The sequence below is a fragment of the Moschus berezovskii genome, chromosome 20 (genome assembly GCF_049115385.1).
Source record: "Moschus berezovskii isolate FMDL1 chromosome 20, NW_MosBer_1.0, whole genome shotgun sequence".
NCBI classification, from domain to species: domain Eukaryota; kingdom Metazoa; phylum Chordata; class Mammalia; order Artiodactyla; family Moschidae; genus Moschus; species Moschus berezovskii.
Genome location: NC_142479.1, coordinates 51,497,138 through 51,640,568, shown reverse-complemented (window position 1 = coordinate 51,640,568; position 143,431 = coordinate 51,497,138). Strand labels below are relative to the sequence as shown.

The window sequence follows — 143,431 nt, the reverse complement described above, 5'->3', positions numbered from 1 at the left end:
GCATGCATGCGAACTCTTATTTATGGCATGTGGGATCTAGTCCCCCAAGTGATGAAACCCAGGCTCCCTGCATTGGAAGCCTGGAGTCTTAGCCACTGGACAACCAGAGACATCCCTCTGGTGAATTTCTAATAGAAATAAAAGGAGATTTGCAGGGACTTCCCTGGTGGTTCAGTGGTTAAGACTCCATGCTCCCAGTGCAAGGGGACTGGGCTCAAATCTTGGTCAGGGAAATAGATCCCACATACCTCAACTAAGACCAGGGTAGCCAAAGAAACAAAGAAAGGAGATTTGCAATCCAGCACATCATAATAAATTGCAGAACGCCAAAGACAGATCAGATCATAAAAGCAGAGAGAAAAGTCAGATAACTTCAAAGCTGCAACATTAGAGTGATAGCCAGCTTCTTAACTGCAACAATAAAGATAAGAAGATAATGGAAAAATATCTTCAATGTGTTGAGAGGAAATTACAATCAACCTAGAATTCCATACCCACAGAAAATCTATAAAGAACAAAGGCTAGAAAAGAAGGAATATTAAACAAATAAAAAGGAGTGTAGAGTGGTAAATGGTAAAATAATTAATCAAATATTGACCATCTATTTTATCTAAGCAATTGACTATGTAAAACTATAGTAAGTTTCTAAGGCATAAAAAAACCAAAAAGAGGAAATCTGTGGTCATCTGGCACCAGGGCCTGCAGTATAGGTCCAGCCACGGCTCCGTGCTTACCCTGTGTTGCCATGGGCTTAACAATGGCCAGCAAGGGACCAAGGTCATGACCCAACCAAGACACAGCTGTGGCCTTGGGCACCTCATCAAGCACACTACCAAGTTCTCTCAGGACGTGATCCAAGAAGTGTGCAGCTTTGTGCTAAATGAGAAACATGCCACAGAACTGTTCAAGGTCTCCAAGGACAAGCAGGCCCTCAAGTTCATCCAGAAAATGTTAGGGACACATATCTGCGCCAAGAGGAAAGCAAGAGAACTGAGCAATGTCCTGGCCACCACAAGGGAAGCAGTTGCCAAGAGACTGAGTCCCCTCCCCGTTCTGTGCATAATAAAAACTTTACAGGAGAAAAAAGACTCAACTAAGGTAGAGCCAAAATACACAGCCCAGTAACATATAAGTCAGAAGGTGAGTGATTGGAATTAAAGTGTTTTAAGGTTCTCACAATGTTTGAAAAAGGCAAAAGAGTAATGATTTACTTTGGACTTTGATGAGTCAAGTACTCATAATAAAGTTTTAGATCAAACCACTTATAAAGTCTAGGAATAAAATATTTAGTGTCTAAACTAATAGAAATGTAGTGATAACAAGTTAGCAATCAAAACAAACTTAAGAGAGAAGAGAAAAAATAATCATAAAAAAAGGAACCAAATAGACAACTAAAAAAAAAATTATATCAGTAACTGCAGTAAGTATAATGTAATAGAAGCTTCCCTGGTGGCTCAGAGGTTAAAGCATCTGCCTCCAATGCGGGAGACCCAAGTTCGATCCTTGAGTTGGGAAGATCCCTGGAGAACGAAATGGCAACCCACTTCAGTACTCTTCCCTGGAGAATCCCACGGACAGAGGAGCCTGGTAGGCTAAATCCATGGGGTCACAAAGAGTCGGACATGACTGATGCTTCAGTTAAAATCTTGTCAGAGCAGTAAAAAAAATCCAGCTTTATATACTTTTTGAAAGACCCATCTAGAATATAAGGATACAGAAAGGCTGAAATCAAAAGAATGGAAAACACACACTAAGCAAATACTAAGTAAAAGAAAGCTGACAAAACTACATAAGTAACAGACAAAATGTACTTGAAAGCCAAAAATATTATTAGATATGAAAAGTCATCATAACAAGAGACAGTAATATCCTCAAGTGATCAAGAAACCAAGCAGGTAACCAAACAAAACAAACTCAGTATGGATTTATGAAATTTGAATAGAACAATTACCAAGCTCAATTTAATGGACACATTAAATTAATTTAAATTTAATTAATTAAATTAAAAACAATGTCAAAGCAACATTGTAAAACATTACAAGAATAGCACAGAAAGGAAAATTATATGCCAAGTTCACTCACAAACAATACCATAAGCAAACTATTAGCAAATTGAATTCATCAGAGTTTAAAAGAATAATACACTTTTCTCAAATTAGATTTACCCCAGGAATATCTTATAGACTGAATATTAAGGAGTCAATTAATTATTCATTTTCCTAGGTGTGATCATTTGTTGTTTTAATAGGAAAATGTCCTTTATATTTAGGAGCTGTATGCTGAAGTATTTTATGGGTGGTGTGTCATGATATTTGCAGATTATCTTTAAATAATTAAGGAAAAGGATACAGGGAATTCCCTGGCAGTCCAGTGTTTAGGACTCCGTACTCTCATTGCCCAGGACCTGGGTTTTATCTCTGATTGGGGAACTAAGATCCCACAGACTGAGAGGTGAAACCAAAAGTAAATAGATAATAAAATGGGTGGAATCAAAGTTGTAAAAGTTAAAAATATATACAGCCTATTCCAAAAAAATGTATATAGACATGTCTGTTACTTATATGATACATGTGTTAGTTGCTCAGTCATGTCTGACTCTGTGCAATCCCATGGACTGTAACCCACCAGGCTTCTCTGTCCATGGGATTCTCCAGGCAAGAATACTGAACTGGGTTGCCATTTCCTTCTCCAGCTGATCTTCTCCACCCAGGAATCGAACCCAGGTTTCCTGAATTGTACGTAGATTCTTTACCATCTGAGCCACCAGGGAAGCCCAGATGATACAGAGATAAAGCAAAAATAGTAAAGTTTTCATAATTTTTATGCCTAAGTCATAGGTATACGTATGTTCACTGTACCATCCTTCCAGCTTCTATGTACATTGGAAATTTTTCATAATGCAAAGTAATGAAAAAGGAAAACCAAGAAATGAAACGTACCACATTAACTGAATAAGGGAAAAAAGTTTTTGACAAATTGAATATACATTAATGATTTTAAAAAAGAAAAACTTAGCAAACATAATGGTGATATACAAACATTTCCTTTTTAAGACTGGAAACAAGAATGGCTGATTTCCAATACTGTATTGAAAGACCATCAGAGTAGCAGCATGTACAAAAATTGGACTGAAAGAAACAAATCTGTCATTATTTGCAAATGATATGAGTATTTACAATGAAAATCTTAAAGGATGTACATGTACATTGTAGACTTAATAAGAGAATTTAGCAAGCAATTGTATTAGAAACAAAACCAATAAATGAATATCAAGAGCACTTCTACACACCAGCCTCTAAAAGAAACTGTACTTTTAAAGAGATATCATTTATAAGCTTAAAAATAATGAAGTACCTAGGAATAAATCTAACAAAAGATGTGCCAAATCTCTATGGGGAAAAATTATAAATCTTTGTTAAGAGATATTAAAGAATACTAAAATAAACAGAGGGCTTTATTATATTTATAGACTGCAAGATTTGCATTAATAAAAGCGTCAGGTGTCCTCAAATAAAACTTTTAGATTCATGGAAGTCCCATTCTACAGATGAATTTATTACTGACCAGACTTCTTGGCCTTCCCCAATCAACAGAAAAACAGAAATTGACTAGAGACCCGACAAGAAATTCAGGCAAGGCCTTACTGGGGCCTCTGAGAGAACAAACAAGTTTCCTTTGCTTGCTCCCTGGTGGACGGTGGCGGGGGTAGGGGGTGGGCAAGCTTGTTCCTTAAATAGGGTGAGGGTAAGGGTGTGTCCAGGAGTCAGGCTGAAGGGGTGGCTTAGGTGTTTTGTCCACCCCTTAGGTGGTGTCGTGTGCAAAGGACATACTCAGTACCCCATTTTTCCTCCAGACCCCCTGATTTTGCTCCAGGCTCCTCAAAAGTGGTAGTTGGGTCTTTTAGTCTCTTGTATCTTTTGTCCAGAATACACAGTTATTTTTAGTCCCATGGAGTTTCTTTGTATTTTATTGCTTGAGAAGAGGTGTGTCCAGGTGCAAGCACTGCAGTATTGCAGTAGATGGTCCCAGGTTCTAGGCCTATCTCAAATTTAAGCCTCTTTTTAAAAGGAAGGATATCCTGACACATGTTACAACATGGATGATGCTCAAAGACTTCAGGTTAGATAAAGGATTAAAAATGTATTGATATGATTCCATGTATATAAGGAACTAAAGTAGTACAATTCATAAATTCATGGCTGTCAGGATCTGTGGGGAGGAGGGAATGAAGGGTGAGTATTAATGAGTACAGAGTTTCAGTTGGGAAAATAAAAAATTCTGGAGATGGATGGTGGTGATGGTGGCACAACAACATGAAGGTACTCAAGGTCACTGCACTTGTATATTAAACATAGTTAAAATGGTAAATATCATGTATATTTTACCACAGTAAAAGTTGTTAAATCGCCACGTCGTGTCCTACTCTTTGAGACCCCATGGACTGTAGCATGCCAGGCTTCCCTATCCCTCACCAGCTCCCAGAGTTTGCCCAAGTTCATGTCCATTGAATCGGTAATGCCATCCAACTGTCTCATCCTCTGTCAGCCTCTTCTCCTTCTGCCTTCAGTCTTTCGCAGCATCAATGTCTTTTCCAATGATTCAGCTGTTCACATCAGGTGACCAAAGTATTGGAGCTTCGGCACCGGTCCTTCCAAAGAGAATTCAGGACTGATTGCCTTTAAGATTGACTGGTTTCATCTCCTTGCTTTCCAAGGGATTCTTAAGAATCTTATCCAGCACCACAGTTTGAAAAGTTCAATTCTTTGGCGCTCTGCCTTCTTTATTATCCAGCTCTCACAATCATACATGACTACCAGAGAGACCATAGCCTTGACAACAAAAAGGGTTTAATATTAATTCAAAGCTCCAGATTAATATTCATCTCTGGGATGAAGAAAGGAGATACAATCGAAGAGAAGTAGGGTCTTGACAATGTTCCCTCTTGGCCTGGTAATAGATTCATAGGTATTCATTGCTGTTTTTTAAACTAAAAGACTGTATTTTCATGCCTGATACTGTATGCATGCCATATTTCTTTTTAAAATTTTAAACACATATATACATATAAATATCTGGAATATAAATGTATGTGGCAAAACTATCATGAAAAACAGGGGAATTTATAAACATAAATTCAAAATAATGGTGAGAGGGAAGAGGGGAAGGGAGGAGAGGGAAGGAAAAGGATTTGGAAGGGGGGACCCTAGGGGACGTCACTGGTCATGATGGGTTTTGTTTTTTGTTTTTTTTCCCTAAAATTGGAGTGGTGAGATATATACAGGAGTCTATTATCTCATGATTCTTTTTTCTTACACATATTTTTCAAATATTCTTTTAAATTTATTCTGTATTTAATATAATTTTTAAAAAGATCCTTAACAGTATATATTTTAGAGGTTTGGCTTTATTTGTAAATCTGGCACAGCGTCAAACACTGAGGCCAACTGCTTCATTAGACTGGTCTAGGCTACTTCCATCCTACTACCTTTGTGGTGCCATGAGATAATCACAGCCGTCTGAAGAAGGCCTTGTGATGTGATGAACAGACAGCTTTAGTACATAATAAACCATAACTCTCCTTTATGCAAGTGGTTTAAAGGAGAATGTGCCCTCCTCTGGGGTATTAAAGTTTTGCTGTGGCTCCTCCAGTTCCTTACAGGGTAGAAACTGGGCCACTATGTCCCTTGGCTGCATTCATTCCATTAGCTTTCTCTGCCTTTTTCCCAACATCAACAAAGAAACAATACATAAAATACAACCATATAAAAGATCCTGTTATATTTGACAAAGGAAACCTTTTTCCAGGATAAAGTACTAAATATCTCTACTACTATATTAGAAAGTAAGTGGGCTTATCACGGGGGACCGGAGGGCTGTTTGGCAGAGCCCTTACAGTCTCAAGGAACCCCAAATTTAGTCTTTGACCTCATCTCCAAATAAGATTACAATACAGTCACAAAGGCGCACAAACAAGGGTTTTAAAGGACAATTGTTATGTAACTTGAAGTGTCTGTCCCAATAGCAGGCCAAGTCCCACTGCTATCTTCTGACGAGAATTCATAAAAAACACAATATATTTCTTGATTCAGCATTCTAATTTATTAAATGTAAATTTATTAAAATTTACAATTAATTGTATAACACCGCTTTGGTGTTTCTTCATTTTGTAATAAATCAGGAGCCTTTAAAATTTATGATTACAGGTTTAGCAAAGAAAAATACAGTAAACCCAGTTAAATTTAATTTCAGATAACCAAGTAATTTTTAGTATGAGTATGTCCCATGCAAAAATGAACACCTTTTCAGTGTAACCATGTCCCAAATTTTTCATGAGATGGACTCATACTAAAAAACTACTTATCTGAAATCATAAAATTCTACTGGGTGTCCTGTGTTTTATCTGGCAGCCCCCATTAATGTACATACCCAGCTTTTCCACCTCAAACCACTGTGTGCCCCAGAGTGGGTAGAAAAAGAAAGAAATGTTTGTTGAGTGTTTTCTATGTATGAGCCCAGTACATTACAAGTGTGATCTCATTTAAACTTTACAACAACCCCATGGGATACATATTACCATTCCATTTAAAAGCGAACAGTATAGCACAGGGAGCTATATATAACCTAGAAGGGAAAATAATTTGAAAAAAAGATATATGTATGTATATATATAACTAAATCACTTTACTGTACTCCTGAAACTAACACAGCATTGTAAATTAATTATATTTCACTTAAAAAATTGTTTAAATATATAAAATAATTTTGAAAGATAAAAAGAAAAAAATTTTAAGTGAACACAAAGCTTGAATAAATTATTCAAGATGAGACAACAGAAAAGAGATGGATTCAGGCTTGCTTCCCAAATCTGTACTTTTTCCCTCAGTGAACCTCCCATTTTAGAAAGCTTTCAGTTGACCTTCCTTTATTCCTTTTAAGTTTTAACCAAAAAAGGAATGTGTTCTGGAAATACTCCAAAGGCTTTCCTATCATAACAATATTTCATATGAAATATAATCAAATTAATTTGTTTGCTTTGAGTATAAAGTAATTATAAGTGAAATTTGCATAGCCTAGTGAAGAGTTTTACCTTAAGAAGGTCAGATAATCTCTTGCAGCTTGATTTCTTCATCTATAAACTGAGGGTGTTCTGTGCTAAAGCTTTTTCCAGTTCCCTATCTTCAGGATTCCACTCATTTGAGAAAACATATTAAATTTTACACAGCTCTCTGCTGTCACCTGCTGGAAAAATTACAGAACCTGTTTCTGCTTGAAATGCACTCTTTTTCAGTAGCCATTGAATTCTCTAGATCCTATGGCTTGTTTACTTAGTAAATTCAGTCAATTAATGAGAATTATAGATTTCCAAGTTTTCCCTGTTCTATCATTTTGCATTTCCTGGGCGGGGGAAGTGAAAGTGAAAGTCACTCAGTTGTCTCTGACTCTCTGCGACCCCATGGACTGCAGCCTGCCGGGCTCCTCTGCTCATGGAATTTTCCAAGCAAGACTACTGGAGAGGGTAGCTATTCCCTTCTCCAGGGGATCTTCCCAATCCAGGGATCTCATTGCAGGCAGATTCTTTACCATCTGAGCCACCAGGGAAGCCCTGTTTTCCATTTTTAAAACATTTCAAATGAATCAAGCCATCTAAGTTGACCATCTAAAAATCAATGTCCAATACCTAAGACATGGAAGCAGCCTAGATGTCCATCAACAGATGAATGGATAAAGAAGCTGTGGTACATACATGCAATGGAATATTACTCAGCCATAAAAAGAAACACATTTAAGTCAGTTCTAATGAGGTGGGTGAACCTAGAGCCTATTATATAGAGTGAAGTAGACCTAGATGAAAACAAATATCCCATATTAACGCATGTATGTGGAATCTAGACCTATGTGCAGGGTAGCAATGGAGACAGACAGAGAGAGCAGACTTATTGACATGGGAGTGGGGGAAGGAAGGAGAGAGTCGGACGAATGGAGAGAGTAATGTGGAAACATATACACCTTCCTTCTCCAAACATATACACTACCAGATGTAAAACAGATAGCCAACGGAAATTTGCTGTGTGACTCAGGGAACTCAAACCTCGGCTCTGTAACAACTTAAAGTGGTGGGATGGTGTGGGAGGTAGCAGGGAGGTTCAAGCGGGAGGGAACATATGCATAAGTGAAGTGAAGTTGAAGTGAAGTCGCTCAGTCGTGTCCAGCTCTTTGCGATCCCATGGACTGTAGTCTACTGGGCTTCTCTGTCCATGGGATTTCCAGGCAAGAGTACTGGAGTGGGTTGCCATTTCCTTCTCCAGGGGATTTTCCTGACCCAGGGATTGAACCCAGGTCTCCTGCATTGCAGGCAGACGCTTTACCCTCTGAGCCACCAGGGAAGCCCAACATATGTATACCTGTGGCTGATTCATGCTGATGTATGGCAGAAACCAACACAATATTGTAAAGCAATTATCCTCCAGCTAAAAATAAATACATAAAAAAATTTAGTTTTTAGCAGTTTTTTCCATAACACCCAGTGTTTTGCAGTGACTGTCCTCCCAAATCTACTCAAATAAAATTAGCTTTATTAATTACTGTTACTGCTGCGTTTATGAGATCTGATAAGAAGTACTCAATAGAACAGAAAAAATGTTTTTCTTAAAGTATCTTACAAAGATTTTTGGAATATTTAATTTTTGTCTTCTACAAATACTCAACTACTTTCACACACTCACACATAATCTGGAATACATGTACCTATTTTTAAAATATGCTTTATATCTGCAAAGTCTAGTTTTTTAAATTATTATTATAACTGGAAAAATGTTCCTGAATTAAAGACTAATTGTTGGCCTTAACTTTTTTACATATAGAGTTTTTTTTTTTTTTAGAGCAGTTTTAGGTTCACAGTAAAATTAAATGGAAGGTACAGAGATTTTCAATATACCTCCTGCCCCTCGCCTGAGACGCCCCTGCTCACAAAACGTCCCTCAGCATCAACATTTCCCACCAGAAAGTAACATTTGTTAAACTTGATAGACACATCATTGTCACTCAAAGTCCAAAGTACATTAGGTTTCACTTTTGGTGTTGAGCATTCTAAGAGTTTTGACAACATATAATGACATGCATCCAGTATTGTTATTGTTCAGTTGCTAAGCTGTGTCTGACTCTTTGTGACACCATGGACTACAGCATGCCAGGCTCCCATGTCCTCCACTACCTTCTGGAGTTTGCTCAAATTCATGTCCATTGAGTCGGTGATGCTATCTAACCATCTCATCCTCTGCTGCTCCCTTCTCCTTTTGCCTTCAATCTCTCCCAGCACCAGGGTCTTTCCCAATGAATCGGATCTTTGCATCAGGTGCATCAGGTGGGTTGGATCAAAGGATTGGAGCTTCAGCTTCAGTCCTTCCAAAGAATATTCAGGGCTGATTTCCCTTAGGATCAACTGGTTTGATCACTTTACAGTTCAAAGGGCTCTCAAGAGTTTTTTTCAGCACCACAATTTGAAAGTATCAATTCTTCGGCGCTCAGACTTCTTTATGGTCCAACTGTCACATCCATACATGACTACCGGAAAAATCATAGCTTTGCCTATACAGGCTTTTGTCAGCAAAGTGATGCCTCTTTTTTTTTTTTTTTAAATACACTGTTTGTCATAGCTTTCCTTCCAGAAAGCAAGCATCCTTTAATTTCAAGGCTGCAGTCATTGTCCGCAGTGATTTTTGGGCCCAAGAAAAGAAAATCTGTCACTGTTTCCACTTTTCCCCTTCTATTTGCCATGAAATGATGGGACTAGATGCCATGATCTTCTTTTTTTTTTTTAATATTGAATTTTAAGCCAGCTTTTTCACTCTCCTCTTTCACCCTCATCAAGAGACTCTTTAGTTCCTCTCCACTTTCTGCTAATAGAGTGGTATCATCTACATATCTGAGATTGTTGATATTTCTCCGGGCAATCTTGATTTCAGCTTGGGATTCATCCAGGCTGGCATTTTGCCTGATGTACTCTGCATAGAAGTTAAATAAGCAGGGTGATAATATACATCCTTGCTGTACTCCTTTCCCAATTTTGAACCAGTCTGTTGCTCTATGTCTGGTTTGAAATGTTACTTCTTGACCCACAGACAGGTTTCTCAGGAGGCAGGTAAGGTGGTCTGGTATTCCCAACTCTTTCAGAATTTTCCCCAGTTTGTTGTGATCCACACAGCCAAAGGTCTTAGCATAGTCAATGAAGCAGAAGTAGATGTTTTTCTGGAATTCCCTTGCTTTCTCTATGATCCAGCAAAGACTGACAATTTCATCTCTGGTTCCTCAGCCTTTTCTAAACCCACCTTGTACACCTGGAAATTCTTGCTTCACGTACTGTTGAAGCCTAGCCCAGAAGATTTTTGAGCGTAACCTTGCTAGCATGTGAAATGAGTGCAATTGTTCAGTAGTTTGAACATTCTTTGGCATTGCCTTCCTTCGGGATTGGAATGAAAACAACCTTTTCCAGTCCTGTGGCCACTGCTGAATTTTCCAAACTTGCTGGCACATTGAGTGCAGCACTTTAACAGCATCATCTTTTAGGATTTGAAATAGGTCCCCTGGAACTCCATCACCTCCACTAGCTTTGTTCATAGTAATGCTTCCTAAAGCCCACTCAACTTCACATCCCAGGATGTCTGTCTCTAGGTGAGTGATCATACCATAATGGTTATCCAGGTCATTAAGTCCTTTTTGTGTAGTTCTTCTGTGTAAGCTTGCCACCTCTTTTTAATCTCTTCTGCTTCTTTTAGGTCCTTACCATTTCTGTCCTTTATCGTGCCCATCCTTGTATGAAATGTTCCCTTGATACCTCCAATTTTCTTGAAGAGATTTCTAGTCTTTCCCATTTTATTGTTTTCCTCTTTTTCTTTTAATTGTTCACTTCAGGTTTTCTTATCTCTCCTTGCTATTCTCTGGAACTCTGCATTCAGTTGGGCGTATCTTTCTCCTTCTTCTTTCCCTTTGTGTCTCTTCTTTCCTCAACTATTTGTAAAGCTTCCTCAGATAACCACTTTGTCTTCTTGCATTTCTTTTCCCCTGGTACGGTTTTGGTCACTGCCTCCTGCACAATGTTATGAACCTCTGTCCATATTATAGTATCATAAATAGTTTCCCACCCTAAAAATCCTCTGCTCTGCCTGTTCATTCCCTCCTCCTCCCTAGCCCCTGGCAACCATTGATCTTTTTACTCTCTCCATAAGCTTTACCTTTTCCACATGTCATATAGTTGGAACCATACAGTATGTAGCCTTTTCAGATTGGCTTCTTTCACTTAATAATATGTGTTTTAGTTTCCTCCATGTCTTTCAGTAGCTTGATAGCTCATTTCTTTTTAGCACTGAATATTCCGTTGTCTGGATATACCACAGTTTATTTATCTATCACCTACTGAAGGACATGGTTGGTTCCAAGTTTTGTCAGTTATGAACAAAACTGCTATAAACACCCATGTGCAGGTTTTTGTGTGGACATAAGTTTTCAATTCCTTTGGGTAAATACCAAGGAGTATGAGTGCTGGATCATATGGTAAGAATATGTTCAGTTTTGTAACAAATCACCAAACGGTCTCCCAAAGTGGCTGTACCATTTCGTTTTTCTGCCAACAATAAATGACAGTTCCTTTTGTTCCACATCCTCACCAGCATTTGGTGTTGTCAGTCTTTTGGAATCTGGCCATTCCAATAGGTGTGTAATGGGATCTCAGTGCTGTTTAAAATTTGCAATTCCCTGAAGGCATATGATGCATGGAATCTTTCATATACTTGTTTTCCATTTGAATGTTTTCCTCTTTTAATACTTCTATTTTTTGGCCACACTGCATGGCATGCGGGACCCATGATCAGATTGAACCTGTGCTCCTTGCAGTGGAAGCACAGAATCTTAATCACTGAACTACCAAGAAGTCCCTGTATATCTTCTTCAGTGAGGTATATCTATCTGTTCAGGTCTTTTGTTCATTATTTAATTGGATTGTTCGTTTTCTTACAATTTTAAGAGATTATAGTATATTTGAGGTAAATTTCCTTCATCGGACATGTCTTTTGCAAGTATTTGCTCCCAATTTATGGTTCACTGGCCTTAATTATTAAAGTAATTAAAACCACTTTCCAGAATTCTCAACACAATGCTAAAAGCCTAAATAATTCAATCATGAAATATAAAATATAAGACTAAATGTAAAAAAAAAAGACTAAATGTATTGCTAGTTGGACATGAAAAAGTGCTCAACAGTGATAATTATTAGAGAAATGCAAAACAAATCACATTGAGATACCACCTCAGACAGGTCAGAATGGCTATCATCGAAAAGACTACAATAATAATTGCTGGAGAGGGTGTGGAAAAAAGGGAATCCTCCTATACTGTTGGTGGAAATGTAAATTCGTACAGCCAGTATGGAGAATAGTATAGAGGCTCCTCAAAATAACTAAAAATATAACTACCATATGATCCAGTTATCCCTATCCCAGGCATGTATTCAGAAAAGATGAAAACTCTAATTCAAGGAATTCCCTGGCAGTCCAGTGGTTAGGACTCCATGCTTCCACTGCAGGGGGCATGGTTTCCATCCCTGGTTGGGGAACTAAAATGCTGCAAGCCATGTGGTTTGCCACCCCCCCAAAAAAAACTAATACAAAAAGATACATGCACCCAATATTCATAGTAGCACTATTTATAATAGTCAAAACATGAAAGCAACCTAAGTATCCATTGATAAATAAATGGATAAGAAGATGTGTTACATATATACAATAGAATATTCAGTTCAGTTCAGTTCAGTCGCTCAGTCGTGTCCGACTCTCTGCGACCCCATGAATCACAGCACGCCAGGCCTCCCTGTCCATCACCAAATCCCGGAGTTCACTCAAACTCATGTCCACAGAGTCGGTGATGCCATCCAGCCATCTCACTCTCGGTCGTCCCCTTCTCCTCCCGCCCCCAACCTTTCCCAGCATCAGAGTCTTTTCCAGTGAGTCAACTCGTCGCATGAGGTGGCCAAAGTATTGCAGCTTCAGCTTTAGCATCAGTCCTTCCAATGAACACCCAGCATTGATCTCCCTTAGAATGGACTGGTTGGATCTCCTGGCGGTACAAGGGACTCTCAAGAGTCTTCTCCAACACCACAGTTCAAAAGCATCAATTCTTCGGCGATCAGCTTTCTTCACAGTCCAACTCTCACATCCATACATGACCACGGGAAAAACCATAGCCTTGACTAGACGGACCTTTGTTGGCAAAGTAATGTCTCTGCTTTTCAATATATTATCAAGGTTGGTCATAACTTTCCTTCCTTATTACTCACCCAAAAAAAGAGAATGAAATAATGTCATTTGCAGCAAAATGGATGAGCCTAGAGATTATCATGCTAAGTGGAAATAAGTCAGAGAAAGACAAATATTACATGATATCACTTACACGTGAAATAAAAAAAATAATACAGATGAAGTTGTTTACAAAACAGAAACAGACTCACAGACATAGAAAACAAACTTTAGATTACCAAAAGGGAAGGGAGGAGGGATAAATTGGGAGTATGGGGTTAACAGATATACCACAATATATATAAAATAGATAAAAAACAAGGATTTATTTACTGTATTGCACAGTGATTTATATTCAATATCTTATAATAACCTATAATGGAAAATAATCTGAAAAAAATGACTAATCACTTAGCTATATACCTGAAACTAACACAATATTATAAATCAACTACACTTCAGTTTTTAAAAATTTATTGCCAGTTGGGATTGAGTTGGCTCCCAAGGGTAGGAGCCAACAGTCAGTCCCTTCATATCTGAATCCACAGTATCTAGGGGTTTCTTGGTACTGCCTGGACCTTGATGCAATCTAAGAGGTAATAAAATCAGAATCTTGGGGAATTCCTTGGCAGTCCAGTGGTTAGGGCTCTGTTCTCCCTGCCAAGACTAAAATCCCACAAGTTGCAAAGTCAAAAAAAAAAAAAAAAATCAGAATCCAACACCTTTTTAAAAACTAATCTTGGAGGAGGGCTCCTTTTGAAAGGAGATTGGAAAAAGATTTTGGGAAAAGGGGTAGTGCCCACTAACTTCTGTGCTATTTGTTCTTCTGCCTCATGATTTCCCAGACAGAGCTATCAACTGGCTTAAATATTTGAGTATATTTATTTATTGATATCTTTCAGTTGATGATGATCCTCATTACAAAATATCCAAAATGACTTTTTAACCCTCTTCCATCTCTTCCATTTGTCCTACAGTAATATGCAACAGTGTGTATTTTAAATAATGTTTTTAATAACACAAATAATACATATTCAACACAAAGAGCTTGGAAAGCCCTGCTGCTGCTGCTGCTAAGACACTTCAGTCGTGTCCGACTCTGTGTGACCCCATAGACGGCAGCCCACCAGGCTCCCCCGTCCCTGGGATTCTCCAGGCAAGAACACTGGAGTGGGTTGCCATTTCCTTCTCCAATGTGTGAAAGTGAAAAGTGAAAGGGAAGTCGCTCAGTCATGTCTGACTTGTAGCGACCCCATGGACTGCAGCCCACCAGGCTCCTCCGTCCATGGGATTTTCTAGGCAAGAGTACTGGAGTGGCTTGCCTTTGCCTTCTCCGTTGGAAAGCCCAGAAATGCACAAAAGAAAAAAGAAATTACTTAAATCTCCCTTAATATTGCCATGCAAAAATAACTACTATATTACTCAGTAGGGCTTCCCAGGTGGCACAGTAGTAAAGAATCTGCCTGCCAAGACTCAGAAGACGTGGGTTCGATCCCTGGGTTGGGAAGATACCCTGGAGAAGGAAGTGGCAACCCACTCCAGTATTCTTGCCTGAAGAATCCCATGGACAGAGGGGCCTGGAGGGCTATAGTCTATCAGGTCTCAAAGAGTCGGACATGACTGAGCACACATGCATGACACATGACATATTACTAGTGGCATTTTTTCTGTTACCTGAAAACTGGGTTCACCTCTTAGTGGGTACTGAGCCAAAAGAGACACCCAAGCCAAAGTTTGGAGGAAGGAGGGAGTTATTACTTGCAGAAAGTAAGAACACCACAGAGGATCTTTCCCAAAGCAGTATTTCCCCAAACAGCAAAATTGGGTAAGGTTTTAAGCCAAGCGTGTATACATATTCTTGAAGGGTCTTGAAAAGAGAAGTCTGCATAGAATTGGGGTAAAGGTCAACAGAATCCAAGTTTTAGTTGATTAAAGCCATGGAGGTCAAAAGGGGTCAATACAATCATCGCTTAGATTCCAGTTGCTTTTGTGCTGAGGAGGTTTGAATTCTACAGAACAGCTCAAGAAAGTGCTTCAGGTTGATCTCTACCTTTGAAACAGAACCTGAAATATTTACAACTGATTTGTTATCTTTGCTGCTGCTACTTCTCTTGCCTGCTAACAGATTGTTCTTTTGTTTCCTTAAGTTCATTATTACGGAGACCTGTTCAAAGGCGAGCACTGAGACCAGGCTGATTACAAAGTGGCTTAGGCCAAAAATGGCTTCTCTTATGTCAAAAAGCTATGTCTGGTTCTCTTTCTCCAGAGAGCCCCTACCCTATCAGCTTACACTCCCAGCATTTTATATACTCATGTATACATTTTTTTCATTTTAAAATAGTACAACACTATGCACATTATAGTAGACTTTTTTTGCCTCTTTTTTCCCCCTTCTTTTTATATAGTAGACTTGTTGTTGTTAGGCATGTCCAACTCTTCACATCCTGGTGGACTACAGCACACCAGGCTTCCCTGCCCTTCATTATCTCCCAGAGTTTTCTCAACTCATGTCCACTGAGTCAGTGATACCATCCAACCATCTCACCCCCTGTCGCCCCCTTATTCTCCTGCCCTCAACTTTCCAGGCAAAATTTGACATGACCCAAATGTAATTACTCAAACTGGCTTCATAACAAGAAGGATGCTGGAGTTGAAAATCTTAGGAAAGACACATTTTTTGGACCTTGGTGTCCTTGCCTGAAAAGTGAGGAATTTCTTGCCATTCTGTTGTCAACGCCTATTGTTGGATGAAATCTTGTCACCACTACAGTCAAAGGACTTTATGTAATAGTCTCTGCTTCCATATACCCTTACACGGTTTTATTCTTAATATATTTTTTTCTGACTGCCCGATTCAAATGCCCAAGGCACATGAATTTGCCTTATTATTTTTGCTGGCAATCTTTCTGATTCAGTTGACTAGTCCTTAAATATAAAAATAAAATTAAAAAAATAAAATAAACATAAAGAAAATACCCATATTTTTTGCAAAAAAAAAGAAATGAGGACCAAAGAAATGATAAAAAAAAAAAAAAAACATCAATTGGGGGACTTCTCTGGTGGTCTAGTGGTTAGGACTTGTGCTTCCAATGCTGGGGCTATAGGTTTGATCCCTGGTTGGGGAACTCCCTATGCACCATGGGGCATGGACAAATTTTTTTTAAAATTAGTCAGTGGGCTTTATTTTTAGTATTTAAAGAAATAAATGCTCAAAAGTAAAGGACAGAAATCACTATGCTTCAATTCACTTCAACCAGTTAGTCTTTAGTCAAAAGAAAAGGTCACAGACTTAGGGTTCAAATAAAGCAACATTAAGAGAAGATCAGAAATATCCCAGAAGGATGGAATAGGATTTGGATACGCCAAGGAAATAAAACTAGAAAGGAAATCACTGTTTAAAGAAGGGAATTTAGAAGTAGCTTTAATTATTTTCAATGATATAAAAGATATAAGCCAACTATGTGGTCTTCTCTATCAAGAACCAACAGGAAATTGATTTAAGCTATTAGATTAATTTGGACAATAAAAAACTGTTTACTAAGGGTTGGGAAACCAGAAGATAAAATGTACCAAAAGTGGAAAATGTGTTTACTATTTGTACAGGGACTGTTCTTGTACTCTGATAGCTGCCCTTCCCTTCTTATATAGTAATAGGATCCCCTATTTTTAAGCTGGACACAGGGTCTTCCAAGATATTTCTCAGTTAGGACTGACCATGTTACTAAATTCTGGCCAAATCCACATCAAGGGAAGGGTCTTTGAACTGTCTCAGAGAAGTCCCTTCTTTCCTTTCCTTCTTCCTGCTGACTGGAATGTGAACATGATAGCCTGAGCTCAAGAAGCCTTCTTGGGCCATGAGGTGGAGGCCACAGGTTGAGGATGTGGAGCAACTAGATAGAAGGGGCCTGGGTTCCAAATGTCTGTGGAGCTGCCACACCAGTCCCAATTTCTTATCTCTAAACGTTCTTTATATGAGAAAAATAAACTTCTATCTTGTTTAAGCTACTATATTTTGGCTTTTTCTATCACTTGAAGCTTTTCCTAATTTTAAGTGATAGACTCTTACAACCAAAATTTTTAAGTTTATCCTAAGATGAACATACAAAGTGCTCTTTGCAGGATTGTTTAATATAAAAAATTTGGAAAAAAATTAGTGATGCTGAACCAGTTAAACGAATGTCTGATGTATCTTTATAGTGAAATACCATGTAACTAGTGAAAAAGATGATACAGATGTATATTTACAGACAAGGGAAGATTCCATCAGGAAGGCAACATACCAAAATATTATTATTGGTTACCCTCAAGTAGAAAGATTAAGTTGATTTTTAAGGGATGAAGGGAAAGAAGACTTGTGTATATTTTTCTTTTTTCTGCACTAAACAACAATATCTAATAGGAATTTTAAATTAATATTTTTAAAGAAAAAATTTATGTACTGGTTTAATCAAAGAAATTTGTGAAATTTCCTTTCCTAAAATTTTTGTGTGATGTTACAAGTAACCAGCTGTTTTTTAATACTTTACATCAGCTCTCCACTTACTCTGGAATTCACGAATGAAGACATAATTTGATCACTTAGCTGCAGTTGAAGGTAAAAGGAATGATATTCTAGGCTTTCATAACATAAAGTAATAGTTAAGTGCTCATTTTATTAAGTGAAAAATAATGGCAACAGGGGATATATGTATACTTGTGGCTGATTTGCATTGCTGTATGGCAGAAACTTCTGAACACTGGCGGAGGACAGCAGGAACCCAGAAAGGCAGCCCATTCTCTTTGAAAGGAGGGAGGACAAAATATAAAAGACAAACAGAGAGACAAAAGAGTTAGGGATGGAGACCTGTCCTGGGGAGGGAGTCGTAAAGGAGAAGTTTCTACACAGTAGGAAATCCTCTCACAGGCAGGTCTGTAGGGAGTTTTGGAATCTCAGAAGGCAACATAACTGGGAGGAAAAAAAACAAACAAACCCCACAGAATACACACCTAACCACAACTGCGCAAAAGAGAACTTTCCTGCGAAAGGCTCTAACCTAACAGCTTAAGCCAAGACACAGCCTGGCCTGTTTTCCGAACAAAGGAGTGAATACAAAAAGAGAGCTAGCCGGCTGCCTACCGGCCCCTCCCCACCAAGAGGCAGAGAGGCAGGCTCCGAAGGCAAGGGGCTGCCACACTCTTAGCCCCAGAGAGGGCATCTTCCACCAAACTGAGCAGGCTCCCAGCTGCTAACCACCTCTTCCTGAGATCCTGGATGGTTGACATCTGCCAGGAGGGTCGCAGCCTGAGATCAGCTCTCCAGAGGAGACATTCAGCACACCTGAGATGGTGCTCTCACAGAGCACCTGGGAAACTAAGCGGCCAGGATTAGGGAGGTGGTTAAGACACACGGCCCACCTGTGACAGTGCGCAAGAAACTGACCCAGACACGCCCCTGAGTGTCCAGGAGTCTCCAGCAGAGGCGTGGGTCAGTGCTGGCCTGCTTCAGGGTCGGAGGCACTGAGTCCAGCAGTGCATGCATGGGACCTTTTGAAGGAGGTTGCCATTATCTTCATTACCTCCACCATAGTTTGGCTTCTGGTCAAGCAACAGGGAGGGAACACAGCCCCGCCCATCAACAGAAAACTGGATTAAAGACTTACTGAACACAGCCCCACCCATCAGAACAAGACCCAGTTTCCCCCTGAGTCAGTCTCTCCCATCAGGAAGCTTCCATAAGCCTCTTAACCCTATCCATCAGAGGGCAGACAGAATGAAAACCACAATCACAGAAAACTAACCAAACTGATCCCATGGACCACAGCCTTGTCTAGCTCAATGAAACTATGAGCCTTGCCATATAGGACCACCCAAGATGGACAGTCATGGCGGTGAGTTCTGACAAAATGTGGTCCACTGGAGAAGGGAATGGTAAACCACTTCAGTATTCTTGCCTTGAGAACCCCATGAACAGTATGAAAAGGCAAAAAGGTATGACACTGAAAGATGAACTCCCCAGATTGGTAGGTGCCCAATATGCTACTGGAAAAGATGGAGAAATAAGTCCAGAAAGAATGAAGAGATGGAGCCAAAGCAAAAACAACACCCAGCTGTGGATGTGACGTGTGATGAAAGTAAAACCTGATGCTATAAAGAGCAACACTGCATAGGAACCTGGAATGTTAGATCCATGCATCAGGGTAAATTAAAAGTGGTCAAACAGGAGATGGCAAGAGTGAACATTGATATTTTAGGAGTCAGTGAGCTAAAATGGACTGGAATGGGTGAACCTAACTTAGATGACCATTATATCTACTATTGTGGGCAAGAATCCCTTAGAAGAAATGGAGTAGCCATTGTAGTCAACAAAAGAGTCCAAAATGCAGTACTTGGATGCAGTCTCAAAAATGACAGAATGATCTCTGTTCGTTTCCGAGGCAAACCATTCAATATCACAGTAATCCAAGTCTATGCCCTGAAAATTGAAGAAAGCAGGGAAAACCGCTAGACCATTCAGGTATGACTTAAATCAAATCCCTTACAATTATACAGTGGAAGTGACAAATAGATTCAAGGGATTAGGTCTGATAGAGTGCCTAAAGAACTATGAATGGAGATTCATGACATTTTACAGGACGCAGTGATCAAGACCATCACCAAAAAAAAGAAATGCAAAAAGGTAAAATGATTGTCTGACAAGGCCTTACAAGTAGCTGAGAAAAGAAGAGAAGATAAAGACAAAGGAAAAAAGGAAAGATATACCCATTTGAATGCAGAGTTCCAAAGAATAGCAAGGAGAGATAAGAAAGCCTTCCTCAGTAATCACTGCAAAGAAACAGAGGAAAACAATAGAGTGGGAAAGACTAGAGATCTCTCCAAGAAAATTAGAGATACCAAGGGAACATTTCAGGCAAAGATGGGCACAATAAAGGACAGAAATGGTATGTACCTAACAGCAGCAGAAGATATTAAGAAGACGTGGCAAGAATACATAGGAGAACTATACAAAAAAGATCTTAATGACCCAGTTAACCACGATGGTGTGATCACTCACCTAGAGACAGACATCCTGGAATGAGAAGTCAAGCAGGCCTTAGGAAGTATCACTACAAACAAAGCTAGAGGAGGTGACGGAATTCCAGTTGAGCTATTTCAAATCCTAAAAGATAATGCTGTTAAAGTGCTGCACTCAATATGCCAGCAAATACAAGACTGGAAAAGGTCAGTTTTCATTCCAATCCCAAAGAGAGACAATGCCAAAGAATGCTCAAACTACCGCACAATGGTACTCATCTCACATGCTAGCAAAGTAATACTCAAAATTCTCCAAGCCAGGCTTCAATAGTATGTATACTGAGAACTTCCAGATGTTCAAGCTAGATTTTAAAAAGGCAAAAAAAACAGAGATCAAATGGTCAACATCCGTTGGATCATTGAAAAAGCAAGAGAGCTCCAGAGTTTTATTGACTACGCCAAAGCCTTTGATTGTGTGGATCACAACAAACTGCCGAAAATTCTTAAAGAGATGGAATACCAGACCATCTGACCTGCCTCCTGAGAAATCTGCATGTGCAGGTCAAGAAGCAACAGTTAGAACTGTTCATGGAACAACAGACTAGTTCCAAATCGAGAAAGGAGTATGTCAAGGCTGTGTACTGTCACCCTGCTTATTTAACTTATACGCAGAGTACATCATGCGAAATGCCAGGCTGGATGAAGCACAAGCTGGAATCAAGATTGCCGGGAGAAATATCAATAACCTCAGATATGCAGATGACACCACCCTTATGGCAGAAAGTGGAGAAGCACTAAAGAGCCTCATGATGAAAGTGAAAGAGGAGTGTGAAAAAGTTGGATTAAAACTCAACTTTCAGAAAACTAAGATCACAGCATCCAGTCCCATCAGTTTGTGGCAAATAGATGGGGAAACAATGGAAACGGTGAGAGACTTTATTTTGGGGGCTCCAAAATCATCTGCAGTGGCAGATGATAACTGTAACCATGAAATTAAAAGACGCTTGCTCCTTGGAAGAAAACCTATGACCAACCTAGACAGCATATTAAAAAGCAGAGACATTTCTCTACCAACAAAGGTCTGTCTAGTCAAAGCTATGGTTTTTCCAGTAGTCCTGTATGGATGTGAGAGCTGGACTATAAAGAAAGCTGAGCACGAAAGAACTGATGCTTTTGAACTGTGGTGTTGGAGAAGACTCTTGAAAGTCCCTTGGACTGCAAGGAGATCCAACCAGTCCACCCTAAAGGAAATCAGTCCTGAATATTCATTGGAAGGACTGATGCTGAAGTTAAAACTCCAATACTTGAGCCACCTGAGGGGAAGAAGTGACTCACTGGGAAAGACCCTGATGCTGGGAAAGATTAAAGGCAGGAGGAGAAGGGGACCAGAGGATGAGATGGTTGGATGGCATCATGGACTCAATGGACATAAGTCTGAGCAAGTTCTGGGAGTTGGTGATGGACAGGGAAGGCTGGCATGCTGAAGTCCATGGGGTTGCAAAGGGTCGGACATGACTGAGCAACTGAACTGAACTGATGGCACAAAATAATACAACATTGTAAAGCAATTATCTTCCAACTTTAAAAAGTAATAATAATTGCAACAGATAGTCCCTCCCACACATGGCACATATGAGAGTCAATTTACATATGGATCCTGGCAAATTCTGAGTATCAATTACAACAACACTAGCACCACTTAGGTTTGGGTTGGTTTATATGTGTATATGGGAAGTAGCAGAGCATCAAGCAAAATACCAAGTCTACTAACTTTAAATTGAGATTTCACTGTTACATCCTTCAAAGAGCTCACAATCTAACAGGATAACTAAGACCTATACGTAATTAATTATAATTCAAGGCCAAATAAAGTAACCGTTGAGAAGTACTGAAACAGGAGGGAAGTGGGCAGGGCACAACCTTTAAAAAAATCACATAGGTATTGTTATTGTTGTTCAGTCACTAAGTCGTGTCCAACTCTTTGCAACCCCATGAACTGCAGCACACCAGTCTTCCCTGTCCTTCACTATCTCCCAGAGTTTGTTCAAACTCATGTCCATTGTGTCGATGATGCTGTCCAATCTCATCTCATCCTTTGTCACCCCCTTCGCCTCCTGCCCTCAATCTTTCCCAGCACCAGGGTCTTTTCCAATGAGTCAGGTCTTTGCATCAGGTGGCCAAAGGATTGGAGCTTCAACTTCAGTCCTTCCAATGAATATTCAGGGTTGATTTCCTTTAGAATTGACTGGTTTGATCTCCTTGCTGTCCAAGGAACTCACAAGAGTCTTCTTCAGCACCATAATTCAAAAGCATCAATTCTCTGGCGCTCAGACTTCTTTATGGTTCAACTTTCACATCCGTGTACGACTACTGGAAAACCTTACCTTTTACTATATGGACATTTGTCGGCAAAGTGATGTCCCTGCTTTTTAATATATTGTCTAGGTTTGTCATAGCTTTTCTTCCAAGGAGCAAGCATCTTTTAATTCTGTGGCTGCAATCACCATCTGTAGTCATTTTGGAGCCCAAGAAAATAAAATCTGTCACTGTTTCCACTTTTACCCCATTTATTTGCCACGAAGTGATGAGACCATATACCATGATCTTCATTTTTTGAATGTTGAGTTTTAAGCCAGGTTTTTCACTTTCCTCTTTCACCTTCATCAAGAGGTTCTTTAGTTATGCTGCTGCTGCTAAGTCACTTCAGTTGTGTCCGACTCTGTGCGACCCCATAGAGGGCAGCCCACCAGGCGCTCCCATCCCTGGGATTCTCTAGGCAAGAACACTGGAGTGGGTTGCCATTTCCTCCTCCAATGCATGAAAGTGAAAAGTGAAAGTGAAATCACTCAGTCGTGTCCGACTCTTAGCGACCCCATGGACTGCAGACCACCAGGCTCCTCCATCCATGGGATTTTCCAGGCAAGAGTACTGGAGTGGGGTGTAGAACATGACAAAAACTGATTAGAGCTAACTAGCTCCAGTAGACCCTAAGCCTCATTATATGTTCATTGTAATATGTTAGCTAAATGACACACCCACCAGTGTCATGACAGTTCAGAGCTTAACCATAAAAGTCCAAAAAGTGGGCAGTGGCTCAATTCCTAGAAATGCCCACCCTCTCCCATGCCCCTCCTCCCTACAAATAGTTGGGATAATCCTCCCACTCATTAGCCTATGAAATACTCCAGCCCCTATTTCAGGCCTCTCACCTTCTGAGATGGCCCATACTCTGGAGTGAGTGAGTGAGAGCAGCTCAGTCGTGTCTGATTCTTTGTGACCCCATGGGCTGTAGCCCACCAGGCTCCTCTGTCCATGGGATTTCCCAGGCAAGAATACTGGAGTGGGTTGCCATTCCCTTCTCCAGGGGATCTTCCCAACCCAGGGATCAAACTGAGGTCTCCCGCATTACAGGCAGATTGTTTACTGTCTGAGCTACCAGGGAAGACTCTCCACACACTCTGTGGAGGTCATCCTAAATAAATTCACTTCTTACATATTACTTTGTCTCTCACTGAATCCATTCTGCCAGGAGACATCAAGAACCTGAGCTTCATGAGGTGTGATCTCAATTAAAAGACCGTAGGTTCAAGTCCCAATCTGAGTTGAACGGTTTCAGTACAAGCAAAGAATGAAGAAGTTTCAAAAGAGGAAAAATATTTCTCATTTAGGAACTTTAAAGCGTTGAAAAGCAGGAGATGGCCTATGAAATGGCCTAAATCATTTTGTTAAAATGCAGATTCTGAGGACTTCCCTGGTAGTTCACTGGTTAAGATTTTGCCCTTCCAATGCAGAGGGCAAGGGTTTGAGCCCTAATCAGGAACTAAAATCCCACATGCCTCCAGGTGTGACAAAAAGAAAAAGAAAAAAGCAGATTCTGATTCAGTAGGTGGTCTGGAGCTTCACTGTCTCCCTTTTCCCAATCTCTGAAGAGATTCTGTTCTTCTATTGCAGAAAACTCTTAAATTTATATATCCAGCCCAGATTTTTTTCCTCGAGCCCCCAGATGTAAATCACTTGCCTTCTTGATGTCTCCCTTGATATCTCATAGACACACCAAACTTACCATCTGCAAAATTAAACTTTTTATTTTCTGCTAGAACAACTTCAGCCTTGAGTATCTCAGTAAATGAAATTAACATCTATCCACTTATGGAAGTCAGAAGGCTAGGAATCATCCCTATCTCCTTTTTCCTCCCTCCCATATCCAATCCATCAACAAATTTGGTTACTTTTATCCCCCCAAAATATCTCTAATCTGTCTCTCCAAGGCGATCACTCCAACCCTGCACAATTCTAACAGATCTTACCTCTTCTACTCTCACCAGCCTCATTCATTCTCCACATAAAAGCCAGTGCAATCTTTAAGTTATATAAGTCAGATTGTATCACTCTTTGCTTAAAAGACCTCCATGACTTTCCATGACATTGAATAAAATCTAAGTTTTTTTATCACTCTGTATCTTTGTATCCATTAGGCACTCATGGCCCACTGCCTAGGGGTTGAGATCTTTTCTGGACCTAATAAAAAACGTTTGGGACAAGAAGAAAAAAAGAAGTAGCTCCAAAAAACTTTTTTTTCTGTCTAGTCTTTTAATTCACTTATATATTTAAAATGTATGTGTGTATATATATATATATATATACAAACAGAATATTTAAATTTGGAATCATATCATAACTTTCTTAAAACTTAATTTTATATCCTATGTCATTTTTCAATGAAAATTTTTTAATCTTTGAAAGGATATTGTTAATAATGGACAAAGTTGTAGTGTGAAGAGGCATAATTTATTTAGTCATTCTCATATGATGAATGTTTGCAGTTTTTGCTGAGTCTTGCGGTTACCATTCTTATGTATAAACCTTTTATAGCATTTCTGATTTTTCTTATAAAAGGTTTTTAGAAGTGGGATTATTGGGTAAATAGGTATGAATATTTTTGTGTTTCTTGATGGATCTTGCAAAACTACTTTTCAAAAGTGCTCATTTGCTTGACAACTGACCCTCTGGACTGTCTGGAGATTTGGCAGTGTGTTCATCATGTTGCAGAACAAACACGTGTCTTTCTACCTGGCTTATGGTGGACACTGTGAGCCCACGGCCACCTTCTCCTGTGTGGCCCTCCTAACAGACCCCTACAAGCACAGTTCACGCAGTACTTGTTTCTCAGAGCCAGCAATCTAAAGGGCTAGATGCTCTCAAAAGAAATGCAGCTGCATGAGGTGACTTGGTCCCGCTCAGCTCCATGAAGGGCTCCAGAGAAGACTGCAGAACCAAGGACCGGGGGTGCTCCAAAGAGCTCAAATTTGAGGAAACACTGCATGCTCAGTCGCTCAGTCATGTCCAACTCTTTGCGACCCCATGGACTGTAGGCCACCAGGCTCCTCTGTCCACGGGATTTCCTAGGTAAGGATACTGGAGTGGGTTGCCATTTCCTTCTCCACAAAAAACTTTGTAAGTCAAAATGAATGAATGTTTGTGACTACATGATATATGTCAATTAATCCTAAATTTTATCTCAACCTTTATGGAGTTACTTATATATTTTATTTTACTAAGGAATGTGGGTACATCTTAATTTCTTGCATATAATGTGGAGTGGGTCCGCAAAGACAGGAATTTGTGCTGTGTCTGACTCTTATCCCGCCAGACTCCTCTGTTCATGGGGATGCTTCAGAAAAGAATACTGGAGTGGGTAGCCTATTCCTTCTCCAAGGGATCTTCTGACCCAGGAATGAAAGCAGAGTCTCCTATATTGCAGGCAGATTCTTTACCAGCTGAGTTACCAGGAAGAGCCTACTGTGATTCTAAGTTGGCTCTCATTTAGGGCCTTTATATGAGGTCCTGCACATCCGCATCTATGCTGCCTCTCCAGGGTCTCCATAGGGTCACTCCTGCTGCTGCTGCTGCTAAGTCACTTCAGTCCTAGTTGCTGGCTAAACTCTGCCAGCCAGGCTTACAAATACCTGCTAAGTCACTTCAGTCGTGTCCGACTCTGTGTGACCCCATAGACGGAAGCCCACCAGGCTCCCCCGTCCCTGGGATTCTCCAGGCAAGAACACTGGAGTGGGTTGCCATTTCCTTCTCCAATGCATGAAAGTGAGAAGTGAAAGTGAAGTCGCTCAGTCGTGTCCGACCCTTAGCGACCCCACCGACTGCAGCCTACCAGGCTCCTCCATCCATGGGATTTTCTAGGCAAGAGTACTGGAGTGGGGTGCCATTGCCTTCTCCAGCAAATTCCTAGAACATACCAAAATTTATACTGCTGCTCCCTTTTCTCCCAGCCCCTCTCCTGACTGGCTCCTTCTCCTCCATTAATTCTCAAATTAAATGTAACCTCTTCAAAGGAATCTTTCAGACCAGTCCATCTAACATAGGTACACGCTCCCTGGCTCCAACATTCATATTTTCTGTTTGCCTTATTTCCTCTGTAACACTGCTTTCTATCTGTAGTTTATTTTGTCTGTTCATTCTATATTTCCCATTAGACTAATGAGCAGAACACATATGGCACATAAGGCAGAACACATATGACACATAAGGCAGAACACATATGACTTGTTCTCTGTTGTATCTTTAGGACCTGATCCTGTGACTGGCCCAAAGCAGGTTTCAATAATTTGCCAATGAATGAATAAATGAATGAGGGAGGAGAAGGACCAAGCAAGGAAGATTTGTTTTGGACTCCAACTTGAGACGCTGGAGGCACTCATCCTTCTGTTCTAGGCACACCCAGATAGGTTTAAAACGGAACATTGGGGGTTTTCCCCAAAATAAGTTTTCATGAAAGCTCTGGTAACTTAGTAACTTACCCTCCTGGCTGGGGGGGTGAGAGGGAGTGAAAGTGGCTCAGTCGAGTCCGACTCTTTGTGATCCCATGGCCTAGCCTGCCAGGTCCCTCTGTCGATGGAATTCTCCAGGCCAGAATGCAGAAGTGCGTAACCATTCACTTCTCTATGGGATCTCCCCAACCCAGGGATCAAACCCAGGTCTCCTGCACTGCAGCCGGATTCTTTACCGTCTGAGCCACCATGGGGTGGGGAGCGTGGATTTAAAACCCGGCTTAAAACTAGGTTAAAAGGAAAGGAAATTGGAACAGATGTGCGGTTCACCAGATTGGGGCTCTCCATTTTGCATCCTCCCCTCCCGTTTCTGGGCTTCCCAGATGGCGCTAGTGGTACAGAACCCAAATGCCAATGCAGGAGATTTGAGAGACGCCGGTTCGATCCCTGGGTCGGGAAGATCCCCTGGAACGGTGAATGGCAACCCACTCCAGTATTCTTGCCTGGAGAATTACATGAACAGAGGAGCCTGCGAGCGTCAAGGCACGGGGTCGCAGAGCCTGACGCGACTTAGCACGCACGCACTCCGGTTTCTAACGGCTCCACCCCTTCCTGTTATCAGCCTGAAGCAACCGGTGACTTTGGCTTAGGTTCTGGCGCCAAAGACCGCCTTCGTCCTCTTTGATTATTCATGAAGTGGGTGGGCCTGTGAGGTATTTCTTAATATTTATAAGGGGCGGAGTCTCCTCCCTGAGGGAGCTCAGGGAGGGTTCGAAAATATTCCTCAGGGAGGACGGCACTACGGGGTCCGGGGGCGGGGCCTTCTTCCCGCTGGGGCTCCTGGGAGGATTCTAAAACATTCTCGAGGCCAAGGGGGCGCCTGCGAGACTGCAACGCAGCTTCGGAGCCGACGGGAGCCGGACTTTCCCTCTTCCTGGCGGCAGAACCTTGAGGAAATACTTTCTTTTCTAAATATTAAGAAATTTGAGGAGGTGGGGCAGAACGACTAAGTCCCATTTTCCTGTGATCCTTTAGCCGGAAAACTGTCAAAATCTGTGGTAAAAAAATTTTTTTCCCCCAATAATTTCTGGAGATAGTTTCGTCTTTCCATGGACTGGAGACAGTCAAAAATGCATCCCAGTGTGGTTTGACTCTTAAATTGGGCAGTTTTTCTTTATGGCCTCCCTAGTTTACCTCTTTGAAGATATTTTGAGCTTATTCCGGAGCAGGGAGTGATGGGTCTCTTCAAAGTGTTTTCTTATGTTAAAATAAAATAGAAATTCTAGTGAGTTGCTGTTGGAAGGTTTTCTCTGAGAAGAGGGAGAAAAGTTCATCCAAAAGCCTTTCAAACGTGGGCAAAATAGTGAGATGGAACAGGGCATTGAAACGTCATCGTATTACGATTATTTGGGTTCGTGATTCTCATTCTCTAGAGGGCTGAGAGGAAACCAGAAATAATTTAGGATTACACCTTTAGGATTTTCAGAAAGTCTTGTTATCTCCCCTGGATCGTTCAGGTCTGAGTGAGAAAAAGAAGGAATTGTAAGAGGAGACTCTAGTTTTAGCAGAATTTAGATCACTGTGTTTTACTCCTCTCAGAGGTTTAAAAATACGTACAGTGTGTGGTTGACACACTAAAGCCCCCCAGGTTTTAGGTGTCAGTGAGTTTCTGAAGAGCCCACAGGCTCCCACCCAAGTCCCAGGTTACACGGTATTCAGAGAAACAGAACAAAACCTAGGCCAGGTGTATATTTTACTATAATGAAAAATGCTCTTAAATGCCTTCTGTGAGAAGTTAAAAACAATCTTATGGATTGAATAAATTAATATTCTTTCATTTGGTGAAATCCCATGCAGTCCTTTTAAATATATATACTTGTAGAAATATAACTATTGGTATGGAAAGAAATTATTTAATTACAACTGAAAAGGATTACAAAATAGTGTGAACAGTGATTTCCTCTGTTTTTGTGAAAAAGAAACATATATGGAAAACTCTAGAATGATATAAGCCAAAGGGCTTGATTTTGTGCTAAAAACCAAATGAATTTAATTTTCTTCTTTTTGTTTTGCTGTATTTTGTAAAAATTTTTGACAGTGCATGTTACTTGTGTAATTTTAATGATTATTTTAAAATATCTACTAGCAAAGCACTATGTAGGGTATAGTTTTAAGGGAAATTCACAATATGCTTTTCACTAAGCACTAAATTTCTTGGCCACATTTTCAATTATACAGCTGATTTTAAATTGATGTAAATTGACATGTAACCTTATAGATGAATAAGTAGCAATGTGATTTTTTTAGCAATTTTGTGCCAAAAGGAGAAAATGCATTTTGGTCAGATATATTTGTAACTCTTTGATGAAATGTCTTGGTTGTTTCTTTAGAAATAAGGAGCCCTAGATTGGAGTTATGCATGTGTACATATGCATGTATATTTACAAAAGAGGGTTTTCTGAATAGGAAAATGAATGACACAAAGTCACTGTGTGTGATAAATAACATTTTTTTTAAAGAATTATTGTTTGGTGTAAGTGAATTACTAGTAACTTCAATAAAATTCTAGGAAATGTTTAGTTTGACATAAGTTATGTAGATCCTTCCTAAGACTTGTCAGTTCAGTCACTCAGTCGTGTCCAGTCTTTGCAAGGCCATGGACTGCAGCACGCCAAGCTTCCCTGTCCATCACCAACTCCCAGAGCTTACTCAAACTCGTGTTCATCGAGTGAGTGATGCTATCCAACCAGCTCATCTTCTGTCATCCCCTTCTCCTCCCACCTTCAATCTTTCCCAGCATCAGGGTCTTTTCCAGTGAGTCAGTTCTTCACATCAGGTAGCCAAAGTATTGGAGTTTCATTATTAGCTGTTATTAAATGAAAGTGGAATTGAGGGAAAGTTATTCATTAATTTATAATAGTCTTATTAATTTTACAAAACTTTGATTTCACCACACATAGTGAATCATAATGGAACCATCTTAATCTATTAGAGCTAGTCAGTTTTAAAAAGCTGCAAACTAAAGTCTGTTTTTTTAATCTGTCTTTATTGTTTCCAACAAAAGAACATGTCCGTATTAAGTTTTTAAAAAATAGAAAAGTTTTAAGTCTACATTAATACTTTGAATTTTTTAAGAATTAAAGTAAAAACAACATACTAATTGACAAATATTGAATGGATTGAAATTATAATTTTTTGTGTTAATTCTTTTGCTTTTTGAAAATGTCACATTTCTTTTCTTAAGATACATTCCACCTAAATACTTACCTCATTTGTCTAAAATATCTGGCTAAGAGGGAAAAGATTTTTAAGTATTTCATATCATGCTGGAATGAATAAATAGACTCTACTGGTTGGAATGCCATATATTGGACATCACATTAAAAGTTCTGTAACTATAGAGAGATAACTATTACCCATCAAAATATGAATCTTTCCATTTAAAGAAACAACATCGCTTCATCAATATAATTTACTTTTTCCTTTGTCTCTTGTGCTTTTTTTTTCTAATCAGGTAAGGAAGAGGATGGCGTCTAGAGTAAATACTAGTTTCACTTTGATTCCTAACCAGAAATATAGACGTAGTAATCGTCGATCCAGCTATTTTTCCAACACCTTTGACTCAGATTCTCAGCCCTTATCAACGCTTGGAAATTTTAAAGCCTTGCCAGTGGAAATATTCCAAATAATTCTAAAATATTTGTCAGGTGAGGTTTGGAGACTATAAGTAGGCAACATGGACGCTGGAATATTTTCTTTTCCCCAAGAAGTAGCTTGTCATCTTAGACCCCACTAGAATGTTAATGGTGTTCAGTTCAGTTCAGTCTCTCAGTCATGTCTGACTCTTTGCAACCCCATGGACTGAGAACACCAGGCCTCCCTGTCTGTGTTCCCATTTAGTTTATTTTTTAAAATTTTGTCATTGTTAGGTAAGTGGTACTCAGAGAAAATATGATACTCAGACTCCTTAAAGCATGCTTCTAATTATAATGACATGTTACATCCCCAAATGTTTCTAATTCATTCAGAACTAGATTTCAAACAATTTTAAGATTTTTCCCTTTTCCCCACTTTAATTATTTATTTTTAGTAGTAGTATTAATAGTAGCGTTATTTAGTAGTATTATTAATGAGCTAACCTGTAAGTTCATAGACTGCTAATAGTGATGTTCATGTATTTAAGCCATTCACATATATATGTATATTTCTTTTAATAGTGAAGGATATCAGCATGCTAAGTATGGTGTCCAAAACAGTCAGCCAGCACGTTATTAATTATATCTCAACCTCATCAGGAAGCAAAAGACTTTTACTACAGGATTTTCATGACCTTGAGCTGCCTGACAGAGAAGATACCACTATAATGGAACACTACAGATCTTTAGGTAATTTATGTAATATAATGAGAATTGTAACAGGTAAAGAACTATACTTAATTAAGGGGGTTTTATTATGCAATTCTATAAGGCCTGTGGGAAATAGAATACTTCTTATTTCCATGACAATTTTACTCATCCAGTGTAAGGACTTTCCCTTAACAGCAATCCTTTTGTTTATTGTCTACTTGCTCAGTTGTGTCCAACTTTTTGTGACCCTGTGGACAGCAGGATTCCTGTCTTTCAGAATCTCCCAGAGTTTGCTCAAAGTCTTGTTGGTGATGCCATCCAACCATCTCATCCTCTGTCACCCTCTTCTCCTGCTGCCCTTAAGTCTTTCCCAGCCTCAGGGTCTTTTCCAGTGAGTTGGCTCTTCGCATCAGGTGCCCAAAGGACTGGAGCTTCAGCTTCAGCGTCAGTCCTTCCAATGAATATTCTGGGTTGATTTCCTTTAGGATTGACTGATTTGATCTCCTTGCTGTCCAAGGAACTCTTGGGAGTCTTCTCCAGCACCACAATTCCAAATCATCATTTCTTTGGTTCTCAGACTTCTTTATAATCCATTCTCACATCCCTGCATGACTACTGGAGAAACAACAGTTTTGACTATACAGACCTTTGTCAGCAAAGTGATGTCTCTGCTTTTTAATACACTGTCTAGGTTTGTCATAACTTTTCTTCCAAGGAGCAGGCAGCTTTTAATTTCATGACTGCAGTTATCATCCACAGTGATTTTGGAGCTCAAGAATAGAAAGTCTGTCACTGTTTCCACTTTTTCCCCATCTATTTGCCATGAAGTGATGGGACTGGATGCTGTGATCTTCATTTTTTGAATGTTGAGTTTTAAGTCAGCTTTTTCACTTTCCTTTTTCACCTTGATCAAGAAACTCGATCAGTTCCTCTTCGCTTTCTGCCATTGGGGTGGTGTCATCTGCGTATCTGAGATTACTGATATTTCTCTCAGCAGTCATGATTCCAGCATGGGGTTCATCCAGCCCAGCATTTCACATGATGCATATAAGTTAAATAGGCAGGGTGATAGTATACAGCCTTGACGTATTCCTTTTCGAATTTTGAACCAGTCCGTTGTTTCATGTCCAGTTCTAACTGTTGCTTTTTTTCCTGCATACAGATTTCTCAGGAGATGGGTAAGGTGGTTTCGTATTCCCATCTCGTTCAGAGTTTTCCAGTCTGTTGTGATACACACAGTCAAAGGTTCTAGTGCAATCAGTGAAGCAGAAGCAGATGTTTTCCTGGAATTCCCTTGTTTTCTCTGTCATCCAGCAAATGTTGACAATTTGATCTCTGGTGCCTCTGTCTTTCTAAACCCAGCTTGTACGTCTAGATGTTCTTGCTTCACATACTGTTGAAGCCTAACTTGAAGGATTTTGAGCATAACCCTGCTAGCATGTGAAATGAGTGTGATTGTTAAGTAGTTTGAACATTCTTTGGCATTGCCCTTCTTTGGGACTGGAATAAACACTGATCTTTTCCAGTCCAGTGGCCACTGCTGAGTTTCCAAATTTGCTGGCATGTTGAGTGCAGCACTTTAACAGCATTATCTTTTAGGATTTGAATTAGCTCAACTGGAATTCCATCACCTCCACTAGCTTTGTTTGTAGTAATGCTTCCTAAGTCCCACTTGACTTCACACTTCAGGATGTCTGGCTCTAGGTGAATGGTCACACCATTTTGGTCATCCGGGGTCTTTAAGACCTTTTTTGTACAGTTCTTCTGTGTATGCTTGCCACCTCTTCTGAATTTCTTCTGCTTCTCTTAGGTCCATACCATTTCTGTCCTTTATTATGCCTTCTTTACATGAAATGTTCCCTTGGTATCTTGTTTGCTTGAAGAGATCTCTAGTCTTTCCCATTCTGTTGTTTTCCTCTATTTCTTCACATTGTTCATTTAAGAAGACTTTCTTATCTCTCCTTGCTATTCTTTGGAACTCTGTATTCAGATGGGTGTATCTTTTCTTTTCTCCTTTGCCTTTCACTTCTCTTCTTTTTTCAGCTATTTGTAAGGCCTCCTCAGACAACAGTCCCTTACATTATCTTTAAAGATGAGAATGTACTTTAAAGTGTCCGTCCTTGTGACTTCATGTGGACACAGTGTCACAGAAGCTTATCATCTGGTGGCTTACCAGTTTAGGAAATTGATGTATTTCTATGCTTTACTTTGTGTGGATACGATGAGTTTTATCTCTGTATTTCTTTTCCTTTTCAACCATAATCTAGTTCTTAAAATATAAAATTAATTTAAATTTATTATTGTGGAAAATCACTTATTCTGTTATCAGAAACAGTGGTTTCCTTTCTTAAGGATGCTATGCATTTACTAATAAATCATTATGCTATTATTAAATTAACTTTAGCAAAGGAAGTTGTGGACCATTTCTTCCCTGGATTTGTAATTGTTTATATCTTTCATCCCATTCATTGATTTCATTCTTCCTGAGTGCTAGAATAAAATTCTAATTTTGACTTGACTTAATAACACCAGTTTAATTATGAATCTACCTGTAGTTAATCAAAACATGGCAGTGAAACTAAATATCTGATGTTGAGAGTAAGTTAAGTGAATATTACCTTTTAGTAGCCCAAGGATGCCTAGTTTTCAAATAATGAAAGAAGACTGCATAGGTGTGAAATACATCAAACTGTATTTGATAAGTATACTTAATAAGACTAAATGAAAAATATGTGATCTAGTTACAATGTTATTGCTTTCAGTACTTATGATTAAGCTTAGTAAAGCTTACAAAAGAATACATCAATTACTTTTTGCCACTTACTGTAAATATCTTTTTTCAAACATCATCAGTTGTGGAGGAAGTGGCACTTGGGAAAAGCTTATTCTTTAGTTTAATTAGAATTTTTTCTCCCTGATCAGGCTCAATTGCATAAACAAACAAACAAACAAAAAACATTAAGACAATTGTGTGGATAATTCAGTTAAAAATGCAGATACATGTTGATCTTTAAAGGTAGCTTTTAAACATGGTTTTATTCATGTAATGATTTCAGCCTTCCATTTAAATTTGGTGCAGACAGCTAGCTTGTGACTGTTTAGATAAATGTTTGATGTACTTACCATTTCCTCACATTGCCATTCCTCTGTTCTTGTTTTCCGACATTAAAATAACATTTTCAGAGTTCTGCATTCTGAGCTTTATACATTTTAATTTGCTGCTTCATAGAAAACAGAGCAGATGGCCAGTGTGAAAAGAACAGTACATCTGATCTATTTTAGTGAGAAGAAATTAAAGAAGTTGGTCTCTAAAGGATATAACAGAGCACCTGTGTTAAAAAATAAATAAGTCAACTGGCATTGGTTTTTATGGGAAATTGCAACCCTTAAAAATAGGCATTCTACATTTAAAAAAGCAACCAGCATGCAATTAGAGTTTACAATTCCCCGGCTATGATATGCCTTGGGACTGGATGCCAGAACATGAAAGGAAAAGAACTCAGCCTGAAAACCAAACACTGAAAATGTCTTTTTATGTACAAAAATAAGAAGGGTTTATCTTTAAAATGCAATCCTGGTAATGTGTTACCCAAACATAGCAACTTCTAAAAATAAGTTCAATTCCCATAGATTCTACAGAATTATATAAAGTTTTTTATATTATGTAAAAAAGTAAATGTAGAGAAGATGAAGACTAAAGAAAGTCATGATATTCAGGTATGTGTTTTCTTACCATGTATCTTATTTTTAGTTTGAGGATATTTGCCCTTATAGGAATGTTAACAATATATTGCCATTTTAGGAGAACAGAACACTTAAAGTTAGAGAAAACAAATCATACACTTCCTGTCAGTGTAGTTCAAGTTACATAGCTCACTGGGAAATTAAAGGCTTTTTAAAAAAATATGTAAACACAAAATTCTATACATTCTTAACATGCAAGCCCCATAAAAGGATATCTTTAAAGAAAGAGATAAATATTTCATCCAAACTGGATACTTTCTGTGAGGGAAAAAAGCCTTCTAATCTCTGAAATTTCAAGTACTTAGGACTAAGTTTTTGTACAGTATTTGGAGAAAAGAATACAAACTCTCTTCTCTCACTCTTTCCATTAGCAACTGTTAAAATATTTTCCCTTGTGGACATGAGGTTAATTTTAAGAGATACCAGGAAGAAAAAAGAGATACTGAAATATGTTTTCTATGGAATAAAGACAGTAGAGTTTCCCAATTGTGTTTTGTATTTGGTTATTGTTGTCTTTTGGGGAGCTTCCCTTGTAGCTCAGTGGGTAAAGAATCTGCCTGCAATGCAAGAGACCCGGGTTTGATGCCTGGGTCAGGAAGATCTCTTGGAGAAGGAAATGGCAACCCACTCCAGTATTCTTACCTGGAGAATCCCATGGACAGAGGAGTCTGGCAGGCTAGAGTCCATGGAGTCCACCATTGTTATCTTTTTAAATTGAAATACTTTCTTAAATCTATTCTGTAGCACCAATTTCACAATTTTTTGTAAGATTTCATGTCATAGCCTCTTGGGTGAATACCAGAGTCATCCTTGGTAAACACCATGTATTACAAGTATTGTGCACCCTTCCTCCCAAACTTCCCCTTAAAAACACTGATATCAGCTCACAGTCCACTATGGTACATCTCACTTTCAGGAAACATTACGCTTTGAGTTATAGATATTCTTAAGTTAATTACATTATTGTCGTTTTTTTCATGTGTCTCTTTACTTTCTCAGGTCTACTATTTAAAAGATGTACATTGCTGCTACCCACAAAGGAAAGACTAAAGTACATTCACAAGATACTTGCAGATGTAAGATCATACTTCTAAATTAGTTCACAATCTTGATTTACAGTAAAGATGTTTTATTATTAATATCTTATACTCATTTTAAATCTGTATTTTCATGGAATTTCATGAATTAGTACTCAAAATTGATTGATGATAATTAATACTTTACCAAGTACTCAGATTATAAAACACCAAAATGTAGTATAGGAGTATTTTCACTCAAGTTTATTAGGTTTATCAAAGTAGTAAAAGTATTTTTACCTTGTGGGAATTCTGAAGATATTTTAAAGTGATGATGTAGATATTTTATTAAAATGAAAATAATTTCTAAGTGTTAACATTTTACTGTTTAAATATTAAAAGCATCTTTAATATATAAAATGACAAACCTTTTATGATAATGTATGACTTGGAAATGTATATTAATTGTTAGGGCATAATCCCTGTTAGACACTGAGTTTTATTATATAAGTCCAAATATATATCTACTATTGCTGATTCAGTTTTACACTCAATAGTATGCAAACTGTTTCCACTGGCTTTTTTCATGTCAGTGTTTGCATTAACTTCAGCCTCTATGTTATTGCAGCAACTTCCGAGATGAGCTTCCTGCCATTCATTTCTTCACTCCCCAAGACATTCTATATGCTGAGTCACTTTCATCAGTTTAATTTTCTTGCTTAAGAATCTTTCAGTGGTTACTCAGTTTCATCACAATATGGTCCAAAGTCCACAGGTGATATTTAGGTTCCCTTTGACAGGGGCTTCCCTGGTGGCTTAGAGGGTAAAGCGTCCCCCTGCAATGCAGGAGACTGGGGTTCAATCCCTGAGTCAGGAAGATCCCCTGGAGAAGGAAATGGCAACCCACTCCAGTTCTCTTGCCTGGAAAATCCTGGGAGGCTGCAGTCCATGGCTGCAGTCCATGGGGTCACAAAGAGTCGGAGACTGAGCGACTTCACTCACTTTAAAGACACTGGGGCTTCCCTGGTGGCTTAGAGGGTAAAGCATCTGCCTGCAATGCAGGAGACCTGGGTTTGATCCCTTGGTCGGGAAGATCCCCTGGAGGAGGAAATGGCAACCCACTCCAGTACTGTTGCCTGGAAAATCCCATGGACGGAGGAGCCTGGGGTCTCAAAGAGACATGACTGAGCGACTTCACTTTAAAGACATTACTTGTTTTACATCTTTCATACGCTTTTTAAATCATTCTCAGAATGATCCTTTCCCTGATTTCATCATGTCTGATATGTTTATTTGGTCATTGTAGCATTTATACATATTCTAACCCAAAATGTAAAAATAACTTCAGGTGTGTATATTGGCCTAAATAAATTGTGAGCTCCTTGAGGCAGAGAATTTGTTTTATACTCTTTCATAATCCTTCACCTATGTAACATGATGCTCATCAGTTTTATAGTGTTTTAGTTATTTTCAGTTAAGATTGAAAAAGGTCATTGCATATTTCCACTTAATTTGAATGTCAAATCATTGTACAGTTCCACTGAAAAGGAGGAATTAATAGTTGTTCTCTTTATAGGTTTCGTGTTTTAAATTCAGTGGATGTGCAGCTCCTTTGCAATGTGTAGGATTACTATGTTATGGCATATTTTTACAGGTACATTTTTTATTTACTGAAACAAGAAAAGGAATTCTTTTTGAACTGTTAATAAGTAGAGTATGTAATCTGTCTTTCTATAAGATAATAAAAGTGATAATAATCTATAAAGAAAACAAAATAACATTGTAGAGGTTTGAGAATGTGTTAATATGTTTGCCACCTCAGGTTTTCTTCTTGGATTTCTCACTAGTAAGAAATGTTTAACATTTATATGCTCTATACCAATGTCCTTGAAGTTTCCAGCCAATTGTAATGACTGGAAATATTGTGGGGTACAGACTGTGGATGTGTAATGAATTTTAAGTCTTGGGCTAGTTACTGAAGATGTGATTTTAGAAATCAACTGTATTTTAAAAATTGTGACTATGGGAAATGATAGGTACAACTGATTTTATTATGGGGCTTCCCAAGTGGTGTTTGTGGTAAAGAACCTGCCTGCTGAAGCAGGAGACAAAAAAGACCCAGGTTCAATCCCTGGGTTGGGAAGTTCCCCTGGAGAAAGGCATGATAACCTGCTCCGGTATTCTTGTGTGGAGAATACCATGGATAGAGGTGCTTGGCAGGCTACAGTCCATGGGGTTTCAGAGTCGGATATGGAGTGCAACACCTCGGGCTTTGTTGTCCTTCACTATCTCCTGGAGTTTGCTCACATTTATGTCCATTAAGACAGTGATGCTATCTTACCATCTCATTCTCTGCCGACCCCTTCTCCTTTTGCTTTCTAAGCATCAGGATCTTTTCCAGTGAGTCGGCTATTCGCATCAAGTAGCCAAAGTATTGGAGCTTCAGCATCAGTCCTTTTGATGAATATTCAGGGTTGATTTCCTTTAGGATTTATTGGTTTGATCTCCTTTAAGTCCAGGTGTGGACTCCAGGTTTGATCTCCTCTCAAGTCCCTTGGTGTTGGTGGTCTTTGCCAGGACTACAATTGAAAGCATCAATTCTTTGACGCTCAGCCTTCTTTATGGTCCAACTCTCACATCCATACATGACTCCTGGAAAAAACATAGCTTTGACTATGTGGATGTTTGTTAGCAAAGTGATGTCGCTGCTTTTTCATACGCTGTCTAGGTTTGTCATAATTTTATTTCCAAGGAGCAAACATCTTTTAATTTCATGGTTGCAGTCATTGTCCTCAGTGACTTTGGAGCCCAGGAAAAGAAAATCTGTCGTTGTTTCCACTTTTCCCCATCTGTTTGCCATGAAGTAATGGAACTGGATGTCATGATCTTCTTGTTTTACAATGTTGAGTTTCAAGCCAGCTTTTTCACTCTCCTATTTCACCGTCGTCAAGAGGCTCTTTAGTTCCTCTTCGCTTTCTGCCATTAGAGTGGTATCATCTGCTTATCTGAGGATGTTGATATTTCTCCCAGCAATCTTGATTCCAGATTGGGATTTATCCAGCCTGGTATTTCACATGATGTACTCTGCATAGAAGTTAAATAAGCAAAATAACAATATACAGTCTTTATGTATATACAGGCTGTATATACAATATACAGTCATACTCCTTTCCCAATTTGGAACCAGTCTGTTGTTTCATGTCTGGTTCTAACTGTTGCTTCTTGTCCTGCATACAGTTTTCTCAGGAGACAGGTAAGGTGGTCTGGTATTCCCATTTCTTTCAGAATTTTCCACAGTTTGTTGTGATCCACATAGTCAAAGGCTCTAGTGTAGTTAGGGAAGCAGAAGTAGATGTTTTTCTGGAATTCCCTTGTTTTCTCTATGATCCTGCGAATGTTGGCAATTTGGTCTGTGGTTCCTTTGCCTTTTCTAAACCCAGCCTGTATACCTGGAATTTCTTGGTTCACATACTGCTGAAGCCTAACTTGAAGGATTTTGAGCATAACCTTGCTAGCATGTGAAATGAGTACGATTGTTAGGTAGTTTGAACATTCTTTGGCATTGCCCTTCTTTGGGACTAGAATGGAAACTGACCTTTTCCAGTCCTGTGGCCACTGCTCAGTTTTCCAAATTTGGTGGAATTTTGAATGCAGCACTTTAGCAGCAGCATCTTTTAGGATTTGAAATAGCTCAACTGAAATTCCATCACCTCCACTAGCTTTGTAGTAATGCTTCCTAAGGCCCACTTGACTTCACACTTCAGGATGTCTGGCTCTAGATGAGTGACCACACCATCTGGTTATCTGAGTCATTTACACCTTTTTTGTATAGTTCTTTGTATTCTGCCACCTCTTCTTAATCTCTTCTGCTTCTCTTCAGTTCTTACCATTTCTGTCCTTTATTGTGCCCATCCTTGCATGAAATGTTCCTTGATATCTCCAATTTTCTTGAAGCGATTTCTAGTCTTTCCAGTTCTACTGTTGTCCTTTATTACTTTGTACTGCTCACTTAAGAAGACTTTCTTATCTCTCCTGGCTATTCTCTGGAACTCTGCATTCATTTGGGTATATCTTTCCCCTTGTCCCATGCCTTTCGCTTCTCTTCTTTTCTCAGCTATTTGTAAAGCCACCTCAATCACTTTGCCTTCTTGCATTTCTTTTTCTTTGGGATGGTTTTGGTCACCACTTCCTGTTCAATGTTACAAACCTCCATCCATAGTTCTTCAGGAACTCTGTCTACCAGATCTAATCCCTTGAATCTATTCATCACCTCCACTGTATAGTCGTAAGGGATTGATTTAAATTCTACTGTAGTCTGAAACTAAGCCACAGTATGGTTGTGAGTCAGATATCTAAAGTTGTGTTCTAGGGTTTGGGGCTTACTTTGTTATTTTCCTCATAACTGTCAGAGGTCAGGATTCAATACCATTTAGTTCTCTGAAAAGAGACTCTCAATGCAACCACAAAGAAACTGGATTGAGGAGCATTTCTAGGTTTTGTTTAATATAAAATTTCCTATGAATTTTAACAGTCCCATACTGGATAAAAATGGCACATCACCCTGATTTTGTGCTGCAACAGTTGATGGTCATAAGGCAATAGTGACTTATGTTTTGATTTGATGGTTTGAATATCTGCAATGTTTCCTTTATTTTATCATTCTCAGACCTTAACAGCAGGTTGGGATGAACTCGAGTGCCATCGTGTTTATAATTTCTTATGTGAGCTGACTAATCTGTCCCGCAAGATGCAGACAGTTGTCTGCAGCAAACCAGGTAAAGAACTAAAATTCAGAGATAACATTGTACAGAGATTAAAATAGAAAAAAAAATAGTATAGTTCTAAAGTGTATTTTAAAATTAGCTGCAGTGTTTACCTGTAGAAAGAGGACAAAGAGATGTAAGGGAATGATAAACAATAAATCAGATAGTGAGGCAGAAGTGGCCTGTAATTACAGAAAGAGACGAGCTCAGAGGGTCTTCAACCATATTCAGTTCAGTTCAGTCGCTCAGTCATGTCTGACTCTTCGTGACCCCATGAATCGCAGCACGCCAGGCCTCCCTGTCCATCACCAACTCCCGGATTTCACCCAAACTCATGTGCATCGAGTCAGTAATGCCATCCAGCCATCTCATCCTCTGTCGTCCCCTTCTCCTCCTACCCCCAATCCCTCCCAGTATAAGGGTCTTTTCCAATGAGTCAACTCTTCACGTGAGGTGGCCAAAGTATTGGATTTTCAGCTTTAGCTTCAGTCCTTCCAATGAACACCCAGGACTGATCTCCTTTAGGATGGACTGGTTGGATCTCCTTGCAGTCCAAGGGACTCTCAAGAGTCTTCTCCAACACCACAGTTCAAAAGCATCAATTCTTCGGCGCTCAGCTTTCTTCACAGTCCAACTCTTACATCCATACATGACCACTGGAAAAACCATAGCCTTGACTAGACTGACCTTAATAATATTTTATTCCTTAAACTGGTGGAGGATACAAAGGTGTTCATTATGATATTCTTTAAACCTTTATATATACCTGAAATATATCATATTTTAAAAATTAAAAGAAATCTATAATTTAGCAGTGTCACTCTGAGAAACTCCCACAGTGTGCACAAGGAGACATGTATAAGAATGAGCATTACAGGGAAGACTGCCAACAACCTAATGCCTGTTGTCAAGAGAATGGATAAATGAATTGTGGCATATTTATACAATTAAAAACCATTAATAGTTAAAATGAGTTAACTAGAGCCATGTGTATTTTTAATATGGATAAATTTCAAAATATAATTTGAGAGAAAAGGCTACCAAACAATACTTTTAATATGATACCATTTATATACATATTAAAAACATGTAAAATAGTTCTATATATTCTTTATGGTTATGTACATATGTAAAAAAATATAAGAACATAGTTGGGAGGTATGATAGTTAATTTTGTGTGTCAACTTCGATAGTCCATGGTACCCAGATATTTAATCAAACATTATTCTAGATGTTTGAAATTATTCTTTAGATAAGATTAACATTTAACTCAGTAGACTTTGAGTAAAGCAGATTACCCTCCATAATGTGGGCGGGCCTCATCCAGTCACTTGAAGGCTTTAATAGAAAATGACTGTTCTCCCCACACAAGAAAGAATTCTGCCAGCAGACTGTCTATGGACTTGAACTAGAAGTCCCCGCCTTGTTGGAGCCTGCCAACCTACCCTGTAGATTATGGACCTGCCAAGCTTCAGTGATCTGCATAAGCATGACAAATCCTATGTATATATACACATCCTGCTACTTTTGTTTTTCTAGAAAGCACTGATTAATTATCTCTAGGGAAGAAGGGAATTGGGACTGATAAACAAGAAGTTTTAACTGTATGAATAATGTTTTATTTTTTTTAATTCTGAAGCAAATATAACAAAAAGATTTGACAAAACTAGATGATCAGTATATAGTGTTTGTTATAGTATCTCTGTTTTTCTGTCAGCTTGAAATATTTCATTATGAAACAAATCATGGCAGAATTTTTTAAGGCAGATAGCCCAGTGAAACAATAGCAAAATTAATTTATCATGTCCTTCTCTTGATCAGAAAGGTTTTTTAGTTCCCTGATATCTTCCCTGGTAGTTCAGCAGGTAAAGAATCTGCTTGCAGTGCAGGAGACTTCGGTTTGATTCCTGGGTCAGGAAGATCCCCTGGAGAAGGGGTAGCTACTTTTCCAGTAGTGGGAATACTACCCACTTCAGTATTCTTGGGTTTCCCTGGTGGCTCAGTTGGTAAAGACTCCTCCTATGCGGGAGACCTGGGTTGAATCCCTGGGTTGGGAAGATCCCTCGGAGGAGGGCATGGCAACCCACTCCAGTATTCTTACCTGGATAATCCCCATGGACAGAGGAGCATGGTAGGCTGCAGTCCAAGGGATTGCGAAGAATCGGACACAACTGAGGGACTAAGCACACTAAGCAACTGATATCTTCAAAGTCCAAACTATACTGCTCTTCATATACTAATCCCAACCTACCTTTCCAAACTTACTGCCTACTACTCTCTGTATCAGTTTGACACAGGGATATTGCTCTGTATCACAGATTCCTCTTACACATTTCTACCTCATACCTTTCATTCATTCTCTCTTTTTCCTGAAATGCCATGTCTCCTTTTCATCCTTTAAAACCCAGTTTACTTGATCTTTCCTGATCTCCCTAGACCTGCAATAATCTCTCTCCTCCAAACTTCTGTGCTACTTGACTTAACACATCAAGAAATACTTATTTACACATGGCCTTGGTGTGAGGGCTTCCCTGGTGGCTCAGAAGCATATGCCCACAATGTGGGAGACCTGGGTTCAATCCCTGGGTCAGGAAGATCCTCTGGAGAAGGAAATGATCCCCTGGAGGAGGAAATGGCAACCCACTCCAGTATTCTTGCCTGGAGAATCCCATGGAGGGAGGAGCCTGGTAGGCTACAGTCCATGGAGTTGCAAAGAGTCAGACACAACTGAGTGACTTCACTTTCACTTTTTTTTTGGATGTGTTGGTAGACTTTCCATTTACACTTGTGTACAAGTAAGTAGATCATAAGTAGTATAAGAATATAAAATGTAAAATGGTGTCACCACCATGGAAAACAGTTTGGTCATTCCTCAAAAAACTAAACGTAGAGTTACATACGACCCAGTAATTCCACTTCTAGGCACCTAACTAAGGAAATTGAGGAGCAGGAACTTGAACAAATACTGTTACAACGGAATTCACCGAAACATTATTTTCAATGACTAAAAATAGGAAACAACCCAAGTGTTCATCAATAGATGAATGGATAGACAAAATGTGGCATATATATATACAGTGGAATATTATTCAGTCATAAAAAGGAGTGAAGTTTCTGGCCACACCATGTGGCTTGCAGGATCTTAGTTCCCTTACCAGAGATCGAACCTGGGCCCCAGCAGTGGAAGCACAGAATCCTAACCATTGGTCCACCAGGGAATTCACAGGAGGGAAGTTTTGATAGAGGCCACAACACGGATGACCTTTGAAAACATATGCTAAGTGAAACAAGTCAGACACAAAAGGACAAATATTGTATGGTTCCACTTCTGTGAGGCACCTAGAACAGGCAAATTCATAAAAACAAAAAGTAGATTAGACGTTACCAGGAACTGGGGGAAAGAGGGGAATGGAGAGTGATTGCTTAATGGTCACAGAATTTCTGTTTGAGGTGAGTAAAAGGTTTTAGATAGGGTAAGAGTGATAACAGTTGAACAACAACATGATTGTAATTGATACGACTGAATTTTATACTTTAAAAATGGTTAAAATAGTAAATTTTAGATTATATTTTACCACAATTTAAGAAAATAATGTAATATATCAAATCTGTTGAATTATATACATTAAATTATATACATGAAAGTTATATGATATGTAAATTATATGTATATTACAATAAAGTTGTTTTTAAAAATACATGAGATACCATTTTATACCCATTTGGATGGCTAGAACCAAAACATCAGATAGCAGATGTTGGTGAGTGTGTGGGGGAGTTGGAGCCCTGATACACTGCTGGCCAGAATGCAAAATGGTACAACCACTTTGGAAAACAACCTGGCGGTTCTTCAAATGATTAAATATGGAGTTACCATATGACCAAGCAATCTTATTCCTAGGTATATCCTCTAGAGAAACATATTCATACAGAAGCTTGTAAATGAATGTAATAACAACATTATTCATAATAGCCAAAAGGTAGAGACAACTGTCAATGTGTGAATAAAAAAATGTGGCATATCTATACAATGGAATGTTATTTAGCTATAAGAAAACATGAAGTATTGATACATGCTATATACATGGATGAACCTTGAAAACATGCTTTGGAAAGAAGCCAGTTACAAAAGACCATCTACTACATAACTTCATTCATATCAAAGTTTGGAATAGGGAAATCTATAGAGACAGAAAGTAGTGATTAGTCTACTGCCATACCACCCTGCACGCGCCCGATCTCATCTGATCTCGGAAGCTAAGCAGGGTCGGGCCTGGTTAGTACTTGGATGGGAGAAAGTAGTGGTTAGTGCCGTGGGTGATAAAGGACAGAGGGATGGGAGAGGTATAGTTAAAAGAGCAGGGCTTCTTTTTGAGGTAATGACGATGTTCTAAAATTAACTTTGTGATAGCTGCATATATCTATGAATATACTAAAAAAAGTTGAATTTTATATCCTTTATATTGGGAAGTTTTATGGTATGTAAATTGTATCCCAGTAAAGTTGTTTTAAAAAGTAGTTCCTTGATAATCTAAAATTTTTACAGAGTAAATGAAGTAACGCTCTCAGTACAAAGCATTAATTAATGATGTATGTCTTTGATCTATCCAATTATGCATATTAATCTAAGAAGAATGCTTTACAATTCTTTTGTCTTCATAGGAAGTGCCCGAAAACTGGAGTTAAGGATCAGACTATTCTGTAGGAATGTACTGCTTGATCACTGGACCCATCGAAGTGATTCTGCATTTTGGTTGACATGTATATTGAAACCATGGCCAATGGTGAATCAGGCAAGATTGCTGTATATCATCTTTGGACCTATATCTCCTCAAGATGGTGAGCATCTATTTCTTAGGGATGTATGTCACAAAACTGGTTAATTACTTTTACTTTAGGAAACATCATTTTGTATCTGCTTAGTTTTATTATTCTTTTTTGGTGGGGGATATCATTAGTTATTATAAAAGAGAACCATGGAAATTATTTACATGATGAAAGATTTCAGAACTTCAGTGGAATGGGCAGCTTCACATGATGGCATTCAATTTCAGTCAACACATTTCCCAAGAATGTCACCACTCTAAATAGGAAATAGTCCTTGTCTGGAACTACTTTGGTGCCTCCATATTCCGGGAGAACTTTTATCTCCAACTTTCATGCACACTGGTTGAATATGTCCACCCTTTCCTTTAGAGCCGAATCCAACAGCTACCACCATTGCTTGCAATACTTTTCCTTGTGATTTTTCTGGAAGCATAATGCCTCCTTTGGTTATAGTTGCAGCTGCACTTCCTTCAACTAATACATGACTCCAGCTGCCGCAGTTCATACTCTGCTCTCACGCCGCAGCCACAAGGAGAGACCTCTCATCATTCTTAATAACTAAAGTGGATACAACTGTATGCTACATTACACTACATTTGCTTGGATGAATATATTTCTTTTGTTCACACGGCATTATGTCAGGACTGAACCAATTTAAAGTGTGCTGCGTAGCAGCAGGAAGCCAATCTTCTATCAAATTTTGTTTGTGTATATAATTCAGAAAAAGAATTGGTCATAGGTAAGCAATAAAAAATTGACTGGACTACTCAGTTTTGATATAAGTGTCTGGAAGATTCTGAAATACAGCATGCTATCTTTTTGGAAGGTTATCACTAGGTTTTATTTCATTTTAGTAAGATTTTGTCAATTGTCTATTTTAATTTCTGTTATGGGATAACATTATCTTTGAACCATAAACAGTGTTTTGCTTGATGAAACTACCTTTTCTTTACTTCATTTATCTATTGTTGCTATGCTTCATTGCATCAGTCAGAGACATTAAAATTTATACTGTTATCAGAATTGACCTTTCATTATGAAAGTAGCATGTATAAGTAATGGATTTCATTATGCAATCCAATTTCCTTTTTAAATAATCCATATAATCTTTATCAGAGATGCAACTATTCTGTCATAGCCTAGTTTTTGTTTCAATTATCATTCAGGACAGGTGGTTTGGCAGAAAATGATAGAAGGACCTACAGATGAATCCTGTCTGAAAGGTTTGGCTGATGCCATTAAGTTACTATATGACACAGGCACCAAAGAATGGACAGCAGATGATGTTATCAGTCTTGTAGATGAACTATCAGGTAAAAAAAATATTTACCACATAGAGTAATAGAAACATATTATTAGAATACAGTTATAAAATTGTAAGGACATAAAGCAATTAAAAGAAATTTTTTTAAGTTATACATCCAACTCTATCGGAAACAAATGACTTATCATTGGAAATCACTTTTTGATTTTTGAAGAGAATGCATATAATCAATTTACTTTCCTTCGGTTTTCCTTGTCAGTTTTATAGATATTATTCATTGTTATTATTATTTGAAAGTTTCATTATTTTATTAGGTTAGTTATTCCCATTTTGCAAGTTCTCAGAAATACCTCCTAATGTTGAATAAGGGGAAAGCCCAAAGTTTCATTATTTTATTAGGTTAGTTATTCCCATTTTGCAAGTTCTCAGAAACACCTCCTAATGTTGAATAAGGGGAAAGCCCTCTCTAGTTGGTACAGGAGAGATGAAACAATGTTTCCCATTCCTGCATAATCCTTTAGACTCTACAGTTCTCAAGATTTCTTTCTTTTTCCAGGATTAGACCACTTGGTCTGTTGACCTTTGTGGGAGAAATGCTTTGACTATATTACTAATACATTTGTGAGAGTCACTGTGACTTGGCAATAATCTCTTTTGCCTGGTAAAGGCTGTAACTGGAAAACTAAAGCATTTTCTCCAAGATTCTCCTTTGACACTAATTGTATTTCCAATAGAGTGATATAATATTACATATATTTAATGACCTTTACTATAGTATGTATATAATGTATATGTATAGTATAGTATATTATGATTTACTATTATGTAATATCTCATTAAATACTGTTTTTCCTTTAATAAAAGTGGTTCCTCGTGAGTGGCTTCTGGAGAATAATGCACGTCTCCTAATCCTAAGTGGGAACAACATCTGTTTCACTTTCATGGCTAGTAAAGCTGTGAATGGACGCACCATTGAACTGGCAAGGCTGATGGTCTTTTTGGCTTTGGTAAGTAAAAAATAAGTTTTTTCTAGCAAGTTGTTTAACGTTATTGCTGACCTAACAAGGAGCTGCCATGAAGGAACTGAAATATGTACAAAACATTTTGAAAGAATAAGTATTTAAGTATATTTTTATATATACTTAAAAATTTTTAATTTATATAATAAACTCATATTTGGAGACATTCCTTATATTAACCTCTCCCCATGTCATATCTGGATTGTCATTATACAGCTCTGCCAAGTTATATTCTTTTTTTCCCCTTCAGTTCAGTTCAGTTCAGTTGCTCAGTTGTGTCCGACTCTTTGTGACCCCATGAATCACAGCACGCCAGGCCTCCCTGTCCATCACCAACTCCTGGAGTTCACTCAAACTCATGTCCATCGAGTTGGTGATGCCATCCAGCCATCTCATTCTCTGTCGTCCCCTTCTCTTCCTGCCCCCAATCCCTCCCAGCATCAGAGTCTTTTCCAGTGAGTCAACTCTTCGCATGAGGTGGCCAAAGTATTGGACTTTCAGCTTTAGCATCAGTCCTTCCAGTGAACACCCAGGACTGATCTCCTTTAGAATGGGCTGGTTGGATCTCCTTGCAGTCCAAGGGACTCTCAGGAGTCTTCTCCAACACCACAGTTCAAAAGCATCAATTCTTTGGTGATCAGCTTTCTTCACAGTCCAACTCTCACATTCATACATGGCCACTGGAAAAACCATAGCCTTGACTAGACGGACCTTTGTTGGCAGAGTAATGTCTCTGCTTTTTAATATGCTATCTAGGTTGGTCATAACTTTCCTTCCAAGGAGTAAGCGTCTTTTAATTTCATGACTACAATCCGCATCCACAGTGATTTTGGAGCCCAAAAAAATGAAGTCTGACACTTAGATTCCATTAAAAAAAAAATAAAGCACCCTATATAATTTGCTCCAGGATATTTCCTGGGCATCAGGAAGAGAATGTGGAAGTGAGTGGTGATAGAAGTGAAACAAGATTTGTAATTGCTGAAGCTGGAGAATGGATACTAAGGGTTTATAATACTATTCTCTTTACTTTTATACATTTAAAATGTTTTTTAAAATAAAACATTTTAAAATATATTTGCTGTCCATTCATTTAACATAAATTGAGTGTTTACTATGGGCCATACACTGAGTGAGATTTTAGGACTATGGAAATTAGTAGAACAAATCCCTTACCAAAGCCGCTTACAGTCTTTTAAGAGATATCAAAGTATGTATAAATAAATTCAGTGTGGGAATTTCCTGATGGTCCAGTAGTTAGGACTTAGCACTGTCACTGCCATGGCCTAGGTTCAATCCCTGGTCAGGGAACTAGATCCCACATGCCACAATTAAGAGTTTGCATGCTGCAACTGAAGATCCCACATGCCGCAACAAAGCTCTAGCACAACTAAATAAGTAAATAAGTATTTTTTTTAAGATGGGAAAATGTGAAAAAAGCTATCAAATTAACTGTATTCTCACTGTAAATATTTATTTTAATAAGCAGATGTCCTAAAAAAGAAAGAATTGGAATTGCATGGCTATCTCAGGGAACTATAAGCAGTTCGGTATTATTTCTGAAGGGAAAAATGTGCAGAAGAGGAGGAGTTTAGATAAGAAGGGAGAGACCAGGTAAGGAGGGACTTTGTAGATCGTTCTGTGGAGCTTGAACCACAGTAGCCACATTGCTGACAAGTTTTAGGAAGCAGGGAGACACTATCAGTTTTACTTTTTGGAAGGTGACTGTGGCCTCACTGTAGCAAAAGGAATGGAGAGGAAGTCATTAGGGTTGGAGAAGCCTTCTCTGATTAACATCTCAACTCTGATCATTCATTTTCTCTAAATCACTTCAGATTTGTCTTCTATTTATCTTCATTTACCACTGGTGTTCTTAAGCCACTATCTTTATGGGGTAATTGTCTCCCTAAATAGGGAAACTTTGAAATCCAGAACTATGTCACTTCTTTCACAATGTCTTATACAGTGATTTATACATAATAAGTAGTCAATAAATCTTTCCGATCAGATTAACATTATTTGGTTATATTACTATATAGTTTATTTTCATGCTGTATGTTATTTGGCTCCATGAACAATTTGCCATTTAGAATGTTAGTAAATCAGCCTTTTTCCTTTCAGTCAGTTTTAGCTAAAAACATGTATGTAATCCTCATTTTATTTATTTTTTAAATAAGAGAGAAATATTCCTTATAGCTCTCAAGATAGAAAGTTAATATTATCATAGAGTTCTCTTGCCTGTTGAAATGGCCTGTTTGTCTGTCACCCTCATTGGATCCCTTGAATATAGAGGCCTTGTGTTTATGGCTTGCCATAGTGTCCCCAGCTCTTAGCATGTGCTCAATAACTATTTACTGAATGAATGAATAAATGAGCAGGAGCCATTTTTTTTCATATGTTTAATAATTGGTGTTTGTTTGGTCTTGTGACATGTGGGATCTTAGTTCCCCAGCCAGGGATAGAACTCATACCCCCGGTAGTGGAAGCCCAGAGTCTTAACCACTGAACCACCAGGGAATTCCCAGTAATTGTTTTAAATATTATTTTTTTGCATTAATAGTATCCTATAATAATCTTGAACCAGGCTTTTATTTACTTCATGCTTTTTTCCCCCACAAAATTTGTACCATTTGAAAGCAAAGGAGTATTAGATATAAGAGCATTTCCCATTTATAGACTCAACATATTATGTTATTAAATTATGTTAAACTTATAAACAGTAATTGTTAATACTATTTTCAAATTCTACAACTTTCTTCACATGAAAATTTACCACAATGCTTTGTATGTCTAAACCAGGTGTGTGAGAAAGAACTATACTGCATGGATTGGGCAGTTAAAATGATGCAAAAAGTCTGTAAAGTCTTTAGCACTCCAGTGGAAAGAAATAACTTCCTGCAGAGTGTGGCAAATGCATTTGCATGTGCTATAATGGAAATGCTACAGTCAGTTATGTCTGGTGAGTATACGCATAGATGGTACACAAGTGTGAGTAAAATGCACGCTAGTCTTCCCTTAAGACAAATATAATTCTGTGTAGACTTTTATTTCTAAGCAAAGAATAGAAAAATCAGTCATTGTTAGTTTTTTCATGAGATATATTTAGTTTCTAGTATTGTCACTTTTAAATCTGGCATTGGTTTTAATGGAAAACGTAAAGTTGAAGAGTCTGCTCTGAACGGAACCAATATAATTCTGCACAGCAAAACATCTTAACCTGCTTACTTGACCAACTATTATAACCACCAGAATAATATCCTTTATTTGTGTAGTTTGCACATTATATTATTTCACAGTTTTATTAGGTGGCAAACATGATAATTAACCCTAATTTGCCAAGGAGAAAACTAAGGCTTAGAGAAATTACCTGACTTGCCCAAGGTCGGTCATGAAGTTAGAAGCAATAAAGTATGGACCAGCATATTTTTTTTCTGATTTCTAATTCAGTGCTCTTAATATAATTCCATGATTTCAGTTGTTAACATCTAACTTTATGAAATTCACTAACTAGTCTTCTGTTTCACAGTATTAGGGATAATGTGTATGTTTTGAATAAATCATATATTTAGAAGCTTAACTGTCATTTTCTTTTCTCTATGTCTGTTCCTGTGTATGGCATAGGAGATGGTGATGACGACGACAGAAGCTTTATGAATTTGTTCCATCTTGTGCAGGCTCAGGCTAGCTTCCATAAAGAGGTCCTGTATTTGACCATGAATGTTCTCTCTTCCTAAATACTCAGAAATCTTTGCATTTAGAGAATACCTCACTGAACTAATGATTAGAAGAGTGTTACTTTTCCACACTCAAAGAATAGCATCCTTGGAACTTTTTATCACCTGAGTAACCTAAGAATTTAAAAGCTGCATAAAACTCTAGAAGCAACTGCTTAAATCATTATTAACATAAAAATTACAGGCAAACCCAAGAATGTATTGAGATTTCTCTAGAAAACAAGCTGTGCCTCTCGAACTAAATGGAACATTAGTGTTAAAAAATCCAGGGCCAGCTAACCCATATGTGCGGATCCTCAAAGCAAGAGAAAATTCTGTTACATATTTAGAGCAGACCCATATAGTGTGTCTGTGTTCACTTTGCTTAGATTGTATAGACATAGCCTAGAATGTTTTGTGAAGATTTTCAGTATGATGTTTTGGGTTATGCAGATATAAATCATATTTTTTTACCACGTTTTTGCATATGATTACAGAAAACATTGTGTCTGGTTCATTTTTTATGGATCAAAAACCAAAGGAAGTATGTCTTTGTGTATATACAGATCCATACATGTATGTGTATATATACTTATGTGTGTGTCTGTGGTGTGTGTGTGTATATATATATACACCACAAACACACATATATGTCCTTCGTTAAGACAAATAATCAAAAAGTCTATAAATAGAGGAAGGTATATATTATCTTAACACAATCAAATCATCTTTTATTCTTTCCTGGGGATTTGAGTAAAATGTTGCAGGTAAGGGAAAATAAAAAATGAGAGAAACTAGCTATTCTGCTCCTAAAGCTTTTCTCCTTATTTTAAATAATAGGACTTGAAACTGGAAGCATGAATGGTTCCAGCAATCCATGAGAGAGTGAGGTTTATCTTCACTCAAGTAAATGGATTCCAAGAAGCTCCAGGACTATTTCAGTTTGACTAGTATCTGCAACCATCACTCTTACTATTAAAATAGAAAAAATAGTGCCCAATGAGCTGAAATAATGCTGGAGCCCTCCTGGATCTCCCATTTTCTTCTCCTTGGGTTTGATCACTTTACTTCTGCTGAAGATACATCCTTTCCCACTGGACTTCTCAGAGACTGACTTTCTTTTCCTGAGCCCTTGACGTTTTAAATCATCTCTGGAGCTGATGAAGGAAAGAAAAACTAGAAGATATGGAAATTACCCACAGAATTGGGATAGAAATTGTGGGAAATTCTCAAGTTCAACAAGAGGGTTAAGAGATTTAATAGGGTTGAGAATGAGTGAAAATTGTGGAGAAAATATGAATTGTAACAAGATTTTACTACACTTTAATAGCAAAAAGACTTACCTTTATTTTGAGGGGTCAGAAATTAACTGCCTTTCTTTGATGGATTGTCCAACTAATTCCATCAGTAGCAGGAATTTTTTTCTCCAGAGTCTAGTATTTGTATATTTATGCACAAAGTTCTTTCTTTTATCCTGATTTCATTTTCTTCTTTTCAATTTAAGGATTCACCCACAACTAAATTATAAGGATTAAAAGTTGTCAGATACAAGAATCCAAAAATAACACTTTAATTAGCTTTTTTCCCCCCTTCTCTCACTCTTTTTTCCATACGTGCTTTGGAAAGCCTAACCCATTTCTTAATCAAAACACTGGTGATTCCAAATTGAGAATATTAGATTATATGGGGGAAAAAAGAAAAATTTTTCAAGTAAAAACTTTCATATAAATAGTGAATATTTTAAATATTTTCCTAGATGGATGTTAAGTTCATTGCCTTAGAGAAAGAAATTTAACATTGTGAAATTGCTTTGATTTCTTGAATTATCCAAGTCTCCACACCAGTTATTTTCAGCATGTTTACAAAAGAATAATGGTTTAATTTAAAACATTTTTAAAATCTGGATTGTGAATTGCGTTGCACACTTCACCTGACATGATTGCTGCAGCAATTTTTTTTTAGCTCACATTATTTTGTTATTCTTAATAATTGTGAGATTATTATCTCATCCTCACCAGAAATTTGGAACATAAGAAAATCTGATTTATTCTTTGGGTACAGTAAATAAATGATATCATCTTGTTACCAATAAAAAGTAAACTGATAAATTCTTCATTTGATTATTAATAGATATAGGTAATCTTTGAGACCAAAATTGCAGTTTCCTCAGCTTGGCAGTTTTTTTGCTGAATACGTTTGTCATCAGGGATGAAATGTGATACCAAATTTTAAAGTGGGAAATTAACTTTCAAAAGTATATATTATTACTGATAGTATTGATGCTTAAGTGATGGTAGAGGCAGTCATATCACCCCAAAAAGGGAGCATTTGCAAAATGAATAGCCTAAAAACAATGGGCAACTATCCACTTCTAACCCACTCTAGAACAGTCATGATAAAATAATGATGTAAATTGTCAACAGGTCAGATAATTTATCCTGTATGTCTTTCTAAACTAGGAGATTAACCTGGGTTTCTAGCTTTTTTCCTTTTTTGATAATGATTTCCTCAGTCTCTTTTGAGCTTGATTTATAGGATGGTTTTTATTTCCACTGGAAGAGTTAACAACACATCATCATATTTATCTTTACTATTGTTTCTAAACACAGACATCACACCATAGTAGCATTAATAACAATCTAACGACACTCATTTTCTTAGAAACTAAAGTTTGTATCTTGTGAGAAATACTCTGTGCCTTATGAAACTAGATAATTCCTTCTCATGCTGTGCTGACCTCGCAACTTTACCATCTTCACAATGTAATACATACTGTACTTGGGAAGCCATTCAGGAAGCTCAAGCAATTGTTTTATCAGGTGGCTCTGCATAACATGAACAATTGGCACCAATGATTTCATACTTTATCCATCCCTTCATGGCTTAGTTGGTGCTTCCAGATCTTCTATTAATAACAAAATATTTCATTGCCAGGATAATTATTCACCTTTGGAGATTAGAGCAAGCATGAGGTGCCCAGTAAAAGGTGTAACTGGAAAAACCACATTATGTCAATAAAAAGCAAACATGAGCCTCTTTGTGTGATGATTACTCAAGAGTTAATTGTCTAAGTGAATAATACTCAATTATATGATTACAGATTTGCATGTCAATATTGTAAAGGATAAAAACACAATGCTCCCACAAAAACTTCTTTCGTTATTGGATACCATACTAGCAATATGACTCCTCTACCAATTCCACTAGCAGGTAGCTCTGAAACCTGTAAGAAATCAGGTGATGGACATATGCTCCTTGGCTTATTGAGACATCACTAACATAGGAGAGATGACCCGAAAGACAGTTGTATTGGACAATCTTTTTTAGGTTAAAAAAAAAGCCAAAGGACTAAGAACACATTTTTTTCATCAAGAAAGCAAATACAACTCCAGAAAATTCCTCAAGTAACTAGACTTTAAAAAAAAAACAACTTAGTTTATTCCTTGAAATTTTTTTACATTTAAAAAGGTTAATGTAGATTTTCTAAGATCACTGCTTTCTTAAAGGTATACAAAACTGAAAAATATTCATTGTTAAAGTATTGTATTTATGGTGAACTGTCTTTGATACATATTTGCTAAATTTTATTTAATTTGTTATTAATGTTAATAAAATACAATTAGAAACATTTCTAACTTGTTCAGAGTTTGTCTTTATGCAAATTACTGAGCATGTAATGCCTTTAAAATTTTTTTGTATTTTAAAAATTAAATGTTTTAAGTTGATGTATAACATATAAATTACAGGTGTACAATATAATGATTCACAAATTTTAAAGATTATACTCCATTTATAGTTATTATAAAATATTTGCTATGTAATTCCTTTAAATTATTTCATGTGGAAGAATTTATTTTTATTTAAGCTGTTAATTATAGTTCTACCATGATCAAAAAACTGTCTTATTACAAAATAATGCTTCAATATGCTATATATTTATTTATGTGTTTTATGCTTAATATTTTAGTGTATAAATAAATTCATTTATTAGCAACAACTCTTAAATTGAATAATAAATCTATAAGCAGAACAGTATTCTATACTATTTGCTGTTTAATTCACTCCCAAGCAATTGATATTCCAATTACTGCTAAAATACTACAGTTGCAGTTGTCATAGTTTAATACCAGTTTCAAACAACAAAATATGTGATTATTATGCATTACCTGCAATTTCCTGTATGTTCCTTCTATGTTTTTTAAAACAAAGATGTTCTTAAATATTTCTAAAAAATGTGTCTGCCTTAGCAGTTGTTTTTTAATAATGGAAATTGTGTCAATGATTTTTTCTGTCTCTCCCTTTATATATGACTTTGATTTTATTTTTACTTAAAATATATGGAAGCAAAGCTGACTTAGAAAAGGCCATTCTAGGCTTAAACATTTGGTCTGTGATAAAGCCATAGCATATAGTTTACAAAGACAATTTTCCCACTTTATGCTTAAGTACTTTATTAAGGGAAATTCTCATTTCTAAAAGATAATGTAAAGTTAAAATGATGCTTTTTAAAAATTAAATTTCATTTGTTTATTTTTGGCTGCGCTGGGTCTTGGTTCTTAAGTGGGCTTTGGGCTTTTTCTCTAGTTGCAGCGAGCAAGGGGCCACACTTTGTTACAGTGACAGGCTTCTCACTGCGGTGGCTTCTCTGTTGTGGAGCACGGGCCCTAAGGTGTAAGGGCTTCATTAGTTGTGGTTCCCGGGCTCCAGAGCATCGGCTCAATAGTTGTGGTGCATAAGCCTAGTTGCTCCTTGGCATGTGGGATCTTCTCGGACCAGGGGTCAAACCCATGTCTCTTGCACTGGCAGGCAGATTCTTTACCTCTGAGCCCCCAGGGAAGCCCTAAAGTGATACTTTTAAGGGATTTTAAAGTTTGAACAATGCTAATTTTAAGCCTTTTAAAAGAAAACAAATTTTCTGAGATTTAATAAATCATGTCATGCCAAGTTTCAAACTCAGAAACTTTGGATTGGATCTCTTACAAAAAATACCCAATGAGTTTTAGGTGGTTCCAACTTAGTAATTCATTCCGTTCCGTTCCGTTCAGTCGCTCAGTCGTGTCCGACTCTTTGCGACCCCGTGGACTGTAGCCTACCAGGCTTCTCCGTCCATGGGATTCTCCAGGCAAGAATACTGGAGTGGGTTATCTTCCCATTGTTTAGTGCTTCCCTGGTGGCTCAGAGGTTAAAGCATCTGCCCACAATGCGGGAGACCTGGGTTCAACCCCTGGGTCGGGAAGATCCCCTGGAGAAGTAAATGGACACCCACTCCAGTATACTTGCCTGGAGAATCCCATGGATGGAGGAGCCTGGTGTGCTACAGTCCACGGTCTCACAGAGAGTCGGACACGACTGAGGACTTCACTCACTTCCTGTTGTTTGTTTCCTAAAATATGTTCTCTTTCTCCTAACATAAAATACATTATTTTCCATCTAAACACCTTATTTGTTTAATCAAGAAAGCAAGTATTAGTATAATGATTTTTAGCCGATTAATTTTATGCCAATTTTATACCAATTAATTTTTTAAGTTATCTGCTTTATTTAGAAATGTTTTTATTACATTGATATGTAGTAAAAGTTCAACCCCATTTTTATAGGACCTGATTGCCCTATGGCACGGATTTATAAGATCTAAAGAAAACTCTATATTACAAAAATAATTTTTGCAGTGTTTTATTATTTTAGGATGACAATACACAGATAATTTAAATGTGAAATTTAGAAAACTTTTACCAAAATGAGCACAGGAAAACTCAAGTTATAAATTGACATAGCATGGATATGGGCACAAAGTCATAAAATTTCTTCCAAAATGTATTTATTTTTTAAAACCATAATATTTTGCAAGTTATTGAAAATATGATCTGTCTTTATATTGTGCCCAATATCACTGGTGTATAACTGAAATTGGCTGACTGTTTTCACTGAATTGATTAGTCATATCAACTTTGTATGGCCTTCCCAGGTGGCCCTAGTGGTAAAGAACCTGCCTGCCAATGCAGGAGACATAAGAGACGCGGGTTTGTTGCCTGAGTTGGGAAGACCCCTGGAGAAGGGCACGGCAACCCACTCCAGTACTCTTGCCTGGAGAATCCTCACAGACAGAGGAGTCTGGCAGGTTACAGCCCATAGGGTTGCAAGGATTCTGACACAGCTGAAACGATATGGATACAGACTGAAGAGCCTTGACCTCATAAAAGACTTAAGAGGGAGCCTGGTTAGAGACTGTATATATACCATGAAGAGCTACATTACCATAATTAACTGTGTAACTTGGACCACTCCAAAATATTGACACTTGCCCTACTTACCTAGGAAGGGACCTAGAGCTGCTCTCTTGAAGTACAAAGTTTAGTTTGAAACACAGGTTATGCCAGAGTTGGAGGAACATTTTAGTGGGAAATGTTACATCAAGGACTCCAGATAACTTAAGATCATCCCTGAATATATTAATGTTCAGAGCCATGCATGCTTCCCCCATTAGTATATCTCTCAGCTTACCTCATTTTGCTACATACCACCCCATATTGTACTTGTTAATATTCCTTAAACAGCTTAGGCAAATTATCACTGATATATGTTTGGGGTAAATAAATATTTTCATTTTCTCCTCATAATGTGGCTGTTGGTACCCAAAAAGAGTTTTGCAGGTAAGTTTTCATTATAAAATGTCATTTGGGGAGAGCAGAAAAGCGAACTGCTGGTAAACTATAAAAGAGTTTGTTTTGTGGGAATTCTATTAAACAAAGATGGAATTTCCATCCTAGAATTATAGAATTTTGAGATGGAAAATCTCATAAACAATTTTCCAGCCCAACCATTTCTTTTTATTTTTTTTCCAACCATTTCTTTTATCAGAATAATCTGAAGCCCAAAGGCTAAGTGGGCTTCCCTGGTGGCTCAGCTGGTAAAGAATCTTCCTGCAATTTGGGAGACCTGGGTTCAGTCCCTAGGTTGGGAAGATCCCCTGCAGAAGAGAACAGCTACCCACTCCAGTATTCTGGCCTGGGCTGTATACGCCATGGGGTTGCAAAGAGTCAGACATGGAGCGACTTTGATTTTCAAAGGTTAAGTGACTTGAAGATCACATAATTTGTTGCCTAGACAAGTTCCTAGAACAGTGTTTTTTCTTGGCCACATGTCGTGGCGTATATTATACTTCCTCAATTTTCTTTTTAAAACATGGAAATTGAACATAATGTTATAAATAAAACTATTAGGCTAATCTCCTTGTTTATTTATAAGCCAGAAAGAAAAATCAAATGTAGAACAATCATGACAGACTTTTCAAAGAAATAGATACCACAGATTTGGAGCCCAACTCTACTCTGGACCCTCAAATATATGGTTTCTTCAACCCTACTTGGACAGAGAAATGTTGAAAGTTTTTTGCTTTTGTTTTTTAAGAAAGAAAACATTTGGCAATACAAAAAAGAAAAAAACACATTTATTTGAGGGTAAGAGAGAAGTTTTTCCCAAATAACAAGTGTAGCCATTTTGTTTCAATAATTTATAATTCAGGTATGCAGAAAGAATGAGGACTGTATAACTGTTGCTCTCATTAAATGAGAAGCTGGAGCCCAAGGGGCATGGAATAGGGAAGATAAATCTTAAAAACTCAAATGACAAGTTCCTTCTACAGAGTGAGACACGGAAACCACACCAACCCAGATTGTGCAATCTTCAAAGACAGTGATAAAGCGACTACTTCATAGATGAAGACAGACAACATGCTCTTGGACTTACAAGGGAACACCCTTCATGTGAGCAAGAAAAGAACAGAATTTAGCTTAATATGAAGTTGCAATTAAGACCTAAGGGAAGGCTATCAAATAAATTTTTGAGCAGTTCTCCATGGTAACTTTAATGAGTCTACATTTTAGCTCTTTCTCAACATCCTCCATCTACAGCTTAAATGCACGCAGCAGTTGCCAGCCATGCCCATGAATTCCTGATGTCCCAGCCAAGTGCTTCTGCCTCTGAACTCTAAAAAGTCCCTTGCTTGACAGGGGTTAACCATATCCGGAAAGCTTTAGAAGAGGTCTGCTGGGCAGCAGGATTTCTGTTGATAAGAGGCCTCTTGTTGGATTGGAATCCAGGAGCTGTGGGAAACCCAGAAAAAGCAAGGCTCAAAGATGGGTATACAAAGGTATTAGCTCCCAACATTGGGAGTTCCTCTCTCCTCCAGAACCCACAGTCGGGGAAGAATTGACATCTCCCCCAAATCCCACTCCCAGGTAAATTTCATTCGCTAACTCACCCTAAAGTTAGAATGAGTTACTAGTTAATTAATGAATGCAATTATGCAAGCATAATTGTAAGCCACTCTACTGACATATAAAGATGTTTTTAACCTTTAATTACCAGGAGAAAATGGACGAAGTGGAGTTTGAGCACCTAACTTGAAGAAAAAACTAGGAAATAATAATCCCTCCCACCACGCACACCACTCCCAACCCATTCTACCTAAAAATCCTTTGATTGTGGGCTTTATTTTCATTTTAAAAATCATTATTTTAAATTAGGTCTCAAAGAAAGAAGTTGTTAGTCTTTTCAGAGTGGTCTGGGAAATGCTACATCAATGCATCTGAGAAAAAAATAGGAAAACAAGATCCCTTGTAATTTTGTTTTGAATCAATACCCGAAATAATGACCAGAAGCAAAAATCTACCGGTGCGTCAGCAGGCAGGATGCTCGGCCAGTCAGCTTCATCCTTCCCCCCTGAGCTGTGGGCTCCACGCCGCCGTTTCGGGTCCCTAGAGCAGATAGATAATGTAGGACAGAATGACCAGGCCTATGATGGCAAAGAACATCAGGATGAAAATATCCAGCATTGTGGAGTCCTTGGCCGAGGACGCCTCTGGATTCCTGGGAAATGTGAGCACGGAGACTGCAGCCAGTGGAGAGAAATGGCTCCCCCTTTCCTCTAGAGCTTAGCCCTCCTCTCCCCCTCCCCCTCCCCCTCCCCCTCCCAGTGCCTGAGACTAAGGGATACTGCGGCTCCATCCGCAGCTTACTACCCGCCCCCGCGCCCCTACCTTCGCCAACCAATCAGAAAGCTCGGGAGCGGGTAACCAAGGAACTGCTCGATTTAGACCAGGCAGAAATGAAGAGGCTCAGTTTCTCCCCAGGAACCCAATTCTACCGTTTGTATCTAAATGGAGTCTGTATATTATGGAAGTAGGGAAGAGATCTGACCTGTATCCAGGTGCCCAAGGAATGATATCTCCTGAGTGCTTTTCTTCTCCCTTTTTCCTCTCATGAATCCTTGGCAAAGGAACTCAAAGTGATGGTTGGGGGCTGGGTGGGCCATTGGCACGTTGTAGAGTCAGGTTATGGAGGGACAAGGACAAAGGTCTCACGTGTTTCAGATGGCATCTCAGGGGGATGGAGCTGCGACTTAGGGGATTCCTATATTGTGTCAGATATGGCACTCGTGGTGTAATTTCAACCTCGCTGCAAGTCTTTTATTGATGAGGCTCAGAGATGATCAGTAACCTGCCTAATGTTTCATTGGAAAGGCCAGAGACCAATTCAAAACTAGGCTTGTCCACTCCGGAATCCACATTCTTCTCACCCCAGACCTGTCCACCCTGATAATCTGAAATTCCCTCAGGCCCACCTGGGCTTCTCAGCGTGCAACATTTTGACAGATCCTTCCTGTTACAGTGTGAGCATCACAGGCCTCTCCTCCAACCACTCCTTATCTCTTTGTGGTCATTTCCCACCTCTTTATCCTCTCTTCGAAGGCAATGGCATTCTTGCGTAGTATTCTTGCCTAGAAAATCCCATGGATGGAGGAGCCTGGTAGGCTGCAGTCCGTGGGGTCTCTAAGGGTCGGACTCGACTGAGGGACTTCACTTCACTATCCTCTCTTATATTCTCTTCAGAGCTCATTGCAGTGTTATACCCAGAGAGGGCACTAAAGAACTCTTGGTCAGGCCCATCCCTGTGCAGTTGTTTAGAAATGCAACTCAGGTGACCTTTTTTAATTTTTATTGAAGTAGAGATGATTCACAATTTTGTGTTAATTTCTGCTATACAGCAAAGTGATTCAGTTGTACATATGTATCTGTTTCATATTTTTCAAGTGGCTTTTTCTGAGGGGAAAGGAGAATTGATGTTTCATAGTTTAAGCTGGGTGGTGGGTAGATATGCCTTGTTTTTATTATGCCTTTTGCCTTGTTTCCTATTAAATTAAAAAAATGAAAGTAAATTCCCTGTGACACCTCTGAGGCCTAAGTCCTTGGCTCCACCCTAACTAGCTCCTTTGAGGGGGCACAGGATGAGGGCAGCTGCAGCCCCTTCGTCACGCTAAGCCTCAGGAACTTAGGCTGCTTTAGAAGGGAGTTTAGAAACTGCTTGCGTGGGTTCGCACAGGGAGGCAGGGCAAGAGCTTCCTGTGAGTTGGAAGTGGAGACTTGGCACTGGTTCCCTCCCAAGCAGACTGTTCCAAAAAGGGGAATGAATGAAGCCTCCTGGGGAGAGGGGGCTACAGCTCTGCAGCAAACAGGGGGCAGGTCAGTGGAGGCAAGATTTGCCAACTCATTGCCTGCTACTGGGGACACATTAGGCTGCCCATGGTGTCAGAGGGGGAGCAGGTGTCAGTACCATCTGTAATTATCCCACCCAGCGCTGCCTCAGTTGCTCAGAGCAGCCGTGTCATCTCCTGATCACAAAGGCTCTCACTTTGGGGAAAGCCCTTTTCCTCCCCACCCTGCTGCTATCCTGAAGCCAGGGGAAGCCTGAATTCTGTGCCCACAGTGAAGAACGCCCCTCTCCACAAGGCCGCAGCACAAGGCTGACGGGTGGCCCCAAGCTGTGGACAAAGGATCTGGATTCCTTCTCTGCCACCTCCTTTTCCCAACCAGGCAGAAGAGGGGAGGCAGGCTGCCTGACCTGGTCAAAGTTCAGACCCAACGCACCTGGAGCAAAGAACTGAGCCTGGGAGATACTGCGAGGTAAGGGGCAAAGCGTGTGGGTGCAGGGTTCCTGTCAAGATCATGGCAGGAGGCCAGGAGCATCACATTGGTGTCCTAAGACCTCCAGCCCTGCCACTAGCTGGTGTGACTCCCACCAAACCACTGCCTTTCTGGGCTTCAGGGAACCCATCTGTAAGACGGATATCAAGAGGTTACTTCTTTCAAAGGACTGTTCATAAAGTCAATGGGGAAAAAATGTGTCTAAAATGCCCCCAAGCTGACGGGACACACACACACAACACCTCAGGACCAGAGAGAGCAAGCCAAGTCCGCAGGTAAAAATTATACTTTTATTTGAGTCACCAGGAGAAAGATTCACTTGTGGTCCAAGTCAAATGTTCAGAATCATAACAGGCCAGAAAGATTTGATCCCAAGCACAAGCCCACAAGGGAGGGGACCAAAACAGACCAAGAAAAGACGACCACCCCATATAAAAAGATGAATGGACGGCTTCACACACACACACACACACGCACACACACACAGATGAAATGTTTGGACAGAGGCAATTTCACGAGATCATTTCTATTTCTTTTTAAATACAGGTTTGTGGGTGGTATTTTTTTTTTTTCCAGCTATTAAAAAAAAAGGCCCAAAAGTGCATATGTGAGGGGAAAAGGCAGAAATTAAGCCATAGAGTAGTTTTCCCTGGAGGGACATGAGGAAGAAAACAGGAAGCAATATTGACAGAATTCACTTTTCTCACCATTGGGCTTCTTGCATTTTATTATTGGTCCACTAAAGTTATATTCACATTCTAGCTTTGTTGCATCTTCTTTCCTGGGATTAGATTGGCTAAAAAAAAAAAAAAAACCCCTCTGTGAACTGTACGAAAAGACCAGGGACTCAGCCCAGCCCTCAGGTTCTGTGCTCTGCTAGGGATGGATGATTCTGGAAAGGAATAAGGACTCTCAGCAGCCCCTAGGCCCCTCAGCACCAGTGTGATAGTCCCTCCTCTCTCTGGGGTTGTGTAAGAAAAGGTCCCCTATTTTTAGGATAGGAGAAACCAAGGGCTGGCAGCAAGATTCCAGTGGCTGGCTTGCCTTGTTTTGGGAGAAAAATTAAGCTGAGCGAAAACAGGTTACTTCTTGCTCCCCAGCCTTCCTCCCAGCCTCTCACTTCCCTGCCAACCACAGATTCTCCAACAGGATATGTCTCTCTGACCTTTGGTCCCAGAATCCACATTGTGCTTTGAGATTAAGAGGAAATAGAATGGACTAGTGTCTGCCCACGCTCCCAAAATTGTTTCTTCTCTGCCTCCCTCATTCCCCACACTGCCCAATATAAGACTCCACCCGCCCTCACCGTGGCTGTGGCCAAGGAGGGAAAGGGATTGGTCAGGCAGGGGTTCAAGCCTCTGATCTGGGGTAAATATTCCCAAGTCAGCTCACAAGCAGTGAGGACTAGATGTTAAACATGCCTCCAGGCCCCTCCCTCTCCTGCAGGGCACGAGGATGCAAAGATGTCAACCACAGGGCCTGAGTCAGTGGACTCGGGGTAGAGATGGGAGGGGGAGGCCCAGAAGGGCGACAGGAAAGCCCAGAGATGAATAAAATCAGGCAAGGCTGGTCGCAGCCACCCATGAGTGAAGGGACTTGGAGATAGCACCATCTTTCCCTTCCTCAAGCCGGGCCTGCGCTTCCAGTTTTGTAAGCCCTGGGACCCTCTCCCTTTACTTCCAGGAGGCTTTAGGTAAATGAGTGAGCTGGGGGCAGGGGAGGGCAGAAAGAGGGGAGAACACAGTGTAGGTGACACAGGGTCCCCTAGCTCCCTATTCTACAGCCCAGGACACAGAGATGGGGGAAAAGCATCTGCCTGGAATCATGAAGTCTTTCCTCTCCCCCCTCCTCCAGCAAGCTACAGGCCCCAACATCAGCCCCCACCAAGTACACACCCCCTTCTCACTTCTGCACTTTTGGAAAGTGGGGGTGGTGGGCTTCCTCCATTCAGCGATAGAAGGAACAGAGGGATTCTCATTCCAAAGAAAACATAAGAAACTTCTCTCCCTCAAGGACCTCCCCTCTGTGCACCCTCCTGAAAGCCCGCACCCTGCCTGCTTCTCTCACGCTCGCACTCGCCTGTCACAGACATCTGCAGACACTCCTTCCCCCCAAGGAAGTTGTAGAGATACAGAGCGGGCTGTGGCTTCGTACAGTCCAGTCCCCCTGGGGTCAGATCAGGGGGTGTGGGATGGGGGGAGGCCATGGAAGGCCCCCAGCTGCCTTCCCAGGAGGAGCGGCCCGTCTAACCAGGTCTCAGGGGCTGAGCTGCACGGCCGAGAGGCCTGAGGCTTCCTTGCCCATCTTTCAGGAGGAGGCAAGCCAGGGACCCCAGAGACTCAGTGGGAGGGAGAGAAAAGGGCTGCGAAGAGAACACCCTGTTCCCCTCTTTCCTGCAGCTGTCCCTAAAGCAGAAAAGTGAGACCCGGACCCAAGCCGAGCTTCCAGCTCCTCGCCCACACCAGGCCCGGGTGAGCAGGAGAGCGAAATCACAGTGTGAAAAGGAACTGTGTGGGGAAGGATGAATGAATACCAAAGCAGGAAGTTTACCCGCCTCTGTCAACCTTCAGCGGGAAGAGGGTGGTGAGGGGACCTCTGGGAGGGCCGGCAGCCCCATCTCTGAGAAGCAGAGGCAGAGCCCATCTCACTGGCACAACAAGAGCACCCTCCCCACCCCCATCCCCAACCCAGGGCAAGGGCAGCAGGGTCCCACTCTTGGGAATGTGTGGAGCCCCTCCTCTGGGAGTCCTGGGGGTCTGGGGCTCACCCCAGTCCTGGAATGTTTGGATGGATGAGGACATGGGTAGGAGGGGCTGAGGGGGCAGAAAAGAGAGAAGGCAGAGGCCTGGGAGCCAACGGGTCACCCACCCAGACCATCCCCACAGGCCTTGGCCTCCCACAGAGCGGTTCACACGTGTTCCATCCAGAGAGAAAACCAAGAAGTTGGTCAAGGGGAAAACCTGCCAGAAGGGGAGCCGCAAAAGTGGCAGAACAAGGCTTCAGTTGGCAAAAGAAGCTGGAAGAAGGGGAGGATAAACAAGCTGTCGCAGAATTTAAAAAACAGAGACACCGAAGGGTGGACAGGTCACGCCCAGGACAGACGCGATGCTGTGGAATGCGCTGAAGACGGGTGGGGCGGGCGGTGCCCGGCGGGCTCAGATGGCCTCCACGTAGTTGGCTGGCAGCATCCCTGTGTCACCGGTGCGCTCCACGGTCCCGTACATCCAGCCGTCGTCGATCTGCTGCACGTTGACGATGGTGTCCCCATCTTGGAAGGAGACCTCGTCCTCGTCGGCAGCACTGTAGTCGTACACAGCACGGTACCGCTTCTGCAGGGGTGGGGGGTGCGGTCAGTCAGGGGTGCCTGCCTCTCTGGGACCCCAGAGCAGAGGGGACCAGGAGCTGGGAGACAAGGATGGGCTAGGCTCTGCCTCAAGTTTTCTCACCTCTGTGTCACATTTTCTGAGAATGATCACCTTATTAACACTGTATCTGGCACCTCCTAAGGGCCAGACACAAACAGGGACAGAGGCTACAATACCTCCACCCCGTCTCTCGGAACAGGAATACAGTACTATCCAGTGGACACCATGCTGGGATGAGTTTTAAAGGATGACTTGCCCTGCGTGCTATTATCTGTATTATTATAAACACCAGGCTTGTTTTTTATGAAGCTGTTGATGAATTTGGTTCTTAAGTTCAGGATAAAGACCAACTCCTGGGAGAAAAAACTCCAGGTGATACAAGAAGTACCTGTCAGCCAAAGTCTCGTGTTTAAACCCCAGCTCTAGGAAATATCCAGTAAAAACACATGAAATCCAACTGTGATCCCACTGGAAGCAGGCAAGATTCTAACATCCTCTGACCACCACTGCCCTTGACACTGACTTGTCTCCAGGAGTCAGCTTAGCCTTTAGGGTCCCCCAGGCCAGGTTCTGGGATCCGTATGGGTCCAAGGCTGGATGAATCCATTAGAAATCAGAATCTGCCCCACCCCTCCCACCCCACCTCCAAGACCCTGTTCAGACCTTGTTTCCACTCCCCTGGTCTGCCTCCTCCTACTGTTCATCTACTGTGATCTCAGGGGGGCACTTTCCAAAATGCAAACCTGATGAAGTTACTTCCTGGCTTTAAACCCTTCAGAGGCCCCCTATCCCATTTAGCACAAAACTTCAAATCCCACTCACCCCCCCCCCCACCCAAACGCCCCATAGCAGAAAACAGCTTCATCAGCCCCGAAAACTATGGAATAAGAGATCACAACCCTCCAGGCTTCTTATCCTGCTTTCCAGATGAGGAAATAAAGGTTCTGAGGAAGTAACTTGTCTAATTCCTGCAGGATTGATTCATACCCTCTCCCAATCCAGTGCTCTTCATGTACTACTTTTATAACCAGAAAAATAAATATTAGAAACCACACACACACAAAAAAAAGAGGTCACAACCCTCATGGAATGACTAAGGTGATCTCGCGGTCCTTATCACCAACTGTGCCTTTAATCTCTTGGGCCAAGTCACCACCATCTACGCCCGCATCCTGTAACAGCCACCCAACTCATCTCCCTGCTTCTACCCTCAACTTTTTATTGCTGCTTCTCAACACAGCTGCTGAAGCCAGCTTTTAAAACGCAAGCCAAAGCCCTTACTCTGCACAGCTTGCCAGTCATGATGGCCTCCTGGCAGCCTGAAAGGCAAAGTGTTAGTCGCTCAGTCATGTCCGACTCTTTGCGACCTCATGAACTGTAGCATGCCAGGCTCCTCTGTTCACGAAATTCTCTAGGCAAGAATACTGGAGTGGGGAGCCATTCCCTTCCAGGGGATCTTTCCAACCCAGGGACTGAAACTGCATCTCCTGTATTGCAGGCAGATTCTTTACTGTCTGAGCCACCAAGGAACCCTGAAGCCTACAAGTCCCTGTATGATCAGACCTCATCCCTCTCCAGTCACCTCGGCTTTCCTGCTGATCTTTGAACTCTCCTAGGACACTCCTGCCTCGGGGCCTTCACACTTGCTGCTCTCCTCCACCACGCAGTCCCTCACTGAGCCCTTAACTGCCCCCTCCCCTTCTCACCATGCTGTCTTCTTCTTCACGGCTTATCTGTGACCTTTTGCCACATACCTACTTATCTGTTCATGTGTGTCTCCCTGACTGGAATGTAAGTTCCGAGAGTGTAGGAAGGTGAACTTTTATTCAGACCAAATCCCTTCTGTCCAGAACATGCTCAGTAAGTATTTGAAGGACTGGCTGATCTATCTGGAACCTTAGCCTTCAGATGACCTCTCAGACCCATGACACTCCAGACAGCACTGACGTTCCTTCCCTCACTTGTGCATCTGGAGCCTGAGGCCCCAGCAGGTCTCTTATCTCAGGCTACTTTATTTCTCTGAGAATTGTTCCGCCTGAGTTTTCTTTTCTAAAGGTTATGCAACAGAACAAAACAAAAAAAGGGTGTCCAAGAAGGGACACCTTTTCTAAAGGGACGTCCAGGAAGCCTTCCCTAGGCTCATCCCACCTCCCTCCACCAGGGCCACTCACCCCGCCCCCGCCTGGGGCGCTGCGCTGTATGGACACTGGGGCTGCAGGCTCCTTGTAGCCACCATAGGACTGGGCTGCCGGCTGCTGCTGGGGCTGCTGGTACACTGGAAGCCAGCAGGAGACAGGCTGAGGACCTGTCCTGCCAAACCCAGACCCTCCAGAGCCCCTCCCTTCCTCCATGAGACCACGTCATGTATTTCCAACTCCACAAGATTGCTCAGTGTGTATGTGTGTCTCTGTGTGTGTGTCTGTGTGTCTATCGGTGTGTGTGTGTATCTGTGTGTGTGTCTGTGTGTTTATGCCTGGGTAGGAACGGGACCTGGTGTGTGTGTGTCTGTGTGTGTGTGTTCATGCCTGGGTAGGGACGGGACCTGGTGTGTGTATGTGTGTCTGTGTGTGTGTCTGTGTGTCTGTATGTGTGTGTGTTCATGCCTGGGTAGGGACTGGACCTGGTATCTGTGTGTGTGTGTCCATGCCTGGGTAGGGACGGGACCTGGTATGTGTGTGTGTCTCTGTGTGTGTCTATCTGTGTGTATTCATGCCTGGGTAGGGACTGGACCTGGTGTGTGTGTGTGTGTGTGTGTGTGTCTTTGTGTGTGTATGTGTGTGTGTGTTCATGCCTGGGTAGGGACTGGACCTGGTGTGTGTGTGTGTGTGTCTGTCTGTGTGTGTCTGTGTCTGTGTGTGTGTGTGTCCATGCCTGAGTAGGGACGGGACCTGGTGTGTGTATGTGTGTCTGTGTGTGTGTGTCTGTATTACGTGTGTGTGTGTTCATGCCTGGGTAGGGACTGGACCTGGTGTGTGTGTGTGTGTACTTGAGGCTTCCCTCTCACCTCCTCCCCCCCTTGCCTCAGGTCCTTGGTCCCCACAGCCCTCCCGCTCACCTGGGGTGCTGGCGGGGATGTGGTGAGGCTGCTGCTGCTCCTGGGGCCGCCGGTAGCTGCTCTCCTGGGGATCTCGGCGCTCGGGCTCCAGACCCTCACCCCCACTGGGGCCCATGCGACTCTTCTCAAACTCCTCGTGGTATTTTATCTGCAGGGACAGAAAGCACTGGGTGAAGGACCCACAGCAAACCAACCAAAGCTCCCCTTTTCCGTTGCCACTCAAGATCCTGGGATGGGAGAGACTCCTGCAGGACTCCAGGCAAAGACAGCCAGGTTCTCAGCAGGGGTGTACCGCGACGTGCCCTCAAACAAGCACTTCACCTTGCCAAGCCTTGTTTCCACCTTACAGAGGTAAGCATCAGGATCTCCCCTCAGGGGTTGCTGGAGGATGCGATGAGATGATGGATGTAAAAGGGCCATGTAAGCTAAGGGGTTAGTGCCTCAATTGTGTCTGACTCTTTGCAACCCAATGGACTGTAGCCTGCCAGGCTCCTCTGTCCATGGGATTTTCCCAGCAAGAACACTGGAGTGGGTTGCCATTCCCCTCAGAAGGGAATGAATGTAAGTGAAAGCACCAGACAAATGTAAGCAGTCAGTTTTATGTCCCTGAGGCAGGGCTGGAGCTGCCCCGCTTCCACCCTGGCCCATAGCAGTGACTCTGCTTTACAGAGCATCTGCTAGGTGCCAGGCACTATGCCAGGCGTTCTGCATCACAGGCTCATTTTACCATGTCAGCACCTATACTGGGGTACAGTATAGTCCCCAGATAACAGACAAGAAGGAGAGTAAGACACTGACAAGCAACATGAGTTACTCATGCTCACGGAGATTTCAGGGCCTGTGTTCTTAACCAGCAGGCGATTCTGCCTCTTGTGGGTATGACCTCATAAAGTTCCGCTGAGGACCCCAGTTTGCAGGACAAGAAATGCCCAGCCCTCTCCAAGGGTATGTCAGTATCTGGAAGATGAGTTCCTTCTCTCCTTGGGTTAAAAAAATGGGCAAAAAGAGACCTGAAGAAGCTACACACCCAAGGTCTTCACCAAGGACCACCAGGACCCAGAATTGTGTTCTTAAAGTCTAGACTTCAGACAACCTGCTGAACACAGGTTCCAGGACCTTTCACAGAATCTACAATATCAGGGCTGGGGTTTTGGAATATGCACTTCTAAGGGGCTTCCCAGGTTGCGCTAATGGTAAAGAACCCACCTGCTAAGGCAGGAGACATGGGTTCAATCCCTGGGTTGGGAAGATCCCCTGGAGGATGGCATGCAACCCACTCCAATATTCTTGCCTGGAGAAATCCCATGGACAGAGGAGCCTGGCAGGCCTACAGTCCATAGGGTAGGTATACGATCCATAGCACAAAGAGTCAGACATGACTGAGGCGACTTAGCACGCACAGACATATTCACTTCTAAAAGCTCCCTGAGGTGAGTCTGAGTCTTGAAGGCTCAAGTGATCTACAGCAGAGGTTGGCAAACTCTGGTCCATGAGCCCACAGCCCATTTGTTCATGGTCTGCATATGAGCTAAGAACAGGTACTACGTTTAGTAACGTTTGAAGCCTGTGGGGAGAGTTAAAAGGAGTAAGATTGGTAACACATGAAATTTCTATGAAATTCAAATTTCAGTGTCCAGAAATAAAGTTCTACAAGAACAGTCACACCCATTCATCTCCCTATTATCTCTGGCTGCTCTCATGCCGTCACTATAGAGCTGACAGGCCCTTTAGCCCACAAAGCCTAAAACATTTACTCTCTGGAGCTCTACAGAAAATGTCTGCTGTCCCCTATTTGCCCAAGTATTCCTGTTGGTAATGTCTGTTCCAGCACAATCCTCCCAAATTGCCCCTATTGTATAAATTACACAGAAGTACCACTTTACACACATGAAATGTCTATACACATTTGTGTGTAAAACATACAAATATGAATAAAACAAAGGATGAAAAAGAACCAGAGTCAGGAGTTCCAGGATTTTCTGCCTGCATTCCCAGTGGCAACACGCCCACACCCCACCTTGAGGACCTACTGACTTTTCGGAGAGGAAACTGTAGGGGGAAGGAAGCAAGCAACTGAGGAGAGGCGGAGGATCCATGGTTAGTGCTCCGGGAGCGCTGGGCTGGGGCTGGTGGAGGGCATGGGACAGAGGAGCACCCCCCACCCCCACAGAGCCAACTCAGAAAGGGCGACAGAGAACTGGTCTGGTCCTGAGCAGACCCAGGCCTGAATTCTCTCCAGACCTCAGACCACCACCGGCCTGGAGGCTGCTTCTCCCTTCCTGTTCACTAGGAGCCTGCCCTGCCTCCAGGAGCAGAAGGAACCTGCAATTCTGTGCCCTGGAAGTCCCTGCCTGATCAGCTGTCCGAGTCTAGGTGCTCCCGTGGCCCACCCCTTCTCACGTTCTTTGCTGCTTTCTCGCATCCGCTTTATAAGGAGGGCAAGAGCTAAAACTCAGCCAGAAGCAGCCAGGCTACAGGTCTGCAGGGGTGGTCGACTGGGCCCACCCACATCTCCCTGCTGCTCTTCCAACGTTGAATGATGGTGACTTATTGCAGCCCAGGCTGGGAGAACAGGCGGGGCAGCAGCACAGCTTGGGATGGGCCGGTGGGGAGGTAGGGAGGGCCTCACTCAGGGGTTTGGGTCAGGATGAGCCCCCTCCTCCTCTCACCCCTTTCCTTCATGCCCAGGCAAGGACCCACACCCAAAGAGCAAAATAAACTGAGCCAGTTCCTGAAGGGGAGACAGCCGGCCCTGGTCAGACTGAAAACCCATCGGATCCCCAAACTCCCATGAAGCAGAACACCGAGGGGTGAAGGTCAAGGGCCAGTGTCCTGCTCTCAGATCCCTAAGACAAGGGCAAAAGCTGAGTCTCTCTTGAGCCCACTCAATGAGCCCCCCTCCTCTGGCAAGGAGTAGGTGGGGGGGAGTGGGGGCAAGGAGAGGCCTCTAGGCTCTCAAGGCAACTGCCCTTCTGACTTCTGTCCTGGGGGTGGGAAAGGTTAGCCTCCTGTGTTTACTTTCTGGTAATGAAAAGAGGCCTGACCCGGGAGCTGTGACCACGGGGAGGCAGACAGAGGCCTGCCCCGGGCCCTGAGGGAGCCAGGACATGGGCTGAGGGGCAGGCCCCCGCTACCCTGGTTGACAGCCCACTTCTTGGGATGCGGCTGTGTGTGTATTAGCGAAGGGGTGACTCCTGGAGGAAGAAGCATGTCTGGGTCCCATCCCCGTCACGTTGTAGACTCAGTCCTTCATCGAGGACTGCACGTCCCTCCCATACCTCACCCCTAGAGTCACGAGCCATTCACTTGCTCATGTGAATTGGAAGAGTCCTATCCCCTCTGGGCCTGAATTTCCTCATCTTAAAAAGAGGCCATGGCACCATCTGCTCCCCTGTGGTCCTAAGGCTTCCAACTACTTCTAAGAACCTAGCCAAATCCTAGAACTGAAAGCAAGTCTGGACATGGGTTCGTTTCCACAAGTGGCTGATGGGATCCTTCTTGCTCCTTAAAAAGCCACTCTACACAGGGCCAGCTGATCCAGGTGGACACAGCAGTGGCAGCCTGAACACAGGAGAACCCTTCCCACCACTGATACAGGAACCACCTGCTCACTGTAATAACCTTGACTCAGCTCTTCACATTGAGTTCTCTGCATATAATCTCTCTTGGCCTTGACAATAATCACCCTTTAAAAAAAGTCCCATAGGTACACTTTAATTTCCATTTTGTAGAAGTGAAGTGACTTTCATTAGTCAGGGCTGAAGCTGGTGATACAAGGACAAAGCCACAGCTGGACGGGTCCTTTCCTGGGACAGGGTGACCACACGCCCAAGTCTGCCCCTGGTCCCGGTTCGTGTCTTCTAGAATAAATATGAATAGCACTCCCTTTTGCTTTCAAAAGGGATGATAATCACAAGGTCACCCTAACTTCGAGAGAAGGGGCGCCAGCACCAGGCACTGAAGTCAGAGCGGCAGCGCGGGACAGAAGTGGGTGAGAAAAGTGAGGCTGCAGCGCCCTTCCGCCCAGGGGCCACCTGATAAAATTCCAGTCCTCTCAACTTCCTCTCCCTCCCCTGTGCAGGAAACAAGGAAACTATTATTACTTTGCTGATCGACCTAATAGCTTGAGAAGCAAAGAGGCACCTTAAAGGGTGTGAGCACATCCAAAAGGGAAATAAACACTTATCAGAGGCCAAGGCCCTGGCTGAGCTCAGTCCCAGGCTCAGCAAAGTTCCAGTCATCTAAGTGCCCTGAAAAGGGGTCACCATAAGCTCAGAAACGTCAGCAGAGGCCCGGCCAAAAACTGTCCTGGGACCCCATGGAAGGACGCCCAGAGATCCAAGTGCACGGAGGTGGAGGGGTCCAGGCCCCGGAGGACCCTCCCCACTCATCCAGGGCCCTGCCAGCCAGGACTCCAGGATGACTCGTTGAGGGTCCATTCCAAAGCTATGGAAAACACATTTTCTCTGCCAGCTGATGGTCTATTTTCTGAACCCGTGTTCTCCTTCCTGATTGTGGTGGAAAACCAAGGCCTGACTCCACACTTGCTCCCACATGATTCCACATCACAGCCAAGAAGGGAATATCAGGCTCTGGATGGAATAATCAACTCACCAGCCAAGGTCTGGTTTTTCTAACAATGTTTCCATTTGTTGCGGGCCTCTGTGGTGCCCTTATATGCATTACTCATTTCCTTTTCTCAGCCAGCCCAAGAACAATCTATTACGATCATCCCCATTTTTCAGACAGGGAAACCAAGCCTCAGGAGGTAGGTAAGAATGCCTAAGTGAGTCCTACCATCAGCTCCTTAGTTCTCAACCACCAAGTAATGCTGTGTTCCCTGTGAGAGACTAACACTATTTTGTTTTTAAAACAAATGTAAATCTGTGCTCGACTTCATTACTAATCAGAGAAATGCAACCATGAGATACTACTGCGCACAATCAGAATGACTGAATTGAACAAGTCTAAGGATGCAGAGCAGTGGAAACTCATCAGTGCTGGTGAGAGGGTAAATCAATACCACTGCCTGAATAGTATTTCAGCGTTATCTGGTAAGGCTGAGGGGACACAGCCTCCAAGATCCAACAACTGCCCTCCATGTTAACACTAGGAAATACGTATGAAGCTGTCCACAGCCACGGAAGCAATCCAAATGCCACCAACCCCAGACTCAACAAAATGTGGGATAAGCAGTTTAAGCAGAATATAACACAACGACAGAAAAGAATAAGCTACAGCGTCGTGACGCTTTTAACCCAGCGTTGCCCCAAGGATATGACACCAAAAAAAAAATACTGTATGTTCAAAACTGGGGGAAACAAAACTATAGTATTCAGAAATGCAGAGTTATGGAGGGGGGATAGACTAGAGGAGTTTGGGATACATATACACACTACTAAATATAAAATAGATGACCACAAGGACCTATTGTTATAGCACAGGGAACTATACTCAATATCTTTTAATAAAACTATGAGGGGAAAGAATCTGGAGAAAGTAAATCACTGAATCACTTTTCTGTACACCTGAAACTAACACAACACTAAACCAACTATACTTCAGTTTTAAAAAAATAAAAAATATTACATACTTAAAAAAAAAAAGCATACAGGGTGTCCAACAAGCCCATCTCCAGCCATTTAACTCTGGGGCTAGAATTTTCTTTGACTTTACTACTGATTGGGCCCAAACTATAAGGACCCAAAGGGTTTCCCAGGTGGTGCTGGAAGCAAAGAACCTACCTACCAATGCAGGAGTCATAAGAGACACGGATTCGATCCTAGGTCAGGAAGATCCCCTGGAGGAGGGCATGGCAACCCACTCCAGTATTCTTGTCTACAGAATCCCATAGACAGAGGAGCCTGGTGGGCTACAGTCCATAGGGTCACAAAGAGTCAGACACGACTAAAGCGACTTAGCATGTATGCAAGCATGAATAAGGACTGAAGCTAATTTCAGAAATATGAGCTGCTAATTATTTCTGACTAAGAAATGCAAAAGATTTCTGCCTGTGGCAAGGATCTCTCCAAAACTTATGGTTTTACAGTCCTGTAGGACATTAACTAGTTCTGCAGCTAATGGCAGAACACTAACCAGTTCTATATCTAATTATATCCAGTGCTTTCTTTCACAGACTAGGCCTCACCTCTGCCTGTCAGATGCTCCCAGCTGGTTCCTCATAATTAAGTTAATTATATGATAGGTACTCAGTACACGAGAGTTATGTCTTTTTTTTGAACACCTTGAAAGCTCTATTTTGACAGGGGGCTGTCATGCTCTGCTTCCTGCCTTGCATAGTGAACACACACACAGGTGTTTATGTGTTATACTTTACAGAAAAAGGAAAAGTTAAAAAGACCCAAAACTGTATACAGGAAATCTATATATGAGGAAATATGTAGGCAAATGAAAACTTGCCTACTTGAATGCAGGGGCTCCCAGTAAAAGGGACTCAGCAATTAAAAACTTCCATCTAGGACTTCCCTGGAGAAGGAAATGGCAACCCACTCCAGTGTTCTTGCCTGGAGAATCCCAGGGACGGGGGAGCCTGGTGGACTTCCGTCTATGGGGTCACACAGAGTCGGACACAACGGAAGTGACTTAGCAGCTTAGCAGCAGGACTTCCCTGTTGGTCCAGTGGTTAAGAATCCGCCTGCCAATGCAGGGGACACAGGTTTGATCTCTGGTCTGGGAAGATCCCATGTGCTGTGGGGCAACGAAGCGCGTGCCTTCCGCAACAGGAGAAGCCACCGCAACAAGAAGCCCGCGGACGGCAATTGGACAGTGGTGCACTGCAGCTGGAGAAAGCCCATCAGCAGCAGCTAAGACCCAGCACAGCCGGAAAAAAAGAGAGACTCCCACCCATTACAGCCCTCAGAGCTGGTGACCAAAGGCCAGATTAATATTGGGTTGGCCAAAAAGTTTGTTTGATTCTGTCCATAACATCCTATGGAAAACCCCAAATGAACTTTTTGGTCAACCCAGTGTAACTGAATCACTTTGCTACATAGCAGTAATGAACACAACATAGTAAACCAACTATACTTCAGCTAAAAAAAAGTAAATTACACACCACAGAGGGCTAACTTACTAGCACCTTGCCTTCCAAGTTTCCACACATTTTTAGTTCTAGACAAAGGCCCAACTTTTCAGCCCAACTTTAGTCCATGTCCCTTCTTTCACCACCATGTAGAAAGCAAAGTCTACCTTTAAATTAATAGCAATAGACAGTATTTATCTCAGACTAAGTGCTTGACATTTTCCTCACAAATGAGGAGGCATGTGACGAGAACCTGGGAAATGAGTGACAAGCTCATACAGGAACACTATTTTGGATACAAAACAGAAGGTGTGGCTCTAGACATCATCTTTCCCAAAACTCCTCTGGAGGAAGGACAATTTAATAACGTGGTTTAAAGTTCCCTGGGGGTTCTGGGATGTAGCCAGGACTGGCACCTTTGGTGAAGCTCTTTTCAGACTCTCTTGGTGATTCTCAAACTGCAGGGAACTCAGGGAATGTGTGAAAAATGCTGGTTCTTAAAAAAGAAATTTTATTTTCTATCACTTTTAATTTTGTATCTATATGAGATGATTCACTCAACTTATTGTGATAATCATTTCATGATGGAGGTAAATCAAATCATTATGCTGGACACCTTAAACAAATACAGTGCAGTATGTCAACTGCAGCTCAATAAAAATGGAAGAAAAGATAAAAAGCAACAAGAATAATTTAAAAAATAAAATGCTAGTTCCCGAGACTTCCTTGGTGCTCCAGTGGCGAAGACACCATATTCCCAATTCAGGGGACTCACTTTGATTCCTGGTCTGGGAACTAGATCCCACATGCCACAACGAAGACCAAGCACAGCCAAATAAATAAACATTAAAAAAAAAATGCTAGTTCCTAAAAATGAGATAAAATTAATGCTAGTTTCTGGGCTCTGCTCCCAGGCAGTCCCAGGAGGAGACCTCTGAGGCTGCATTTTCTTTTTTTTAGCCTGTATCTTCAATCAACCTTTTCAAGTGATTGAAGTACAGCTGTTTGGAAGCCCACAGCTGACAGACCAACTGCATTTGTCAAAACCAAGAGTCTTCCAGCTTTGTGGTCATGTGTCACAGGTCCCAGCTAAAGCTGCAAAAGCAGAACCAGGTCAGGCATCAGTCACCTCCCCAACTCAGACAGAGGACAATCAGCTCATTGCAGCCCTGTGGCTACCGATAAGATGGTATCTGCCCAGGTGTGGGTGTCTTGGCCAGAGTGAGTTGTTACCAGGGCTCCTCAGACGTTAACACCTCCATTAACTAGTTGGGGGGGAGAGGTTGGGGAGTACAGGTGCAATAGGCTGGGTGTGGAGTATTCTGGAAGCATTCCAGAAAAGCAGGCAAGGATGACTGGGCTTGCCTCCCCCTTCTAAAAGCCACAGGCTGGAAACAATGAGTGAATGTGCTGGGGGGCTGGGGCTGTAGGAAGGGAGCAGGTGTCCAAGATAACAGTCTTCACGACGAAAGGCCAGAGGCTAAGGACTCGAGAGTCCAGTTTTCTGTATCTTCCTTCCCCTCCCTCCTGTTTTCCACGAGGACAGCTGAGACCCACACTTTCTTCCCACCTTCTGGGCACAACCTGCAGGGAAGCTCCCCGGTTGAGGCCAAGCCCTGGCTAATAAAGAAGCAGTTGAGACAGGCTTGTTTGAAGGGAAGAGGGGATTACAGCTGTCAGAGGCATCTTAGCCCAAGAGAAGCGCTCCATTTCCTCAAGCCACGAATTTCAAGCTGCGGGTCAACAATCTAATTGCGAAACCCAGCATCTTTAACAATCTAAAATAGAACAGAAAATATCTGAATGCCCTTTAAGTGGTAGAGCACTCTTTCCTGAAAGTTTTGGTTCTGTTTCTCTTAAATAAATCAGCAAGCCTGTTCAGTGGGCCAAGACATGAAATTATTTCATACTGCAGGCTGCTGATCAAAGTTTAAGAGCCAAAGTCTCAGGCATGGCCACTTCTGATGGCTTGGATCCTGGCTTCTGACATCCACCTGAGCCACAGCGAGTCGACCCTAACAATGGTCCAACTCACTTCCAGGAGTGCCTGATCAAGGAGGTCTGAGGGCTGGATGCTGGATAGACCACCCAAAACTCAGGACCCCTGAAGCCTCTGTCCCCAGTCCCTCAGCCCAGAGTGATACCAGGCAACCTGCCAACCCCTCCTGAACCAGACCTATAGACACCTGCTTGCCCAGCCTTTTACAGGACTCGGTGCAACACAGGCCTGCAGCCCATGTCCATGCTTGTGGGTCACAGCGGTGACCCCGCATTGTCCAAAGTCCGTTAAGCAGCCTTCCCACAAGCCCAGAGCCACACAGGCTGCTAGTCCGTGGCTCCGCCAAGCAGAAAACTGAGGCCTGTCCCCTCCCACAGGTGCCATAAAGGGCGTTGATCCACTGCCCACTCTGCACACCAAGCCCTGCCATGGCTAGACACTGGTGACCACCCTGGACCTGGGAGGGCCAGGCCAATGGGTGCAGAGCCAGTGAGCAAAACCCAGCTGGGGTTTTTACACAGGAAGGAAGAGCAAGCCGAGGTGGGGGAGGAGGCTGAAGGAGGGCGGAAATGACTGCAATGTCAGCACCCAGAGGCAGTCGATGGGGAGGCCAGCCCCTCCCACCCCTGCCACCCAGTTCTGACCTTTGTGCTCAGACAAAACAGCCGGTCCGGACCATGGCCCTCGCCATAGCCAGCAGGGAGGGGGGTAGTTTCAGAGAGAGTGGGGGATGAGGGGGGTGACTGAGCACAAAGGGCCTCCCTGTACACCCCCCAAAAAAGTCCAGTTCTTTCAAGGTGGAAATATTATGTGGGCAGAGGGTATCAAAGGGGCAATCTGGGGGTGCACAGAGGAAAGGCATCTTGGGAACCCCAAACCCTTCCCTTCCCTCGGCTCAAGCAGGCACCAGCCAGGCCTGCTGAGGAAAGCAGGGGCGGCACAGAACTGGCCTCATGCACAACTGCCAGGCAGGTGGGGAGGAGGCGAGAAGGGAGCCCAGGGTCAGGGTAGTACCCGGGGAGCAGGGGACCTTACGTTACTGATCTGGTCCTGGGTCTTCTTGATTCTCTGGAGCTCGGGCGTGTCTGCCACCACGCTGAAGCCTTTGCCCTTGTTCTTCTCAAACTCCTCCTTGTAGCGTACCTGGAGGACCAAGGTGGTGGAGAGGGATTAGAGTCAAGGCAGGGGGAACAGAGAGGGCTCCAGCCTGCAGCAACCAGCCAGGAGAGACCCTGACCAGAAACCCCCCTGCAGTGACATCCACTCCCACCTCCCAACTCAAGGCAGAAACCTTGGCCAAAAAGTATCAGACCAATGATAATAAACTATTACTATGTATTCATATTTGGTGTATCCTGAGTGCCAAGAGCTTTACATGAACTGTCATTTAAGTCTTGCTATAGACTATTGTTAGTTCCATTTTACAGACAAGGAAACTTGAGCCACAGAGAGGAAGAGTCACCTGCCCAAGCTCACACAGCTTAGCAGCACAAATTCAGAGCCAACAGGATGAAACTTTCATCTGCCTGACTCCTGAACCTTCACCACGGCCCATCTTGCCTGATGGCGAGAGGAAGAAAGTTCTTTCCAGAGCTCCAAGGACTGCCCCAGCCCTCACCCTAGCCAGGATGTGGTCCTACCCGCTGAGAGCCTGGGGAGTTTCCGAATGAGGGCTGTGCCAAGGGACAAAGTTGGTGCCCAGAAAGGAGGGTGGTAAGACAGCCACTCACAAGACTCAATCAATGAGCCTTTGACAGGCCCCGGTGGCTGCCTGGAGCCTGCCAGGCTGGCTTTTGAGGTCAGCACCACAGGAGGGGAGGAAATGGGTGGGGGACAGATAGCAGTTCAGGCTTCCAAGAGCCAAGCAAGACCCCTACCACCCCCTCCAATGCCCCTCTCTTCTGAGTGTTCCATGGAAACCTGAGTACTAGAGGGACTTAAGTCAGACATTTAGAAAGGACTTCCCAAGCACTAAAGGAACTGAAATATGAAAACTGTCCTGCCCTGGGGATTTTGAAGAGCAGAATGGAGGCAGGAAATGGCCCTGGGACAGGGACCTATTCCTCTGGCTTTCAGAGTCTTTACTGTCCACCTCGGCAGCAGCTGCTCCAAAGCCCACCAGCTGCCTGGACTTCTTCCATGCAGGCTGCACTGTCCTGGAGGCAGGTCAGCCCAGGACACAAGGCCTAGGACCTTGGGAATTTCCAGGCCGCTCCCAGGCATGGAGTCATCTGGCCTCAGGGATGAGCTGCACCGTGACCCGACTGCCAACACGCACCTGTCGGTTCCTCTGCACGCCCCCAGGGGTCAGGGCCCCTATCTGTCTCCAGAGCCCCAGCTCACCCATCCAACAAGGGTTTCTTGTTTCTAAAAGGTTCCAGAACCTCCTCTGTTCTGACCCAGACTGAAATAAAGACCTGGATATACTAAGTCCCCTCAGACTGGAAGTTAACATGGTGGGTCCAGGTACCAACCCACCCCAAGGGCCGAGAACTGCCCCCCAGCAGCTCTTCGAAGAAGGCCTGGGCCAGCACAGCAACTCTTAGTGGTAGAGGTGGGTTGGCGGGGAGACCCTTCTGGAAGCGGGCATCAAGAAAGGTAAAGAACTGAGAGTCAAAAATGTACAGCTCCAGATGCAGAGGCCCCAGATCCAAGAGCTCTGGCCTTGATTTCCTCACCTGTAAGAGGACTGTCCATAATGGAGAGGGGGCTTCCTACCACCAAGCAAGAGCAAAGAGCCTGTGGGAGTTGGTATGAACACAGGCTGTCTCCCACTTGCTGATTGATCTTGGGCAACTGATTTAACCTCTCGGGCCTCAGTGTCCACATCTGTAAAATGGGGATCATGACACACCCATTCTAATCAAAGATACAGGTGGCTTTAAAGCAACAAACACACATGAAGCACACGGCAGGGTTCAGTGTGCAAGGATAAGGGTTAAATGTAAAGATGCTTTGTCAAGTGCTGAATAAACACCAGTCCCTGACTCCTTCCTCCACTTCCTGGCCCTCTGGAGGGTCAGGATCCTAATCCAGGGGAATAATTGTCATGGAAACACTACAATGACATCAGCTGGTTCCCAGGCTCAGGAACTGCCTCTCCCTCCCTGCTGGGGAAGGATAATTCATTTCACTCCTGGCACAGGAAGCCCAGAGAGGGCGGGGCTGGAAGGAGCAGGGGGCAAGAAAGGACGGAGGCCTGTGCTCAGCACTACTTGCTGTGTGTTCCTGGGCAAGTGGGTCCCCTTCTCTGGGTCTCCTGAGAGTGGCCAGCCAGCTGATCAATAAAAGTCCTAGTTCTGGAGTTTCTGACTATATTTAAGCACCTGCTCCTGACCATGGAGAATCAAGGTGGGGAAGATTCTCTGGCCATCTGGAGATGGAGTAGGTAGCAGAGGTAAAAGTCGAGGAACCAGAAGTCTGGGGAGGGCCCCACGTGGAACCTCGCTCATCACCCAAGCTGGAGTGCTTGCCCTCCTCTGGGATGGCTCACCAGGATGTTACAGGGGGCTCTGAGCAGGGAAGTGACCTGCCCAAGGTCACTCAACCTGCCTTGTCAGTCAACTTAGGAGTCCTGTCTGAATGCTGCCTGCCTGGGCCTCCCACCCTGGACACTCCCAAGGTAGAGAGGGGAGAAATGCCTGGGACCCCTCAGGCCTGAACAACCAGGGCCTAAGAAATTTTACTTTTCATATATAGATTTAATTATTCTCCCATATTCTAGCTTGTTCATCACTTACCATAGCAAACAGTAGGTACAAACAAAGGTTTGTTGGGAAAATAATGAATGAATTGAATGCAGAAATAAAATCTCCAAACAGGCAGCATAAGTTGAAAAACAACTGCCTTGCTGACCCAATGTAAGAGGAAAGATCACGACTTAAAAATATATATATTGAAAAAAATTCCTACTTATTATGTACCTACCATGTGCTAAACCCACATACTATGTAACCCACCCACTTCTAACAAAAAAAGAAATTGTTTCAAGAGTAAACACACACAGATGGGGAGGAGAGCTAATGAGAAAGGTCAGTCTGGAAGTGGTCATCAATAGGTCTAATACTCCTCAGCTTTATCATATCCAAGTTCCATCTCCTCTCCTTTCCAGGAGAATAGTAATAGTGAACATTTACTGAGTGCTGACTGTATGCCAGGAACTGTTCTAAATACCTAATATATACTAACATCCTCACAATAACCTTTAGAGAGAGGTAATTCATACTTTACACATAAAGGCAGTAAGGTTCAGAGAGGTTAAACAACTGGTCCAAGGTCACTGAGCTACTGAGGGCAGATCCAGGATTTGGCCTTCAACTGACTCAGGTATGAGTGATACAGGTATGTTGCTTACCCTGCAGGTTATAAGATTCAAGGTAAGAGAATGGGAACTTTGCACACAGCAGGGCAGGGCACAGGACTTTGCTACAATCTCCTGTCCCCTGTGGCATGTGCCCTGTGGCATTTCCCAAGCACAGCACGAAGGATGATGAGGGTAAAATTAAAGATATCTTTTCCTTTCACTTTTGTCTGAGCTCAGAGGGCCACACAGACAGCCCCAGCTCAGCCCCACTCCAAAGCTGCTGCCTCTACTAGTCCTGGGGCTGGGGTGGAAGAGCTGCCCTTTGGGGGTAGTGGGGGTAGAGGGCTGTTAGGCCCTCGCCACCAGGGCTCTGCCTCAGCCAGGCCTGGACAGGCCCACCCAGAGGGTCATTTCTGGTCAGCCCTGTGGTTATCCGCCCCCACAAGGGAGGCTCCAGGTGTCCCAGACACCGAAAGTACCACTTTGGGAACCAATCTAGAAATAGGAAAACAAAGTTGAAATAGCACAGGCAACTTCCCAGGGACAGAAGAGACACCAACGCAGGCCCAGGAAGCGGCCTGGAAGGAGACGGGGCTGACCCCCACCCCCTGCTGGGTGGGGCTGGCTAGGTAGGAGGCTCCCGCTTCCCTTCCCGCCACTCCAGCCTGCCCAGCCCCCATGGCCCGCCCTGCCAGTACAGCGGCCACAGGAACCAGAACTGTCATGGCCCACTGCCCCCTGCCAGGCCCACTCAGCCCTTCCAAGCCTCAGAGCCTCGGGTCCAGCCCTCAACATCTAGGCAACTGGGCTTTCTGTCCCCATTTTACCAGGCAAGAAAAGAACATTGAGAGGCAAAGGGGTGAGACTGAGTCCACACAGCCCGGGGAAGCAGGAGACAGAACCAGACTTGCAAAGAGGACAGGACCCCTCTTCACCCTCTGCCCATCCCAACCCCTAGCCCCAGCCCTCAAGAGCCCAACTGCAGGAGATTACAGCAGTGGCCTCAATGCAAAGCCTCAGCTCACACCCCTCACAGCAGCTCCTCACCTCCCTCTCTACCCCGCAGCCTGGCTCTAAGCCACTCAGAGCAGGTCTGCAGGAGCAAAAGCCCTCATCAGAACTGCCAGGGCTGCCCAAATGCAACTCCCTGGGCCCAGCCCAGAAGTGGCAACCAAAACCCCCTTGGGTGGGGCCGAGGACTCTGCATTCTAAACGCCACCCTCATCCCCTGCATCCCCTAGTAGCTGATGCATCCTGGGCATTAGTGCACACAGCTGGGCGCCACAGCAGGCTGCAGAGGGGCTGAGAGCAAAGGGCCTGACTTCTGTCAGGGAGCTGGCTCTGCATGGCCTCTAACCCGTGCCCCCGTCTGTAGCAAGGGGACAAGAGTCCCTCCGTCATCAGGTGGTTGTGACGACTGAATGAGGTCAGGCCCAGCCCCCCGTGATGACCCATGAAGAGTGACTGGCCTTCTCATGACCTCCCCACCCTCCCAAGAATCAGGAACTCCGGGGACAGGCAGTGGGCCAGGCCCCTGGGAGACAGGGTGGGTCTGGAGGCGGGCGGGGGTGCTTCCTCCTACAGACCCCGCCCCTCAGGGATTGAGTTGCACAGGCAAAAAGAGCCGCAGCCCAGCTTTTGTGGGACTGACAAAGGCTGAGGGAGTCAGCAGGGTTTGAATTTCTCCTCCTGAGAGTAGGTGTGTATGTAGGGTGTTGGTGTGTCCCTTGCTTCTGCCTGAGTGTGTACACACACTCCCACACTCCTCTCATGCTGTGGGGTGAGTACAGATCACCCCACAATGCTCTGACTTGCTCTCCCCATGAAGCCCCTTTTACCTGCGAGAGGATGGGGAGTCCCCAAGGCGGTTATCAGGGCCTGGCCAGGGGATTCCCTGTGCAAATCAGGCCCAGGCCCGAGTGCCATCTCAAGCCTTCTTCCTGCCAGCTGAGCCACCTAGCCCTCCTCAGTCAGCTGGGCTCTGGTGCCCACATTAACCCCCACAGTGACTGCGGCTTTCACACCACGGCGGGGGTGGAGCCTGGGCTGGTAGATGTGAGCTATGCTAAGGGCCAAATTAGCTTCCCTACCTGTCCCAGGTGGCTCAGTGGTAGAGAATCTGATTGCTGATGCAGGAGAGGCAGGAGACGTGGATTCCACCCCAGGGGTCAGGAAAATCCCTTGGAGAAGGAAAAGCCAACCCACTCCGGTATTCATGCCTAGGAAATCCCACGGACAGAGGAGCCTGGCAGACTACAGTCCATGGGGTCACAAAGAGTCGGACACGCAGGCACCTTCTCCCCCATCACGGTGGGATACACGGGAGGCCTAAACCCCTGGCCTCACAGGGCTGCACGAGGTCAAGGTCACTGTACTTGGGAGTGAAAAAAACAGAGCCTGGATCCTGAAAGCTCACTGAGAGTGTGTGTCAACAGGCAAAGTCCGGTGCCTCTCAGAGCCTTGGTTCCCTGTCTCTGACGCCTGGAGTCAAGTCAAGGATAAATGAGGTGAAGTAACTGAAGTGTTTGCTAACCTATAAAAGTTCTCACCAACAGGAGGAACTATCGTGTTTATTATCAAAGTAGAGATAGTTCTCCTTCGGGAGTTGGATGGAAAACTGGAAAGAATACAAGTCTCAGACAAACCGGCATTCAAAGTCATTAGCACCTATTTCCTCTTCCGTAAAGTGAGAGGGATCCTGCCAACGGCAGAGAACTACTGTGAGGCGTGAACGCTAACATACCCAGAACACCAAGCACTCCACACATTAGCAACTGATACAGTTATTACTGCTACTGCTACTTGTAAGAACTCAGCAAGCCCCTGACTGTCTCTGAGCCTCAGTTTCCCCATCTGTACAATGGGAAAACAAAATCTTCCTTGCAGGTCGCTGGGAGGATTAAATGAGAGAATGTGTGCAAAGCCTTTGCCAATCCAGGGCTAGTTCTCCTTCATGTGACCAACTGGGAGACAGGAAGCCAGAGAATTCACATCAAGATCAGGCAGCAGGAGCCCCACCTGGAGAGATCAGGAGGGATCCTCCCTGAGGCCCAGGTGGCTCCTCCAAGACATTTTCCTGGCCCTGGGCACCCTGCCCACTTCGTTACATTCCCCAAGAGGTCTCTGCTAAAGCCCCGCCCTGTCCCTGCCTACAGTCCGGGCCAGGCTCGTCCTGGAAGCCCTCTCAGACCCCCAGTCAGGGTAAGTCGTTCTGATCGAAAGGTTCTGGACCTTTTGCTTATTCCTCAGTGACCCCTAAAGCCCCAGCTCTCTCTCCCTGGTGCAGGAACCCCATCTCTTCTCCTACTGCAGGGGCAAGCAGGGCTCCCTGTGAGGAGGGGCTCAGGAAAATCAGGCCAAGGAGACATGGGCAGGACAGGCCCCTGGGGCAAGGATCCCTTAGTAGCCTGCCCCAGGACAGGTAGAAGAGGGTTGGGACATGCCTAGAGGATAGTCTGTGTAACTTCACTCTCCCTGGTCATTTCCTGACCAGGGATCAAACATGTGTCTGCTGCAGTGGAAGGACTGAGTCTTAACCACTGGACAGCCATCCCAAGGACCTTCCTTTGATGGTGGGTATTAAAGTACGGGAGGGAGAGGGGACCAGCTTCCTGGAGGAGGTGGGCTTTAGGGGCCTCCCACAAAATTCCTAATGCAGAAAGAATCTGAAAGCCACACCCCTCCAACCCACTTTAGGTAGGGGGTGGGCGAGCTGACTTCGCTGATCAAATCAGGAAATGTGAAGTAACTGGGGGTGGGGGCAGGGAGACTAGGCAAGTGCTTGGATTTCAGCACCTTGCTGAGTAACCACAGAAGAAGGGGCTCTTGCCAAACCCAGGGCTGGCCCCGCCCCCCAGGCCGGGCCCCAGCTTTTGCCCCACCCCCTCACCTGGCTCTGCAGCTCACTCTGTTGCTTGAGGCGGAGGTTTTCCGGGGTGTCAGCCACCATGGTGAAGGACTGCTTGGGGTAGTGTCTGCAGGACAGAAAACAACACAGCGGGGTTCATTCCAGGCGAGAGGCTGGGAACTTCTGGGCCTTTCACCCCCTTATCCTTGGGTGGTCTCTGCCCCAGCATCAGGACCACAGTGCCCACCACCCATGGCTGCAGGGAGGCAAGTGTTTCTCACTCACTCTGGGCTGAACCGGGAAGATACATCGTGTCTGAATGATGGCCACCAAGAACTCCCCAGGAGGCCATGGAAGTACTCTCTAAGAGTTTCAGATCACCCAAATAATCCATGTCTACTGCACAGGGAGGTCAGGGGGCCAGGCACTCAGAAGGGGAGAAGATGCTCACGGGCTCAGGGCAAGGCTTTCAGCTGAGACCAGAAATGGAGACCAGAAAGGTGGGAGGGAAACAGAGACAGAAGGGGAAAGGGACATGCATATGCGGGGGGCTTTCTGGAAAAGGCAGTGAGAGAGAAGAAAGGCACCAGTGTTTCAAAGGGCAAACAAAGTCCAACTTAACCAGAGAGACGATGAGAGATCAGCTTGAGGCCAGAGAAGAAGTCACCATGTGATAGAAAACAAAACTGTAACAACCGTTGATGTTCCCTGTGCTAAGGGTGTCCATGCTTTAGTTCACCAAATTCTTAAAACCACCCTATTGTCTCCCTTTGACAGATGGGAGACGGCAGCTTGGAAAGGTAAACAGTGTGGCCAAGGCACAGGGCTAGTAAGTGGAGACATTCAGATTTGTTCTCAACCATGTCTCAAGACCCAGCACCCTGAACCCAACCCTCCAATCTCCAGACACAGGCCATACCAGAGTTCTATCTCCCAGGAGGAGGCCTGGCTTGGAGGTGGCAATAGCCAGGGCAGCCCTCAGAGCCAAGCTTGCTGGGACCTCCAGGGCCATCCCGTCCAACCCCTCATTTCCTCAAGAAGTCGTGTGCTGGCACCGGGCACTTAGCTGACTTCATGATCATTCATCACATCAGTTGACTGTCTTTTCCCCACTATTTCTCTGAACTGAGGGGGTTCTCAGAGGTTTTTCTTCACTGACTTATCCCAAACTCCCCAAACAGAATCTGGTGTTCAGTAAACAACTGTTGAATGAACAAATGTCCTACAATAGCTGTTGAAGCTGGGCCAGGATTAGAACTCAGGTCTCCTCCATCCTCACCCCCCCGGGCCCCCTAGAAAACTAGCTAGACAGGCAGCCCCGAGTCACTGCGGTCTGTGTGAAGGCACTGGTGTGCGAAAGGGCTGGGGGTCCACAGAGGTCCCAGTGATTCCAGGGACTGGTGGGTGGCTTCTCTGAGCAGGAGCCAAGGGCAGGCCATTCTCAGCCCTGGCTGACCACACCTCACCTCAACTGTGACCACTGGCTGGTGCCCAACTCACAGGCTGTCCCCAGGTAAGAGATGGATCGCCCACTTCCAGCCACCCAGGTTGGCAGACATGCTGTGGAACTGGTCACCAGCAGCCCTCCTACCTCTGTGTGCCTCACCAAGCCTGGCATGTTCTCCAGCCGCCCGCCCCAATCCTGAGCCAAAGCTATCAGTAATCACACAACTTCCCCGTGTCAAGGGCAGGACTCAGGTGCTAGAGAACTCAACTAAATGGGAGAGGAGCATTGGCTAGAAGGAGCCCAGCCCTGCCACTGCCTTGCAGGGTGACTCTGGCAAATCCTTTTTTCCCTGTGAGTTAGTTTTACCATCTTGGACCTAGAATCACAGCAAGGTGATTTCACCTGTGCCCCATTTTACCAGGCAGATCCAGGTAAAATGCCCCAACTATTAGCCTCCACTGCCCACCTGAGTCCTGCCTCCCAGATCAGCCCAGCCCATGGCTCCCTGAGCAGAGGGAAGAGTGAGAGAAGAGACTAAAAAAAGTAAATACAGGTGCCTGCAGCCAGCAGCAGAAGTCTTCCATGGATGAAGGTGGGGCTAAGGCTGTAGACCCAGTCCTGGGTTTGGCCCAGCTCCACGAAGCCAGGGCCACCCACAGTGGAGAAGCTCCATTCAAAATTCCTGAGTTCCAGGGGAAGGGAGGATCAACTGGGAGTCTGTTCCCAGAGCGCAGAAGGAGAACAGCAGGAGGGTCTAAGTAAGCTCTCTAGCAGGACTGGCAAGAGATCTGAGGTCGCCTGAGGGAGGCTTTGGAGAGGACCCTCCCACCAAATCAAAGCCATTATGATAGCATCAAGGGCTGGTGGTGTCGTGAGGAGAGTGTCTATAAGTGGAGGCTCATGAGCATAGGAGGGAGTTCAGGTCCGGAAGCAGGGGGCTAGAGAAGACCTTCAGGGTGGCTCTGGCCCAGAACTTGAAGTGACAGTTCAGAGAAGACAGTGTAATTAGCATTTGATGGGAAAGGGTGTCTGGCAGGCTCAGAAAACACATATGCACAGAAGCCAGTCTGCCAACCTGCGGTTTCTCATTTGCCTGATGGTACAGGGTTAAAATGGGAGTGCCGGGTCCACTGGTCCAAGGTCAGCCAGACACATACACCTGATGTGCCCCCACTCTGCAATTCTGTGGCTCCTGCATGCTCTATTATTCCTTACACACTTTGAATATATAGACAGGCCTCTGCAATGCTCATCTCCTAGACACCAAGGCCAGCTGGTCCACATTCACACATCTACAATCCACCAGGAGGGTCTCAGGAGACCCCCCACCATGTAGCGGGTGCTGGCATGGATGGGGCTGGTAGGTATTTCATTCTCTCTTGGGAGCCATCATGACCCCAAGATCTCAGTGCCCCCACCCAGGGCCAGAACACTAATCCCATCAGAAGGGAAGAGGGGACCAGCCTGGATGTCATCAACTCAGCTCAGTCTGGAAAGAGGAGGGGGATTTTAACCATCAGATTAAGATAGATTAAAGGGGGGCTCTGGAGCCAACGATCTCTTACCCCTGCCTCCTAAACCCCAACCCCAGGTCAGAAAAAGGCAGGCAGACATAAGCATGGGCTATATTCCTCTTGCTGGGTCAACCCTGTCCCCTCCCCACAGCCCCCAACCCTGGCGAGACAACTCTGCCTTTCCCATCCCCTGCTCACTGCGCTTCGGGTTCCCATGGCAACCTCATCCTCAGCTCCAGGCAGCAGAGCGGCTGAGAGCAGGCAGACAGACAGAGCAGAGCGAGTCTGTGGGGGTGGGGGAAGAGACACAGACAGCCAGGGTATCCTCAACTGCAGAGGAACCCGTGAGGGCAAAACCAGGAGGCTGTGTCTGCAGGATACTTGTAGACAGTTCAGATGAGGAAGACGTGCGCCCCGGGTTTGTTTTCAGGGCAGGACACAAGAAGGCCAGGGCTGTGCCCCTCCCCCACCAGCACGACTGTCTTCCAAGAGGGCTACAACTGATGTGACCTCCTCCCAGAAACGATTAATGGCTGGGGATTCTACCTTTTCCCTCCCTCTCCATCTTCAGATTGAAGCTCCCCCACCCTCCCTCATTACTACCCTCAAATCCCAGTCAAGATGAATGGATATATGTGTATCCCAATGTAGGCGCTAGGGCAGAAGAGAGGTCCTCCACCCCAGGTAATGACCCCACTGGTACAGTAGCCCCAACAACAGACAGCCCACAGCGAGGGAACGAGGGGCCAGGGTGGGGAGAACCGGGCCTCCCATCCCTGGCCTGGAGCTGGGTCCTGAGCACAGCTGTTCTTTGTCCCTTCTGTGGGCCGGCCTGTGCCCGGCAACTTGTTAATCATTCCCAGTGGCAGGCCCTCTGCTGATGCCACTCCCCACCCTCAATGGCAGTATCAGCTGCTCTGGGAAAGAGAGGCATGGAGAGAGATCACTAGGACAGAAAGCCTGGGGGTGCAGGGTACAGGGGAAGGGATCTAGCATTCATGAGGGCAAGAACAGAGTTGAGCAAGATAACCAGGCACCTGGCAGCAGCCCTGGCCTCTGGGAGAAGTTAGAGTCACAGAAAGTTACTTCAGGATACATTGTATCCTGTGCACATTCTCTCCTGAAACCTGGCTTTGGGCTAGAAAAGCCAGGCATTATCACTGTGCCCATTTGACAGATAAAGAAACTGAGACTCAGTGTCAAGGACAGAGATCTGGCCCAATGCACTCTCCCCGACTCCACACATGTCCGGACAGCTAAGGGCAGACTGACTCCCCACCGCCCCCACTCCAGGTGAACACCAGCCTACTCCTAGTTCTGGGGAAAGAAATGCTTGGTTGGGTGGGTGGAGAACTTCCTCTTTTAAAGTCAACCAGTTTCCAAGTGTGGCTATTCTAAGAGAACCGTCTGGGGTCTCTCAACCACCCGCAGCCTGAAGCCACCTACTCCTTCTGACATTTCTAAAGCAGGGCCAGACAGTGACCTGGGTGGGGGCGGAGGGTGCAGGAGAAGTGGAGGTCCTCAGAGGACCTCTGAGTCACCTTCCTCCTTGAAGGGACTGCAGGGCTCCTGCAATGGGCTTACTGGTGACAGGGATCACTTGGAGGGCAAAGCCCTGTCCCTAGTCCCACTATCAGCTGCGTTCCAGATACAGAACAAGAATAGACCAGTATCCTGGAAGTCCAGTACCCGCTTTCGACAGGCAGCCTTGCCCCTTTCAGCCTTGGATCCCTTCAAAAACCACAGCTTTTTGTTCAAGAAGGAACAAAAATACAGCAACAAAAGCAACAAGGAGCCTTTGGTTTCACCAAAACGAAAAAAAAAAAAAAAACCAACCCACAACCCTGACATCCTGCCTCTGGAAGGAGCTACTGATCCCCCTGCTGGGAACACTGCCCATGGGCGGTCAGGGAGAACTCCCCTCTAACCCTGTTTTTCACCAGTCCCCCAGGCCCCAAGCCTAAGGGGCCAAAATGGTGGGGATAGGAAACAACAAGGAGGCATTGTCTGACCAGAGGAAAAAAATGAGCAGCCAAAAAGATCAAGGCTAGACAAGAAGAAGAACTGACCAGTCCTCAGGGGTTGTAGATAAAACGAAAAATCAAAATTGATGACAACACACAAAGAGAAATGATTATATCAAGTCAGGAAAGGCACGGAAACTCTGGGTTTCAGTTTCCTCATCTATACAATGGGCTGTTAGGAAGCAAAGTGATCCCTGAGGTTCCCTGAGGCCCTGACATCTGAGTGTGAGGAGCTGGAAGGTGAGAGTGAGGTGGGGGCTGCCCAGAGGTTACTATGTGTGCCCTTTGAACTCCACCCCCCACCCCACAAACATAGCACACACACCCCTTCCTACTCCCTTCTCCTGATCTCACTTTTCCCAGTTGGGGAGGTGGGAAAACCCCAGGCCCCAGTCCTGGATGTGCCTGCCACTGCCCCATCCCCAGCTAACTGGACCCCAGAGATGATTTCAAGCCCCACCAGCACAGGTCCTACCTCACCCCCTGAAGCCTGGGGAAAGGAGCAGGACCACAGTCTCTTGTTCCCTAGAACCAGGGACACCTCCACCCTCCTCAGCTCCTCAGCCCACAGCTCAAGGCAACTGAAGGACAGTCCCAGAAAGATACAACTGAGCATCCCCTCTTTCTTCCCCAGCCCCTATCCACCCCCCAACTTAACACCCCAGAAGCTGGTCCCCCAGGCCCGCAACCGCCTCAGGCCGCCAGCCTCCATAGATTTCTGGGCTCCAAGAAGAACAGGAACATTCCTCCCCACCCCCGCCCACCCCATCCCAACCTCCAGGCTCCTCAATTATTTGCCTGGAGACAAGACAAAGAACCAGGTTTGTAATTGTGACCAGATCTGCCCTACTTTCAGAAAAAGTAGTTTACAAAACAAATCATGGACAGGGCATAAATTGAGGGCATATATATTCCTCTAACCAATGGAACAGGCTCACCCCACCTACCCAGATGCCTAAAGAGTTATACAAACACAGGCATGCTTCCCTCTACCTTGCCATAGCAGTGCTGGTTGCCAATGGCCTGGAAGTGTGAACACAAACGCGGCCTATTCAGTCCGATTCCCTGGCGCTTACCCCTGGCCCCACAGCCGGCGGCGTGTGTCTGAATATCCAGAGGCACGTGTGTGAATGCACAGCCTTGGGGGTCCACTACCACCCAGAAGGCCGGCTGTGGGCTCTGGCCTGTGTTCTCTCCCCAGCCTCACCCCAGACAAGTCTGGTGCAAAGAGAAAAATACAAGAGGCCTTTCTGCTCCTTTCAGTCACTTTCCAGGACTTAAATCTCAGTCTTCAGAACTCACCAGGGAGAAACAGACAGCGTTCTTTCTCTTGCCCACGCTCCTGCAAGATCCCGGCTCAGGGACTAACCAGAGAATGCAGAGGACCCCTTGCACACCAGCTCACATATACCCTCCCTAGGTGGGCTCAACTCCCTGGCAAAGGGCCCAGGCCAGGAGCGATCACTTGCCCCTCTGGGTGTTGAGCAGGAAGTGCTGAAAAGCCAGGCCTGAGCATCACACAGCAAGGCCAGGCTGGGAATTGGGCCACAGCTATAGCCTAGAAACCCCGAGACTGGGGAACCTGAATGTCACTGGTGGATGGGGTCAGAGGCAGGAAAAAACAGGAAGGGGTGAGAGTGAACACTCAGCACAGTGCCTGGCACAGCACAGTTGTTCAATAAAACTGGTCTAGGCTCCAGCATCCCTGGGTGGGAATTTCGAAACACAGGATAACCGAGGCCCAGACAAGTACAGAGTGTGCCCCAAACAAGCTGGGCCTGCATCTGAGATATCCCAGAATCCCACATCTGGCTCACTGGCACAGACCAGCCACTCTGCAGGCTCTGGCTTAGGGAGTGTGGCTGCCTCGGGCAAGGTGCTGCCACAGCTCCCAGGAAACACAGCTGGGTCACAAATTCCCCAAGTCTTTGGCCCCTCATCCCAGGTCCTTCCCAGGTAACATCCCAGCTGGGTCAAAGCTCAGCTGGGCAGGGAAGAGTAAGAGCTGTAAAGGCTGGGGGAACAGAGAGGGTCAACCTGCTGCTCGGGCTGGAAGCCAGGAAAGGCAGGGGAATCTCACCCCAGGCAGGTGGGAAGCAGCCAGGAAAGGCAGGGGAAACTCACCCCAGGCAGGTGGGAAGCAGCGTCTGGGAGGGATGTGTCATTTTCCACCTTCCCTGGAACCTCCCCCCCAAGCCCTACAGGAGCTCCCCACCCCTATTGGCTGCAGCCTCCTAAAGAAGAAAAAAGTAAGCCGGGCCTTTTTGGCACTAGACTGAGAACACAGAGAGAAAACAAGGACAAGCCTCTGATTTCTTTCTCCAACTCCCAGAGCTCACTGAATTCTAGGCTACCAGAGTCTTAGGAAGAGACAGGAAGACGCCTCAGTCCCTGCTGCCCACTGAGTTCTGGGCTCCGCCAGATTCCTGCCTCGAGAAGCAGAGGCTCAGAAGCTGCCCCCAAAGGAGTCTCGTGCCCAGAAACTAGCCCGAAGTGGGCCAGCAATCAAGGGGTTAACTGCCCCAGCCTCTGGCTTTGCTGCACCCCACCCCACTCCCCAACAGAGGGAGGAAGTGGCAGAGAATCAGGGTTTGTGAGAGCCTTCAAGAATTTGAAGAATGTCCCATTTCCCCTGGGGGGAGGATGGGAGGGGTCGGCAGGGGAAAGAGGACCAGCAGAGCTAATAGAGAAGGGGCAGCTGAAGCAGGAGCCAGGACCTAGCTGTGACCCTCTCTCGAGCCCAGGCAGTCTCCCCAGCGTCCCAGTCCCTCCCAGAAGGGAGGAGGTTCATGGTGCTTCTTGGGCTTGAGATTCTATCGGTTTTCCCGGCACCTGGCACAGGTTGGCATCTAGCAGCCAGCAGGCAGTAAGTGCCTGATGCAGGCTCCAGCCAAGGAGATGAGGCTGTAGTTGTGAGCAGGGAGGGGAAGACAGGAAGGGGGAGTTGTTGTTCAGTTGCTAAGTCATGTCCGCTTCCTTGTCCTTCACTATCTCCCGAAAGGGGGAGACAGCCATTCAAAGGGGTTTAAGATCCCAACTCCTTTTAGACAAATCCCAAGGTTTCCCTCCTATGTGAACTTCAGCTGTAGAAAGCCTCCAGGCTGAGAATTTGAAAAGGTAAAAAACAAAACAAGGACTCGGACTTCCCTGGTGGTCCAGTGGCTAAGACTCTGTGCTCCCAATGCAGGGGTTTCGGGGTTCCATCCCTAGTCAGGGAACTAGATCCCACATGCTGCAACCAAAGAGTTCACGTGCCACAATAAAGATTCTGCATGCCACAACTGAGACCCAGCATAACCAAATACATAGATATAGAAAAAGTTCTTTTATAAAGGGATTCAAATCAGATTCTAAATTTTTTTGAATGCTGACCTTGCCGCCTACTTAAGTGGCTTGACCCTCCAAAGCCCCCCACAGAGCAGCGAGGTTGTGAAGTCCTATATGAGCCCGGACCTGCACGTGATCAACCCAAAGGCGCTGCATTCTCTGAAACTGCATGGGACAGGGTGTCTCCCTGGGATGGGAGACCCCACCTCGACCCACCTCCCCACAGCAGGCCAGAGCAAACTCCATGGAAAAGACACGAAGTTCTCTGCCTCCCTCAGCAGGCAGGGAAAAGCTCTGCCTAGGGTCAGGCCATGCCCTTCATGCTGCTCCCCAGTCTCAAGAAATGACAGTCAGGGGGTGCCCCCAGGCCCAGGGCCTAGATTCTCTGGTAGAGACAGGGCAGGGGAGAGGTGACAAGTCAAGCTGCCATCCTGGAGAGAAATGAGGAAGGCGACGTGGAGAACACAAACGGCCAGAAACAGGACTTTTTCTTGAAAGACCAAGGGAACCCTCTCTTGCAGCAGGGTGCGGTAGAAAGAATAAGCTTGCTATACGGGGACTGAACCAGCCTCTTGCTAGTCATTCATCTTGGGAAAGCCCCTTCCCCTCCTCAAACCTCAGTTTCCTACTCTGTAAACTGGGCATATTAACAGTCCTGACTATCATCCAGCCGTGGTGAGGAGGACTCAACACAGTTAAAACGTATGGAGCAGAGTGTGGAAGTGCTTGGCCCTGCCACTGGAAGCTGTGAAAGTGGAGTCGCTCAGTTGTGTCCGACTCTCTGCGACCCCATGGACTATAGCCCGCCAGGCTCCTCCGTCCATGGGATTTTCCAGGCAAGACTACTGGAGTGGGTTACCATTTCCTTCTCCAGGGGATCTTCCCGACGCAGGGATAGAACCCAGGTTTCCTGCATTGCAGACAGGCGCTTTACCATCTGAGCAACCAGGGAAGCCACCAGTGCCCGCCCGACAGCCCCTGCCTGAGGCGGACTCACGCGTTGCAGTAGGGCTTCTTCTCATAGCCCTTGTAGTTCTTCATGTTGAGGGTCATCTTGCAGGTCTCGCAGTGGAAGCATGCTTTATGCCAGAACTGGGGACAGAGGCAGGAGGAGGACACTGTCAGATAAGCAGGATTCAGGAAGAAAGGGGCTCAGGCCCCAGGAAGGAGCGCTCCATCCCTGGGACTGGAACAGACACAACCCCCCCGCAGAAGTGAGTCAAGGACATCTCAGGTCACAGGCTCCAACTGATGACACCTTCCCCTGTCTCACTGGCGCTGTCAGAAGGGCAGACCCCAGAGTGAGTGGGGAAACCGCCCCCCTGCCCCCGCAAAGATTGGCTCCACCTCCTCCAGACCACTCCCGCAGCCTGCCTGCCTGAGCAGGAGAAGCCTCATTGCTTATGCAAAGCTGCACCAGGCGTTGCTAAGAAGCCGCTGCTGCTGAACACTGAGGGGCAGCGCCTTAGCCTAGACAAGGCCTAGGGGGACAGAAGGGCCCAGCCCCCATGCACTCAGGCCTTCACACACCACACCAGACACACCTGGGCCTGGGCAAGGCCCAGTTCCAATGCCTCCTCTTCCTGAGGGACCCCTGCCCAGAGTGTGGGTGAGTGCCCCAGGCTCTAGCCAGCACACCCACACCACTTCCCTCCCTCCCCTCACCCATCTCCCACCCCTCAGCGTCTCCCACCCCTCAGCTGGTCTCCCTAGGAGGCAATAGAGCTCTGCTTGGAGGTGGATCCCCCACCTGCGTAGTGGGCATCACAGCCCCACCCTGGCTAGCGGGGTGACCTCGGTCAGGACCCACACATCTGAGCCACTTCTGTGTCTGCAGAATGGAAACCTTAATACCCATCTCTCTTGGGACTGTCGAGGTTTAAATGAAAAATCACCTATAAAACCCTCAGCACAGCACCTGGCACCTCTAAGTACTCAAATGTCAGGTGCTGGGTGCAGCAGGGGTGACCCTCAGCTGAGGGGGCTGGGCAGGAGGTGTGTGAGTGCTGGGGTGCAGGCGGGGCTCTACTGTGCCCAACCACAGCTAGAAGACCTGTGAGTGAGACTGAGTGACCAGGAACACCCCAGCAAAGGCCAGGGACCCAGAACAGAGCGAGGATCAATCCAGGGCCGCCAAGGGAGGGGAACAGAGTCGAACACCACGAGGGCAGGGGAACTGATATAACAGAGGTGACCCCATCCCAAGGCTGAATGCTCGAGAAAACCCAGGCAGATCAGAGACTTGCCCCTAGCACCTGGCAGCCCAGGACGAGGCCCCAGGATTAGCACCTACCAGGAGCCCAGCTTCCAGGGCCCCAGAATCCGGGCTGCCGGGGTGACCCAGCTGGCCTTTCCCTGCACCCTTTCCCAGCAGCCAAGGGATATCCTCCTGATTCCTCAGAGAGGCCAGAAGCCAGGAAAGGGCACAGGGAGACTTTCGAGGCACCCAGCAAATGCCTGGTTTTTGGCCACCTATCAAAAAATTCCCCTGAGGCAGTGCTTTTCAAGTGTATTTCCCAGCCAAGAGGTGCTTCTGGGCCACTTGGGAGAAAGGGACAGGAAAAAAGGTTAAGAGGTTGGGATACCACCTCCCTCACCCTGGCCTGTGTTGACCAGAGCTCACAGGGTAATTGTGTGTGTGTGTGCGGGGGGAGGGGGTAATCACCTTCTAATACGGTACTTTTCCTATCAAGGAGACCCAAAGGCCTCTTCAGGAGTGGAATAGTGACCAAAGGAACAGGAGAACTGCTCTTTGGGAAGAAGGCCAGGGGAAGTCTGGAAGCAAAGAGGAGGCCGGTGAAGCTGGGCTCCCAACCCAACCTGGGCCAATCCCACAGCCCAGCCCGATGCTGCTCAGTGAGAAACCCCAGTGCAGACAGCCCATTGGAAACCTAGAACAGAGTGGTCCCTGCCCCCCATCAGCCCCCGAAGTGAAAGCCCCTCTCCCTCCCGCAATGCCTGGGAGGCGCTGGCAGAGTGCCCCAGCTCTGTCACCACCCAGTCTGCTGGCCTCTGCCTGCTTAGCCGCACATGCCCCTGCCTGGGCCCCCGCCTCCCCCCACCCCCGCAGGGGCCTGCCAGGAAAAACATTCTCTGGAATCCAGACCATGACCCACTTTCACACACACATAGGCAGGAATCCGCACTGTCCTGGGCCTGGGGACCTCCAAAGGTGCCCCCTGATTGACCTGGGGGAGACAAAGGGAGAGACACAGACATGTCCACCCTAACTCACAGCCAGCCAACCCCCTTGGGGCTGAGTATACTGACCAGGCTGGGGTACAAGGCCAGCAGCCAATCCAGGGGTTCTACAAGACACCCCCTGCCGCCAGCTATCACTGGAAGGAAGGGGAGCCCCACACAAGGGAACAGTGCCCATTTCTATCTATAGCTCTTCCCCACCTCACCTCCAGACGCCCCCTGCTCTTAGCTAGACACGTTAGAGGCTAGGGAGTAGTCATCTGTTCTCTTACAAGGGATCCAGGAACAGAATAATGAAAAGGAGGGGACTGAATGCCTTCAGGGTAACTACGGAACCCCCTCTGTGCATCTGTAAAGTGGAACTAAAACCCCGGTCCCATGGAGGCGCTGGGAGGAGGTGACATGGCCTCACTTCCCTCCCCTCTCTGGAGGAGGCCGCCAAGAAAGGTTCAACAAAATCAGCAGCTTCCACCACTTTTGGAGACAGGAAAGTGAGGGGAATGGGGGGCAGAAAATGGCAAGTCATTCAGTAGCCCCTGTGGGCCAGGCAGACCCAAGGAGACCCCAAATGAAAAGACACCCATCCCTATCTCAGGTCTGGTAACAGACACAGTCAGGGAAACATGTCAGTAACACCCCACGGTGACCCTCTGTCTGCCTCTTTTCCCTGCCCCAGGAGCCCTGCCGCAGAGTAGGAGTCCCCTCTTTCTTATAGGCCACAGGTAAGGTTTCAGAGAAGCATTCCCGGGACTCAGGGAGCAGTTACCTCTAAACATGCAACTTGAATCCTCCCCACTGCCCTGGAAGTCCACAGCTTCCCTGTTCACCAAAACCTAGTTCTCTGGTGCCCATTAGGAGCCTCTCAGCCCATGTCCCAGGCTCCAGCATCAGCCTCCACTCTCCCTGGCCTGGAGCTCCAAAGCTGCAACCCACTCCACAGAAAAGCAAGATCCCCTGCACTTGGGTGAGGTTGGGGTCAGCCCTCTCTCTCTAGAGTCACCATAGAGGTGAGGGGAGAAGCTGCTCACAGCTCTGGGGGTCAGGGGTGTGGTGAACTTCAGGTCGCTGTGCCTGCCGCCTGGGATCTTACCCACTCCACCCTCTCCACCCGGGCACCCTATGACTCAGGGCTAGAGTATGAGACCTCCCCCTCCCTTCCTGTCAGCCAGGGTTACAGTTTCTCACTCCTCCAGGGGCAATGGTAGCCCCACCCTGGCCCGGTCACCAGCCTAGCTCAGCTGGCCACCTGGGAGGCTGGCTTAAAGGCAGAGACCATGGCTGCACCTCCCCAGATTCCCAGGGAGTATTATTTCTAGTTCAAGAGCTCAGGCCCCGAGCATTCCACAGGTCAGGGTCAGGAACGGGAGGGCCCACTACAAACATTAGGGAGACAGTGTAAATTAAAGTACTTTTTTGCAAACACAACAGGCAGAAGAGCTGAGCACCAAGAACTTTAGAGCCGAATTCCAGCTTGGGCTGTGGGGAGTGAACCGCATGACCTGTCTGGGCCTCTGCTTACGGGGGTCATAATTTACAGGAGCCATCGCATCTGCTCTGTGAAGCTCCCAGAAGACTGGGACATTCCAAGGAGTCTATGCAGGGACGGTCATGGGACGACTGTGGGGTGCTCTTAGCTAGGAAACAAGGCACCAGGGCTATAGGCCTGTCCCCTCTTCTGTGTCCAATCCCGTTTCCTTCTACCTTGCTGCCACCTGGGGGGTGAGGAGAAGAGAGGTACTTCAGACAACCAGAGGCAGAGAGCCCTCCCAATGGGGGAGTCCAGGGGACTCAGCCCACCAATCCTCTACCCTCCTCAATAACTCCATCTGTATTCAGGAGCTCGGCAAAAGCAAGCCAGACCAGGAGGACACGGCGAGTCCCTACGTTAATGCCTCCCAATGTGATCTAGGACCCAACTCCAAGTCTGTCAAAAGGCAGAGGACACTGTGAGACACGGCCTCTCTCCCTCCGCAGAGGCCCTGCAGCAGCACGAGAGGCCCCCGCACCAAGTAGGTGCTTAATACTCATTGAATGAATGAGTGAGTAACATCACCCTGTTTCTTCCCCAACTTTAATCCCATAAGTTGGGGCAACAAATCTCAACCACAAACACCATGGCCAGCCATACACATTTATTCAGCACGAGAACACGCTGGGTAATTCAGGTTGACGGTAGGGTGGCCATCAGAGGTGAGGTGGCCTTTACTCGCCTAAGCCTTTGGGAGATGAGGCTCAGGGAGGAGGAAAGGCTAACACCAAGGATGTACCTTGTGGTCATGTCGGGTCCTAGGGAAATTGCAGTGAAACAGGTGAGTCTAATTTGACTCTCTCCTGTTGTAAATGGGTTATCTTGGGAAGCTGGTTAGCAACTGTGTCTATGGGACTGAACGTCCCTCCTCAGGCGTCAGGTCCCCATTCCAAGTGCCTGCCCTTACTGCCTGGAGGGCGTTGAGAAGAACCAGTCTGATACCTGGATATTCCAGGCCTCCTGCTCAGTGCAGGGGTGACATCTCCCCAGGGAAACCTCCTGCAGGGAGAGATCTAAGAAGAGAGAGGAACCGCCAACTCTCAATTCCCAGGGCACCCTCCACCTGAATGTCCTCTTCCTGAGAGGGGAAGGAAACAGCTGGGGAGGGCGCCTTAAAGGGTCTGCACCCTCCCCTCAGACACCAAAGGTCTTTACAGGGAAAGCCAGGTATGGGGCTGGACAGAGTACCCCAGAAAAGGAGAGGGCGCACAGCCTATACCACATCCCCTTCCGGGCACTGTGACAGGCACTTGAGTGCACTTCCCCACCTTCAAGGAAATGACATCATCATACCCATCTGACAGACTGTGAAGACTGAGGCCTAGAGCCATTCATAGAGCTGGTGGTGAGCAGACCTGGAACTAGGACCAAGTCTTCCAAAGCCCAGGCTAGCAGTCCTTCCATCAGACACTGCTTCTGCCTCATGTGGGTGGAAAGTGGCCATTGACTCTTCCCAATTCATGACTGTGCAGAAGGGGAGCACAAGGAACTCAAGACGCAGAGGCCAAAATCCCTCCCACCAGGGAAGAGCAGAAACACCAGTGCGCAAGGCCAGAGAGCGCTCAGCTCCTGCCCCCAGGCTCAAGTCCTGCCCTCCCGCATGGTCTTTGGGAAGGTCAGCACCCACATTCATTGCACCACAACATGGCCTTTCTCTTCTCCTGCCCAGCCAGGCCCAGCAGAGAAGACTGAAACAGCAGCAGCCCCGCATGACCCCTTCCTCCAAGAGCAGTATCAAAATGATCTCAGAACCATGGAACCCCACCCCCTCACCCTGACTCAGAGGCCAAGGGTTACTGAGGAAGCGCCAACCTTAAGGACAAGGGAAAGACAAAAGAATCCAAGGAACGACCCTTACCCCCCCACAAAAAATACCTGACTCCAGGTGGGCCCTGCACCCTCTTCCATCCCATGCCCCCCAAGCCCTGGCCAGTCCAGACGGGAAGGAGGGAATCTGTGGACAGGGGGCCAGCTTTAGGAGGTGAATGAAAGGCACGGTGAAGAAGGGGACAAAATCCTACAGGCCTCGCCTCCAGACCGAGGAGGGGATGAGAGGGGAGGTGGACTGCCTTAGGATCTTAGAGAGATTAAAAGAGGTCCGGATCCTACCCCAAACTGCAGGAAATACCCAGTTCCACTCTCCGTTCCCCTTCAAAAAGTATAATGGCAACCAGATGAACGAGTCCAGCATGATGTGGGGGGGGGGGAAGACGCCTAAGGGCCCCCAGGGGACAGTGAATTTCCAGAAGGCCACCTTCCCTTCCCCCCAACACCTCCCCCCTTTTCTTGGCTCCCCCTGTACTCAGCCAACCCCACCCTCCAATGGGGAAACCTGCTCTGAAAAGTTAGCTCTTTGTTCTACAGGGTGGACTCAGCCTCTGAACACAATTTCAGGAGATCTCAGTGAAGCCACCCCCACCCACCCTACTCCAGCAAGCGACCCCGCCCGGGTCCCGCTGGGCAGATCAACGCTGGGAGTTGGCTTCTAATTTGAGGTGGGGGCTGGGAAGCGATGGAGGACGCCGGCTAGCCCATTAACCGCTGAACCACCAAGAGGGCTGCAGGTCGTCCAAAAAAACGGGCTCTCGCAACGGGGCTCGGGTCCTTATCCGAAGGCCAGTTCACCAGAGGCAACACCTGCCCGCTGACGGCCCCCACTCTCCAGCCTCCAGGCCAGGACGCCGGGCCAGCAGCCGCCGGAGCGGGCTGCTTAGCAGGGGCCCCCAGCCTCTGCCCCGCCCCCCGCCGCCCCCTCCCCCAGCGCCCGGCGCTTCCGCCTACTTGGCGCTCGGCGAGGCGGCGAGAGGGAGCGGCCGTCTGCTCTCACTCTCCCGGCCCTAGGGGGCGGGACTGCACCCCTAACCTTCCCTCACTCCCCCACCCCCACTCCGGGGCCCGGCTTCCCCACCCCGGGGCACCGAGCCCACGCCTCTCCAGTAGCGGCTGCCCGCCACGCGTGGACCCCTTCCCTCGCCCCGGATCTCCAGGTTTCCAGACTGGGGTCCGTCCCTCACACCCCATGACACCACCCACCGTCCCTCCTCCCGGGATCGCGGTAACGGGGCGGCAGAGACCCAGCCCCGCTCTCCTCCTCCGATCTGGAGCTCGGGGATTGCCGAGACGCGTCTCCCAGTCCCGAGTCTCACCTTATCCAGACAGTTCACCTTCTCCGTGGGGTACACGATCTTGCCGCACCGAGCGCAGTTAGGATTCATGGCTCCGGGAAAGGCTGGGGCGAGGACGCCCGAGCTCGCGCGCGTTCTCTTTCCCCGAAGCGAGCTGGCGGGAGACGGCCGCGGCCTCAACTGCACAGGCGACAGCGACGGCGGCTTGAGCTAGGGAACTGGCCTCCGCCCCCGCCCTCCTTCCCCTAATAAACACAGCGGGGAGGAGGGGCTGTACCGGGGCGGGGACGCGCCGCGGGCGCGGGCAGGGGCGCGCGCAGCCAGGCGCGCTCTCCCGGCGACGTGGGACTGCGCGGGGCGGGTTCCGGGGAGGACTGCGGGCCCAGCCGTACGCGCCTAGGTGAGCTCGCAAGCGGAAAGGGCCCTGGAATGCGCCCGGAGGCCAGGCGCGGACAGGCGACCTTGCCCAGGGTCCTTCCGCCGCTGGAGGCGGGGCAGGGGCGATCCGGTTGCATATCTGGGCACCTGGGCTGCAGGGCAGACGAGCCTCTCGCAACCGTCCAGGGTGGGGTTCGAACCCACTCGAACACCCAACCAGATTAGCCAGGTTTGGGGACTTCCTTTGTACCCGTCGGTACCTGGGTAGAAATCCGCTGATCAACGGGAACCCCCCTGCCCCGCCCCTAGGATGTTAGCCAGGCCCTGCAACATTCTCTCCCACAGTTTGTAGGGCGGGACCCGTCCCTTCCTCCAGGACTCAGTCCCTCGCAGACCGGGTTAGTTCCGTACCCGCGCCTCAGCCGTGCAGCTTTCCCTTAGTTCCCGAATCCAGCGAGCTTCTGCTTTGCGCTTGATCCCTTTTTCTCTTGCGTTTCTTTCTCCTTATTTACCCTTACTGTTCACCTTTAGTCTTAACTACTGTTCACCAGTAGTCTTAACACCCAAAAGAGCCTCATCCAAGCCAAGGCGCGGCGTGGGGGTATAGCTCAGTGGTAGAGCATTTGACTGCAGATCAAGAGGTCCCTGGTTCAAATCCGGGTGCCCCCTCGGCGATTTTTTCCTAATTTTTGTCTAGTATAACTCTTTCCTTCTTGATTCATATTTTAACCTTGGGTCCTAGGTTAGAGAAATAGAGAAAAGCTATTTAAAAATTCCTTCCTCATTCTCCAACCGTAACGGAAGGCTTTCGGTTTTACTTCGTACTCAGCAGCAGGATGGGGTGGGTACAGGCACAAATCACATACAAAAACTTCAGGTCCCCACGACCCACGCCGGAGGTACCGGGATTTCTGCGGTCACCGGCGGCAGCCTCAGTCGTGTAAGGCGGTTCCAGGCGCTGGTTCAGGAGGCAAGACTCCCCCAACTTGATGTTTCATTTTGGGTAGGGGTGGGTCAGGAGAAGAGAACCCACAGATACAGATTTTCTCCAAACTTCAACTTTCTTTATTACCGGTGACAAGAGCGTGCCCTAAGCACCTTTCCTTATTGCTCAAAGCACCAGCACAGTGAAAGCAGTTTGAAAATGTGGAAATGGTCAATGCCGACCCAAAAGCTCATTTTAATTTACAAAAATAAAGTTATGTCCTGATATAAACTGATAAAAACTAATGTAGTGGTTCTCAAACTTGAGTGTGTGTCAGAATTAAGTAGAGAGCTCCTTAAAACACTACCCCGCCCCAACTACCAGTTTCTGATATTCTTGGCCTAGAGTGGGACCCCAAGAATTTGCATTCTTAACAAATTCCCAGGGGGTGTCGATGCTGCTGGACCACACTTTGAGAACCACTGAGCAAATAATACAATGCCATTAAGTTTCATAAGCTAAAGATGGGGACAGATAACTGTCCACTGCGTGACTGGCGGTTATCACTGTTGGGTCCAAGGAAAAAGATCAGGGAGCAAGAGCGACCCTCTCGACTAGGTTTTGCCCAAAAAAAGGAAAAAGAAAGGATAGTGGGAGAGGAATGGTTCTTGAGTCAGGGGGAATTTGTGGTATTTTAAACTTGGAATTTGGTTGTGTCATCCCTCAGGGCCCCAGGGGAATACTACTCTAATATTTTTTCCCCACGGCCCTGTTAGTGTCTAGAGAAAGAAGTGGCAATCCACTCCAGTATTCTTGCCTGGGAAATCCCATTGGCTGAGGAGCAATCCTTGGGGTAGCAAACCGTGGGACATGACTGAGTGACTGAGCATGCATTGCTGTGAGACAAGTTGTGAAGCTGAACATGGTGATTAAGCAGAGCTGCTGTGCCGTTCAAAGCTCAGAGGTGAGAAATAGCTAATTTTTCACCCTGTTCCTGGACACCAGGCCTCAAACTCCACCTGTAGGTTTATCAGGCCAAAACCCTGCCTTTGAGCTAATATAAAGAAGGCGAAAGCTGTCCACTTTTCATCTTAAATCTGTGCTGTGACTTTGCCACTATTATGAACTAGGCAAAATAATATTGCCCTGCTCAGGCATTCCATTTCTTCCCCTCCAAAGAAATTATGATTAACATTAAACCAGTAAGTCTTGAAGGATCTCAAACTGGAAAGGTCTCAGCCTTCTTTCTACCTACTGAGAGTACAGGTGGGGTGGCTTTCTTGCCACTGGGTCAGAGTGCTCACCAGAAAAGTGGTAGAGTCATTCCCCTGTGACTCTCTTTACTTCTCAGGGTTAAGAGTATTTTCTGAGAATCTCCAGGAAGTTTTGGATTCAGAACACACCTCTGACTTTGTGTTAACTTGCGACTGTGAAAAATGGAGAATCAGGGAAGGGGGCACCCGGATTTGAACCGGGGACCTCTTGATCTGCAGTCAAATGCTCTACCACTGAGCTATACCCCCTCTGCTGGCAGTGTCCTAGTAAATGCTTTTTACATCCATTCCAGACTTTTTTTTTTTCCTGAAAATTCTTTTTCCAAAATCAGTTTCTTCTTGCTATAAGATATTGAATAGTAATAACGAGGAACAACATTAAAAGACCTAATAAAAACATGGAATTTTGAAAATATGTGAACTTTTCTAAGTTCAATTCTTTATCCACGATCCCACTCATCTCTTCACCCTAAGAAGTCAGAGAAGAGTTTCTTGCAAAACTGAGTAAGGAATCCTTTCTCCTGTTCTCTCTAAAAAGAATGCAAGCACCAGTTGAACAGACATGTCCACTGAGAGACTTTCCCTGGCTATGTTCTCTAGTGGTCCCTCTCTATTTTTAGGAAACAACTACTATGTGTCCCCTTGTAAGTGCAGAGCGTACTTTCAATAAAGAGATACAAAGGTTCTCATTCTCACTGACTTTAAAATCAAATGGAGACAGAATAGAAAAGTGCACAAATGAATAAACGAATAAGGAAAATGACTAAAAGACAAGATATGTGTTAGGGAGGTACAACCGGGTATTTCAAGATGCATAGTCAGGGAAAAGTTTCTTCACAGGTGATTTTGGAGTTAAGACATGGATGACATGAAAGAGACAGCCATTTGCCCATCTGTTGGGAGTGGGCATTCCAGTTAAAGGAATTGGTTGCTGCATTGGTCCTAGGGATGAAACTATAATTCTAAAAGATACATGCACCCCTATGTTCATAGCAGCACTATTCACAACAGCCAGGACATGGGAACAACCTAAATATCCATTGACTAGATAAAGATGTAGTACATATATACAATGGAATACTAAGCAGTCATAAAATAGAATGAAATAATGCCATTTGCAACACTGTGGCTGGACCTAGAGATTTTCATACTAAGAAAAGTCAGAAAGAGAAAGACAAATACCGTATAATATTACTTATTTGTGGAATCTAAAATATGACACGAATGTATCCAGGAAACAGAAACAGACTCACAGACATAGAGAACAGACCTGTGGTTGCCAAGGTGCTGGGAGGGATGGCTTGTGAGTTTGGGATTAGCAGGTGCAGACTATTATATATAGAATGAATAAAGAATAAAGCCCTACTGTATATAGCACAGGGAACTATATTCAATATCCTGTAATAAACCATAATGGAAAACTATAATATATACACACATATATATATATAGCTGAATCACTTTGCTGTATACCTGAAACTAACACAACATTGTAAATTAACTATGCGTTTTGCGCATGTTAGTCACTCAGTGGTGTCCGACTCTGCGACCCCATGGACTGTAGCCAACCAGGCTTCTCTGTCCATGGAATTTAATAAAAAATTTTTTTTTAAAAAGAATGACTCTTCTTTTTTGACTTCACTACCTGGGTGCATGTGATTTCCTGAGATAACACAGAGAAAGAAGTAAATTTACAACAACAAAAAATCCTCAAGAGTTTCTTTTTAAAACTCTGAAACAAAGGTAATTAAGTAAAGCCCCCTAGCTTCATAGACTTCACATTATAGTATAAGGTCAATATGCTAAGTCTGAGGTGCCCAACAGACATAGAAGATTTTAAGTATGCACCTAGAGATCTAGTTATTTCTGAAGTTCAGAAACATGTCTGGATTGGAAATGTGATTTGAAGAGTTGTCAGTATTCTTGCCTGGGGAATCCCAGAGACGGCGGAGCCTGGTGGGCTGCCATCTATGGGGTCGCACAGAGTCGGACACGACTGAAGTGACTTAGCAGCAGTAGCAGCAGCAGTATATAGCTGGTAGCTGGTGAAAAATCAATCCCAGAAGTGCGCTAGATTCGACTCACACCGGCTTGTGAGAACCAATTATTAAATTTTCCAGAATTTTTAAAGCCAGTTGATTTCACTTGAAATTAGCAGATGGACGTTTTTACGCTATGATAATTGGCAAATCCTACAAATCAGGTCCTGGGGAACCAGTTATTAGCCTTTTATCAGCACAATCCTACTTCTGACTGGCTCTGATGTTCTCCAAAAAGGAAGAGGCCAGCATTCTCTGAGGAGGAAAGATAAGATGTAGAAGGTTTGAGAATGGAGAACGTGTGTGAAATAATCATTTTAGAGAGTGAGAAAGTGAATCTAGTCAGTCAGTGGTGGAGGAGTAATAGACACGGAGCCTGTTTCAGGTTGGTGGAGTGGCTCAGACTTCTGAGCGCTCCTCTAACAACATTCTACTGCTTGGGTGCAAGCTTGGTGTAATGCCATAGTTGAGTTGAATGAGTTTGAGTTTAATGAGGTTTGGCTGATAGGTACCACCAGGTTTGTAGTGAATCAGGCACACTGCCAACTACTGTGAGGAATACAAAAAGGAAAGCAACGTGATCCTACCCTCCAGGAACTTAGTCAATTGGGGAAACAAGATACAGATGCCAAGGGGGAAAAATTCCTGACAGTCGAGAAAGTAAATGTAGAGTAACAGAACTGTGAAGAAAGCTTGTTGATAATGACAGAAATGAAGTCAAAGACTTTCTTAATATTTGGTAGTGAAAAAGAAAAACTGGACCGGTGATCATAGCTAAAGCGAGGATTTTCCAACCTAGGGGAAATCTATTGATGTTTGAAGGAGCAAAGCGAGTGGAAGAGACTCAAGATGCGGGAGATACCTTGGGAAAGACAAGGGAAGCACTTCTCGTGCGCAAAGCATAGGCTGAGGATTCAGTACAACTTGGGATGCAGGCAGGGAGGATAGAAATTAGACTTAAAGAATTCCCAGATGTCAGAGGTATAAGAGGTTGTAATTGTTGGAGGAGAGAAATCCTATCGCACACCCCACAGTGTGTCTGGCTGGACTGGACTTTGTCTTTCCGTCCTTCCCTCTTACCATTTGGGTCCGTTTGGGTCTGGATTGCCTTTTCTCTTGGTCCTTAAGCATCAACCTGAGAAACCCGAAAGAGTTGGTCATACACATATCAAACTATTGTTAATCACCAAGGCAACGTCTGCGCCCATAAACACTACAAATAAACTGTAATCTCCTTTTCACCAGCAGAGGGGGTATAGCTCAGGGGTAGAGCATTTGACTGCAGATCAAGAGGTCCCCGGTTCAAATCCGGGTGCCCCCTTGCGTCCTTACTTTTAACCCTTATCCACCTCAACAAAATAGGTAGCAAATATTTGGTCATTTGTCAGAGTTTTCTGGGAATACAGAAATTGGTCAACTACAGGCATCTGTGAGTCTCACATTCTAAAAAGGTCAACACCCAACTAAAGGGATTTCCGGTCCACCCAACGGGGTTCCAATCTGTGTTTAGAAGTTGAATTCTTCCATGTCTGCCTGTGAGACTCTTTCCACATAGGGAAAAAGAATTTACTTCGCACTTCCTTACCTGTTTCATTCTTGTCCATTCACGCATACAGCTTTCCAGCGGCTACATGTTGTCACAACAGACTAAATGTGGAAACATGAAAATCCAGATGTCTTTCATTTAGTCAGATATCAAAGAAATTTCTAAAAGGATGTAAATCCAAGCCGCTCTTCTCATTATTTTTAAAATTTAAGTGCAATTCTTTTTAAGCATATGTATTTTCTCAACATTCAAAAAAATGAAAAGCGTGGCATCCGAAGGCAAATGCTTCAGGGGAAATAGATGGGGAAACAATGGAAGCAGTGACAGACTTTTATTTTCTTGGGCTCCAAAATCACTGCAGATGGTGACTGCAGCCATGAAATTAAAAAACGCTTGCTCCTTGGAAGGAAAACTGTGACAAACCTAGACAGCATATTCAAAAGCAGACCCTTCCAATAAAGGTCTGTCTAGTCAAGGCTATGGTTTTCCAGTAGTCATGTATGGATGTGAAAGTTAGACTATAGCGAAAGCTGAGCACCGAAGAATTGATGCTTTTGAACTGTGTTGTTGGAGAAGACTCTTGAGAGTCCCTTGGATTTCAAGGAGATCCAACCAAGCAGTCCTAAAGGAAATCAGTCCTGAATATTCATTGGAAGGACTGATGCTAAAGCTGAAGCTACAAATATTTTGGCATCCTGACTCATTGGAAAAGACCCTGATGCTGGGAAACATTGAAGGCAGGAGGAGAAGGGGACGACAGAGGATGAGATGGTTGGATGGTATCATGGACGCAATGGACATGAGTTTGAGTAGGCTCCAGGAGTTGGTGATGGACAGGGAACCCCGGCATGCCGCAGTCCATGGGGTCACAAAGAATCGGACATGACTGAACAACTGAACGTAACTGATTTTAACAGGTAGTGGATCATTTTAAATATTTCACAATTTAAATCTCTAATCTGGTGACTGTCAGTAGATAGATACAACTATAAAACAAAACTTTTTTGGAGTCCTCAATAATTTAAGAATGTAAAGGATATTCAGATGAAAATATTTGAGAACCAATGCTCTAAGTAACAAACCAAGACAACTAATACAGGCAGAAAAACAAAATTTCTGGAAAAGTTGATTTTGGTTTTTGATGTGTCAGTCTGAAGTGCCTGTGGAGGTGTCTCTATCACTGTTTCCATATGTTAGCTAGAGCTAAGCAGAAATGTCTTAGGCTGAGATACAGAATTGGGAGTTATCAGCTTATTTGATAGTAATGGAAGGTATTGGGTGGTGTGATCACTCAGAGAAATACACTGAGAAGGGGCAATGAGTAAGGAGAGAGCAATATAGCATAGTGGCTTGGAGCCTGTACTTTGGAATCAGTCAGATTCAGGATACCATTCCACCTCTACCTTTCATGATTTGTTTGATCTTGGACAAAAACACTTAATCTTTCTATTTCCTAGTTTCCTTATCTGTAAAATGAGATACCTAAGTCACAGGGTTGTGGGGAGGATTCAAGAAATCACATTGGTATAAAATGCTTAACTCCATGATTAGCATTTAAGAACACTCCATAAATAGTAACTTCTATTATTACTAGCATCTTGGAAACCATAGGTGAAGAGTGTTAAGAAGATGGGACTGGTCCCAGTGTGCAACAATGTGAGGTGAAGTAAGATAAAGACTGAGGAGTGTCCTTGGATTCCGGAAAGAGTGGGTCACGATGAACTTTCTAGTATAATTTATCCATATACATAATTTCTAGTATAATTTCAGTCATATAGTGAGGAAATAAACTAGATTACAGAGGTTCAAGGAATGTATGCACCCAGGAAGTAAAGAAGTAAAGACAGATCATTTCGCAGCTCTGATTTTCATGGACCAGTGAAACTACCCCAGAGATGGCAGTGTTGAGATGGTGAAAAGCTGACGTAGGATTTAAAGGAATGTTTTTAACAACAAAAAAGATGAAGGATGATAATCCTTTCAATTGAGCAAATGCAGCTTTATGAGAAACACAGTATTTTTCAAATATTTCTAATTTTGCCATAGAAGGATGAAAATTCCTTCATGCCAGGATGCTGACATATGGAAACCACTGAGGTAGACTTCATTTCTTCAGCAATCATTTGCCACGTATTTATTGAGCCAGGCCCTATGCTGAATGCTGGGGATATGCTGTTGAACAACAATAACAAAAAAACATGAACTCAGCTTTTACTGGAACACATAGACTAACTGTGGGGGTGGGAAGTCATTCAGCAAAGTCATGAAATACATATTTAAGAACTGAAATAAACAGTATTATGAAAAAATACCTCTTAAGAGAAGTCAGAGTAAAATTTCTCTAATAAAAAGATATTTAAGCTGAGATCTGTAAAAAATCAATAGATGTAAAAATGTAACACTTTCAGTTCAGTTCAGTCCCTCAGTCGTGTCCAATTCTTTGCGACCCCATGAACCGCAGCACGCCAGGCCTCCCTGTCCATCACCAACTTCTGGAGTTCACCCAAACCCATGTTCATCGAGTTGATGATGCCATCCAGCCATCTCATCCTCTGTCATCCCCTTCTCCTCCTGCCCTCAATCTTTCCCAGCATCAGGGTCTTTTCCAATGAGTCAACTCATCGCATGAGGTGGCCAAAGTACTGGAGTTTCAGCTTTAGCATCAGTCCCTCCAATGAACACCCAGGATTGATCTCCTTTAGAATGGACTGGTTGGATCTCCTGGCGGTACAAGGGACTCTCAAGAGTCTCCTCCAACACCACAGTTCAAAAGCATCAATTCTTCGGCGCTCAGCTTTCTTCACAATCCAACTCTCACATCCATACACGACCACTGGAAAAACCATAGCCTTGACTAGACGGACCTTTGTTGGCAAAGTAATGTCTCTGCTTTTTAATATGCTGTCTAGGTTGGTCATAACTTTCCTTCCAAGGAGTAAGCGTCTTAACACTTTACATCATGTAAAAATACAAGATGAGGGTAGACAGGGTAGAGTATGCCAAGCATGTGTGAGGCCTATGGCTATTCAGGAGCATATATGGTATCTGGGACAGAAAGGCCAACTCTGCAGAGCAAGAGAGAACGTGGTGCAAGATGAGGTTACGAGGTAGGACAATGCTAGGTCAGGGCCCAGTAGGCCATGATATGGATTTTAACTTTGATTCTAAGAGTACAGAAACCATTGGAGGGTTTTCAAGAGAGTGACATAGTAATATTTACATTTCTGAAAAATTATTTCTGGCCATTATATGAACACTTAGTGGATGGATGATGGAGAAATAGAGGCCAAGAGACCTATTATGGAGCTTCAGAAGTAGTTCAGGCAAGAGATGGAGGTGGCTTGACCAGAGTGTTAGTAGAGGAGATAGAAGTGGATAGACTTGAGAGACACTGAGAAGGCAGACTGAAGAGAACTTGGGCAGGAATCTCAGAGGCACACCTAGATGGATGGTGGTTCCATTTATCAAGAGAGGCAAAAATGAGAATGAAATCATATATTCAGACACACATTGAATTCGGCTAAGTGGAGAGAGAGAAACAGGTAGCTAGAGAAACTGGCAGGAGCAAGTGAAGGATTTAAGAGTGAGAAGGACGATTTATAAATGTATAGATTAAGAGACCTCTTAATGTTGAAGTGCTCCAGAGGTTAGTCTCTTTTATTTACCCTTTCTTCTTTTTGAATTCATCCACTATTGTGGCTTTACTTATATGCTGACAACTCCCAAATTTCTATCTCCCTCTTTCTGGAACTCCAGGCTAATATGTCCAATTTGCTATTGAAATCTCTCTTTTTTGGTCTAACAGACATCTAATTCAACATCTCCAAAACTGAACTGCTATTCTTACCCCCAAAGCTGTTCCTCTCACAGCTTTCCCCATCTCAGTTGATGGCAACTTGCTCAGAACTAAAGCTTTGGAAACTTTCTCCTCTTTCTCTTCATCCCACATTTTGTTGGCTCTGTCTCCAAATATATCCAGAATCTGATCACATTACAGTACTTCTACTGCTACCACTCTGGTCCAAACCACCACCATTTCTCTTCTGAGTTATTGCAAGAGCTTCCCAAATAGGTCTTCTTACTTGTATCTTTGTGTTCCCTCCCACAGTCTAGTCTCAATTAGAGTGATCCTTCTGACATATTAGTTAGATCATTTCCTTCCTCTGCTTACAACTTAATGATTTCCAATTCAGTCTGTAAATGTCAAAGTCCATAGTGATGTACAGAGCCCTACATGATCCAGTTCCATTACTTCTGACCTTCATTCTATTGCTTTTCGCTTCACTTACTCTGTCTAGTCATTCCTGGCTTCCCTGCTGGTCCTCACATTGTTCAGGCACAATCCCACATTGGTTGAGGACTGTCTGGATTGCTCTTCTTAGACAATCAAATTGCTAACTCCCTCATTTCAAAATCTTTGCCCTAATGTCAACTTCTTCCATAAAGCCACACTGACCATTCTATTTTGAACTGCAATTTGCCCCTCTTTCCACTTCCAGATTCCTCTTTTTTCTACTTTTTTTCCCATAGTACTTATCAGTATCTAACACACTATATGCTGCCATTATTACGTCTATGGTTCAGTATCTAATATCCACCTTCATCACCAACCTGACTGGATGTAACTTTCATAAGGGCAAGAATGATCCGTTTTGTTCTGATGTAATACTTTGGCCACCTCATGCGACGAGTTGACTCACTGGAAAAGAGTCTGATGCTGGGAGGGATTGGGGGTGGGAGGAGAAGGGGACGACAGAGAATGAGATGGCTGGATGGCATCACCGACTCGATGGACATGAGTTTGAGTGAACTCCGGGAGTTGGTGATGGACAGGGAGGCCTGGCGTGCTGTGATTCATGGGGTCACAAAGAGTCGGACACGACTGAGCAACTGAACTGAACTGAGTCTAGCCTATGCCCAGGACAGAATCTGGAATCAGGAGTCTTTTAATATTTGAATGAATGCATCGACAGAAAGAAGCCTGAAGAACGGGAAAGCCTGAGGCAATGAAAAGAATGATGAATATAGCAAGATACAGAAAATACAAGTGGGTTTGGGACCAAGCACACACAATATGGAATTATCTGTAGGCCTACAATGGCACCTCTCAGTTGTATCACATCCTAATGAAACCGTTTCCAGCTCTTTAACCCTCGCCCGCAACGCCCGTGCGTTCTCTGCGGGCCATTTAATCATTTCTGAATCTCTAGTGTCCATCTAAGTCCCTGGCACATAGTGTCCCGATCAATTAAACCAATGTTTCTGTGTCCCAAACAACTAGTCCCAAGCTCCTATTGAATGTACTCTGGGTATATATCATTCATTCTGCAGCTCTCAACCCCTACACCGCTCACTTTGTATCGCGAGCTCTAGGCGACGTCCCGCACTTATGACGTAATAAGTCAGCGCCCTGGGGAAGGAGGCGGATTGCGCAGACTCCGGGTCACGTGCCCAGATTGGGCGGGGCGTCGGAGTTCATATCCCAGTGTCCTTTGTATCTACTTCCTTTTTGTCCCTTTCCGGCCTTCAAGATGTCGAAGCGAGGTGAGGTTTTGACTTTGGAAGATCCTTCGCCATCTGTTGCGCTGTGACTGCTGGCCTTGCCGGCAGCGGCGGCCGTGGGCAGCTGGGGCGATTTGCTCTGCTCGAGGCCCGAGAGGGCTTGCAGGGTTCATCGGGAGAGCACCGGGAGAGCCCCTGAAAGTGACGGGGCCGGCTGGAGGGTTGAGTTGGCAGGATCCAGTCGTGACTCTAGATCGAACTCTGCGGGTTCACTCCGCGTCACCGCTGCAGTAACGGGACTGGGGTTGGACTGACTTAAGCCCCAGCGTGGGCGGCTTGTGCAGTCTCCCACCCTGCAGGAAGAATTGCGTGGTGCAAAAGTTGGGTGGAGAATTGAGTCTTCCAGGCCAGTTAATCTCAGTCTAATGTTGTGGTAGTGAGGACTTGGCTATTGGCCTTGAGAACTGGGTGGCACATGGGGCAGGGAGTGTGTGGTTTCCTAGAGAGAACGAATCTACAGTGTGCCGTTTCCCAAAGCATACGCGAGTGAACTTCTACTCTAAGCATGTGAAAGGGACTCCGAACCATGACTGGGCAGTGTTCTCTACTGTTTCCGTTCCTACTTACAGGACGTGGTGGGTCCTCTGGTGCGAAATTCCGAATTTCCTTGGGTCTTCCGGTTGGAGCCGTGATCAACTGTGCTGACAACACAGGTGAGACCTTCGGCTGCCCCCTGCCATACTCACCCTTTTAAAAGCACTCAGTGGGCCTTTTGCTGATGACCCGCTGAGCCGTCCAGAAAGGGCAGAGTGAAAACACCGCTTTTGGGTGAAGCGGCAGCATGTTGTGTTGTTTTGCTTCAATCGGTGGTGTGACAAGGTGTTCAACCTATTGCGGACTATCTGCTTGGGAGTGCGAGTGGAGGAGGTGGTGTTTGGAAATCGCATCTCTGCCTGATTGGCCCTCAAAAGTAGTCTCCATTTTTGTTTACATTCTTTTATAGGAGCCAAAAATCTATATATCATCTCCGTGAAGGGGATCAAGGGACGATTGAATAGACTTCCGGCTGCTGGTGTGGGTGACATGGTGATGGCCACAGTCAAGAAAGGCAAACCAGAGCTCAGAAAGAAGGGTGAGTAGAGAGATGGAATTCTCCTTTTGGTCTATGGACAGTTGAAAGATTTCTCTCATTATTGGAAAAATAAAACAGTAATTTTGCCATTCTCAGGGCCTCTTAAAGCTTGATCTAGTTAACAATAGTTAATAGACTTGTCTCACATACCTACACCTTAAGTAGAAGCAAGAGCCCTGTCCTACTGGGATTTACAGTCCATCTACATGATTCCTTCTCAAGCTGTCTCCTTTTAGTTCTTGTTTTTTTGTTCCAACTTATATTCCTTCCTTTGTGGCTCAGATGTTCCCTATCTGGAATATTCTAATTCTAGTTGTCTTCTGCTCCTTTCCTTCTTGACACCTCTCCTTACCCCATTCTCTCCCCTTTCCCAAATAACCTTGGATCCAGGTGGTAATTTTTGTATGTGACATTTAGGGTTGTCTCTTCTGTGAGAGCAGGTAATTGTTTTCAGTTGCTGATTCCTTGGCTATAGACTAGGTGGTACCAGGTGAGAGTGCAGCCTTAAGACCTGAATCACCCCAGGCAAGTTTCTTGGCTCAGAGGGTAAAGCATTTGCCTACAATGTGGGAGACCTGGGTTCGATCCCTGGGTCGGGAAGATTCCCTGGAGAGAGGAAATGGCAACCCACTCCAGTACTCTTTTGCCTGGAAAATCCTGTGGACTGAGAAGCCTGGTAGACTACAGTCCATGGGGTTGCAAAGAGTCGGATACGACTGAGCGACTTCACTTCAATGATACATAGATGAGATTAACTCAGGGTTGTGACTGAACGAAAGTTCAGTATGGTTACTTCTAAATCTCTTTGAGAGAAACTGAAACCTGAGGCTGCTTGTTGCCTAATTGTGGACCACCCCAAAAAGTTTTCCCACTACATGTATGGATTAGGGGTTGGGGCTGAGACAATGCTGAACTGTTTGGCTTTACAGCTTCTGATATTCAATGCACTTGACTTTCCAGCTCTGTTGACCTCTAGTATGCACTTGGGGACTTGGTAGGTGAAGAATAACCATTGCAGTTAAGCACTGATAAAGCAGTGTGTTGATCAGGGTCACCATGCAACTGCACAGGCTGTCCTCCTAGAACACTTGCGGGGTCTGGTCTGTGGCCTGGGAAGCTGTCAGGGAAGAGCAGAGCAGTTGTCCATCACTGTGGGTGAGATGGCAGCAGGGCATGCTGTCTGTCTCAATCAGTTGTGGGACAGACCAGAGAACACTTCTTGTTTTAAAACTAGGTCTGACTTTCCAACTCTGTTACTTTATTCTTTGGGCCTTGTTTCTTCTAAATGATACTGTTAGCCCTTGAACAGCATGGGTTTGAACTGCACGGGTGCACTTAAACACAGATTTTTTTTTTCCACTAAATATGTATTACTGTACCACACAACCTAAGGTTGAATCAGCAGATACAGAGGGTCAGCTAAAAGTTACAGGTGGGTTTTAGACTGCACATTATAATGTGCAGAAATGTGGGACAGGACTGGAAATCCAGAATCCTGGATTCATATGATCTTATTTATTTGTTAGATTCATTTGTGAGAATTGTTAAATACATGAGGGTCCAGTGGAGAGTCTCAGTCAGCATCACCTGTCACTCTGTGTATCCCGTTGTTAAAAACTCAAAAAACTGTATGTGAACACAGTACTTGCTTCAAGGATAGCCAGGATCCCTGTCCTTAAAAAAATCCTGTTTCCCGTCTCATCTTAAAATACGGGGCTTCCCTGGTAGCTCAGTTGGTAAAGAATCTGCCTTCAGGGCAGGAGATCCTGGTTTGATCCCTGGGTCAGGAAGATTCCCTGGAGAAGGTAATGGCAACCCACTCGAGTATTCTTGCCTGGAAAGTCCTATGGGCAGAGGAATCTGTTTGACTACAGTCAGGGTCGCACAAGTCCGAAACAACTTAGTGACTAAACCACCACATCTTAAATATAGAAATTTTAACTATTATCCCTAGTTTGCAAGAGGAACACTTAAACGTCATAAGATTGCATAACCTGTTCAAGGTCTCCAAACTACTGTCAGTCAAGATTTGAATTCAGGTCTGTTGGACTCTAGTTCTATCAAGTGCAGTCGATGCTTCGAATATCTGGAAAAGTATTCACTTTAGAGCAGGTAGGTTTTAAAAAGTTACTTATTACCCTGGAAAGCAGTTTCTCAAAAAGTTAAACCTAGAGTTAAATAAATACAAGTTGAATTTCTGTTACCTGACTCTTAGGCCTCCAAGAGATGATCGTTTTTTGTATTTTGTTGCATGTCCTATTTTCCAATGTAAGTAAGACCATTTCATTCCCATAACTCATTCTTGCTTCACAGATGATTATCTTGGATATAAAAAATTATAGAAATGTATAATCATTTAAAGTGATTGTGTTCTGTGCATGTGCCATGAGATATTTAGGTTAATTGCAAGTTTGCTGATTAAAACACATACTTGCAGTTAGAATGGCATAAAGTGCTAATTTTATGTCAAAGTTTGTACTTGGAGGTCTTGATAGAAATGAGGATGAATATTTATTGTGTAATGAGTTACTAGCTTGGCCTCTAGTCTGAGGAAGGTCTGTTTCCCAATTCTCTGACATTGGGATCTTAACAGTACCTACCTCTTGTACGAAGTAGGGAAATGTATAGAAAGTGCTTAACAAGTTTCCTGTTGGTGTGTTGCTGATCTGTACTCCCAGAATACAGATTCATGCTTGTAAGGAAATGCTTACAGTTTGAACTTAGAAGTAAGGTCTTTCTTTAAGGGGTGATGGATATTCTGTCTTTCACACTTGATTTTAAGAAATGAAGAAGCTAATGAGGATGCATTCTGTCCAAATGGGGAATGTTAGGAAGCTCGACAAGGTGTAAACCTCTTTCTCATGGTGACATTGGTGCTTGACAGGTTTAATGACAACTGTTTTTTTTTTTTCTCTCTTAGTACATCCAGCGGTGGTAATTCGACAACGAAAGTCATACCGGAGAAAAGACGGTGTGTTTCTTTATTTTGAAGATAATGCAGGGGTCATAGTAAACAATAAAGGCGAGATGAAAGGTAAGAAAGAATCCACATCTTTGTTCAGCTTCTGAGATTTGATGATTGAATTCAAGAAGTGTGCAAGGAAAGGACCCTTTGAGCTTATGTGCTGCTTCATTCTTTTGTGCAGGTTCTGCCATCACAGGACCAGTTGCAAAGGAGTGTGCAGACTTGTGGCCCAGGATTGCATCCAATGCTGGCAGCATTGCATGATTCTTCGGTGTATTTGTAAAAAAATAAAAATTATTTGCTCCCAATGCTTGCCCTTCTGTTTGTTTCTACGTGTTACTCTTGATACCACCTAATCCTTACCTGAATTTTTTAGTTCTTAAATTACAAAAATGATATATACTGTTTGGTTACAGGTTACCCCAGGTAACTGCCCTGCAATTAGAAAGGTATTTGAGATAAGGTAGAATGTATGGTCAGATCCTGGACACTCATGGACTTCAAGGAATGTGAATAGGGACACCCTTTGGGGTACACACGTATATAATGTGCACTTTGCAGTTACAGGTTTTCTTTGGGTAAGTTGGTGCATGTAACACATGGTAATTGTTCGCTTGAAAGATGACTAAGTTGTTAATATCTACAAGTTTTTTTTTTTTGGTTTCAAAACTATTTTGACAGCATACATCTTTCAAACTGTAGCTTGAGAATAAATGATAGAATGTTAATACAGCAGGCTAATACCCTTTTTCCTCCTCCAAGCCATGAGAGTTGATTTAGGTGACATTCGGGGCTTGGGAAATGAGCACTCAGTTGGTTTGGATCAGTAATCTGGCCTAAAGATGTTGGGAGAGGATTTTTACACTAGTTTGTGTTCATGTATCTAGTAAAGTTTGTACAATAGATCTGTCTCTCCCCTACCTCATCCTCCAGACTGGTGAATTTCAGGTCTTTAATGTGACATGAAGCCCCCAGGTACTCCAAGAAACTGCCTGTTGTACAAGAGATCTGTTTGATACCTTGGGGAAGATTCCCTTGGAGGAGCAAATGGCAACCCACTCCAATATTCTTGCTTGGAAAATTCCATGGACAGAGGAGCCTGGCAGGCTATAGTCCATGGGGTTGCCAAGAGCCAAAACATGACAGTGTCACAAACTATAGACTTCCTATGATTTCACATTTGATTTATTAAGACTTGCCGGAGTGTAAAAAGATTAAACATGCTAAGTTGATACATCAGGACCAGTGATTATGTACAAGTATGTGGTGGTTTATTCGGGAAGTTGTGTCCGAATCTTGTGACCCCATAGACGGTATCCTGCCATGCTCTGTCCATGGGATTCTCCAGGCAAGAATACTGGAGTGGGTTGCCATTTCCTTCTCCAAGGGATCTTCCTGACCCAGGGATCGAACCCTGGTTTCCTTCACTGCAGGCTGATTCTTTACCAACTCAGTTACCAGGGAAGCAGGTATAATGCAACCTTTTTGTAAAAGCTACTTCCCTCGTAGCTCACTGGGTAAAAATCTGCCTGCAATGCAGGAGACCCAGGTTCCACCCTGGGTTGGGAAGATGCCCTGGAGAAGGAAATGGCAACCCACTCCAGTATTGCCTGGAGAATCCCATGGACAGAGGAGCCTGGCAACATACAGTCCCTGGGGGTTACAACAGTCAGACAGCGGCGAAACAACCAGCACAATAAAACTAGTAGCAAAAGAATTCCTGAATTAGTTGCCTCATTTGTGAAATAATAGCACCTCAGTTTGTATGAGGAGAAGAGGAATTTGTTTAAGGCCCTTTGTAAAACCCCTCTATATAAAGGGAAATTGGGGAAATAAACTAGAAAAATCACTTATTTGGAGAAAATGATTGTTCATGTTTTGCTATATCCTATTATATACACAAAATTAACCAGGGGGAAAAAGTATGGTAATATATGTCAACTTACTGTTTTGTTGGGTTTTTAAATTTATCAGAAGGAGGTGTATTAGCTGGTGAAAAGAATTGGGTAGGGAGGGGAGAAGTGATTTAAGTGGATATACTGGAAGTCAGGAGGTAAGTTCTTGTTCTGGATCTGCCATTAAATGAATTAGGAAGTATCCCAACATTGCTGAGCTTCAACTTCAGTCGCTCAGTCGTGTCCAATTTTTTGTGACCCTATGAATTGCAGCATGCCAGGCCTCCCTGTCCATCACCATCACCATCCCTGTCCACCACTCCTGGAGTTTACCCAAACTCATGTCCATTGATCCAGCCATCTCATCCTCTGTTGTCCTCTTCTCCTCCCGACCCCAGTCCCTCCCAGCATCAGGGTCTTTTCCAGTGAGTCCACTCTGAATGAGGTGGCCAAAGTATTGGAGCTTCAGCTTCAACATCAGTCCCTCCAGTGAACACCCAGGACTGATCTCCTTTAGGATGGACTGGTTGGATCTCCTTGCAGTCCAAGGGACTCAAGAGTCTTCTCCAACACCGGAGTTCAAAAGCATCAATTCTTCGGTGCTCAGCCTTCTTTACAGTCCAACTCTCACATCCATACATGACTACTGGAAAAACCATAGCTTTTACTAGACGGACCTTTGTTGACAAAGTAATGTCTCTTTTCTAATATGCTATCTAGTTGGTCATAACTTTCCTTCCAAGGAGTAAGCGTCTTAATTTCATGGCTGCAATCACCATCTACAGTGATTTTGGAGCCCCCCAAAATAGTCTGACACTGTTTCCCCATCTATTTGCCATGAAGTGATGAGACCAGATGCTGTGATCTTAGTTTTCTGAATGTTGACCTTTAAGCCAACTTTTTCACTCTCCCCTTTCATCAAGAGGTTTTTTAGTTCCTCTTCAATTTCTTCCATAAGGGTGGTGTCAACTTATTGTTCTGTAAAATGGGAGTTGGAAGTAGATGCTGTCTGAACTGATTCATTCAGGGTTCAGGCTTTTCAAAGGAACTGGGTTTGGGAAATGTATATAACAACGTGGGAGCCGAGAACCTTGCTCTTAAAAGGAGCACGGGGCGTTGGGACCGACTGTGCTGACAGCCACGTTCAGTCATCCCCCTTCTCTTCAATCTCTCATTCCTCTTGCATAGTTCCCTCCTACACATCCCTCACCTCGGGATCATGCAAGCAACTACCCCTACATCCCTGCGAGGCTGCCCCGTAGGAGGGGGACAATAGGGTTTGTGTCCTCTACTGTGACGCCTACGTGATGTTTAATTCCACGTCACAATGTGCCGGGGAGCCTCCACCTAGGACACTCCGCTTCTGCCAGAAAAGAAAAGCCCTCGGAGGCTGCGGTGGTCTGGATGGCGCATCTTTGCGCGTGTCCTCTGCGGCGGGAGAAGGGCTTCATTCTGGATGGGGTGGCCGTGAGCACCATGGCCCGCTCGTACGAGCACCTGAGCCCCAAGCTCTGGTCGGCGATCCCGCCCTACAACGCGCAGCAGGACTGCCACTCCCGCCGGTACTTCCGGAGCCGCGTGGTTCCGCCCATCCTGCGGAAGACTGATCAGGTACCCGAGCCCCGCGTAGGACCCGGCTATCTGCGCCCACAGAGCTTGGCCCAGGTGGCGGGCTGACTTCCCAGATCCTGACGTCTCATGCCAGCGCCCTCACCACCACAGAGGGTGCCCGATTTGCACCCTCTCAGCTTTCTCGATGAAACTCCAGAATTGCTGGAGGCAGGAGACAGGTGTTGAGCGCGAACTTACTGAGCTCACCTTCCATGCCTGAATCTGTGAATGATCTCATTTCAGATCTCTGCAAGCCTCTGCCAAAGAAATCGGGTTCGTTGTCCTTTTTGGCGTCACGGATTCACCCTGTGGGGTGATCTCCCGCCGCAAATTCTCAAAGCCCGACCCTCCGAGGCCCACTAGGCGAGGTGCCCTCGGTCCGGTGACGTAATGCGACCTTCTTTGAACAGACTGGAAGGAAACCTCCCAACTTACCCAGGCCTCGTTTCTACTCTGTTGCACATCCCCCTTACGGGGATCAAAGATTCCGAGGCTATTACAGACTGACGGCTCCACTTTTTTTTTCAACACTTTTGCTTCCAGTATTTGTGACTATCAATACATATCAGTGACACGGGGAGAGGAGGACTGAATGCGGGTTATTCTGTGAACACACCTCGGAGTTTCAGTGGTCCCAGGCGATTGTGTGTGCGCATGTGTGTTCAGTATAGGCCTACGGACCCACATCGGTGTGTGCCATATTTGGGTGTGTTCGCTGGCTACTCATGTAATATTTATAACAGAAGGAAACAGAAACTGGGGGAAAACTCCAGAACTTAAAAATTTGAAAAATAATACGATGTACACACTTTTGAAACTTACTATGTTCCATTTTGTAAGTTTTCTGTAATCGTCACAACCACCCTTTGTGGTAGGTATTATTTTCATTTAAATGAAGATCGTGTTTACTGAAATTTGCCAGGCCCTTTATTTGAGGCCCGTTTATGTCTCACTTCAACCTCAAAGTACTGTTGAGGAAACTGAACTCCAAAAAAGCTGTGTCTTTGACCTAAGGTCTTATTAGGGGCAGAACTGGAATTAGAATCAGTCTTCCCTGATAGTTTAGACGGTAAAGAATCTGTCTGTTATGTGGAAGACCTGGGTTCAATCTCTGGGTTGAGAAGACCCCTGGCAAAGGGAATGGCTACCCCCCTCCAGAATTCTTCCCTGGAGAATTTCATGGATAGAGGCTACAGGCTATGGGGTCCCAAAGAGTTGGATGGGACTGAGAGACTAACACTTTCACTTTCTCTGGCATTAGACACTGAACCTGTAACTACCAAACTACAATGCATCTTGCTGAAAGGCAATAGGTCACTAAGTATATTTAATCAGTCTGGCCCTTTTACCCCTGGGCTGTGACCTCTCCCTCCCCCAGCAAGCCAGGAGGCAGGGGTTGGACTGTGCTGTTTTTCGGCATCGTGGCTGATAGTCTTCTGCATTTTCTCTCACTCTCAGGATCACGGCGGTACAGGAAGGGATGGCTGGATAGTGGATTATTTCCACATCTTCGGGCAAGGACAGAGATACCTCAACAGGAGAAACTGGGCAGGGGCAGGCAAGTGCCACCTCCCTTTCCAATCTCATCACGATCTCACCAGGGAAGAGTGGGTGTGCCTTCCACAGTGAGAGGAACTGGGTTCTAAAGAGATCTGGAAGGGAAAGAGACCCAGCAACTGACTGAATCCTCCAGTTTTCTTCTTATGCGTGAGCAGATGGTGTTACAGTGCTCCCTGATAGTTATTATGTCAGGTGCTTTTTATCCTCAGAATATCCTCAAGTTACAGCCAGGGAAATTGAGTTTTAGAGAGTTAAAATGATTTGTTAAAGAGAGTTGGAGTTCCCTGGTGGCTCAGAGGTAAAGAATCTGCCTGCCAATACAGGAGACATGGGTTCAATCCCTGCTTTGGGAAGATCCCCTGGAGGAGGAAATGGCAACCCACCCCAGTACTTTTGCCTGGGAAATCCCATGGACAGAGGAGCCTGGCAGGCTATAGTCTATGGGGTCGCAAGAGTCAGACATGACTTAGCAACGAAACCACCACCATCACCAAGAAGGGCTGAGCTGAGATTGAAATCACACCTTTTCCAAGGAAAGCCTGTGTTCTCATTGCTCCCAGAGCAGACTGTGTCCTGCTCACTCTCCAGGCCCAGTTTAGCAGCAGTAGCAAAAGGGAGAGTTGAGAGCTGTTTTTCTGGCAGGGTAAGCCCTCCTCCTACCCCACCTAGTCACATGATACCTCGCACCATTGGCCAAATTGAGCTCATCTGTTTTCTCCAGATGGGTCAGATACAAGGGTAAAATCTTCTCAGTTCTCCAGGGTGCAAGGCAAGTTCAGCCAAGCCCAGAAGTTTCTGGCCCTTCTTCTCCCTCATGCTCCCTCTGCATGCTACCCCTAGTATGAGGACTGGTTTCCAGGATGCCATCTGTCTCCTCCACCTCATCCACCCTTGGCTCTTCAGGACTCAGCAGGGACATGGGAGCACAGTGACTCTAACTGAGTGAGCCTCCTATACCAGCCCAATGGGAGTAGGGAAAACAAGAAGGGGCTGAATACGGGCTCAGGCCTCTCTCTCTGTCCCCCAAGGGCATTCTCTCCAGCAAGTGACCGGGCATGACCACTATAATACCAATCTGAAAGCAACCCAGGGGTTCAATGGTCGGTTTGGCTATCGCCGGAACACCCCAGCCCTTCGCTACTGCCCATCTGTCTTTGGAGAGATCACCCGGTTCCCTCTCTCTTAACAGCAGCTCTTCTCTTCATGCTCCTCCACCTGAATTTCTAAGACAGATGTGTATATGAACTCTCAGTGTTATTTTATATTAAAACTTTTGTGTAAGTGCCTCAGTGTGCTGTTTCATCCCTGAGGTTGGGGGAAGGGGAAAGCTAGTTTCTCCACCCTCAGCTTCTTTACCTGTGGAGGAGGTGGGAGGGGAAAGGGTGTCTCAGTCTGTGCCCTTAAATTCCATGTAAATAGAGTGCCAGACTTGAAAGGAGAAGCCTCTGGTCTCCCCTATATAAGGAGGAAGTACACTACTTAAGCCCTCAGAAACTCTTTCCCAGGCATCAGGAAGGCCCAGGTCAGAAGCTACCTACTGTTTCCGTCAAGAACAGAGCAGGCAACGTGGCCACAGGGAATGTTGGTTGTCCTGAGAAGTTCGTGATTTTTCCGGATCATCCCATCCAAAAGAACTGATGTCTTCCTCCTCCTTCCCACCCTCAACTCATCAGGCAGGGGATGAACAGGGTGATATCTGGAGTTGAGGATCATGACACAGTAATAAGGTGTTTGTGGAAGCTTTCTCTACTAATGCTATTAGTAGTTTTATTTATGCTATTAGTTATTATCAGTTTCTTTTTCAGCTAGTTTCCATTGTGTCAGTTTTCAAGTGCCCCCACCCCTTTTATTGGTGGCCAAGAAAAAAGCCAAAGCAGATTACAGATACAAAGTGGGTGGAGCTTTAGAATACAAAGCTTGCAGTAATTCTACAGTGGGTGGAAACTGCTTATACTGAGTCACCGTAAGTGGACAAGGAAGATACCTCCAATAGGCTGCAGTGGGGGTATAGCTCAGGGGTAGAGCATTTGACTGCAGATCAAGAGGTCCCCGGTTCAAATCCGGGTGCCCCCTTCCTGCTTTACCATTTTACTTCCATTAAATACTTCACTCCCAGCCCAAGGATGACTAGAGGAGGAAGACAAGAACTCCCAAGGGATTCTTGTCCAGATAAACTAGTTAGTCCCATATTCCAAACAACCACTGAGGATAAATCCCTGGAGGATTCCACTGGTCTTCAATTAAGACAAAGTCCCTGAGGAAATTCTTAGATCTGAGAGCTGTGATTACAATTTATGATGTGTGACAGAATAAAGATAAAGATGTTGGTATAACATATATAGTTGAGGGCTTACTACACACAAGGCTGAGGTGAATTAAAGAATGAAAGAGGGCAGCTGTCCTTAGGGAACTTTTGTAACAGGAGAGAAACAGGACTTTTGTAACAACTTTTACAAACAACTTTCCTGAACTTTTCCAACAGGAAGAAGGACACAACTTTTGAGAGAATGACATAGCCTAAGGACACAACATAAACTGATTAGAATCAAATGGGACCAAGATGGCAGACAAGTCTAGTCCTTGATCCTCAATCAGAAGTGAAATGACACACCCAGAGGTGCCATGACAGTTCCAAGTCACTGTTAAAAGACCAAGGAATGGGCAGTGGCCCAAATCCTGGAAACTTCCCAAAAATAGTTGAAATAATCCTCCCACTCATTAGCATTACCCAGCCTATAAAAAACAACTACGCCACATTTCATGGCCACGCTTGCCTTCTGCGATGGCCCACACTCTGTCTGTGGAGTGTGTTTCTCTCTGAATCTGAATAAATCCACTTCTTACCTATCACTTTGTCTCTCACTGAATTCTTTCTGTGATGACACATCAAGAACCCGAGCTTTATTAGGCCCTGAAAACAGATACCATGGATTTTGTCTGGGTTCGAGTCCCAATCTATGGTAAATGGTTTCACTTTCAGTCTAATGGAAGTTCACACATTTGCACATAGCCATTTAGAGCAAGAGCACTTTATTGCTCAAGAAAGAGATAGCTTTTAAAAAGACCCACCACACAGGGAACTTATTCAGTACTCTGTAATAATCTATATGGGAAAAGAATGTATAACTGATTCACTTTGCTGTACAGCAGAAATTAACACAACATTGTAAATCAACTATACTCCAATAAAATAAAAAATAAAAAGACCTACCTACTTTTTCTAGATATAATTTAGAAATCCAGCTCAGTCCTGTACCTAGAAGTGTCTGCTGATGGTGCCACCAACTCTAGACATTCATCACTGTGCTGTGGATATTGTTCCAGCTGCACCTACATCTCCAGGACAGTTTCTCAAGTTTGAAAATGCCAAGTGGAAGCATTTGATTGGCTAAGCCAATCACGTTTGTCATTTTCCTCCATGAATGGGAGAAGTGTGTTAATCGCTCAGTCATGTCCAACTCCTTGCAACCCAATGGACTGTAGACCGGCAGGCTCCTCTGTCCACGGGATTCTCCAGGCAAGAACGCTGGAGTGGGTTGCCATTTCCTTTTCCAATGAAGGGGAGAAGATGGTCTTATCTCACTAAGTCTGACAACATGAGGTATTACCCCAGAATTGGAGCGGTGTTTGGGTATAACAGTGAATGTATTATGACCATACTTTTTTTTTCCTCCATGAAGAAACCACTGTAAGAAGAGAGCATGATAAGTTATTAATTTCAGTCCTGGAAGCTACCCTTTATTTCCTATTTGCTTAAAATAATTAAATAAAAATTTTGTATTAAATCGTGTTCACATTTTATCATGATCATGTAAATACTATTGACTATTAGTCAGTTGTATATACTGTGATAGCATTTTCTCTCTTGAAAACTTTTCTGAAGAAAATTACCTCATTTTCTCACTTGTGCATTTTTCTTTGTGCCTGTTGACAATTTGAACTTCAACAGCCTCAGGGTGCAATTACACGCTTGGCCAAACCTACTGAATTAATTTTTCAAGGAAGTTCTGACAGCCTGAATCCTTCTGTTTCAGGCTGTTTAGACCTGCCATCCAGCTTGGGTGCCTTGGAAAATTCCTAATCCTTCTCCTCTAGGTTGGATTCTTTTTCTCCTGAGTAATATTTTCCTTTTCTTAGTTTCCTTCATTGTATGGTCAAAAATAACCCCCAGGAGCTTCCTGAGAAAGAATATATGGGAGGCAAAAAGTCCTGGTGTGTCTGAAAATATTTTTATTTTATCTAAACACTTGAGAGATAGTTTGAGAATAAAATTATTGTTGAGAATTTTTTTTAGAAGTTTGCAAATCACTGTTTTCTAGCGTCTCTTGGTAAATTTGATGGCATTCTTATTTCTATATGTGAACTCTTTCTCTATGTAAAATCTTAGAATCTTTGTTCCTGATGTTCTGAAGTTTTTCAGTGATGTACTTGGTGATTCCTTTCAATCTAGAGATTTAATCTTAAATTTTATTATTTTTTAAAATTTTTTTATTTCTAAATATTTCTTTTTATTTGTTTATTTATTTGGCTGTGCCAGGTCTGATTGTCAATCTTCATTGCAGGATACAGTAGTTGCATCATGTGGGATCCAGTTCCCTGACCTGGGCCCCCTGCATTGCGAGCCTGGAGTCTTAACTGTTGGACCACCAGGGAAGTACCAAATTTTATTATTTCTTGATACTTTGTTCTCTTTCATTTGCTCATTGGGAAAATTATCTTTTCTCTCTTACTGTTCCCTTGTCTCGCCACACCCTGCCCCGCCCCGCCCCCCCGCACGACTCATTTGTCTTTTTGTCATACTTTCTAGGAGATTTACTCCTATTATCTTACAATGTTAGTTTTTTGATTTTAGTTTTCTCATGGTTCCAATTGGTCCTTTGTTATTACATCCTGTTCTAGTTTTATGGATACTGGTTAGTCTCTTGTTTCTTTAAAATCAAGGCTATGGTTTTTCCAGTAGTAATGTATGTATGTCAGAGTTGGACTATAAAGAAAGCTGAGTGCTGAAGAATTGAAGCTTTTGAACTGTGGTGTTGGAGAAGACTCTTGAGAGTCCCTTGGGCTTCAAGGAAATCCAACTCGTCCATCCTAAAGGAGATCAGTCCTGGGTGTTCATTGGAAGGAATGATTTTGAAGCTGAAACTCCAATACTTTGGCCACCTCATGAGAAAAGCTGACTCTAATTTGAAAAGACCCTAATGCTGGGAAAGATTGAGGGCAGGAGGAGAAGGGGATGACAGAGGATAAAATGGTTGGATGGCATCACTGACTCAATGGAAATGGGATTGGGTGGACTGCGGGAGTTGGTGATGGACAGGGAGGCCTGGCGTGCTGTGATTCATGGGGTCGCAAAGAGTCGGACACAACTGAGCGACTGAACTGAACTGAACTGTTCTTCCTCTCCAAGAAGTGTCTATTTTTCCCTCAAAGTCCTTTCTACTGCTGTTTCTTCTGCTTTGGGATTCTTGTGTTGAGAGCATTCACCAATTAACTCCATAGGAGAAAGGCCATTGGAAGCTCTGTGTTCTTGGGTAGGGCTTGCTGACTGGTGAGCTTCCTTGTGAGAAATCCAATGCTGAACAGCTTTTTCATTTGGGAACTTCCAAATGTCTGTATCTGTGGATCACTATCCCCTACATTCCTCAGATCATTTAGTTTCTCCATAGAAAAATTCTGAGACCTCCTGCCTAGAATAAACACACTGATGCTATCATTTTGGGAGTAGGACAGGGCAGAGGAAGGGAATTAGTGATCCTGTTTTTTAATAAGCAGACTTTCAGTTAATCCCCACCGCAGATTCTGAAAGCCCTTGGCCATCCAACTGGAAGTATAGGAGTCTCTCAGGTTCAGTCTCGTCAACAAATCTTTCACTGGAAATACAGAGATTAAAAAGCTTAACTGCTCCTTATACAGACTTTCACCAACACTCCCTATTTGCAGCCTACCTGGTGGTGCCAAGTTCCTCGTTTCCCCAGGGCTCCTCAACTATCAGTTCTCTGCTCTGTTCCTCTCCACAGTTCTCCCTCTTGGAACCCGCGTTCCACTTTCTGTCTGGATGGATTTGACTACTCTAGTGCCTCACACAAGTGGAATCAAACAGTGTTTGTCTTTTGTGTCTGACATTTCACTTAGCATAAAGTGAAGATTCAAGATTCCTCCATGTTGTAGCAGGTGCCATAATGTCAGGAGAAACACTGATTGAAACCATCCACCCTGGCCAGGCACCATAGTAACCATTTGCATGAGTTATTCTACAACAGGAGATTTTGGTAAGGAACACAAAATTAACAAGCCACCAGCAACTGAAAAAATTTAGGAAAGGTCAAAAGGAGATGCCACATGTCCTACCAACCTCCCAGAATCATCCTTGTTGGACTCTGTCTTAGCTGAGCAATGTGTGTGCCACCAGGATGGAAGGACCCTTTGGCCAGAGACAACCTGGAAACTTATTCCCTCGCCATAAACCTGAGACTGAGAGCCACACGGCAGAGCAATCTTCCTGGGTTCCCTTACCTTCCTGCTGTCTGCCTGGGCATTCCATACCAATAAAGTCTCTCGCTTTGTCAGCAAGTGTGCCTCTGTGGACAGTTCATTTCTGAGTCACTTTTGAGACTAGAAGGGGTCCTCCTTCCTGCAACAAGAATTTCATTTCTTTCTAAGGCTAAATTTATATATACATATATAATATTATATATAATATATTGTAATATAATATATTATTATATATAATATATTGTAATATATTATATATACACTATATATTACACTAATATTATATATAATATATTATAATATATAATAATTATATATACACTATATATTACACTAATATTATATATAATATAATAATTATATACACTATATATTACACTGTGATATATATTACATAATATATAATATAATATATTATATATATTATATAATATATTTTATTATATAATATTTATATATTTAATTTATATATATTATATATCAAAATATAATATTTATATATAATATAATGTATATTACATAATAATAATATATTATATATATACACACTCAAAGGTGGAATTGCTGGGTCATATGATAATTCTATATATAATTTTTTGAGGAACTGCCATATACCCAGAGATATTTTTGAACTATTTATACCTAGTGGGACCCAGGCCTCCACACTTGTTTCTTTATCTTACAGGTCATTTGAATATGCTTTCAAAATGTAGTGTACTGTCAGAGTCAACACTTAGGTTTCAGCTTCCTCTTCTCTGCTAAATCTTCATAGCCCCCACCATCACCACTTTCCGTGTTCAAAAACTGACCCAGCTCTTCTCTTTCCTTTCCGGTTCTCTTTTTTCCATGTCAAATTATATATGCTATTGTTTTGGAAGAGTTTTGGGAGGGAATGAAGCTAAATACACAAGTTCCATGTTTGTTTCTCTATGATAAATTCTTTTTTTGGAGAGGGGTGCTGTGCTCCATGGCAAGTGGGATCTTAATTCTCTAACCAGGGGTTGAACTCATACCACCTGCAGCAGAAGCATGGAGTCTTAACCACTGGACCACCAGGGAAATCCCAATAATGATATTTATATGGATTTTATTTATTTACTTTTGGCTGTGCTGGGTCCTGTTGTTGAGTGGGCTTTTCTGTAGCTGTGGCTAGTGGGAGCTACTCTTTTTGCAAAGCATGGGCTCTAGGGTGTGAGGGCTTTAGTAGTTGTGGCTCATGGGCTTAGCTGATTTGCAGCATATGGGATCTTCCTGGATCAGGGCGGATTCTTTAACACTGAGCCACCAGGGAAGCCCTATATTGATTTTTAAATGTATATAGATGTGGCCCGTCTCTTGAATTGGAATTTCTTAGGAGCAACAGCTTTACTGTGCTTGCTGTCTGTAGTGGCCAGGAGTCCTCTTCCATTCTCACATTCACTTGTTTGCTCATGTAATCACAATACAGAATGCCTGCTACATGCTAGATACACACTGGATGCTCTTTATGGGATGGCAATTGCTGGGCAAACAACAGACGTAACTCTACCAACATACACATTGGGTCGAATGAAAGCTGTCTTCAGTTTCCTACCCTTTTTGTTGTGTCTCTGTTTTGATAGACACATGCTAGGACCATAATTAAAGTTGCTTTCAACACACCTAGCCACCTCCACTTTTTAACACTAGTAATTAAAAGGCCACCCTTTTAATTAAGTGTTGCAACACTTAACAGAATTTGGACTTATTACAGTAAGAGGAGAACCTTTCATCGCCCAGCAGGAGTCCTAACTTCAAGTCCTCCTGTTCCCTATGCAATCACTACAACTTTTTTTGTCTCTTAATAGTTTCCTAGAAACCCAGTAGCTTTGAGTCCAATTCTACCCAGTGTTGCTGAGGAAGTTTTTGAGAAAGTTCAGCTGAAACAAAACTTAATTAATTAAACATCAACGTGTGGAAGAAGGGACATCTTCTCTCCTTTTGCTCTCCTTTACTGGCTGATGGCAACGTGCTGGTGGGGGTCAGAACTCCGTGATGGAGTATTTCAGCACAAGGCAGCTGACTCCTATTTCAAATTCAGTTTTTTTCCACAGAAACCTCTCCATTTCTAAGAGACACCTTAAACCCACCTGGCATCACTTTTACAGGCTTGTTTGTAGAGTGATAACCGAAATGCTCGGAGAAGGCAATGGCAACCCACTCCAGTACTCTTGCCTGGAAAATCCCATAGACGGAGGAGCCTGGTAGGTCACACAGAGTCGGACACGACTGAAGCAACTTAGCAGCAGCAGCAACAGCACGAATGCTTAGATGTCCCTTCCTGTGCCACTTAGTAAGAATTGCTTCAGTGGATGGAGTAGGTGCCACACACTCAGTGCTATACTTTGAATCTTGCCCCTCAGTTTGCCCCAAGGTGGGATGGGTACTATAGGTATATGCAGTTTGACAGTAACTAGTCGACATATCACAAAAACCTCTGAACCACAGAGTGAAAAAATTACCCCTTTTTTCAATTATTTTTTGTTCCTGAGTAACTTAAGTGAAAAATTGTATGAGATCATCTCTCCAATGAGAGACCTAAAAGAAAGGTCACTTCTGAATCCTTTTTTTCATCAATGAGAGTAGATGGAAATATCTAGCTAGTGTTTAATAACATTGCATTTGGCTTTTCATTCTGGTTATTGCAAGTGATACTGATTTTCCTTTTTTTAATGATAGCCTTATTGATATAGTTCATATATGATACAATATACCTATCAAACATACACAATTCAATGATTTTAATATATTCACAGAGTTGTGCAACCCTCACCACAATCAACTGTAGAACCTTTATCATCCCCAAATGAAACCCGATATCCATTAGCAATCACTCCCCATTTCCTCCAATCTATCCATCTCAGGTAACCACAGATCCACTTTTTGTCTCCATGCGTGCATACATGCTAAGTTGCTTCAGTTGTGTCTGACTAACTTTGCGACCCTTTGGACTGTCCATGGGGTTCCAAGAGTCAGACACAGCAACTGAACAACCACCACCATGAACTGTAACCCACCAGGGTCCTCTGCCCATGGGATTCTCCAGGCAAGAATACTGGAGTGTGTTGACATGCCCTCCTCCAGGCTCTTCTGCCCATTAGAGGTCAAAGCACAGTTATATATGGTTTTGAGACTGAGGGATGTAACAGTTGACACAATCCAGGTCTACAGGTACAATGCAAGCAGTGGGTGAGTCATAGGATTAAGAAGGAAGGTTATCTCCTGAGGAGTTATGACCCTTGATGAGATTAAGAAGGAATATTTTCTCTAAGGAGGTCTAGTTAATGCAGACGCACAATACCCACTAAAGGGGAGGGAGGAGGACCAAATGGACAAAGAAAATTTTTATGTTTAAATTTTTCTTGTCTTCTTGTGTGTTGGCCACGCTGCACGCAGCATATATATGTGGGATCTTAGTTCCCCAACTAAGGATCAAATCTGTACCTCCTGTAGTGGAAGCAGAGTCTTATCCACTGGATAGCCAGAGAAGTCCCCAAATTTTTCTTGTCTTATTATAAAATATAAGTTTTATTTCATTGCTATGAATATTCATATATAACTTTTTGTATAAATGTATGTTTTCATTTAACCTATGAATATATATTGAAGAGTGGAATCCTGTGTCATTTGGTAACTATGTTTAACCTTTTGAGTAACTGCTAGACTATTTTCCAAAGGGTTGATTTTCCTTTACAGCTATGAGAACTAATAAGTGAATTTAGTTATAAAATATAAGGTTAATATACAAAAATTATGTTTTTATATATGAAAAAAAAGTTTCTCCTACTCACAGACTCAGTTCTAACCACCAAACGTGTGAGAGTTTTTCTCACATCAAGTAACTCTCTGGTTCTCTGTGGATATCAACTGGGTGTCCAACATTCAATTTTTTTTCCTTTTTTTTTTTTTTTGACTGTAATCATTCTAGTGGGACTGACATGGTATCTCCCTGTAATTTATTTTATTTTATTTTTTGATTGCGCCACACAACATGTGGGACCTTAGTTTTGTAGCCAGGGATTGAACCCGCATCCCCTGCATTGGAAGCACGGAGTCTTAACCACTGGACCACCAGGGAAGTCCCCAACATTCAATTTAATTCAGTTCTGACACTTTCTACCTAGAGTCAGCATCCAATCCACAGGATGAAGGACTCAGTCTCATTCGAGTGTCTCCCCACCCCCAAAACTTCAGATGCTGAATGCAAGTCCAGGTTGTCACCTGTACTTCTGACCAATCAGCTACATATCATTGGTTCCCATACTTCTTCAGTACCACAGTTTGCTGGAGCAGCTCACAGAACTCAGGAAAACAGTTTACTTACTAAGTGTTAGTCACTTATGTCCAGTTCCTTGCGACCCCATGGACTGTAGCCTGCCAGGATCCTCTGTCCACGGGTTTCTCCAGGTAAGAATACTGGAGTTGGCAACCATTCCCTTCTCCAGGGGATCTTCCTGACCCAGGGTTTGAACCAGGGTCTCCTGCATTGCAGGCAGAATTTTTACCATCTAAACCAGCAGGGGAGCCTCTTACTTACTAAATTACCAGTTTATTATTGGCTCAGATGGTAAAGAATACGCCTGCAATGTGGGAGACCTGAGTTCAATCCCTAGGTTGGGAAGATTCCCTGGAGGAAGGCATGGCAACCCATTCCAGTATTCTTGCCTGGAGAATCCCTACGGACAGAGGAGCGTGGCGGACTACAGTCCATGGTGTCACAAAGAGTCAGACATGACTGAGCAACTAAGCACATAAAAGGACACAACTGAGAAACAGCCAAATGGAAGAGAAGCATAAGGAAGGTATGTGGGAAGGAGCGCTAGGCTTCCATGACCTTTCTGGATGGGCTGCCCTCCCAGCATCTCCACGTGTTCACCAGCCAGGAAGCTCTGGAATCCTTTCAGTTAAGAGTTTATTTTAAACGGACACTTCATTATATAGGTCTGTCCACTGCTGATTAACTCAAACTCCAGTCTTTTTCCTCTCCCATGCAGTCAGCAGGTGGGGCTCAAATATCCAACCCTCTAGTCTCAAGGTCGTTTCCCCTGGCAACCAGCTATCCTGTAGTAATAGGTGGGTTAAAAGAAGCTTGCTATGAATAACAAAAGATGCCCCTTTCATCGTTATTGCTCTTATCCCTTAGGCAATTAGAAGTGGATTAAGAGCTCGTGCCAAGAGATGAATACAAAATATTTGTATTTCTTATTTCATCACAATATCACAGTTTTGTTGTTGTTCAGTTGCTCAGTCTTGTCTAAGTCTTTGTGACCCCATTCGTGGACTGCAGTGCTCCAGGCTTCCCTGCCCTTCACCATCTTCACCCTGCCGTTCACAAACGTATACCAATATTGGGCTTCCCAGGTGGCGCTAGTGGTAAAGAACTTGCCTGCCAATGCAGGTTAGTGGTAAGAGACAAGGGTTTTATCTCTGGGTCAGGAAGATACCTGAAGGAGGGCACGGCAATCCACTCCAGTGTTCTTGCCTGGAGAATCCCATGGACAGAGGAGCTTGGTGGGCTACAGTCCATAGGGTCACAAAGAGTTGAACACGACTGCAGCCACTTAACACACACCCACCCATCGAATCACTATGTTGTGCACCAGCAACTTAAATAGGGTTACAGGTCAATTATACTTCAAAAATGAACAAATAAACAGGCTCGTAAAAATGAGATCAAATTTGTGGTTACCAGAGGTAGCCTGTGGTGGTAGGGTGGGGGAATTGGATGAAAGTAGTCAAAAGATATGAACTTCCAGTTATAAAATAAACAAGTACCAGGGATGTAATGTGGTTGTTCAATTGCTTAGTCATGTCTGACTCTTTCTGACCCCATGGACTGAAGCATACGAGGCTCTTCTGTCCTTCACCATCGCCGGGAGTTTTCTCAGATTCATGTCCATTGAGTCGGTGATGCCATCTAAACATCTCATCCTCTGTTGCCCTACTCTCCTTTTCCTTCAGTTTTTTCCAGCATCAGGGTTCTTTTCCAGTGGCTTGGCTCTTTGCATCAAGTGGCCAGTGTACTCAGCATCAGTCCTTCCAATAAATATTCAGGGCTGATTTCCTTTAGAATTAGCTGGTTTGATCATCTTGCCATCCATGGGATTCTCAAGAGTCTTCTCCAGCACCACAGTTCAAAAGCATCAATTCTTTGGTGCTTAGCCTTCTTTACAGTCCAACTCTTACATCCATACATGACTACTGGGAAAATCCTAGCTTTGACCATATGCACATTTATCAACTTCCCTGGTGGCTCAGATGGTCAAGAATCTGCAGGAGTTTGATCCCTGGGTCAGGAAGATCCCCTGGAAAAGGGGATGGCTGCCCACTCCAGCATTCTTGTCTGGGGAATGGACAGGGGAGCCTGGTGGGCTACAGTTTATGGGTTGCAAAGAGTTGGACATAACTGAGCGAACTTCACCTTTGTCGGCAAGGTAATGTCTCTACTTTTTAATATGCTGTCTAGTTTTGCATAGCTTTCCTTCCCAGGAGCAGCATCTTTTAATTTTATGGCTGTAGTCACCATCTGCAGTGATTGTGGAGCCCAAGAAAATAAAATCTGTCCCTGATTCCACTTACTCCTCTTCTATTTGCCATAATGTGATGGAACTGAATGCCATGATCTTCGTTTTTTTAACATTGAGTTTCAAGCCAGCTTTTTCACTCTCCTCTTTCACCTTCATCAAGAATCTCTTTAGTTCCTCTTTACTTTCTGCCATTAGAGTGGTATCAGCTGTGTATTTGAAGTTGTCGATATTTCTCCCCCCAATCTTGATTCCAGCTTGTGATTCATCCAGCCCAGCATTTTGCATGATGTATTCTGCATATAGGGCTTCCCTGCTGGCTCAGATGGTAAAGAATCTGCCTGTAATGCAGGAGACCCAGGTACAATCCCTGGGTTGTGATGATCCCTTAGAGAAGAGAATGGCAACCCACTCCAGTATTCTTGCCTGTAGAATTCCCTGGACAGAGAAGCCTGGCGAACTACCGTCCATAAAGAATCAGACATGACTGAGTGACTAACACACACACACATTCTGCATATAAGTTAAACAAGCAGGGTGACAATATACAGCCTTGTCATACTTCTTTCCAAATTTTGAACCGTGAGTTGTTCCCTGTCCATTTTTAACCATTGCTTCTTGATTGGCATACAGGTTTCTCAGGAGACAGGTAAGGTGGTCTGATACTCCCATCTCTTTAAGAATTTTCTACAATTTGTTGTGATCCACACAAAGGCTTCGGTATAGTCAATGAAACAGAAGTAGATGTTTTTCTGGAATTCCCTTGCTTTTTCCATGATCCAACGAATGTTAGCAATTTGATCTCTGGTTCCTCTGCCTTTTCTAAACTTAGCTTGTACATCTGGCAGTTCTGGGTTCACATATTGTTGAAGCCTAGCTTGAAGGATTTTGAGCATAATCTTGCTAGCATGTGAAATGAGTGTAACTGATGGTAGTTTAACATGATTAATATAATTAACACTGTCAGATGTTATATATGAAACTTCTTATGAGAGAAAATCCTTAGAATTCTCATCACAGGGAAAAGTTTCCTCTTTCTTTTATTTTGCTTCTATATCAGATGATAGATGTTGGCAAAAAAAAGAATAAAGGTGAAAAAATGAATTCATGAGAAAGGCAAATTCTGCTCAGTTAATGAAGGATATAAAGGTAAATACATCCTATAAATATTTATTGTGAATTTACTATGTGCCAGCAGTGAGATCACACCTCAGTTGGGAAGACAGAAAATAAATAAATGCATAAATAATCCAATATCAGGTCATGATACAGGGCATAACCCAGGCAGAGGCATCCGCAAGCCAACAACTTCATTTAGTACTCAGTGACAGCAGCAGGAATGTGCTCTTTCAAGTTCTTTGCCGGGTTTGAGAAGCATGCTTGGACCTACAGCCCCAAACCTGCTTTTCCAGCACTTACCAGGGACATCTTGCCCCACTGAGTGGATATTGTGATGATTTCTTTCTGTGTGACTTTCACTGAAGCACATGTAGAGAAGACAGCACATATTAAAAGTGTGCAGCTCAGTGAACATCCCACCCTAAGTACACCTGTGTAACTAGCATGCAGCATTCCTCCCCAGGTACCCTTGTGGTCCCACTGCTGCTAATGCTTACTAGTGTTCTGACACAAACACTATAGGTTTGTTTTGAGTGTTTACGAACTTTATATATAATGGGAATATACAGCACATGAGCAGTACGTATGTTCTGGTTCATTTACTTATCACATCTGTGAGATATAGTCAAGTCGTTGTCTCCATCAGTATTGTTTTCTTTTTTGGTTATTTTTTTTATTGTCTGACTGTGTCACAGTTTATTTACCCATTCTATTAATGGACAAATGAATCATTTCCACTATTCTTTTTATAAAAACATTTATTGGAGTTTAGGGAGTGTAGTTGATTTACAATGTTGTGTTGATTTCAGGTGTACAGCAAAATGACTCAGACATACACATATATTCATTCTTTTTTAGATTCTTTTCTCAATATAGGTTATCAGAATACTGAGTAGAGTTCCCTGCGTTATAGAGTTGGTTGTCTGTCTTAGATATGGTAGTGTGTGTGTGTTCCTCCCAAGCTCCTGATTTATCCCTCCCCCCACCCCATGTTTCCCCTTTGGTAACCATAAGTCTGTTTTCAATATCTGTAAGTCTTCCACTATTCATTTTTTTAAATAAATCGTTAATTTTTCTGGTTGCACTGGGTCTTCGTTGCTATGCATGGACTTTCTCTAGTTACAGAGAGCAGGACCACTCTATAGTTGTGATGTGTGGACTTCTCACTGCAGTGGCTTTTCTTGTATCGGATCATAGGTTCCAGGGTGCGTGAGCTTCAGTGTTTGCAGTGTGTGGGTTCAATAGATGTGGCACATGGGCCCAGTTGTTCCAAGGCACGTGGAATCCTCCTGGATCAGAGATCGAACTCATGTCCCCTGCATTAGCAGGTGGATTCTCATCTACTGTACAGCTGGGAAGTCCAGCTTTCACACCTCACATTTGAGGCAGTAAAGTGAGAAATTTCATGTTCATATTATACATTCAGATAAAAGGGCTTCTTTTTTTTTGTTTGTCCAGCCATGTCAAGTCATAACCTCTGGGCTCCCAGGAAATTCCTTCATTATTCTCTTAATATTTTTTTTTCTAAAAAAAGAGAATATAAGTGAAATAAAAACATTCCAGACAACCAAAAAATAAAAAAAGTAAAATAGCATCACAAAAATAAAAACTTAGGAATAAATTTAACAAAAGATATGTAAGATCTCTATTCTGAAAATTACAAAGTACTGCTGAAATTAAAGAACACTCAAATAAATAAAAGAATATGCCATGTTAAAAAACAAAGAATATACCATGTTCACGTATTGAAGACTCAGTAGTGATAGGGGAATATCAATTCTCCAAATCCATAGATTTAGCACAATCTCACTCAAATTGCAGTACTTTTAAGTTGTCAAGCTGATTCTAAAATTTACAAGGAAACATAGAAGTCCTAGAATAGTCAAAGCTATCTTCAAAGAAAGGCGCAAAACTGAATGACTTAACATGGCCTGCTTCCCATACTCTATAAAAAGAATGGTAATCAAGACAGATGGTACTGGCATAAGGATTGACAAATAGATCAGTAGTGGAGAATCGAGAGCCTAGAAATAGATCCCACTTATTTGATCATTTGATTTTTACCAAGGCACCAAAATAATGCAATGGGGAGAAAAAGTCTTTTTACAAATAGGTGCCAGAATAACTGGATATCCATATGGAAGAAGATGAATCTCATATCATACACAAAAATAAATTCCAGAGATGGCTCATACTACCTAGGGTAGACCCAAAATGGAGTGATGTGAGCTAGTTAAGCCTAGAGTTGACTATGATTTCAGTGATATCCAGTAGTGTGTACTATTCAAATCTCTCTAGAATACAGGAAGACTCCTTCTTAATAACCACAGAACCAGCCAAATGCTATGGGCTAATGGCCCACCACAGAAAATGCAGATTGGTGAATTGGAGACTATTATTATGTTCTGTTGGAGAAGACTCTTGAGAGTCCCTTGGACTGCAAGGAGATCCAACCGGTCCATTCTAAAGGAGATCAGTCCTGGGTGTTCACTGGAAGGACTGATGCTGAGGCTGAAACTCTGATACTTTGGCCACCTCATGCGAAGAGTTGACTCACTGGAAAAGACTCTGATGCTGGGAGGGATTGGGGGTGGGAGGAGAAGGGGACGACAGAGAATGAGATGGCTGGATGGCATCACTGACTCAATGGACATGAGTTTGAGTGAACTCCGGGAGTTGGTGATGGACAGGGAGGCCTGGCGTGCTGTGATTCATGGGGTCGCAAAGAGTCGGACACGACTGAGCGACTGAACTGAACTAACTCATTATGTTCTGTGCTGCTGCCGCTGCTTAGTCAGTTGATTGTGTCCAACTCTTTGTGACCCTTTGGACTGTAGCCTGTCAGGCCCCTCTATCCATGGAATGGAATTTTCCAGGCAAGAATACTGGACTGGGTTGCCATTTCCTACTCCAGGGGATCTTCCCAACTCAGAAATAGAATCCATATCTTCTGTGTCTCCTGCATTACAGGTGGATTCTTTCCCTGCTGAGCCATCAGTGAAGGCCTTTATGCTCTATGATTCCTGTTAAAAAACAAAATTCATGACTTCTCTAGTGGTCCAGTGGTTAAGAGTCTACCTGCCAATGCAGGGGACACAGATTGAGTCGCTGCTCCAGAAAGATTCCACATGCCGTGGAGCACCTAAGACTGTGTACCATGACAACTGAAGCTGGCACGCCCGATGGCCTGTGCTCTGCAGAGAAGCCTGCACGTCACAGCTAAAGAGTAGACCCCATTTACCACAACTAGAGAAAGCCCTAGGAAGTCCTGCAACCAGAGTACAGCAACGAAGACCCAGTGCAGCCAGATATAAATAAATTTATTAATAATAAATGTGTGGATCACAACAAACTGTGGAAAATTCTGAAAGAGATGGGAATACCAAACCACCTGACCTGCCTCCTGAGAAATCTGTAGACAGATCAAGAAGCAACAGTTAGAACTGGACATGGAACAACAGATTGTTTCCAAATTGGGAAAGGAGTACATCAAGGCTGTATATTGTCACCCTGCTTATTTAACTTATATGCAGAATACATCAAGTGAAATGCCAGGCTGGATGAAGCACAAGCTGAAATCAAGATTGTGGGGGAAAATATCAATAACCTCAGATATACAGAAGACACCACACTAATGGCAGAAAGCAAAGAACAACTAAAGAGCCTCTTGATGAAAGTGAAAGAGGAGAGTGAAAAAGTTGGCTTAAAACGCAACATTCAGAAAACTAAGATCATGGCATCTAGTTCCATCACTTCACGGCAAATAGATGGGGAAACAATGGAAACAGTGACAGACTTTATTTTCTTGGGCTTCAAAATCACTGGACACGACTGGGCACACACACACACACACGCAACTACTATGTGCCAGAAAGTGTGTCATGCATAAGGGATACAAAGGTGAAGGTCTTTAGTATTATGGAACTTGCATGGATGCAGACATATATATAGGCAATTTTAATACAGAGTAAGTGATCTATAAATTTAATATATTTCTCAATAATAACATTAAAAACATCATTTCTGGAACTGAACAAGTTGACTTGAAAGTTCATTTAGAAAAATAAAATTGTAAGAAAAACCGTGAAACTCTAGGAAAAGAAGAGTAGCAAGGGTGCAGTGGGCCTATATCATTAAAACAAAGCTATCAGGGCAGTTTGATAAGATGGATGAATAGATGAATAGATGGATTAATGGAGTGGAATAGAGAATTCAGAAACAGACTCAGATACAGATGGGAACACAGTGTATGTGTATATGCATGTATTTTACACCAGTGGGGAAAATATAAGATTATTCTGTAGAGATGTCGAGATGAATGTGTAGCCAACCAGAAAGACAATTTAAAAAATTCCAAATGGATTAAAGACTAAAACATTTAATACAAAACTATAATGATACATAAAGGAAACTTGAGATAAATGAAATGCTGATTGAGGAGAATATAAGGATGAAGACTTTTATTGCACTGATTTTTTTTTTTTTTGACAGCACCATATGGTATGTGGTATCTCAGTTTCCTCACGAGAGATAGAACCCATGCCCCTGGAGTGGGAGCACAGATTCTTAGCCACTGGACCACCAGGGAAGTCTGTAACATATTGAGTTTTATATCTTTTAAAACATTTACAGTGCCTCCTTGGTGGCTCAGTGGTAAAGACTCTTCCTACCAAGGCAGGAGACATGGGTTCGATCCCTGGGCCAAGAAGATCCCACATACCTAGGAGCAACCAAGCCCATGGGCCACAACTACTCTGCTCCAGAGCCTGGAGTTGCAACTACTGAGCCTATATGCCACAACTATTGAAGCCCATACACTTTAGAACCCATGCTCCACAACAAGAGAGGCTATTGCAATGAAAAGTCCACACACCACAGTTAGAGAGTCGTCCACACAGCAGCGAAGACCTAGCACAGCCAAAAGTAAGTAAATAAATAAATCTTAAAAAAAACATTTTTACAATGTATTACCCATTAAAAAATGTTTTTGTTAAGAGTATTTGGCTAGGGAAATAAAAGTTTAGCTGTAGCATAGTGAGTGAGACCTAGGAAGTCTTGTGAGGCTGGAGGAGTCAGAAGAGTCAAGTCATGAAAGAACTGTGCGTTGTGGCTTGTGAGATCTTAGTTCCCCAACCAGGGACTGAACCTAGGTTCTTGGCAGTGAAAGTGTGGAGTCCTAACCACCAGACAACCATGGAATTCCCAGGACTTGACATTTTTTAAATGTGGGTTTTATAGTGTGAATAATGGGGAGCTGTGAAACTTTTTAAAGCAATGGGTTGATAAAATCATATGTGTTTTAGAGAGACACAGCCTGCACCCACACAGATAGCAAGATATCTCTAAATCTTGACGTGGCCAGTTGGAAATGCCTAACAGCCAGGCTTAAAACCCTGGAGCTTGAAAGGGAGCTATGACTAGAGATAATGAATTTGGGATCGTTAGCATATTTCAACAGATGGTAACTGAAGCCCTGTGAGTAGATGAGATCACAAAAGGAGAACACTGTGAAAAGGCCTAAGACAGAACTTAAGAGGCAGAATGAGAAAGAAAAAAAGAAGTTCCCTGAGAAGGATCTAGAGAATGAAAATTTGGACAGTGATGGGAAGAAATTAAGTATTTCAGTAAGGAGAAAGTAGTCCTAAATACCAAAGGTTAGAGGTAGTCCAGATGAGGGTGAAATGTGGTTTTCAATTTAAATACGAGGAGGGGAGTATTATTGAAGGTCATGGGGAGGAATATTTGAGCGGAGAGTTCAGGTTAAGCCAAAGTTGAAGCGGAAGCATCTTGTCTCCACAGTGGAGGCAACTTGTTTTAAGTTTGCTAAAGACACAGAGAAGATTGCAGCAGCTGAGGGAAAGACACGAACTCTTTTCTTTTCAAAGGATCAACTAAGTATATCTAAAATGATGATGATAATAAGCCAATACTTAGGGAGTTAGAGGAGA

At 43.9% G+C, this 143,431-nt stretch overlaps 4 protein-coding genes and 6 non-coding genes across 12 annotated transcripts; 8 read left to right on the top strand and 2 right to left on the bottom strand.

Moving 5' to 3' along the window:
• The first annotated feature begins 27,933 nt into the window (after positions 1-27,933).
• Positions 27,934-56,559, top strand: FBXO47 (F-box protein 47). Of its 3 annotated transcripts, XM_055407732.2 has the most exons (12): positions 27,934-28,113; positions 30,570-30,762; positions 31,273-31,440; positions 36,145-36,221; positions 37,738-37,815; positions 40,828-40,936; positions 45,587-45,763; positions 46,918-47,064; positions 47,880-48,022; positions 50,831-50,990; positions 51,653-51,729; positions 52,585-56,556. In XM_055407732.2, exons 2-12 carry the CDS (start codon positions 30,582-30,584, stop codon positions 52,603-52,605), a joined length of 1,338 nt encoding a protein of 445 aa, XP_055263707.1. In that variant the 5' UTR covers positions 27,934-28,113; positions 30,570-30,581; the 3' UTR covers positions 52,606-56,556. The 3 variants fall into 3 exon arrangements, with proteins under 3 accessions (XP_055263707.1, XP_055263706.1, XP_055263705.1); XM_055407731.2 differs by having other exon boundaries at positions 27,934-28,047; positions 51,653-56,559; XM_055407730.2 differs by having other exon boundaries at positions 51,653-56,559.
• On the top strand, positions 49,271-49,342 carry TRNAD-GUC (transfer RNA aspartic acid (anticodon GUC)). The gene has a single exon. It is a non-coding gene; the product is annotated as a tRNA-Asp (tRNA).
• A 6,437-nt stretch (positions 56,560-62,996) lies between the features above and the next one.
• On the bottom strand, positions 62,997-102,765 carry LASP1 (LIM and SH3 protein 1). Its single transcript, XM_055407729.2, has 7 exons — positions 102,525-102,765; positions 95,647-95,741; positions 86,380-86,464; positions 79,223-79,330; positions 69,147-69,294; positions 68,263-68,366; positions 62,997-66,055 (listed from the first exon to the last, which is right to left on the bottom strand). Exons 1-7 carry the CDS (start codon positions 102,591-102,593, stop codon positions 65,882-65,884), a joined length of 783 nt encoding a protein of 260 aa, XP_055263704.1. The 5' UTR covers positions 102,594-102,765; the 3' UTR covers positions 62,997-65,881.
• Positions 102,766-103,478: 713 nt separating this feature from the next.
• TRNAC-GCA (transfer RNA cysteine (anticodon GCA)) lies at positions 103,479-103,550 on the top strand. The gene has a single exon. It is a non-coding gene; the product is annotated as a tRNA-Cys (tRNA).
• Positions 103,551-105,257: 1,707 nt separating this feature from the next.
• TRNAC-GCA (transfer RNA cysteine (anticodon GCA)) lies at positions 105,258-105,329 on the bottom strand. The gene has a single exon. It is a non-coding gene; the product is annotated as a tRNA-Cys (tRNA).
• Positions 105,330-108,368: 3,039 nt separating this feature from the next.
• TRNAC-GCA (transfer RNA cysteine (anticodon GCA)) lies at positions 108,369-108,440 on the top strand. The gene has a single exon. It is a non-coding gene; the product is annotated as a tRNA-Cys (tRNA).
• A 5,697-nt stretch (positions 108,441-114,137) lies between these two features.
• RPL23 (ribosomal protein L23) lies at positions 114,138-118,572 on the top strand. The gene is made up of 5 exons (XM_055407728.2): positions 114,138-114,209; positions 114,797-114,880; positions 115,171-115,299; positions 118,220-118,333; positions 118,446-118,572. The coding sequence occupies exons 1-5, from the start codon at positions 114,197-114,199 to the stop codon at positions 118,526-118,528; spliced, it is 423 nt and encodes a 140-aa protein (XP_055263703.1). The 5' UTR covers positions 114,138-114,196; the 3' UTR covers positions 118,529-118,572.
• Positions 114,912-115,047, top strand: LOC129544834 (small nucleolar RNA SNORA21). Its single transcript, XR_008683578.1, has one exon. It is a non-coding gene; the product is annotated as a small nucleolar RNA SNORA21 (small nucleolar RNA).
• Positions 118,573-121,498: 2,926 nt separating the features above from the next.
• Positions 121,499-124,537, top strand: SPMAP1 (sperm microtubule associated protein 1). The gene is made up of 3 exons (XM_055396847.2): positions 121,499-121,770; positions 123,229-123,328; positions 124,359-124,537. The coding sequence occupies exons 1-3, from the start codon at positions 121,564-121,566 to the stop codon at positions 124,514-124,516; spliced, it is 465 nt and encodes a 154-aa protein (XP_055252822.1). The 5' UTR covers positions 121,499-121,563; the 3' UTR covers positions 124,517-124,537.
• A 794-nt stretch (positions 124,538-125,331) lies between these two features.
• TRNAC-GCA (transfer RNA cysteine (anticodon GCA)) lies at positions 125,332-125,403 on the top strand. The gene has a single exon. It is a non-coding gene; the product is annotated as a tRNA-Cys (tRNA).
• The last annotated feature ends 18,028 nt before the right edge of the window (positions 125,404-143,431 follow it).

Coding starts and splice junctions, on each gene's coding strand:
- RPL23 (XM_055407728.2), top strand. Junction 114,881..115,170: donor CAACTGTGCTGACAACACAG/GTGAGACCTTCG, acceptor ATTCTTTTATAG/GAGCCAAAAATCTATATATC. Junction 115,300..118,219: donor ACCAGAGCTCAGAAAGAAGG/GTGAGTAGAGAG, acceptor TTTCTCTCTTAG/TACATCCAGCGGTGGTAATT.
- FBXO47 (XM_055407731.2), top strand. CDS start 30,582: ATGGCGTCTAGAGTAAATACTAGTTTCACTTTGATTCCTAACCAGAAA. Junction 30,763..31,272: donor AATTCTAAAATATTTGTCAG/GTGAGGTTTGGA, acceptor TTCTTTTAATAG/TGAAGGATATCAGCATGCTA. Junction 45,764..46,917: donor ACCTATATCTCCTCAAGATG/GTGAGCATCTAT, acceptor ATTATCATTCAG/GACAGGTGGTTTGGCAGAAA.
- SPMAP1 (XM_055396847.2), top strand. CDS start 121,564: ATGGCGCATCTTTGCGCGTGTCCTCTGCGGCGGGAGAAGGGCTTCATT. Junction 121,771..123,228: donor TCCTGCGGAAGACTGATCAG/GTACCCGAGCCC, acceptor TCTCACTCTCAG/GATCACGGCGGTACAGGAAG. Junction 123,329..124,358: donor GAGAAACTGGGCAGGGGCAG/GCAAGTGCCACC, acceptor CTGTCCCCCAAG/GGCATTCTCTCCAGCAAGTG.
- LASP1 (XM_055407729.2), bottom strand. CDS start 102,593: ATGAATCCTAACTGCGCTCGGTGCGGCAAGATCGTGTACCCCACGGAG. Junction 68,367..69,146: donor CATCCCCGCCAGCACCCCAG/GTGAGCGGGAGG, acceptor GCTGGCTTCCAG/TGTACCAGCAGCCCCAGCAG. Junction 66,056..68,262: donor GCGCCCCAGGCGGGGGCGGG/GTGAGTGGCCCT, acceptor CCACCCCTGCAG/AAGCGGTACCGTGCTGTGTA.